Genomic DNA, 144,179 nt, shown 5'->3' on the forward strand with positions numbered 1-144,179 from the left:
TCTCTGTGCGGCAGACATAGCACGGAGACGGCGTCTGACAACGTGTCAGCATGGATGACATTCTTACAATTACCTATAGAGACCTTTCCAATGGATACTTTCTTATGTTTAGTTACACGCCCTAATTTGTGGTGTCCATCCACAGTCCTACTTATTGGTGACCTTGCAAGTCTCCCTCCAACATGAGTGTGGCGAGCCATTGTCTCATCTGATAGGTCAGCTTGCCAATTCTCCTGACGCTTTGTATGGGAGATGTTTAGGCACAGTAAAGAACTGTATAAGGAGTATTGTTGAAGCTTCAGTCTAGGGGACCCAGTGTTATTGTACCTCCCTTCTATGGGCCTCCCTCCCCTCAATTCTAGTACCTCAGATATGTTTAGTGGGAATTGTACTAGTTCTATGTTATGCTGTCCCTGAGGCATGTGTGAGCACACCCGGCACTCAGTTTGATTTAGAACCTTACCCACTAAGGAGTGATAATCCTCCAGATGATGCACGCCCATGTCCAGGGTACTGGTGGATGCACTTTTCTTCAACTAGGGAGTCACAGAACTTACAGATACAATACTCATCAGACAATAGCCCCTCACACTGTCTCCGAGTCCCCGAGCTAGCAGACCTTTTCATAACCCCTGGACTAAGCTTGATAATGGGTTGCTCGGGGTATTCTAATAACTCCATCTCATCCGTATCACTACCAAAACCTGCCTCTGTCCTCCATCCTTCTTCACAAAAATCGAGTGTCCTAGAAAAAGTAAAAACAAGGAAAATCCTGGAACAAAAGAAAAACAAAAACCGCCACTCCATCGCTGAAAGGATAGTTCTGAGGCAACGTCTCTGGTTCAGGTGTCTTGACTGCAGGCTTTAGGTTTCCCGGAACAGGTTTACGAGTGACAGATCAGTGTTGTCGGTCTCAGCTTTATCTCACACTTTCTCCAGGTTACTGACTCTCCTATAGCGGGTGGAATGGACCCCTGTCTCTCTCTGCAACCTTCAGTGATGTGGTACTGGTCAGCAGCACTTGGTACGGGCCTTCCCAACGGTCTGTTAAACAACCCGAGCGTAAGAAATTGCGGATCATAACATAGTCCTCAGGTTCAACATCATGACAGTTCGTTTCTGGCATACCAGGTGACAGCATTTTTAGTTTTTGTTGTTGCTTTAGCTGTCTGCTCATTTTTATAAGATATTGCACAGTCACTTCATTATTACACATCAAGTCGTCTTGCGGACTCACGATCAAATGAGGTTGTCGGCCGAACAGTATCTCAAAGGGGGACAGATTAAGAGGGGGTCTAGGAGTGGTTCGGATGCTATGGAGGACTAGTGGCAAAGCTTCGGGCTATGCTAACCCAGTTTCAGCCATTATCTTACCAAGATTGTTCTTAATAGTACCATTTACTCTTTCCACCTTACCACTGGCTTGTGGTCGGTAAGGGGTGTGAAGTCTGCTACTGATTCCCATGAACTTACACATGTTTTGGAAGATATCACCAGTAAAGTGGGTACCCCTATCACTTTCGATGATTCTAGGGATACCGAATCTACACACAAACTCTTGTACAATTTTCTTTGCAGTGAACACAGCAGTATTAGTGGCTGCCGGATATGCTTCTACCCAACCAGAAAACACATTAATACATACTAACACATACTTTAGATTCCTGCAAGGTGCTAATTGGAAATAGTCAATTTGTATTACCTGAAAAGGCCCATCTGTAAGAGGGATATGGGATGGCTCAGTTGGAATGGTTTTCCCAACATTTTTCTTCAAACAAGTAAGACATGACATTGCCTTCTTACCAGCCTGAGAGGAAAATCCAGGTGCACACAAGTATGCTCTCACCAGTTTGCACATACCTTCTTTACCCAGGTGAGTCAGACCATGTGCTGCTTCAGCCAGGCTTGGATAGTATGTACTGGGAGCTACAGGCTTTCCTTGTCCATCTCTCCAGAGTCCTGAGGACTCTTGATCACATCCCTTCGCCTTCCAGACCGCCTTTTCCTGCAGGGAACACAAATCTTGCATTTCAATTAATTTCTGCATGTCTAATGTCTGAAAAACCATCATAGTCTCGGTCGATACAGTCATAGGTTGCCCTGATGCCCATTTAGCAGCTTTGTCCGCCCTTTTGTTGCCCAATGACACCGGGTCTTCTTCAGAGGTATGGGCTTTACATTTTATGACAGCTACTGTCCTGGGTAACTGAATTGCTGTCAAAAGTCCTTTTATGTGTTGTGAGTGTGCCACTGGAGTGCCTGCTGCTGTCGTAAAGTTTCTAAGACGCCAAAGGGCCCTAAAATCGTGCACTAACCCGAAGGCGTACCTAGAGTCAGTATATATATTAGCTGATTTACCTTTTGCCAACTCACAAGCTCTCTTTTATGCTACTAGTTCCGCCACCTGGGCTGAGTGAGGTGGGCCAAGGGGTTCAGCTTCTACAACATCCTGATCATCTACAACAGCGTAACCAGTACATAGTTCTCCCTTCTCTGTCTGTCTATGACAACTCCCGTCTGTATAAAACGTAAAATCTACATTTTCTAAGGGGGTGTCACGTATGTCGGGCCTGGCAGTAAAGGTCTGGTTCAGGTATTCCATACAATCATGCGTATCAGTACTCTTGCCAAACTCATCACCACCCAGGGTCTCCTCACCTCCCACCCTTTGTGTCTCTTGAGACACATATGGAAGGTATGTAGCTGGATTTAAGGTGCTACATCGTTTAATGGTGATGTTTGAGGGTGCCATCAGAGCTAGTTCCCATTTTGTGAATCTAGCTGAGGAAACATGTGCTGAGTTTAACAGAGCAGATACAGCATGGGGTGTATAGACAGTTGAATCATGTCCTAATACTACGTCCTCGCTCTTACTTACCAGAAGAGCTGTTGCTGCTACACTTCTGAGACATGTTGGGAGTGATCTTGCCACAGTGTCCAATTGTGCACTGTAGTATGCTACCGGTCTGCTAGCGTCACCATGTTTCTGTGTGAGGACACCTGCTGCACAACCATCAGTTTCCGTACAGTATAGCTCAAAAGGCTTTTCATAATCAGGTATTCCCAATGCAGGGGCTCTAGTCAGACTATCTTTAAGATTAAAGAATGCTTGCTCTGACTCTTCTGTGTGTACAACACGTTCTGGTTTTGAGGAAGAGACTAGTTCCTGCAATGGTAATGCCAGATTAGAAAAACCCGGGATCCAGGATCTACAGTATCCACACATCCCCAAGAAGGTACGAATTTGCTTCTGGCTCTGTGGCAGAGTAATGTGTTGTATGGCCTCAATTCTGTCAGTCGTCAAATGTCTTAGCCCCTGGGTGAGACAATGTCCTAAGTATTTGACCTTAGTCTGACATTGCTGCAACTTGTCCTTTGCCACTTTGTGCCCTGTTTGCGAGAGATGGAGCAACAACAATTTAGTATCATGTAAACATGACACAAAAGAATCAGAGCACAGCAAAAAATCATACACATATTGAATTAGAACAGACCCATTTCTAGGCTGGAAAGTTCATAAACAGTCATGTAAGGCTTGAGAGAAAATACTGGGGCTGTCAATGAACCCCTGGGGAAGTCTGGTCCATGTATATTGCACCCTCCGGTAGGAGAATGCAAAAAGGTATTGGCAGTCAGGGTGAAGAGGGACTGAGAAGAAAGCAGAACATAGATCAATGACAGTGAAATGACTAGCAGACGGTGGAATCTGCATGAGGATGACGGCTGGATTGGGCACTACGGGGTATTGGCTCTCAACTTTATTAATTCCCCTTAAGTCCTGGACTAATCTATAGCCCCTCCCCCCACTTTTCTTCACAGGGAATATGGGACTATTTGCTGTGCTGGATATACGAATTAAAATCCCTTGTTGCAACAGCCTCTCAATAACAAGATATACCCCTAGTTCCACCTCAGGTTTTAATGGATACTGTGGGATTTTTGGGGCTATCCTACCACTTTTTAGATTTACCATCACAGGAGCTACGTTTGCCATCAATCCAGTGTCCTGTCCATCTCTGGTCCATAGTGAACCCGGTATTTCCAGCAACATCCCCTTTACTTGAAATGGACTTTGTTCTATAACAGTAGAGTGCAACATCAACCTTTGAGGGGTGTCTAAACTATCCTGTACCTCATGCACGACCTTTTCTGGTATATTTAGGAATACACCAACTGGGGTACAGTATATGACATCCCATTTTACATAACAAGTCTCTCCCTAACAAGTTAGTAGGAGCCGCTGCAGCCAAGAGAAACGAATGCTTGGTATGTAGGGGCCCGATAGTAACTTCTGTGGGTTTAGTTAAAGGATAATGTAACACTCTTCCTGTTACCCCCATAGCTGGAATAGTTTTACTGGTCACCTGTAGAATGAAAGGAGAGGTTATCACAGATCTGGCCGCCCCTGTATCTACAAGAAAAGTTTGTTTCCTACCAGCTATGTCAACTATCATTGTTGGTTCTTCTCTCAAACTCTCAGTTAACCTCACTGGCTGTAGACTACAGGTATGACCTGACCCCTAGTGCTGACTATGGCTTTCCCACGCAGCATTTGCAGCTATAACATGCGCGGACAGGTATGAGACTTCTTGTCTATGTGAATTCCTCCTTGGAGGATATCTATGTGAACCTCCATTAGGATTGTACCTTCCCTTTCTACAATCTTTCCTTATATGTCCTTCTTCTTTGCAATTATAACATCTCAACATTCTAGGTTTCCTTTCATGTGGGTTATATGCTGGTGGTTGTGTATGTATTCCCTCTAACGCTTGTATACTCACCTTCATCAACCTATCACTCTTTTCTTCCCTCTTCCTAAAAATATTCTTGTCGTGTTCCACGGCAATCTCTCTGAGAGAATCTACCGTGCTACCCCTCCAACCAGGTGTTGAGCAGGGCCGGACTGGCCATCTGGCGCTTCTGGCAAATGCCAGAAGGGCCAGTGGCTAGATGGGCCGGCCGACACTTCCCCTGGCTTTTTGATGGCCGGCTCCTCCCCAGGAACCAGCCACCTCCGTTGCGCTGGATCACTCTGCACTGTGCCCTGTAATGTGGACACAGTTTGCAGATTTCTATTTTTCTGAATGAGGGAGGGGATCGAGCGGGGGGGGGTGGTATCGGGGGATGCTGCGATTTTAGCGGGGGACGGGGGCTGGGTAGCGGGGGTTGCCACGATTTTTGCGCGGGGGCAGGGGGTGCCACGATGTTTGCAAGGGGGGAGTTGTCAGTAGTGTGAGAGAGCCAGGGTGGAATGAGTGCAGGAAGAGGACAGAGAGCCAGGGGGAAAAGGGGTTGCTGGAAGAGGGGTGACAGAGCCAGGGGGAAGAGGGGTGCAGGAAGAGGGGTGACAGAGCCAGGGGGAAAAGGGGGTTGTCACGGGCACTAGGAGTCTTTGCCCAGGATATCACCAGATGATGGACTTACCAGAGTAATATAGTTAGTAATATGGTTCTCTGGTAGCAGGGTGACAACGGAACAGGAGAAACAGAGGATGGTGAGAGAATGCTCGAGGAAAGTCTATGACTAGCAGCAACTGGTAATGAGTAGATGAATGTACACGAGGAACCAGATGGACAAGGGAACGTGAGAAAGGTCAGTGGTCTGCGTATAGCAAGTTGTACCACTGCTATAGTGAGGTGGAATGTCCAGGAGTAGCGAGGAGGTAGTGAGAGTCAGCGGTCTGCGTATAGCAAGTTGTACCGCTGTCTAGGTGAAGGAATGGAATCCAGGTGAAGGTAGGTAACAGGGAAGTCAGTGGTCTGCGCATAGCAAGTTGTACCACTGCTTATGTGAGAGGATACTTGAAACTGGTGTCACAGGGAACAGGAGTCAGTGGTCTGCGTCAGCAAGTTGTACCACTGCTATATATATGTGAGGAGGGGCACGAGGAGATGAATGTAAAGCAGAGTATACACGGGGCACACAGAACTTGATCCCACGATGATATCCACAATACAACGATAACTGACAAGCACTGCTTAAGTATACAAAGTCACAATAACTATCCAGGCAATAGGAAACAAAGTCAATGGTAACAATAGCTTCAGTGGATAGGAGGCTCCGGAGGAGAACACAACTCAGTCCAGATAGATATGCAATACACAAGCACAGTCAATGGAAAGTATGCATACCGCGGTTCAGGAGAGCAGGCTGTCAGAGAGACGTGCAGGGATACCTGAACGGCTGAAGGCCAGCAGGAGGAGAGACCACTGGAGGGTGGAAGCGGTAATCAGGTTGTTGCAGCGCACGGCAGGTAATCCAGAATGAATCAAGCAATACTCAGGAAGCAGTAGTAAGTGGAACTGGAAACATGAAGAACACAGGAGAGTTGAGGCTGTCTGGTATCCAGTAGTAGAGGTGGAGGCAGCGGAGCGCTGACACGATAAACCCAGGAGAGTTGAGACGATCAGGAACTCTGTAGTAGTAACGGAGGCAGCGGATAGGAATCAGCTGAGTGCAGGCACGATGAACACAGGAGAGTTGAAGGGAACCGGAACTCTGTAGAAGTAACGGAGGCAGCGGATAGGAATCAGCTGAGTGCAGACACGATGAACACAGGAGAGTTGAAGTGAACAGGAACTCTGTAGAAGTAACGAAGGCAGCGGATAGGAATCAGCTGAGTGCAGACACGATGAACACAGGAGAGTTGAAGTGAACAGGAATCAGCAGGAGCTGAATACACGAGGAACACAGGAACACCTTCAGAGGCTCATGGGGAATGAGACTCCAAGATCAGGCAACCAGGTAATGATCACAGGTGGTTTAAATAGGGAGGGTTGCCTGATCATCCAATCAATTAAAAGCAACAGGTACTGAAGGTTTGATAAGGGCTGCACATGCGCAGACCCTCAGGATGGCGGACGGCCACGGTTCCTGACTACACGGGAAGTGGCACTCACAGTCCGGTGAGTGACAGTGGTGCAGTAGGAGGGGTGAGAGCCAGGGGGAAGGGGGTGCAGGAAGAGGGGTGAGAGGGACAAAGGATAAGATGGTTCAGGGGCATAGCTAAAAGGAAGTGTAAAGGGAGAGACATCTTAAGAATGGGAATGTCAGGGATGCAGCCATCATAAAACACAAGTAGTAATGAAGAATGGGAATGCACAGAGGGGACAAGTGTTAAAAAAAAAATCAAAAAAAAATCAAGCCTTCATTCTCCATTCAGGTATATTTTCTATACCCCCACTTCTAAATTTCCACTTCGACCACTGCCCTCGGCCCCTGCTCCCGACTTGCTGTGTGAGCTGACAGCTGCTGATCCCTCCTCGCCCAGTAGAAGAACAGAACACAGGATGCCATAATCAGGTAAGTTCATATATTTTCTCGTGTCCAATGTGTTTTTCACCATCCTTTCTTGAACTGTGGGCACTACTGTGTATCCAATGATGTTTAAAACACTATGTATTGCTCATTATTGCGCTGTAATATTTCTTGCATATTTATCTGTACAGATTTTTAATTAAGAGGAAAAAACGCTGCTTGTCATACATTTTATCTGTGATTGTGTCAATATATCTATTTTTCTTTGCATTGTAAATGGGGTATTAAGCTGCTCCTGGGACTCACACTCTCAGTATCTGATATGCTGTACCAATTTTTATTTGTGAATGAGTTTTTGTCTGGTCACTAATATTGATTTGGGGCACTACTTTAGCATACTGTTATTTGGGGCACTACTGTATGGCATACTGTTATTTGGGGCACTACTGTATGGCATACTGTTATTTGGGGGCACTACTGTATGGCATAATGTAATTTGTAGGCACAATTGTGGCATAATATGATTTGGGGGCACTACTGTATGGTATATTATTTGGGGGCACTACTATGCCATAATATGATTTGTGGGCACTACTGCATGGCCAAATATGAATTGAGGGTAATATTATGTGGCATAATATGACCTGAGGGCACTGCGATGTGACATATTATGAGCTGGGGGCACTATGGTGTGGCATAATATGAACTTCTGCCAAAGGCAAGTCTCTCATTGTTGAATATGACGGGAGCCCAAAGAAGTTGCTGTACCGGGGCCCAAAATTTCTCTTGTCGGCCCTGCCTGTGAGTCAAGGGGGTAGACTTCTCCAGGTAAATAATCTAAATGTTTCCTATCTAATCAAACCGATGGATCACATCCAATTATCTCTCATCCACCTCCTTTACCCCCCTTAATTTATATACTGTGTTATTTAAAATGACTAGAAAAGACGCATATCCAGTTACTGTAGTAAAAAAAATATTTTTCTCTGACATTTTGCTGTAGATGGAAATACTTTTAATGCGGCCGTGTGGGTTCAAATGATCGTTCAATAGTTATGTATTTTCTGATATATTTGTTAGAGTTTTATTTCATGTGGAATGATTCATGAAAATTCTGCCATTACTATTTAATTGAGGGAAAAGGGTACCTGTTAACTATAAGTGTGTGTAAGTATTCTGTTGTTGCTATTTTGTGGGAGATTTGAAAATAGCAAAACATTGGTTTCCTACAGTGGCGCCTGTATAATTGGTGGCATTGCTGTAGTATGGGGTGACATAGTGGTGGCAATGTTGTAGTGTGTTTGGGGCTTAGTATTGCTAATAAGTAGGAGAGAGTATTGCTGTAATGTGAGGGGTGACGACGGTTGCTGTAATGTGGGGGGGGGGGTAATTCTGGTTGCTGTAATGTGGTGTGACGACGGTTGCTGTAATGTGGGAGTGATGCTGGTTGCTGTAATGTGGGTGGGTATTGATATAGTATGAGTGTATGAGTGTGTGTGGGTTTTTTTTTACTGCTGTAATTTTGGTACAAATAATGTATTGTCATGGTATTGAAGTAATATGGGTGCTAACAATGTAATGTTGAGGGTCATTAGGAGAAATAAATACCCCCCCCACACATACACTCATACTACATCATGTTGTACTGCACCAGCAACGCACACTACCCCAGCATCAGTGTGCAACAATATAGTGCATAGAGCCCACAACACGTGGGCCTGTGTGCTTTAAATGCCAGGGCTGATTTTTAGTCCCAGTCCGGCCCTGGTGTTGAGGTTTGTACTCTTGCCTTTAGGCTTTCCTTTAAACCATCCATCAGTACCGTTACAGCTACTTCCCTATGATGTGGGTTCTCCCTTATATCTGATATCCCAGTAAACTGTGTCATTGATGCAAGAGCTCTAGCAAAATAATCAGCTGCAGTTTCACTATCTTTTTGTTTTATGGTGAAAATCTTACTACAACAGGAAAATAGATCGCTAAATGTTTGACAATTTGTTCTATATTCTCTTGATTAATCTCATCTGTCAAGGTGTCGTCTTCCTCCAACGAACAATCTTTAATAAATTGTTGTATATTAGTATTGGGAGGAAGACACGCCCTCAACACTACACGCCAATCCTTATTGGTTGGTTCGTGTGCATTTCCTAAGTCTTTAACAAACTTCTGACACTTAGCCAACTCTTTTCTAGGATCTGGGAATTCAGTCATAATGGAACGTAATTCTGATCTAGTCCAAGGACAATGCATTGTAACATTTCTTAAAGGAACTACACCATCCTTATCCGCTTTCCCATTGGGAACTGATATTGTGCGGACAGGATACGTACCCACCGGTTCACTATCTTCAGGATTAACTACTTCAGTACTGTGGATATTATCTCTCCTAGTGGTCACACTACTCTCACCTATCTCAGCCATTGCCCCCTTTCCATACTTACCTGAACCTCTAGCATATTAACAGCATGGGCAATGGCTGAAATTACAGTGGGTTCATCCTCTTCTTCAGAAACACTTGCTTTAAACTGGCTTAAAACAGGATATAACTTAGCAATTTCCTTTTTTTCATTTTTAATAACGGCTGTACTTACACCTCTTGCCACATAGGGTGGCGGGGGCGCGCTTGCGCTGCGTTCGCTACTTCTGTTGTGCGAGCGCTTTTCGCCACGCCTACTTCCACTGTGCACTCGCTTTCCTGCCACGTGTTGCCTTCCATTTGCCACAATTTCAAACAATCATTATGTTGATTTCTCACTTTCGTTGACTTAATCAACCACACTTTATCTTTTACGTTATTCAGTACCTCTGTATTAAAACTCCCTATTGTTGGGAAAGGCAATCCTTGGTCATCTTGACCCACATGTCGCAATACGCAGTTGCATATGCACCATACTTCTTACACATGAGAAACTTCGCTGAACCAATTGGCCCTTCCTTAGGCAGCACATTGGCCATCTCTAGCGTCTGCTTAGCACCCATGCTGAACAATAGGGTTCCAGAAATATCACAATATCCTGCCACTACTTTCAATACTCTGCCACCCGCAATCTACCGCTAGAGATATTTTACCGGCCTGTGGACGTATTTGGTACAAGCCGCGTCCACTCGCTTCCTCTCGTCATAAACAAGGACCCCAATACAGAAATATAAATGCGGACTAAAGGGTTATCAGCTCCTCGATTACCCCTGACTCTCCAACAAAATCTGCTGAGTTTATTACAGCTGGCAGCATCCGGTAAAGTCAATTACCAGCCTTACCAACTTAATTCCTCCCCGTGCTCCCAAGTCACGAACACGGCTTTCCTTGCCGCGCGGTCCGATCCCAACGCTTAAAGATACTAGTTATCAGTAAACGATGCGATTACTCTTGGGCGCACGTCGCGAAAACTTGCTCTGTTTCCGCCACCAGTATACCTGCCTTGTATACCGTACACCAGTTGGGCACCTGCCTCGTCAGACAGCAACTGACACTCTATTTAACAATAGATCACAACCTCAGTGTATTTAAAGTCACCAAATCACACACGACATACACCTTTTCTGCGCAGAAAATCAAAGTTCCCAACAATAGTAATAATGTCCCAGAGGTTTTAACAAGTGATTATACTATGCATGTATAACAACTATCAAAACGATTGTTTAACCACGTGGCAAATCTACCGGAAGTTCGCATATGCTAGGCAGGAAGCACACATACGCTAAGCAATACAATATATTAAAACGCAATATGACAATAAAAAGAAACAGTTTTCTCTTTTGTCCCTAGATTCCAGTTAGCGCACCTTCAGATTATGCAAAACGGACATTCGGTTTCACAACACAGAGTAAAATTCAGGTTTTGAACACATTGCGTTCTTAACCGTTTATGACGCGTCTCCACCCTTTGTTGCGGAACCGAAATCCGTTGGTCTTGCGTATCGTCCGGCAACGAAACCTTCGCTGCGAGCTCCCAAATTGTTATGCACGTTCTGTCGCTATCCAATAACGATTGTCGAATCTCGATTTGTGTTTCCAACACACATATATTTATTCTCAAAAAGTAGCAGAATAATTCAAGCAAAATAATAGTAAGTATAGCCGTTACTTATCGCAAGCGCTCTGGATCCAGTGAACAGTCATTCAGTCCTGAAGTCTGTGGACAAGATGTCTGAACACTAGATGAAAAGCTCCTGCTTATATGCAAACAGAAATACAGTGAAACAATGCAGATGGTATGGTTTGCTTCTATTGGTCCAGGCTTCAGGAAGGTCCAGGGGTTTGCAGATCATAGGCTGCTTTAATCTAAGGAATCCAAAGGTGGGGGTCATCTCTCCAGGGGATGAGCGCTGTTCTTCCTGCCAAAACTCCAATTACAACCAGTCCATTCGCATTTTACAGTCAGCATCATATTAAATGTTTATTCCCTAACATCAATAACTACAGTATGCAATGTGCAATCTCTTCGCCGAATGCACCGGACAGCTGCTGATGTAAAGGGGATTAATATGATATCAGACATGACACCTTTCCTTTAACATGAACCATATGTATCAATAATATGCATATAGCTTATATTACACATAAACACTACTATATTTCGACATAAATAACTATGTGTTGCAACTACGATTAATGTGTACTATTTACAAATGTGTGTGTTGGTGCGAATGTATACAAAACTGTAAAAACTGTTATTGCCACGTGTTGCGGCTGGATACGCCCTTTCACACCGTAGCGTGCTCTACGCATAATTTCAGACAAAGACAATCAAGTTTGCTCGATATTAATTGCGATGACTTTATCCAATTAGCTGACTTCAACAATATACTGACCAAAACTTCACTGACGCCATTTTATACGAACTCAGACAATTCCATTTAAATAACAAAACAAACAAGCAGTTACACATTACAACTATTACATGCTTTTTCCTTTAAATCAAACAGCTCACAAACAGTGTAACCACAATTCCATTCAAATACACTACTTCCATAAATACACATATATATACACTTACACAAACCTTACACATTTTAACTATATACTATTAAATCCATTCAAATACTCCATTATAACATTATAGCTGCATTCAACCACATTCATTCAATCCACTCATTTTCTCAATAAATTGCCTTCCAGGCCACATCATATATACAGACCTCCATGGCATTAAGCTTGCCGTCTCCATCAGCTAAGTCCTCTCACCTTGGGAGCATTTCATATTCTAATCCTGAGCAGCTAAACAGACTTACACAAGCATAAACCTCATGTTTGTAGTGGGGGAGGAGAGTTTTGTTCAGAGACACTTTTCTGATTCAAGTATGGCAGAATTCTGTTTATATTATGTTAGAAAATGAAATTTCCTTATCAGGACTTCCTTCAAAACCAAGAAACCCAGTGTCGTGAACATAGAGAAATTACAGTTATTTATAAGGGATAAATCAAAACGGCAGTGTAAATATGTTCTATCAAATTAATCCATTGATAAGTTTAGTTAAAGTGTGAAATATGAAGAGAGTCTGATGTAAATGTATTTGATGGCTTTGCACATTCCAGTGTGAGAAGATAGGAGTGTCACCTGGGGCAGCTTCAAAGAGCTGCTGCGGTGAGATATAGCCTGGTTGTGACACCTGAATAGACGTTTAGGTACCGCTGAGCATGTGGTCTGGATGCTCTATTGCCTGATTATTAATGGCAGCCGCATCACATGACATGTGATGCGGCCGTCTGTGCGCCCCCGGACTGAAATCTGCCAGCCCGCACCTGGTCTCTAGGCTCCTGTCTCTGATATATATAGTTACTAGCCTTTCTGGATTTTGATCCCTGCCTGTCTGACCACTCTCTTCGGATTATCCCTGGTTCCTGTTTGATATCCTGGCTTTGACCCTTGGCTCCTTGACTACTCTTCTGGTTTACTCCTCTGTACCTTGTTGCTCACTCGGTTTTGACCCTGGATTGTCGACTACGATTGTTCACCAGACCTCGCTGGTAGCTACCTGGGAGGGCCGCGACCGACACGTCTCTGCGGCTAAGTCCAAAACTCCTAGCAGGGTTCCCTGGTGAAGACCTCGGGCGCGGTTAGACTCCGCGCCTCCTTGCATAGCAGCGCAGATACCAGCAGGTAAGGCTTTCCGACTACCTTGTTCGTGACAGCATACTCTGGCCATGACCTCGGACGGCCAAGGTGAACCCTCAGCTCGGGAGCTGTTGCTCCACTTGGCTCAGAAGGTCGAACAACAGGACGCCGAGCAAGCCAGGCTGCTTCAATGCATTCAGGGCATAGCCACCCGTCTGGATTCCCTTCAGGTTTCTTTATCCATTCCCCAATCCGCTGTCACCACTTCATCTGGGGCCATTCCACCTATTCCTGCCCCAGTGTCAATCGCATCCTCCTCTCTGCAGTTGCCCACGCCTGAGAAGTTCGATGGGGATCCTAAAAGAAGTCGGGGATTTCTGAATCAGTGTTCCATCCATTTTGAATGCAACTCGCAGGCTTTCTCTACTGAACGTTCCAAGGTGGCTTTCATCATATCACTCCTTTCCGGTCAAGCCCTGGCATGGGCCTCATCACTATGGGAATGAGATGACCCTCTCCTTCAGAATGTTTCCTCCTTCGTTGCAGCATTCAGGAAAATATTCGATGAGCCAGGTCGGGTTTCTTCTGCAGCCTACAGTCTCCTCTCCCTACGCCAAGGCTCTCAGACCGTTGGTCAGTATGCTGTACAATTTCGCACCTTGGCTTCTGAGCTCAAATAGAACGATTAGGCACTTGTGGTGACCTTCTGGCAGGGTCTTTCGGATCACATCAAGGATGAGTTGGTGTCCCGCGAGCTCCCAGCGGATCTTGATTCTCTCATTTCCCTATGTAATAGGGTAGACCTCCGCTTCAGGGAACATACCCTAGAAAGATCCTCTACCAGACGCTTCTCCCCTCACCTAGCCCCTCGGTTCCAGAACCCGAGCCCAGCCAATCAGGACGAGCCCATGCAAATAGGTCGCTCCCGGTTATCACCTGAAGAAAGAGAGAGAAAACTTCGACAAAATCTCTGTCTTTACTGTAGAGAGGCTGGTCACATGCTACTTTCCTGGCCTAAACGGCCGGGAAACACTCCATCCTAGTCTGTGACAGGGAGGCCGTTCTAGGAATTAGACTTTCCACTCCCTATTCCACCTCCAATCCAGACTTTCTCATGACCATCACACTGGACTCTCCTAGTGGCCCTCTCCTGACCTCAGCCTTCGTGGATACCGGCGCTGCCAGAAATTTCATCTCCCCCACCCTGGCATCACAACTCCAAACTGCTATTCGTGACTTACCTCAGCCTTTATTCCTAACTGCCATGGATGGAAACTGCGTCACTAACGGCTCCATCTTCAAGGTTACCTCCCGGTCCAGCTGACGGTAGGGGTCCTGCATTCTGAGTGGATCAAATTTTTGGTTCTACCACAATTCATAAATTCAGTCATCCTAGGTCTCCTATGGCTTAGACTACATGCGCCCCAGTTCGATTGGAGTTCAGCACAGGTCACTTCCTGGGGTCCCCAATGCCACAAGAGATGTTTATGTTTGGTTGAACCCAAGAAGTTACACCTCACCTCTACATTGTGACAGACGCACCCCTCTCACCCTGAGGTTCCAGCTCCTTACATTTCGTTTTTGGATGTGTTCTCCAAGGCTGCTTCCGAGCTCCTTCCTCCACATCGTCCGTGAGACTGCCCTATTGAATAACAACCAGGGAAGCCCATTTCTAAGGGCAGAATTTATCCTCTTTTCCTTCCCGAGGATCAAGCTATGTCCCAGTATATCACAGAGAATTTGCAACGCGGGTTCATCAGGAGATCTTCCTCTCCAGCTGCAGCAGGGTTTTTCTTTGTGAAGAAGAAAGACGGACACTTACATCCCTGTATCGATTATCGACAGCTTAATGCCATCACTATTAATAACAGATATCCACTTCCCCTCATTTCCGAACTCTTTGACCGTATTAGTGGTTCTAAGATCTTTTCTAAATTAGACTTGCGGGGTGCTTACAATTTGATCCAGATTCACAAAGGGGACAAGTGGAAGACTGCTTTTTGTATTCGAGACGGACACTATGAGTACCTCGTCATGCCCTTCGGATTGTGCAATGCCCCCGCTGTATTCCAGTCTTTTGCTAATGAGATCTTCAGGGACCTCTTCTACAACTCGGTGGTAGTCTACCTCAACGACATACTGATCTTTTCCTCCGATATCACTTCTCACCGTTCTGACGTCAGAGAGCTCCTATTCCGATTACGGCAAAACAAACTCTTCTGCAAGCTTGAAAAATGTATCTTTGAAGTTCCTCAAATACCGTTCCTGGGGTATATTGTTTCTGGTTCTGGATTAAGGATGGATCCGGAGAAGGTTTACGCAATCACCAATTGGCCTCGACCTTTGAGCCTGAAAGCTGTTCAACGCTTCGTTGGTTTCACCAACTATTATAGACAATTCATTAACCAATTCTCCACGTTGATTGCTCCCATCACAACTCTCACTCGAAGATCAGCAAATCTGAAGGTTTGGCCTTAAGAGATTATTACTGCATTTGCCTCCTTGAAAGAAGCCTTTTTGTCTGCTCCTGTCCTAACTCAACTGGATCAAAAAGATCCTTTCTTTCTAGAAGTGGACGCATCATCTGTCGGGGTAGGAGCTGTTCTCTCCCAGAGATCTCCTTCTGAGGTTTTTCGGCATTGTGGATTCTTCTCCAAGAAATTTTCCTCCTCTGAGCGCAACTATGGAATCAGTAAAAAATAATTACTTGCCATCAAGCTAGCACTAGAGGAATGGCGTCACCTTCTCGAAGGAGCAAGGCACCCGGTGATTGTCTTCACGGACCATAAGAATCTAACCTACCTCCGAGAGCAACGCTGCCTAAATCCTCGCCAGGCAAGGTGGTCCTCTTTCTTTGCCCGATTTGATTTAAAACTCACCTTTCGCTTTGGTACACAGAATTCTCGGGCAGATGCTCTTTCGTGGTCCTTCGACGAATCAGATGTGGCGCCTGTAGCCGAACCTCCTCACATTTTTTCGAACCTTCCAGCATAATCGCACTAACCAGAGCCAGAACTCCTCCAGTTGGCTGCTCCTACTTGGAACCCCACCTTCGCTTGAAAGCCCTCCGCTGGGCCCATGCTACTAAGTTTGCTGGCCACACCGGTTTTAAAAAATCTTGTTCTCTCCTTACCCAGAGCTACTGGTGGCCTACGCTCCGATCGGATCTCAAGGAGTTCATAGATTCTTGTGAGGTGTGTGCCCAAAACAAGATTCCTAGATTTCCTCCCTCCGGCTTACTCCTGCCTCTTCCCGTGCCTGAGCACCCCTGGACTAGTATTTCCATGGGCTTCATTTCTGACCTGCCGCCAAGTGAAGGTTTCAATACCATTTGGGTGATTGTCGATAGGTTTTCGAAAATGGCCCACTTTGTACCCCTTAAAGGCCTGCCTTCTGCCCCTAAACTGGCCCAAGCCTTCCGGCTCCATGGTTGTCCTCAAGAGATTATATCGGACCATGGGGTACAGTTTATATCTCGTTTCTGGAGGGTTTTCTGTAAAGACCTTGGAATCAACTTAAAGTTCTCGGGATATTACTCCCAGACCAATGGCCAGACGGAGCGTGTAAATCAGGATCTTGAGATGTTTCTCCGCTGTTTCTCCTCCGGTAATCAAGACGACTGGTACAATTTGCTCCCCTGGGCAGAGTTCACCCATAACAATCATATACACGATTCCACCGGTTCCTCTCCCTTCTTTACAGTATCTGGTGCCCACCCCATCCTTCCTGATTTTTCTCGTCCTTCTGCACCTTCTGTTCCTGCCACCCACTCTCTTGTTCGAGATTTGGCTCTCATCTGGGCATCAAGGGAAAAGTTGCTGGAAGCACCTCTTCAGTGGAGAGGGGGGGTACTGTCAGGCGCGGTCCCACACTCTTACCTGGTGCCGGGATGGACGCCTTCCCTCTAGCCGGTCGTCCCGTTGCCTACACTTCCGGGTTAGGCAACAGAGGCACTAAGTGCTGCTTCCAGTCGGCGGTCAGACCAGCTGACCGCCGACCTCCACTCCCACCAATGGTATTTTGTGCACCGCTATTTAAACTAGGTTCTGGCACCATTAGGGTGCCAGAGTATCTAGTCTCCCAGCTTGGTCTCTAGGCTCCTGTCTCTGATATATATAGTTACTAGCCTTTCTGGATTTTGACCCCTGCCTGTCTGACCACTCTCTTCGAATTATCCCTGGTTCCTGTTTGATATCCTGGCTTTGACCCTTGGCTCCCTGACTACTCTTCTGGCTTACTCCTCTGTACCTTGTTGCCCGCTCGGTTTTGACCCCGGATTGTCGACTACAATTGTTCACCAGACCTCCCTGGTAGCTACCTGGGAGGGCCGCGACCGACACGTCTCAGCGGCTAAGTCCAAAATTTCTTGCGGGGTTTCCTGGTGAAGACCTGGGGCGTGGTTAGACTCCACTCCTCCTTGCGTAGCAGCGCAGATACCAGCAGGTAAGGCTTTCCGACTACCTTGTTTGTGACACGCTCCCTTAGGCCAGTCAAGAGGCTAATATCTTAAACATTCAATTGGATCGGGTGATTATGCCCAGCAATATTGGGAATTGAAACTGGCAGATGCCGCCTCTAAGATGGAGAACTGGAAGCTGTTCTACAGAGGACAGATTGATTTGATCAAGACTTACTTGATCCAAGTTTTTCTTGTACATCAGTTACATACAGTATGTCTGTTGCCAGAATCATTAAGACTCAAGGTCAGTTCCTTGTTCTTTAAGCTGTTATGAGGGAACAAGTTGAACTTCATTAAGAGGAATGTTATATACACACCAAAGGATGAAGGTGCCTGGGAATGATAAAACCACTGCTGTTCTTTAGTACTGCCTTTTTGAAACTTCATCTTGGGAGCCTCTTTTTGAAGTCTCCCTCTTGGTGGGTAGCTGCCTTTTGAGTTTTGGTGCACCCCATTCTCAACGCATGGTTGGATGGGTATTCCCTGTAAAATGTCTTCACGTTAAGAATGAATACCTCCCGGCCTATGTGGCTCAGGGTTTGAAGGTGAAAATGAAATGGCACATTGAGGTGGGTGAGGCAAAAAATTCCACTAGGAGGGTGTTGGAGAGGAGGATATTGTGTATCGATTTGATGTAGTCGTTACTAAAGGATTGCCCAGCTGTTATGTGCTTGAAGTGTCTGTCTTTGGTGAATTCCAAGCGGATTCCTACGAAGTTTAGAGATCCTACTTGGCTTGCATTTGACGGAAGGCTCAGCGTTGAGGCGAACCTGAAGCATAGGAGTGTCGATGATCATGGTTGTCCACGTGAGGAATGTCATGGGGAGGTGGAGACAATGGACCACTTCTTGCTTCAGTGAGCCTTTAATATAAAAGTGTGAGGCGTGGCCCACACCTCCGGCCTTCCATGCCATTTGCGGCTTAATTACCCTGAGTGGGTGTATGAGGCGCTCAAAAGGTGTGGGGATTTTGATTTAAGCATTTTAGTTAGTACAGTTGTTAGACTTTAAACGTGTAATACAGTGTTTAGTGTCCATTAGGGGCAAAATCCTTCCCTGTAGTGAGGTGGTGGAGAGCATTTTGCACAAGGTTTGGGAAATAAAGAAAATGGAGAGGGGCCAGATAGATGGTGCTGGGGTAGACTCAGGCAGGGGTTAAGACCTTCCTAGTTGGCAGTTAAGGTCTGGCTGTCTCTCAGTTCTTGGCTATCTATCCTGTTCTTTCACTATTAGATTTTGTGGAAATACTTTTTTTTTATATATTAAGGTTTACATACATGTTAAGTGTGTTTTCAGTTCCTGACAGTAAAGGGCGTGTGCGTGCAGAGCCGTAACTATAAATTTTAGCTCCTGGGGCAAGAAAGAAAAAGTTACGCCCCTAGCCCTAAATTATAATGAAATCAACCTAAAATATTCCTTATCCTGTGCTCCCACGTTTGCTTTGCGCCCTGGACGGCTGCCCCTCACACAGCAATAGTTATGGCCCTGTAGAGAGTATTGTGTTAGGGGATGCCATGTTTCTTTGGTGTATATAGTTATCTTATTTGTGAAGTGATGCAGTAATTTGTGTGGAGGGATTGTAGTAGAATTGGATGTTATCATAATGTGAAGTTTTGTTCCTATTGGTTCTTTTTACCATTTGATGTTGTAGATAGTCTATTTTATTTTGGACAAAATGATATGGGATTTATTTTTTTTCAAATTTTTAATAAAAACCTCAACCATTACCAAATTAAAACTACTTATTTAAAATGTTATCTGTGCTCAGTTTGCTACCTGATTTCATGCCCTAACCCATTTTGGGTCAGGCTAAATACAATTGTAATTTATGTAAGAGACACCCTTTAGTGTTAATCTAATATAAATCAGTGATCCAACTTGATTTAATCCATTAAAAATAAAGTTTTCTGAATAAGGAGCTGGAGCATGAATAAGAAGTGAATAGGAAGCTGGTCGAATAGGAAGCTAGCTTCATCCTGCTCCAGTTGGGAGGTATATATGCAGTATACTTACACATATGGGGTTGCACTGTATACAATAATTGAAGCCAGCCCAGTCTGGGTAGGAACTCAGGAACCAAATTGTTTCTGATTGTCAGGGATAGCCCCCTTTGGCTACTCCCTGATTTAATATCTATCCTATATTCACACCGTCAAACAATATATCAACTCTATTTTGTCAGGAAACCTCTTCTGACTAACTTTACCTGTCACAAACCGCACAATTTTACTTGGAAGTGTTTACTTTATGAGGTTACACACGATTCCAGCACTCAGTCTCTTTTTTATCTATAACACAGGTTATAGACCTGCTGAAACAACCCCACACACTTCAGGTTTGCCACCACCTATTGAATAAGGGCAATAGGACCCCAATATACTGTCTCACACTGGCATACAATGAACACTCCTTCTTACCCACAGTTTAGCAAGGCACACACCAGCAATCAAAAGGTTAACACTTAACCCCTCAAGGCTCTAAGACACAAATGTAGATGCAGGCACACACTCGGCTTGGTATACAAAAGTATTCACAATTCACACCTCAGCAATGAAAGGTGTTATGTCTATATTATCGCTACCTATTCAACTTCAACATAGGTTTAGCATGGTCAAGCTATCTATCTCTTCTAGATAAGCAATGAATTTGTTTAGAAATAAGGAGATAAACTATTACATTTTTAGATTTAATATACAAAAAGTACAATGATTACAGGCTATTAAAACAACTAAGATGACATGACATACATAACAAGCAAAACAGTTTAAAATAAAGGGATTAAATTCAGAGTATAACTTACAGATATGTGGTATATTCTGTGCCAAGGGAAATTGGCTTGAAGATGGACAGCTTATCAATAATGATTGATTTCACAAAAGACTGACAATTTCTTGTAACTGGTCTCAGCTTTTTTTTTTAATAACTATTTATTTTGGAAAATAGCATTAACAAACAGACAAGAATCAGCAATTAGTACATTGCAGAAGGAAGATATTCGAATAGCAAATATAAAAAAAACCCAACAACAGATTGTCATAAAGCAAACAAGTAAGTAAACATTTGTTGTACCAATTACTCAGGATTCTACAACATTTTTTAAGGATATGAAGTGGTAAAGGGGAACACTGATCGTCACCAAAGGGAAAAGAAAAAAAAAATTAAAGTACATAAGAAAATACTACCCAAATACTCAGGAAGAAGGGACAACCTCAAAAATCAGATCACCTAAGAGTCGTTCACCATTAAGGACCACAGGAGGGTCACTTAACAGAAAGGGGCTGGTGTAGAAGTAAAGGAATTATAAGTGGAGCCAAGGAGCCAAAATCTGGTGGAATTTATCGTCCTTATCGTGTAAATGATATGTAATCTGTTCCATTTGGGCAATAAACCAAATATAGGAGCGCATGGCCACCATAGTAGGGGGCTCAGCTTGCTTCCATGATTTAGCTACTAGACATTGCGCTGCAACAAGAATATGGGAAGCTAATTTCGCAGACTGCCTATCGTTATCAATCAGGGGATAGCAAAGAAGAAAGGACCATGGGTCTTTCTGGATGGGACATGGAAGGAGGGAAGAGAGGAGGGCCCTAACTCCGTCCCAAAAGGAGGATATTTTAGGACAGATCCACCAAATATTTAAAAAGGATCCCATCTAGCCACAACCCTGCCAACATAGTGGAGAAATAGAGGGAAACATTTTAGTAATTGTGTCAGGGGTGTAGTACCACCGATAGAGTATTTTATATGCGTTCTCCTTGACCAAGGTGGAAATAGAGCTGGTGGAAACCTGTTCCCTTATGATCTCCCAATAATCCTCCACTGGGGAGGGGGTCAGATCCCTCTACCACTTCTTCTCATGTCTACCACCGGGTGGGAAAAGTACATTGAGAATTAAGCTGTAGATATAGGAAATCGTGCCTCTACGCAAAGGCGAAGAGAGACATAGGGTTTCAAAGGGGGAATCAGGAGTGGGGGGAAGGAGCACCCCCGAGGAGAGAACCCACAAAGTGGCGTAACTGAAAATACTCCTAAAATTTAGGATGGAGGTATGGATTCTTAGAATGCAGGTCATCCCAAGAGATAAAGGTACCTTGATGCAATAGATCTCCAACAAACCGAACACCCGCAGTAGACCAGACACTATGGAAGGCTGAGGAGAGCCCGGGCGGGAAGGCAGGGTTACCCCAAAGAGGCAGAACAGGAGGGGAAGAAATCGGGATATTGAGATAGGGTCAGCAGGCCTACCAGATCGCATCTGAGAATAACAAGGTGGGGCATTGACAGACAAGCGATCTAGCTTGTTTTGAGAGACCCCATATACAGGAAAGAAATGGGAATTTAAGATAGACAGATTCAATATCAACCCACAACAGTCCCGCTGGGGGGGGGGGGGCAAAGGAATCTACAATCTGACTCAAGTGAGCCGCCCAATAATACATCTTCAAATCCGAGAAACCCCTACCACCACACTTGGTGGGTCTCTTTAAAAGAGCCAGCTTGACCCTGGGAGATTGGCCGTTCCATACAAATCTAGAAAGACATTTTTGGATAGAAGAGAGTTCCGAGAGGGGGACTCTAACAGGAAGGGTCTGAAAATAATAAAGAAGCTTAGGAAGGAGGTTCATCTTGACAGAAACGATCCTTCCCAGCCACGAGATTATTAATGAGCGCCAGGAGAAGAATTCTGACTTGATTTTAGCAAAAAGGCCTGGATACTTCTCTCGGTACAGGGGGTCGTAGGAGTTGGTGATAACAATACCTAAATATCTGATTTTCTTTTTTTGCCACAGGAAGTTAAAGCGGGAGGTTAACACCAGACCCTCCCAGTTAGAGATATTAAGCAGAAAGGCTTCTGATTTAGCAATATTAATCTTATAACCAGAAAGGCGCCCATAATGGTGTAATATTTTGAAGAGACTGGGGAGCAACTTCCCCGGCTGCTGCAGAGTCAAAAGGACTTCATCCGCGAAAAGAGAAAGCTTACTCTCTAGATCCCTCGTCCGCACACCTCATGTATCAGGGCAAGCTCGGATGGAAGCAGCAAGAGGCTCTATAACGAGGGAAAAGATGAGAGGAGAGAGAAGACAGCCTTGGCGAGTACTGTTGGAGATAGTAATAAGGTCAGACGGAGAACCATTGATCATAACTCTTGAAGAGGGTCGAGAATAAAAGGTTTGACTACCAGTAAGGAGGCTACCTGAGACTCCAAACGCCGACAAGGCTCCAGACATAACGCTCCAGGAGATCCTGTCATAAGCCTTCTCGGCTTTGAGAGAGAATGATAGCTGGGGCCTTCCTGGTATTAATGATATAAATCAGGTCAATGGTTCTCCTGGTGTTATCTCTGGCCTGACGGCCCAGGATAAAGTCAACCTGGTCATAATGTACAAGGATGGGAGGAACAAATTGAATCTATTAGCCAAAATTTTAGCATACAATTTAACATCTGTATTAAGCAGGGAGATAGGGCGATAACTAGTGCAGTCGTACCCTCTTTATGAATAACAGAAATCCGAGCCTCCAAAGAGTCCCTGGACCAAGAAGCCCAAGCCAGGATTGAGTTGAAGAGAGTGTGCAAACGGGGGACCAGGAGCGCAGCAAACCTTTTATAATAGGCAGCAGTGAAGCCATCTGGCCCCGGAGCCTTACTAGATTTCTGGGACTTTATAACCTGTTCAACCTTGTCCCTAGTAATCTCGACTCCCAGGAGAGCATTAGCCTGTGGAGTTTCGGAAGTTTAGCAGAAGAAAGAATCAATCAACTGTTAGTTTTGATGGGAGACTAAAGGGTCAGAGGGTTGAGGTAGGCCATAAAGTTTAGTATAGTAGGATTGGAAGAGAGCACGTATTCGCTGAGGATCATAATGCAGAACTCCATCGCAGTACCTGATAGCCAGGAGATTCCGGGCCGCTATCTTGGCTCTAAGTTTGGTGGCTACTAGTCTATCGGTTTTGTCGCCCTTTTCATAGAAGCGCTGATAAAGCAACTTCAACTTATTAGCAACCTGGTGGAATAATAAAAGTTTTAGTTCACCCCTAACAGAAGCAATTTCTTGAAGAACCAACGGGTCAGGATTCCATTTGTGACGTTGCTCTAAGTCTCTCAACGAGTCCGTCAGTTGAATAGTTTTGGCCAGACAAAATTGTTTAATCTGAGAAGTCAGAGCAATAAGATAACCCCAAATTACAGCCTTATGAGCATCCCAAAGAGTCATAGAAGAAATATCAGGGGTATTGTTCATCACAAAACACTCAGAGAGAAGAGAATGAAGGTGAGTAAGGGTTTCTTTGTCATGCAGAAGCAATTCGTTAAGCCTCCAGGTTGCTTTAGGAGGGCGTTGGGCAAGGGAGGTAAGTACAGCCGAAACAGGGGCATGGTCCGACCAAGTAATAGGAAAAATTTGGGAAGAGCGAAGTCTAAGAGTGAGGTCATGGCTGCGGAATAAGTGTTATGGGGAGAGGAGAAAAAGGTGTAGTCCCTAGCCAAAGGGTCTAATACTCTCCACGAATCGTAGAAATTATGTGTTACGAGCTACGGCGGTGCTCAGCCGCCGCAATTCTCTCACCTGCGTCCCGGTCGTCATCACTTCCGGGTGTCATCCTGGCCGCTGCCTAGGCAACGGTCGGGATGCTGTTATAGGTAGCGCCGCGTCCCGGCATTAGATCCAGCCGGGAGCGTGCGCAATGAGGCCAGGTGTCCCGCTATTAGCAGCCCCCTGTGGCTGATTTCTATGCCCTGCTCCTATTGGCTAGCAGTTGTATAAAAGGCAGGGAGGATTGACTACCTGTGTATGACCTATTGCCTGTCCCTGGATTCTGAACCATTGCCTGTGATCCTGATCCATTGCCTTTTCCCGGATTCTGAACCGTTGCCTGTGACCCTGACTGTACTGGTGCCTAACATCTCCTCCGGTGCTCCGTCCAGTCTGCAGATCACTGGCCTGTCTCTATTCCGTGTGTTACCTTCTGTACCTGTGCGCAGCCATGTGAGTATAAACTTATACTACCTTAAGTTTAAGACCTGGGGGCATCTGAGTACCTGTGAGTATAACCAGTCTCTACGGGAAAGGCGGCTGCTAAAGGTGAAGACCTCTTCTACCAGTTCCATAAGTTTATGCGGCACTGGTTGTTGTAACATTATGAAGCTTCATAAAAGCCTCTAAAGCACCAGTATTGTGGGCATCTCTCCTCAGGAGATGGAAAGAGGTGGCTGAGGAACGATCTATAGTCAGGGCTAAGACAGCGTTGAAATCACCAGTAAATAAGTTCACCCTGGCAAACGCGCTGGTAAAGAATCCAATTTTTTTAAGAACTTATATTGACCAGTGTTGGGTGCATATAGGTTCACTAGAGTGCAGGTGACATTATTTAAGGAGCCTATGAGGATCAGGAATCTACCTTCCTTATCCTTATGACAGTCGCGAAGATCAAAAATTAGATGGCGCGCAAACAAGATTGCAACGTCTCGGTCTCAGCTTTTTAAAGACACCTTTACACAATACTCGACCTCCAGGGGGGTTGTGGTCTGTGACACTTTTTACAATCACTATTTGCATGTTGCCTGATTTACTACCCATTTCTACTATGTGACCTAATTTTTCTGTGGAGTGTCACACAGACCCAATTTTATTAATAGATCCTGTATGAATTTACCCATCTATTGATAGCAAACAGGCCTAGGTACCGTATATCAGTAAAGCTTATACTCATTTCCTCAACTTCTATGTGTGGCAGAATTCTTAATTTGACTTATGAGCTGCCCTTCATCATGCTATTGAGGAATATGTGGTTGATCAATATTTTTATTGATTTTAAGTAGCTTATTTGAAAACTGAATTATTTTTTGTCTATATAAAATATTGCCAGTCATCACATGGTCTCCTTGTGCCACACACCAAGCTGAGCAATTCCTAAAAGTCTATTCAGGTGTCAAGACTACATCCTAAGCTAGGATATAACTCAACTCATGAGGTCTTTGAAGTTGATACAGGTGAAACTGCAATCTTCTTAGACCGGGATGTGCAGAGCCACCAAATAAACACACAACAGATCCTCTGACTTCACATTTTACACAATAGATTAATTTGATATACCATATTTACACTGCTGTTATGATTAGGCCTTATTCCCCCCAGTTGTTATAGGTTAATCATGATAACTGTAACTATCATGTTTTCATAAAGTTGGGGGGCAGTGATTTCACGAGGTACCTACACAGAGCTGCCCAGCATGGAATACAGTTGACTCTTGCCCCAAAGAGGTGTTTGGCTGGGTTTGTTTAAATGAGTGAGCCCTGAGGCCAAACTATTTACATATGGAACTTGGGTGAAGAGACCCTAGTTCATCTTAACAAACGTATGAAATACGGAGATCGCCGGTGAATAGCGTCATGTCAACAGTCACATGGTTCACAACTGAATATTATTACGTTCCTATCACACTGGTTTATGTTGCGCTTTGCTCGCTCTAAATAAAGCTTTCACAGAAGGGGTGGAGCAATGACGTAGCCCTTGTCCAAGTACGTGAGGTGAATGACACGGAGCTGGGATTAGAGTAACATGGCAGCTTTGGGTGCAGCGGCTTCGCAGCTCCTGAGAATGAGATTGTTAGAAGGGGCGAGCTTGAGGGTGAGTAGCGGGTTGTATAGGAGGAGGGGGCCGGTAGGTTCTATACGCTTTGGTGGTGCTGTTGCTGCATGTGTAACTGAATTGACGGTTGGGCGGATCAGGTGAAGGTCACCTCCTCTCCTGAAGCCTCTACACCTGTACTGCGTACGCACGGCACTATCCTCTGTGAGGCTTCGGCTTTATTGGTTGGAAAAGTGATGGGGGCGTGGTCACCGGGTAACGTCGACTATTTGACCTTTTCGTGTAAAGTGAGACTGGTGTTTTGTATTGTGTAATGTCTTGTTGCATACATGGTTCTTGACTTATTTTTGTTTAATTAAGGCTCACACAGAGGCCCATTTAGCTTTGTAGGTTCCTGACATTGAATTAGAGCACACTTGCGTAAACTGTAAATTATGTTTAAAAATAACTTGTCCCCAGGAGATAGATAGATATATAATATTGGAAATTTAGAAGTGCTGGTATGGAACTTTCACTGATTTGCATGGCTGGTGTTTAGTAGTTTTGATAGTGAATTTTATTTTAGATGCATTTTAACACTATATCAAATAATATAAAATATATTAGTTGATGGAAGGCTATCCACCCTGTGTCCCCCACTTCTCCATTATATCTTCCATGTTATTATTTCTGTTTCCTTTCTCTGTTCTGATGTGCCCCTATCTTCATTGCAGGTATCCCCCTTCTCTCCATCCCTACCTGTTTTCCCCTGTTCTTCACATCCTGCTTCTCGCTTTGATCCTTTCTATCCCTGTTTGTTACTATTATTCACTCTCACTAGTGAATTCACTCATTTGCCGTCTCCATCATGCTGCTGTCCCTTCTGTTCTTTACGTGACTTTGAAAAATCACAGAATGTGCTTGCAACAGACACTATCATCTCTAGGGGTCTACATGGTTAGCCTCTAGTAAAGAAGGATGAGTAAATCTTTATAGGAACTCGAGGTACATGTGGCATATCTCTTGAGAACAGGGCTTTATATGTGCTGGAATGTTGTGGAACAATGTTATGACATATATTACCTGGAGCCCTGACTCTGACATCAGAATTATATGTAGTTTGGGTATGGAAGCATGGGGCATGGAGAGATTTTTGTGACTTGCTGCCTAATACCACTTTCATACTGCCGCCCCTGCAATATCTCGGGTTTTTGAAGCCGGGTTTTTGCAGGGTCTCTGAGCGTCCCAGCTCAGAAACACCATTCATACTGCACCTCGGACCCGGGAATTTCCCGGGTTGACCCCATTCCTACTGCACAAGTCTGTGCCCTGGCAATTTGTGGGGGTCATCACCAGAGCAGTTTTCATTGGCTAAAAAACAGTGATGTCCTTGAAAGGTGACTGGTTTGTTGACGCATAAAGATGATGCAAAAGTGGGTGGTGATTGTTTACCACATTACTTTTCATCATGGCCGACGACTCACTTTTGTGTAGCCCAGAGTTCATGTTTACTAGTATTTTTTTGCTGTTTTATGCAGCAAATGAGAGTTTGCTGCAGCTGCTGACACTGTGCACTCTTGCACAGTCCCAGTTCAGGAGGAGGAAGGCGAAGTTTATGGCACAACAGAAGAAAACTCGGTGTCTGTATATGCGCAGGAGGAGAGCGTTTCTCACGGCCAGCATCGCCTCAATTTTGAGATTCAGTGCTGCCAGTAACCGAACCATGCGTGCCAGAGAGCGTAGCCACGGAGAAGCTTTCTGGTCTACTGTGGAAGCATTTGAGGAACAGCAGTGGATGCAACACTTCAGAATGTCACGTGGGACATTTAACTATGTGCTGGACCTTATTACCCCAGCACTTTCCAGGAAGGCCACTAACTTTGGGAAAACTATTCCACCATGTAGGCGCCTTTCTATTGTGTTGTGGTGGTATGCTACCTCTGGAGAATACCGGACAATCTCCTGCTTGTTTGGAGTGGGGATATCCACGGTGTGCACTCTAGTGCATGAAGTCACCACGGCATTGCTGGAAGCCCTGTATCATCGCTTCATCTCCTTACTGCAAGGTCAGCGCCTGGATGATACAATTGTAGGATTCCTGAAGCGTGGGTTTCCACAGTGTGCTGGAGCCATAGACGGGACACACATCCCCATCATTGCCCCCACAGACAACCATGCGGATTACTACAACCGCAAAGGCTGGAATTCCATCATTCTGCAGGCTGTGGTTGACCACAACTATTGGTAAGCATTTTTTATGTTTTTTTTATGTGACTGTGCCATGTGTAATGCGTATTGTAAAACATATTTATATATGGGTTTTTTTATGTTAGTTTCACAGATGTTTTCATCGGGTGGGCTGGACGTTCCCATGACGCCAGAGTTCTAGCAAATTCGGACCTTTACCAAATTGCTGAGGAAAGACAAGATGGCTGGCTGTTCCCTAGAGAGGTAAATATCGGTGTAATGTTGTATGATGTTTTTGGAATTGAAGCTTATATACTATTGTTTGCTATCAATATTGTATGTATTTACTGCCCCTTTTTATATACAGTTGTAACACTTGCAAAATGCATTTTCACCATATAGTACCAAGTGTACTGCGTTATTTGACCAATATTTTAAACATGGTGACGTGAAACTGCATGTTTTTATTTACAGAAATCTACGTTTGTTGATGGTGTGGAGATACCGGTACACATCATTGGGGATGCTGCTTACCCTTTGAGGCGCTGGCTGATGAAGGGGTTCACTCAGCAACATCACCTGTCTCGGGAACAGATCCGGTTTACACATACCCTCAGCTCTGCTCGGATGGTGGTGGAAAATGCTTTTGGGCTCCTGAAAGGACGTTGGCGCTGTCTATTGAAGCGCATTGACACCAAGCTTGTGCCCCACGTGGTTGCTGCTTGCTGTATTTTACATAACATTTGTGAAATTCAAAAAGAGCAATTTCTACCTGAGTGGAATGTGCAGGAATCTGAAATGCCAGTGCTGTCAGTGGACTCCAGTACTTTTGAAGGAGAGCGTACCAATACCTCTGCTGAACTTATTAGGACCACCCTCACTGCCAATTTGACCTCACTTGTTTGAATGTACCACACAAATGTAAAAATAAAAAATATATGTTTATTTCACATATTGTATTTTGTTTTGTACATATTTCCTCATATGTCTCTTCACAAAAAAGTATAAAATGACACAATATAAAAGTGCTTACTTGCATGTAGAAAAAATAAAATATATACATAAGTAGTAAACCGAAGACACAAATGTGCCCAAACAGTAAGTGCAAATTTGCTTTTCACGAGATATATATATATATATATATAGCTAACGGTGTGATTCCAGATCACACGTAACATACATGATAACAATTAACAGTGAAACATTTGAGCATAAAACATGATTATTACAATTGCCTATATTGTGGCATTTCTGGTGGTGGAGTGGTTTGGAGTGGAAAACCCGGTGGGTATTCTATGTTGGGGTTACCCATAGGTTGAGCATGTTGTGTATTCTGTACCGGGTTTGGAGGGTTATTGTTGCCTAACATGGGTTGCCCCCGCTGGTACATAGGATAATGTCCGTCATAATAGTAAGGACTTGGAGGAGGTGCCTGCACCCGTGAGAGGAGTCTGTCCATGAATCCCATAATACACTCACGATTTTCGCGTAACACGCGTTCCTGCATGTTCATGATTTGCATGAGGAAAGAGTCCTGCAGTTCCCGCTCATTGTCCATGAAACGCTGCAGTTGTGTATTCTCGTGTTCCCTCATGGTGCTGTCCATCTCCCGCAGTTGATCCATCATGACAGTTGTCATTGTTTTAGTTGCTTGGTCCATTTTGTTGGGCCTTTTGCGTTTTTTAGGAACGTTGTAAACTGTACGTAGAAAAAAACACAGTAAAACATACATTAGAATATATAATGTGGCAGAACAAAAAAGCAGTGTTGTAAGCTGATATGTGCTTGAGACCTCCGCCCTCTTGCCCAGTAGTTTTGCACTGCAACATATGCGTAGAGATGTTTTAATACTTTGGAGTGTATTATATTTGTCTTTTGGGCTTTTTGTTGATATAGTTCTCTTTTTAAAGTTATGTAGAAACTGTCACGAGCCGCGGCGGTACTCACAGCCGCCGCGGCTCGCTTCCTGTAGGTCCCAACGTCCCGGCCGTCACCATGACGACCGGGACGTCATTTCCTTCCAACTCCCGACCGTTGCCAAGGCAACGGTCGGACGCTTCCTCAGCGCCGTGTCCTGGCAGCCAGGCGCGCTCTAGGGACAATCAGGCAGATTTAGCCTGTGGCTGAATTAGCAGGCATTAGCCTGCAGGTGTGGATTTCAGTGCTAAGCCCTGATTGGTCTTGCTAGGTGCTGGCAATTAGCCTACAAGTGTGGCCTTGTCTAGGGGCAGGTTCTGATTGGTTATGGGTTGTATTTAAGGCAATGAGGTCTGCTGCCTCATTGCCGGTTATAGCTTCTGTGCTCCAGTCTGCTGACCTGCTTGCTCCAGTTCCTGTTCCTGTATCTACGTTTTGACTTCCCGTGTATGACCCTTGGCTTCGTATTTGACTTCGCTTGTGTTTCCTGTGACCCTGATCCTTGGCTCGTTTACCCGTTCTGCTACTTTGCCTGTGACCTCTGACCTCAGCTTGCTCATCGTTTCTGTTACCTGCTGCCGACCTTTTGACCTCTGCGTGGACCTGACTCTTCTTGCCTGGGTTCTCCCCAGCCGGTACACACTTCACGACCCTCTGTCAGTCTGCAGCCCAGTCTGTCCCCACCATCAGGGGCTCCAGTGAACACCTGACTGGCAGAGTAGACTCCGGGTTGTGTTGTGCCGGCTGGAGGGGTTCCTAACATTATAACCGGCCCACTCCCGCAGACAAGGTTAGAATGGATACAAGTGGATCCACACCGTCTCCAGCACAAACTCTAGCAGGCCACGTTGAGTCCTTGTATCAGATGATGCAGGGATTGGCTGAGCGTATGTCTGTTCAAGAAGAAGCCACAAAAGCTTCACAACCGACTCCAGGTCCCATCTGTGAACCCAAAATGAACCAGATCGGTTCTCCGGAAATAGAACCCTGTTTCGGAACTTCAGGGAGAGCTGCAAGCTCTATTTTCGGATGAGACCTCGCTCCTCCGGTTCAGAGCAGCAAAGAGTTGGGATTATTATTTCCCTTCTACAGGGTGACCCCCAGTCCTGGGCGTTTTCTTTGCCGCAGACCAGTCCGGCCATGCAGTCCGTAGACTCCTTCTTCGAGGCACTGGGTCTACTGTATGATGACCCGGATCGAGTGGCCTCCGCGGAAGCTCATCTACGGTCCTTGAAACAAGGCCGACGGTCGGCAGAATAATACTGCGCTGAATTCCGTAGATGGTCACCTGATAGTGGATGGAACGACCCTGCCTTACGGAGTCAGTTCCGTCTCGGCCTATCTGAACAGATTAAAGATTCTTTGGTGCAATACCCGTCTCCTAGTTCTCTGGAGGATCTGATGCACCTCTCCATTAAAATTGACAGGAGATATAAGGAGCGGAAAACTGAAAAGGAAGCATCGTCACCTCCATTCGCCTTCGTTCCTGTTTCCCAGGATGGTGAGGAGCCTATGCAATTAGGAGCATATCGTCTCTCTTCGGAAGAGAGAGACAGGAGACGTTCGCAAGGTCTATGTCTATACTGTGGCATAAAAGGCCACTTCTCCCGTTCTTGCCCAAATAAGTCGGGAAAAGACCATGCCTAGGGAATGAGGGGAAAGTTCACCTAGGTCTGCAAATTATCTCCCCGAAAAATGCTGTATTAATCCCTGCACAGCTCACCTTCCGGGCTCGCTCTGTGGACCTGTTGGCCTTCATTGATAGCGGAGCTGCAGGCAACTTCCTTGATATTGGGTTTGCCCGCTCTGCCGGAATTCCGATGGTAAAACTCAACTCTGCCATTACTGTCTGTGGCTTAGACGGAGGTCCGTTGCCTGGTGGCAAGATTTCCTGGGAGACCCCGCCACTACAGTTGAAGATCGGAGCTCTCCATTCTGAGTCAATCACCTTCTTCCTGATCGATTGTTCGTCGGTTCCTATGATCTTGGGCCACCCATGGCTTTCCTGTCATAACCCTGTCATAGACTGGGTAAAAGGAGAGATTGTCAAGTGGAGTACTTATTGTACACAGTCTTGTTTGTCACTGTCTCTGCGTATGATTCAGCCTATTCCGGAGCGGCTTCCCTCACAGTATCATGAATTCTGGGACGTGTTCTCCAAGAAGGCTGCTGATACCTTACCGCCACATCGTGACTTTGACTGTGCCATTGAACTTATTCCTGGTTCCAAGTTACCTAAGGGGCGTTTGTATTCCCTTTCTGCTCCAGAAACAAAATCCATGCAGGAGTATATCGATGAAAACCTGGAGAGAGGCTTCATCAGGCCATCTAAGTCTCCCGTAGGAGCGGGATGCTTCTTTGTATCAAAAAAAGACGGAGGGTTAAGACCTTGTATTGACTACCGGGGATTGAATCATATCACAGTCAAGAACACCTATCCCCTTCCGCTCATTTCGGTTTTGTTTGATCAGCTAAGAGGGGCCACTGTCTTCACTAAAATCGACCTTCGCGGAGCATATAATCTCATCCGTATCAAAGAAGGAGATGAGTGGAAGACGGCATTCAATTCGCACTCTGGCCACTACGAGTATCTGGTCATGCCGTTTGGCCTTAGTAATGCACCTGCAGTGTTCCAGGACTTGATCAATGAAGTTCTTCGGGAATTCCTTGGTTGTTTCGTGGTCGTCTATTTAGATGATATCCTCATCTATTCCAGATCTTTGCCCGCCCATCAGACTCACGTCAAACAAGTTCTACAGAAATTACGAGAGAACCACCTGTACGCTAAGCTGGAAAAGTGTGAGTTCGAGGTACAGAGAGTATCCTTTTTAGGCTATGTAATCTCTTCTGAGGGATTCTCCATGGATCCAGCTAAGGTCCAGGCTATTCTGGATTGGGTGCAACCCAACAATCTTAAGGCGGTGCAGAGGTTCCTGGGCTTCTCCAATTATTATAGGAGATTCATTCACAACTTTGCCGACATTGTGGCTCCCATTGTCGCTCTGACCCGTAAAGGAATGGATCCAACTAATTGGTCGTCCCAAGCAGTAGCCTCATTCGAAAGCCTGAAAAAGGCCTTTGTCTCCGCTCAGGTCCTTAGACATCCGGATCCAGCTAGGACATTTATTCTTGAGGTCGACGCCTCTGACATCGGTGCCGGTGCCATCCTATCGCAGAAGGATCCTCATACTAATCGTCTGCACCCATGTGCTTATTTCTCCCGTCAGTTCTCTTCAGCGGAGGCCAACTATGATGTCGGTAATAGAGAACTATTGGCAATCAAATGGGCCTTCGAGGAGTGGCAGCATTGGTTGGAGGGTGCTTCACATCAGATCTCTGTCATTACCGATCACAAGAATTTACAATATATACAGTCAGCCAAACGTTTAAATCCCAGACAGGCCCGGTGGGCGTTATTCTTTACCCGGTTTAACTTACTGATCACCTACCGACCAGGCTCCAAAAATGTCCGGGCAGATGCCCTTTCCAGAAGTTTCTCGGCACACCACATTCCAGTCACTATCCCAGAGCCGATTATTCCCCCTTCCGTAATCCATGCCGGGTTGACCCAAGATCTGAGTATCACACTTCAGAGATTCCAGAAATTAGCCCCTGATACTACTCCGGAGCGACGTCTCTTTGTTCCAGTCCATCTAAGGAAGGCGGTTATTGCAGAGGCGCATAACAGTAGGGTTGCAGGGCATCCTGGAATTTTCAAGACGTTAGAAATCCTTTCCCGTACAGTCTGGTGGCTATCTATGTCTGCTGACGTCAGGAGTCATGTCCTCTCATGTGAGGTTTGTGCCAGAAACAAAGTTCCTAGGATCCGCCCAATAGACCAGTTAGTTCCTTTGGCACCACCTGCAAAACCATGGACCCACTTGTCCATGGACTTTATAGTGGATCTACCACCTTCTGCAGGACACAATACCATTTGGGTCGTGGTAGACCGGTTCAGTAAGATGTCCCATTTCGTTCCCTTACCCAGACTGCCTACAGCTCGGGATTTGGCCGTCTTATTCATTCAACATATTTTCCGGCTCCATGGACTCCCTACTGACATAGTTTCCGATCGGGGTTCCCAGTTCATAGCGCAATTCTGGAGATCTTTCTGTACCCTCCTCGGAATCAAGGTTAGTTTATCATCTGCATATCACCCTCAGTCCAATGGGCAGACCGAAAGAGTTAACCAGTCCTTGGAAAAATTTTTGCGATGCTACACGTCAGAGTTCCATGATAATTGGTCTTCCTTGTTACCCTGGGCAGAATTCGCCTGTAACAATTCCTGTCATTCATCTACTAAAACTTCTCCGTTTTTCTGCAATTATGGTTTTCACCCCAGATCTAACTCCCTGTATTCACTTAACCCAGTTGGTGTCCAGGAGATCCGTTCCACTGCAAGAGATCTCAGAGTTATCTGGAGGAAAGTACAGGCATCTCTGAAACAGGCTTCAGTTGTCGCAAAAATTTTTTCGGATCGCCACCGTACCATCTGCTCCTTCAAGGTGGGCCAGAGAGTGTGGCTGTCTACAAAAAACATTAAACTCAGACAGCCTTGCAAAAAGTTAGGTCCCAAGTTCATCGGCCCGTTCCTTATCATCAAGCAGGTTAATTCTGTTGCATTTAGGTTAAGAATTCCGGGCTCATTGAGAATTCCCAACACATTTCACTGTTCTCTGTTGAAGCCGGTATTATATCCTACTCAAATCCAGTCTTCAAATTTGCCTGAGAGAAAATCAGACAGATCACCAAGATACGTTGTTCAGAAGATCTTGGATTCCAAAAAAGTGCAAGGTCAGGTGCACTTCCTAGTGCAGTGGAGGAATCGTGGGTTAGAAGAACGGTCTTGGATCCCACGGAGACAACTCGATGCTCCTAAACAGTTGAAGGAGTTCTTTAAAAAATTTCCAAGGAAACCGGGATGTCGGGGTTCCTTAACCCCTCCTCAAGGGGGGGGTACTGTCACGAGCCGCGGCGGTACTCACAGCCGCCGCGGCTCGCTTCCTGTAGGTCCCAACGTCCCGGCCGTCACCATGACGACCGGGACGTCATTTCCTTCCAACTCCCGACCGTTGCCAAGGCAACGGTCTTGCCAAGGCAGCGGTCGGACGCTTCCTCAGCGCCGTGTCCTGGCAGCCAGGCGCGCATGCGCTCTAGGGACAATCAGGCAGATTTAGCCTGTGGCTGAATTAGCAGGCATTAGCCTGCAGGTGTGGATTTCAGTGCTAAGCCCTGATTGGTCTTGCTAGGTGCTGGCAATTAGCCTACAAGTGTGGCCTTGTCTAGGGGCAGGTTCTGATTGGTTATGGGTTGTATTTAAGGCAATGAGGTCTGCTGCCTCATTGCCGGTTATAGCTTCTGTGCTCCAGTCTGCTGACCTGCTTGCTCCAGTTCCTGTTCCTGTATCTACGTTTTGACTTCCCGTGTATGACCCTTGGCTTCGTATTTGACTTCGCTTGTGTTTCCTGTGACCCTGATCCTTGGCTCGTTTACCCGTTCTGCTACTTTGCCTGTGACCTCTGACCTCAGCTTGCTCATCGTTTCTGTTACCTGCTGCCGACCTTTTGACCTCTGCGTGGACCTGACTCTTCTTGCCTGGGTTCTCCCCAGCCGGTACACACTTCACGACCCTCTGTCAGTCTGCAGCCCAGTCTGTCCCCACCATCAGGGGCTCCAGTGAACACCTGACTGGCAGAGTAGACTCCGGGTTGTGTTGTTGCGGCTGGAGGGGTTCCTAACAGAAACATTAGTGTTTGGTTTGCGTTTATGTTGATATACTTCTCTTTTTTTTACAGTTATGTTCAAACATTTTTTTATTTTTTTAAAGTTATGTAGATATATTTTTTGGTATTTGGCTTGCATTTCGGTTGATACAGTTCTTTTTTTTTTTTACCAATTATGTAGATATAAATGTATGTATGTATATATATATATATATATGGTTGGTTATTATGTAAGATTATTAAAGATACTTACTGTTGGAGCGTAAACTGGGACCTGGCATAGACTTTGATACCGGCACTGGTTCTGGCTGCGTTTCTTGCGAAGTCTCTGTAACGACTTGCGCAGCAGGGAATGGCTGTGAATCGTTCAATTCCTCCCAAGACATGTTGGTGTCATCTGTTGTGGCAGAGCACTCCAGTTCTGGGGTGTCTTCAATAGAATCTTCTATTATTATAGTTGCGTTCTCGCTTGTCTGTGTGCTCTCTGGTGGTGTTGGTATAGCCGCATCCACATTGCTAGAAGATGACAGTGCAATTGGATTTGTCAGAGGAGAATGTCCAAAGACCATATTGCACTGGTCATAAAAGGGCCAGTCCATTCTTTCAGCGCCACTTTTGCGCCTGTTGTGGTCATGGACTTTAGTGTACTGCTTCTTCAGGGACTTCAATTTGTTCAGGACTTGTTGCTGTGTCCTCTTTATGCCACGTTGTGTGAGTATTTTGGCGATGTTGTAGTTCACTGTGGCATCCTTCAAAGTCCCAGTCACTTGCCTTTTAATTTCTTCCTCCCCTCTGACATTCAGCAGCTCACGCACCTCTTCCTCCATCCAGTGTGTCATAACTGCTGTAAATAAACACTGTTTTTGTAAACTATTAAAAGCAATTTTTTCAGTAAAAAAACTCTTCTGCTTCAGCTTTAGCTTGAGAACACCATCCACCATCTCTCCTAAAAAGCTTCTACAATGTTCCACGGGCTTCCAACGATGACATCATCCTCCAGAGACAGGCAGACAGCCAATCAGCATGTTTTCTGTGCAACCCGGGTTGAAAAACCCGGGTTGCACCATTCATAGTCCACGCGACCCGGGAATTACCCCTCGATAAATTCCGGGTTGAAGACCCGGGTTTTTAGACCCGGGATTTTGGACTTGTACCATTCATACTGCACCAAGACCCGGGTCGTTTGAGCTCGCCCCTGCAAAAACCCAGGATTTTGGTGCAGTATGAATGGGGTATAAAAGTGGATAGCATTTATAGCAAGGTGTTGAGAAAAGGAGGGTGGGAAATGACTAACAGGGTAGCTTGTGGATTTTGTGATTGTATCTTTGGTTTTTGTAACAGCTGTATAGTTTCTTCTATATTCCCCTTTTGCTTATGCATGATGATTAGGGATATTTATCTTTTTGGCAACTTTTAAATATTCCTAATAATTAATGGAGGTTTGGACATCCCATGTATTGACAGATGTTCAATACATGAGAATATCTTTTGTCTTTGTCTTCAATCTTCAGTAAGTTTAGACCAATGAACCAGTCTCTGTTTCTGCTTTTTTGCGTAAGCATAATACATATAGTGTAAAATGGACACAATTTTATGAAAAAAAGTTGTATGCTAATAAATATAAGTTTGGTTTAGGCTGCCTATACTAGTCATGTCGGGTATGACCTAGAACACTTGAATTTTTCAGATTATAGTTTTGTTAACAGATCTTTATTGCTTTGTATCCCCTTGTCACAGCTTTTGAAGATCTAGTAAGACTCATGCACAGTTCAAAAACTACCTATCCTACATGATAGGAAGTTCACCCACCATTCATCATTAAGCTCTCTCCTTTCAAAGATTCAAGGGCGTTTAGTTCCCTTTTACCACAGAATGCAGCACTTGTAAACTAACAGACAGGGCATGGAAGGGGAAATAAATATATAGCTGAAATAGGGAGTGTAATGTTCAAACTTGTTGGGGGTGGGTTTGCTCAACGCGTACCTGCAGCACACAACACATATTATACAGATTGTAGCTGCAGTGCCAGACACATTTACCAAACGGCGACCAACATGTACAATGCCTGACAGTTACCCAGGATTGCCTGTCTCTATAGCATAGCCGGTAGTCCGGTGTGACTGCATGATCGGAATAATCTCGTCGGGTGGGATCCCGTCTCCACTGGGTGTAAGAAGTTGCTACTAGTTCAGGCTGCAGGTCCTCATGGGACTGTAAATTGAGCAAACTGGCAATACTCTCTGGTTTCTCTGGATACTGGATTTGTTTTTAAAGCACAAAAATATATTCACAAAACTTTAAAGATCACATGTCACCTATGCATGTGTGTAAAACACATTTTGATGGCTGAAAAATTGTTGTTGAGAATTGTCAGGATGAGAGCATAAATATGATATAATTAAATAGAATATTGAATGTCAGGGCCCAAATAAAATATTGCATTGATGCCTAAATAAACCTGATTTTTATCTCAGATAAATGTTTGACCAAATGTTTTTAAAAAGGAAACAATTAGCCCAGTAGGAGGTAATTAAGTTGAGAAGACCTGCTTAATATATGCAGATCAGACATCCCTTGTTTTGATCATGTATTTCACTTTCTAATTGACTTCCTTACAAAACGTAGTGTAAACACAATGAACCACTAAATGTAAATGACAGAGCCATATGCCTAGGTGAGATTCTTGTAGGCAAATATATCATTTGAGGACTGCCTATACAGGTATATAGAAATAAGGGCCTTAAAGGAAAATGTCTTCATAGTTCATATTTTGGGAAATCTGGGTGCCATACCAAGGAGCAGGAATCACACCAGGGTTGTGAATGACATATACTGGCGGTATCCGGGAACAGCTATAATCACATATCTTTGGAAAAGGTATATCACATTGTCATAATTCCATCATGTTTGGTATTTAAATATGCAGGAGATTGACCAGTTTATTGAAGGGGGAGTTGTGTCTCTTGGATATATCTGTGAAGAATTACCCAAAGGTCAAAACTTTGGGAATATTTGTGAGAACTATAGTGACACCCAGGGGACATCCCTGCCCCCCTATTAGCATTAACACACACACCCCTGTGAAGAATGTCTTATTTCATTTTGCTTAAAAAAACCTGTGTTGGGAAGGGGCAAGTAGTCTGTTTCCTGGGGATCAATCTAATTGAAGGACTGTCAATTTTTTCTGCCTGCCCCAGGAATATAGATTATTATATGTAAGTGATGCTCTGTACTTTCATCCAATTTGTTTTTATAACTGCAATTTTTTATTTGTATGTCAAATCTTTATCTAACTTTTTTTTTTTTTATTCTCTGTAAGCATTGTACTTTTTGTATATTAAATCTAACAATTTAATAGTTCTGTTCCTATTGCGCTAAAATGAATTTATTGCCTGTTTAGAAGAGACAGATTGCTTGGCTGGATTAACTCTTTAAAAACCAGTGTGTGAAGAGTTAACTGTTTAGCAACCAGAACACAGAGTGTGCGCAATTGGGTGATTAAATCATAGGTTTGCCCTGGGCCTTATATGTAGCTGATGGCAGTTGCTGAGAGGTGTGAAGCGTGCGTCTGTGTTGGCAAGGGACCAGCAAAATCTGTAGCCTTAGAGGAAGAGGGGAGTGTGAGATTTGGGCTGGAGTCCTGTGTGTTCCCTTACAGTAAGCTTCCAAGCCACGAATGCGCAGAGGGCAGTTTGTGACAGATAAAGGAGTTCAGGAGTGGTTTCCTGGCAAAAGAGGTGATATATTGTATGACTCTGAATTTTTGATACGATATCTAATCAGGGAGTAGCTAGAGGGGCTTATCCCTGACAAGAATCTATCCCACTCTTTTTCTAGGAATAAATAACTTATCAACATGCTTCCTGACTAATATTAATGTAGCACTTTATTTTAGTGAATTAATAGACTGCATTCTCATGAATATTGGTAAGCCTGCAAAATGGCTGCCTCCACCACGTGTATTTGACAGGTGCTCTTTAGTTAAAGAACATAGTATGCACAGTTTTTCTGTCTGTATGTGGTTCAGTTGTTATCTGATCCATTTGATTGGTGCCAAGCACCAATCAAATGTCACTATCGATTTGAGTTTTATCGAGAAACCAAGAAAATTTGGAGAAAAGTGCCACCTATAATGTTCGAACTAGAAATAACAATGAAGCCTTGGGCATCAACATCTATTAAACATACACATCCATGAAAGTCAGCAAGAGTTTTTCAAAATGTTGAATGAAAAAATCGGAAAGGGTTGGGATTATTGCACAGAATCTGATGACATTAGATGGCTTTCACTATTAATTGACCAAGGACTTGTCATTTTTGGTTCAATTCTCAGTTTGCTGAACTTCTATATAAATCATGAGAAACAAGTTCAGCAGTCTTTGTTGTCTGCACCCGCCTTTTGAGTTGTCATTTTTAGTGTATTCCTTGTTTTTGCTTTCCCAAAATCTTATTATTGCATGTCTAGGACTTCAACCCTATTAATACAACACTCTAGTAGAATGTGGATTGTTAAAACCAAGGAACGATTTTGTTGCTGTAATGATTTCCGTCATGTAACTTTGTAAGATTGGATATTTCATAGGAGTCTGTTTTCAGATCCATAATTGGTAGTTTTACCCAGGGCCGCCAATTCCCAAGTCTTATATAGTACTTACCACCACCAAACAAATTCTTCTGTATCCTACTTGTTTTTCTTATTGTATACAATAGAGGAAGCTATAGTATTCACCAATTGCACCCTACACAAGCATTCAAAGACCTCAAGGTAATTGTCATATTTAGCGTCAATCTGAGTACTTTTGGTCTGAGTGAAGTAGTGATAACTAGCTGTGATGTTATTTAATACGGACTTGCTTGAAAATGGTAAAATCTTCAAGAGCACTATTTAAGAAGTAATGGAATGATTTGAATACTTTGTGCTAGCTTTTTCCATATTGACTGTGTGTGTGTAGAAGTGCCATTGAGCAAATAGGAGTGTGGACAATGTTTAAAAGGGTTTTTTTCTTGTTTTGTTTTTTTACATTCCAAAGCAGGTTGCACACAAAAAAGTGTGATTGTAAACTTAGATTTATACTTCGGCTTTATAGATTGTGTAAATGCATTCTGTATCATGCAAAGTCAGCAGATAAGCTAATTCTCTGCTTGCAGATAAACTACTCTAGTCTGTCCTCTACTTTGCAATTTTCTCTAGTTGCTAATACCCATTGTTGGTTTGTTGTACATTAATAGTAGGCCATTTGAAAATCTGTCTAAAAATGTAAATTTTTGCATGCATTCTTTCAAATCTAATACAGTATGCTTGACCACCATAACACACACTGGCACATTGTTGTAATCAGAGAATGTCTAACAATATATCCATGGTTATCAATGCCATTCATAGTTCAGTACTTAATGTGCCCGATTTGTTAAGGAAAGTAAGGCAAAAAAATAAGTAAAAACAATGCAAGGTGTCCTTTTTTTCATGTAGCACAAATACTTGATAGCTTATTTGTACAAGAGCTGAAAATGTAAAGTTCATCTAGGACATGCCCTACTCCAAATATACATCTACCATCACATTTTAAAATTACTTCTCCTTCCAATGCAACATGGTTTTGCCAAGGTGCAAAGTTACTCAATTGTATTGCTTTAGTTTTCTTAATGAATCAGGCCCAATGTGTTTAGGAGGAAATATTCCATTCTTGGTCATGACAAAAATAACACAACAATTCTTGATAAATAATTGTAATTTGTGCCACATTTCACAGTTTTGACATGGAGTGTTAAACGGAGAACTATTTTTACTTAATTTCTGCCATGTCATTTGGCAGCATATTGAGCACCAAATTAGTGCAACCCCAGAGTTGCGCTTAGTTTTTTAGATTTTTCTTAATAACAATGTGTTCTAGTGTCATAACTGTTGTACATGTTTATTCAGCATGCTGGCTTCGAATGGCCACACTATTACTTTCAGAGGATTAGCATTCACTTGATATGTTGAGAAACATGAGCCTGTGTGCGCCCTCCCAGAGATTTTGTAGAAAAATTGTCTGATGCATGCTTAAAAGAAACTTAATTTGGTTTATAAAGAAAAAAAAATAACTTTATGTGGGATTGCTTAAGGTTATGTCCCTGTTGAAGAAAAAATGCTAAAAGCCTTATTGCAGGAAATATAAGACTGGAGTTTTCATTCATTTGTTTTTTCGAAAAATGGTATGTGTGTTGGTAATAGTACATTGTATGTAGTATTTTACCATGTAGGAAATTGGATGTGTAGAAACTTCATGACTGGTACACTGTTATATTTAATGTTCTTCTGCTTCAAGGAATTTACCACAGTAGATCACTTATGTCTTTTTAATCCTTGTGCTCCGTTATTTCTAAAAATATAACCGTTCATGGTTGTGACAGGATGGACCGCCTATGCCACCTTATCTGTTGTTGCTGGGAACCATCTGGGCTTGCTTTGCCACTGTTCCCTTTCTTTATCCCAATTGTGCCCTCTAACCGCAGTAGGAGAGGCTTAAGCTGCTGCCACCACTGGACTCCTTAATGGCATCCAGAAACTCGTTCCTACTGGGTAACTGTCGCTGCTAGTGAACCCACTTGCTGGTGTACCCCTGACCTCTTTCTATAGATCAGGGTTACTGTGGATGGATCCCCTCTGGCCTATCACACTGGCCAGAGCTGCTGGGTAGCGGGCAGAGCAGAGGTACTGGAAAGCCGGGTCCAAACCGCAGAATACCTGGAAAAGGATTAGATTTGGGTCTAATTTGAAGGTCACAGGAAAAACGGCAGGGAAGAAGTTGTCAAAGCAGGATCTTGAAGCAAATGATGCTTGTTCGCTCAAGTTTCCTGATAAGGACAGTTCACACTGGTTGAAGGTACCAGTGATCAGAAAGTCAGATGGAACAATGATACATTTCAGTACAAACCGGTGCTGTTTTATACAGTTTTGGACACAGCCTAGCAGGGGGTAAGCCAGCCCCCTGAACTCTTTGCTGGCCCCAAGAAGTCTGAGTGATTTTTATTATCAGGATGCAATATACTTCCCCAAACATGGATTTAAATGCAATTTATACTTAACACACTTTACATTAATCTGCTACATCCCAGAGCCTTCTGTGTGCATTATTTGGACAAGATCTGAGATGCATGATACAAGCCACACAAACAGAGAGGCAGCGGCGCAGCCTGCTGTGTGTACAGACTGATCAAACGTGTTGGCCACTGAGATGAAAAGGTCTAATTAACATGAGGGACTTTCTTTAGATAAGTTATACAAATCCAGTCATGACATGCTGTCTCAGAAGTTACAAATCAATATCTCAGAAATGAAGGGATTTCCTATACAAAGTGCCACACGATATCTATAATATAAATGCTTAGTGGCGTGTGTTAGTCTGTCTGTCTGTGTGTGGAAAAAATAAAACCAAGCTGCAGTGCCACCTACTGGGCGGAGTTATACACTGACCTACTAAATTTTTAGGGGCATATTCAATTACGATCCCGATCCACGGGATCGCGCCGGAAACGGCCACGAATCTAATCCGCGGTACCGCATTAACAGGGCTGCGTACGAAAAGCGGCGTTAATGCGGTACCGTATTAACGGCCGTGCTGCGCATTTTCCGCGGTAACGCGTGTTACCGCGGATCGGATCGTAATTGAATATGCCCCTTAGTGTGTGTGGAAAATAAAATTAAGAAAAGGCTGAAATTTGGTATACTAAGATGTTTTTTAATTTGTGAATTTAATTTGTTAATTGTTAAAAGTGTTTATAAAGATTTAAAAAAAATATATATATATTTCTTGAAGGAGAAGTGACAGTTGGGAGTGGTTGGTGGTTGCCGGGGGTGACAGAGTGAGAGGAGTGTGATACTCAGGACCGATGAGAGAGATCCTTGTGTCTGGATAGACATCTGGATAGATGTGGTGATGAAAATGAAGGATGAGGTGATGGAGAAGAATGTTGAGGTGGTGACATTTGGACAAAACCACGTTAATAATGGGCGCTTTTGTCGGGAAGTAACGCTCTTCCCCTGAGGAGGCCTGGGCTATGGCCCAAATGCATGACAAGAACCTTTTTAACACCTTAAGTAGCTTGATTTGACTAGAATGCATGAGTATCATGCACGGGTTAACTTGTATTAAAATAAGTACATTTCCAATGCACAGTATCAAGAATCGGTACATTTGCAACAATATAAATTGGCACACTGTGCTAATAATTTAAATATATTATTACAAGAAGTTATTTATACGCGATCCAGCCACAGTGGTATTGGGAAATGATGGGTTCTGTGTTTTTTTTTTTCCTTTTCTGAAAAGGAAAGAGAAAATGAAGGGAAAATGTGTGTCCAAGTTAAAACAGAACATAAAGGTTCACATTAAAGTTCAAAATGTTTTTGTACTAGTTTGACAGGATGGACCTCCAATGCCACTTTGTCATGTTGTTGTGGAACAGCTGGGCTTGCCTTGCCACCATTCCCTTTCATTATCCTAGTTGTGCCCCTCAACGCAGTAGGAGGGGCTCTACTGCCACCACCACTAGGCTTCTTCACCGGCACCTAGAACCACCTAGATGAACTTTTGGGTAACTCGCAATGCTAGTGTATCCCCTTGCTGGGCACATTGGCTGGTACACCTGGCCTCTTCCTTCAGATCAGGGTTTCTGTGGATGGTTTCCCCTGGCCTCTCACAATGGCCAGAGCTGCAGTGTAGGGGGCAGCGCGTTGGTAATAGATGCTGAGTCCCAACCTCCGAACAGATGGATAACGGATTAGATTGGTCTAATCTGTAGGTCACAGGATTTACAGCAGGTGAGTAGGTGTCAAAGCAGGATCCTTAAGCCGTGTTGTTTATTAACTAAAGAAGTCCTTAGACATACAGTTACATGTTGGTTTGAGGTACTAGCGATCATCCAGAAGTTACAGGTGGAATAATACAATACATGGTTTAAACAGCTCTTTCTATACAGCTTTGTACACATAGCCTGGCAGAAGGTAATGTGATGCCAGGTATGAAGGGGGCTACAAGTCTGAGATATTACATCAGAAATTTAGCATCAGGATGTATTCTTCTCTAGACTTGAGATAAGGCAATTTTAAACCTTAACAAAATTTACCCCAAGCTGTGATTTCCCAAATCACTTGCTGTTTACATTGTTCATAGGTTTTCTATCTTTCTAAGGCACAGGATGAAAAAGCTACACAGAATAGAAAAGTAATGACCCCCTGTTGTGCATTCAGACTAAAAGGATATGTTGGTCAATCTGAGATGAAAAGACTTGGCATGGGATTTCCTTCCTTCAGAAGTTACAAAAACAACTTTCGGCCTTTTCCAGTTCATTGGCAATCGTATACATTTGTGCACTGCAGCATTAATTAAAATTAGTTTACACAATAAGTTATCTATAAGTGATACAGCTTTTTTCATAAAAACTTGTAGAAAGCTTTCCAATCACTGTGAGAAAGCGCACCTTGACTTTGTGCACATCAGAGATTCGAGTAGATTTTAACATAAGAAAGCTTTTACTAAACTAGTCTGTACTTGAGCAAACTTGCAAACAGGCATTTTTCAATAAGTTCTCCATTTTTTTATAAACAAGGAAGATGGAAGTATTTTATAGTCCCTTGGCTGTAGAGAAATAAGCATACTGGCTTTCATACTCTTGCATCGAGGCACCAAAACTTAGAATTTCACTGTCCTAAACAAGTTCCTTGACTAGAAGGGATGTTTATTTAGGTACTGCACAAACCTACTACAGACAACCTGTGCTTTCATAGATTATTAGCCCTACAGTTATTTCCCCTACTGTGAACTCTCCAGCTCATTGTAAGATAAAGCACCCTGAGCAGTACAGTACTAATCAATGTTAACACCATTTGCTTGCTAGTACTTCCTTTGGGTTCATCTAGTGTCCATAATCCCTTTAAATAGCAGCTGTTTTTGACACAGTTGATCACCTTTTGTTCACTGCCCTATCTTGATTTCCCCCCCCTATGTTTCAAGTCATTTTATTATAGTTGTCTTTGATAGCTGTACATAATCTGGTTTCCTGTTTTCAGCTTGGATGCTGCAGGGATATGTGCTTATTTCCCTTCTATTCCCTTCTCTTCTTTGCATATCATTCAACAGTTTTGAATTTAAATATCCTCTCTGTTAATGACATCCACACTTTAAATAACCTCCCTCCCCCACTTCTAATTAGCCAGCATTGAATGTGTTTCTGGCACTTTAAAAATACTCGTATACCGGTCGCCATTTTAAATGACGTCAAATCAGGCTGCTGTTATTACTGCTGCTCGTGATTTTATTACCACACTGCCGGGGACTTCTTTTGTCATTCTTAAGGTCAGTCAGTATTTATTGGGTGTCGGGCTAGTCAGTTTCGTCTATTTTTGTTCGTCCTACTGACTGTCTCTTTCATCAGCTCCGTAAATTCGTACCCCACCCTTCTGGAGTGTAGGTGGAAACTGGAGCGCCCGGAGAAATCCCACGCAAATAAACTCCACACAGATAAGGCCAAGAAATGTAGATGAAAGCAACCCTGGAGGAACATTGTTTAACAGGATAACACAAAACATTGAATATGCTGTCTCTCCGATGGCAAGATCTTGAGAAAGGGCTAATACTGCTGTTTAAGTATTTTGGATCAGTTATTACAGAGGGTAATATGAGAGAAGAAAAAAAGACTAGAGTAGCAGCAGGTAACAGGAGCTACCTAGCTCTGCAGAAATTATTTAACACACAGATCCTTAGTAGAAACTTAAAGCTGAATATCTGCCATGCTGCAGTGAGGCCAGTAGTGACCTATGGCTTAGAAGCCTGGACAGTAATCACCTATGATGAAGAAATCCTGAGGAGATGGTAGAGGAAGGTATTAAGGAGAACTTGTCCTATACATGAGGAAGACCTTTGGAGAATCCGAAAGAATGATGAACTGAGGGCTCTTTATAACAGCCCTCGGTTATTATTTAGTATATTTACTAAACTGCGGGTTTGAAAAGTGGAGATGTTGTCTATAGCAACCAATTAGATTCTAGCTGTCATTTCGTAGATTGCACTAAATAAATGAGAACTAAAATCTGGTTGCTATAGGCAACATCTCCACTTTTTTAAACCCACTGTTTAGTAAATATACCCCATAGTATCTGAAATAGATACAAATAGGCTCAGATTGCTAATTCATGTGATAAAGATGCAGATGAATGTGTTCAGCGGGAACCCAGGAGGACTACATCAGAGAGGCATGTCCAGGACTAAGCGGTTGGATGATGTTGAGATTTAAGGAAACTTAGGAAGATCATAGCAAGAGTATTGGGCTGGAATTGTTCAAGGTGCCAGGGCCCTTCATGTGCTGTAGAGTCAAGGAAGAGGGGGATAAGGGGGTATTGGCAAGGAAGGATCCAGGTGAATGAATTGGGTAGTAAGCTCCCAGAAGCTATGGTGGTAAGGATTATTGTATTGATGCCATGAACGTTTTTCCATTTTAGAGGTCACTTTTGATTATTGCTTGTCATATTCATTTTTTAAAAATATTTTTTTAAACCAGTCCTGGGAAACCAGTATTCGATTGCTCCCTATCTTCTTTCAGTCTACCAAAGACTTGGGGGTAGATTTATCAAACCTAATAAAGGAAGAGGTTTCTAGCTACCATTTTTCTAGTGCATTTTAGAAAATGATAGCCAGAATCTGATTGCTTTGTAATGTTGCAGGCTAAATATAGTATTAATGGCATTATAAATATAATTTAAACTACTAAGGAGAAAAAGGAACTAGGAGTCACTATTTCAAGTGACTTTAAAGGCAGGTAAGTAATAAGAAAGGCAAGGGGAGAGGAATCTGTAGCAGAAAGAAGTAATAATGCCACTGTGTAGATCATTGGTACGGCCTCCTCTAGAATGCTATGTTCAATTTTGGAGACCTTATCTCCAGAAGGAAACAAATACATTAGAAACTGTACAAAGAATGGCAACTAAAATCGTGCATGGCCTACAGCACAGAACTTACCCGGAAAGACTAAAAGATCTTAATATGTATAATTTGGAGCAGAAAAGGTAAGAAGAAGGGGCATGATAGAAACTTTCAATTATATCAAGGGTTTTAACAAGGTACAAGAGGGAAACATTCTTCAAAGGAAGAGAAATATTAGAACACGATGACTTTGATTGTAAAATGCACCTGTACCTAGGTACCCGTTGCCTTACTGTTTTTCACCTTTGTGCCTTGTAAAAATCAATAAAAAAAATTCTTTAAGTAGAGCGAAAAAAAACAACCAAAAACACGAGGACATGCAGTGAAACTGGAGGTAGTATATTCAGAGGATATTTGAGAAAAAACTACTTCACAGAAAGGATAGTTGGTAAGTGGAATAACCTCCCATCAGAGGTGGTTGAAGCTAATACAGTGGAGTAATTTAAACATGCTTGGGAGAAAAAGAAGGCTATCCTTACAAAGAATAAAGGATCAAATAGGGTTGAGGTCACCATAGGATTAAAAATTGGGCAGACCAGATGTGCCAAGCGGTTCCTATCTGCTATCAAATTCTATGTTCCTTCAAGTGATCCTTGAAGAATCTCTTCAGGGAAGCATCCCACACTCCATAGCTACACAGTTCTGCCAGTCTTTTCTTCTTCACCCTTAACTGTGTACTATATAGAACAATATATTTCCTACTCTAGCATATTATCCTTCGTCTGTGTCCCAACAAGAACCAGATGTGGAGCCAGTTCACTCACCTGATCACTTATAAGGCTGGGTACACAGTACAGAAAGCTTCATCCGGTGAGACATCTTTAATGATTTTACAAACGTTAGAAGAAAAAATGTCCCGATCAGCATACCGATTCATGTGTACAAACTGTACACGTTTTCCATGATTTACCTTCAAATCTGTGCTCTTCATCTGTCATAACCATTGGCTGAAAAGATTGTGATTCTGCACACTCCATATAGATCTATGAACACTACTGGTCGTGAGTGCATACACACTTCAGAATTGGAACGACATTGTTCCATCGTTGAAGATTTTTTTTGGTCTGATTTAAAAATCAAATCAAACGATACGACTTACTTTGGAATGATAATCGTTCAGCGTTGCAGTGTGCACACTGTGATATCAGGCCGAACGTTTGTTTATCATTTGATTGGCCTGATAATCGGCTGAAAACACTAGTATCTACCTAGCATTTTTCTATGTACAATTCTAGACTAATTTTATGTGACTAAGCCTTTGCTCAAAAAATGCAATTGTGCTTTTTAAAGTCAGGACTCTCAATCTATTTGCCTCCAGAGGTGTTCTGTAGTGTGATACTATATTGTAATCCAAGTATATATGTTTTGTGTTGCATCAATTACACTGTTTAAACAGAAGAAAAACTGTTTAAAAATATACCTCACTTCAAGGGGTTGTCTGCATTTAGCTGACTCATATTTGATATTATAATTTTGGTCAGCTCATCAAAGAAATTACTCTGCTTCTATGCAGTAAGCTGTGGGTAATGGCTGTAAAGTTACCAATACATTTGCACAAGAAAATATTCTTTGCTTCAATTGGAAACGCAAAAGGATAGGAATGTTCATTTAGTAGGTTGTCAGCCAAGATGCCTCCCTAAAACTGTATTTCTTGTGGATAACTTTAAGAGTAATTTATGTGCATGTCAGTTTTTACATATCTTTCCCAATAATTAACCCAATATTTAACACTAAACCTGTAAATAATTTTCAATTGCTGAGACTTGCTTCTACTTGTGTTTTACCTTACTTATTTAAGCAGTGAAGAGGAAACAAATTCTTGTGCTTTAATGTGTATCTGTGAAAATATTGATTTGCAAAATAGTAATGTGTTTACATGTTTGTGTTTCAGAAATGGGCTACAGCTTCCTCTGCAGTATCAAGGGCCTTCCACTTCACTGTCCGTGGAAAAAAGGATGCATCTGCTAAAGTTTCTGATTCGGTAAACTTGTCTTCCTAGAAAACTTTTCTCTTTTTTTTTTTTTTTTTCTCACAAACACATTTTTTGTTTAAAATGATATACAATTTTCCAAAGCTATAAAATGTAATATGCTACATTTAACAGCATAGTGTGTTCCACAAATCATTTTCCTTTTATTATTTTAACACTTCACCCCTCTTAAAATGTGGTCTGTTTTCATATGCAAAACCGTTTTAGAAATGGGTGTACTTTTTCATATGTGTGTGTATATATGTATATGCATGTTCTACAACGGTATGTAATTAATGATGAAACATGAAAGATGGTGGCTTGGACACCATGCTGGCTGCTTTTCACAGGAGCTCCATGCACCGAGTGTTATATCTTCCTCATTTTTGGAGATACCTGCTCCCTATTGCAATTTGCCTGCCCTTGTTCAATCGAGGAAGCTGTGGTGCCAGGGACAACGCTGGTGAGCCCGTTGAATATAACACCTTTGGGCGACGGAATCCGCGGCCTGCTTGGTTGCCCACATCTACACTGCTACAGTCTGGAGTCTAGGACCTAGCTAACCTTGAGGCAGTCATCAGTCGGTGTCTGGCCCCCCATCGCTACTGGCGGATTATGCAACACAAACCCTAGCATCTGTATTGTGGCCTTGGCAGTAGAGTCTGGAGTCTGTTGCCCGCTCCCAGACTTCACACTGTTCCAGATGTCCACTTTAGAGCCTGTCTCCATTTCTTGTGCTGCCTCCATCAATCTTGGAGCTGTTCTGGTGCTGAGGGCCTACCTCCGGTCCTGGTGCCTCATCCTCCAGTGTCTGCGGTGCCACAGACACCTCATTTCCGGCGGGCGGAGCTAAGCGCACATAGCAGCGCTGAATAGGTCCGGAACAGCGCCCACATGTGAAGAACCAAGAGGGGACGTGGCATAGCCAGAGCTCAGTGTGGAGTGAGGATCCTAAAGCTCATCAATTTGAGCTAGATTAGCTGACTGCCCAACTACTGACTCGAAGACGCACAGGCAGGACATAGTTAGTGTTGACTTACCGGGATCCCACATCACTGGAGCGTTGACTCCAGTATACAGTCCTGGCACAAAACAGTTGCGTTCACTCTGTGGAGCTGTACTATTCATTCTGTACATAGGGGCTGCTCTCAGCTCTGCACCCGTTCTTCTTGACGGCACACACTCTGCAAGTATACCCTAACAATGTACGGTGCATTAGCACTATAGTGGACACTTACTACCTAGTGGTCAACCGGTACTGGTACAACGCAGATCTCATTTCTACAACAGTCCTCACTTATTAATCTAGGAGAGAGGAAGCAGAACATATGATTCTAACTCATTGACCTGCCAGTTCTTTCCTGCACACAATCTGCTTTTGTATTAATGTTCATGAAGTATGTTTGCTTTGTAATGCTGGCTTTTCCACCCATGTTGCACTACATGTGATTATCTTCGATTCTACAGTCATTCCGTCTGAGCGAACCGAACCTTCGCTCTGTTCACCTGCTAAAGCTGAACTGTACGTAGCCATGCCTACTAAGAAGAATAAGCCTCTAACCTCTCGCTCCTACAATCCGCTTTCAACCAAAAGCTCCCTCTGAAGGAATCTTCCCCGTCCAGCATGGACCGGCCCCAACCTGCAGTGATCCCAGATGCTGTTGCCTTTTCCCCTCCTCCGCCTTTATCTGCCACAGGCCCAGAGGTTAGGCTGGATGCTCCACTCACTGCCCGTACTTTACACCAAATGTTAACTGCCCTGAGAACAGACCTGTTTAATGAACTATCAGTGGCATTGGGTGGTGTGAGAACTGATATTGCGGAGCTGGGAGAACGCACAGACCACCTTGAGTCTAAAATGGGGGAATTGGTTGCTTTGCATAATTACCTATGTACATCCCATGACCAGCTACAAAGTGAAGTATCCCTTTGGAAAGATAAGGTGGCAGACTTTGAGTACCGCTCACGCAGGTATAATATCAAAATAAGAGGCAACCCAGAATCTGTTTCGAGCTCTGACCATCAAAATTAAGTCATGTCTTTGTTTGGGAAATGACTGCATGTAGCAGAAGACAAGGACCTCCTGATTGATTGCATCTATTGATTGCCCCGCCCTCTCTGAGGTAGCCAGCCAGCCAAGGGATATTCCTTAGAGTTCACTTTTCTACCGCCAAGAAGGCTATCCTCCTGTGCTGTACGGAATGATGACAACACGGTCAAACTTGGTAATCTACAACTATTTCAGAACCTCTCCTTGAAGACCATCAAAAAAGACGCTCCTTACAACCAATCGCAACAGTTTTACGAGCCAGTGCTATCCTTTATCGTTGGGGCTTCCGGTTAAACTGTTGATTCACTGAGACGGATCCACCTGTGTCGTCATCTCATCGCAAGCGGGTTCTAAGTTATTGGAGGAATGGCAAATTTCTCCTTAATCAGGCCCAGCTCCACAGAAATCTCTGCATCGTACGGAATGGTCCCAAGTTCAGAAGGACTAGATAGTATCATTTTTTTTTTTCTTTTCTTTTCATCATGCCCTCATCTTAGACTGGGTGAGTATATTTACTCCTTTAGTGTTATGCTTATGATATTGGCCGTTTTGCCACCCTTTCATTTTTTATTTTTTTTTAAACTTTTTATTATAAACAATCTTTTTTCAAGAGAAAAGGCATTACAGAATTTCGAGAGGTTAATCAGTAATACATAACACGTGTTTACATACAACAGGACACTTAAACACTCTCATCTCTCCTACTCTGGAGATAATTGTATATTTATCTGACACAGTAATGATGTTTTAACATTTCAAAATTGTAGGGTATAGGGGGGGGGGGGGGTGGTATACAGGGACCAGAGGGAGGGATGGGCCACCCTTTCATTTTAAACATGTTCGTATAACATAACTCTCATCTGTTTACTTTTCTCACCCAGCCTCCCTTGGTTGGGGTTGCCTCTGAGCGCCAGTGTTCAGACCTCACTTTCCGATGAGGGCAGGACATATTATATTTTCCAGTTTGTTGTTTTCTGTTATGCGTAAATTTACTTTTCATCTATGTTCAGTATCTGTTAAATGTTACACTATCTAATTTTTATATTACAGTTTGACACTCTGACTATATCTATCGTGCTGCTCCTTGTCCTCAAATTAATTGCAATTTACCAATTAACGTTGGGGAGGATTTTTTTGGTTCTCCCCTCCACTTTTGACTGGGTTTTAGCATGGGCAGCTTCCAGCTTTTCCACCACCCCCACATGTTACCTACTTTGCCACTGCCTCTCCTCTGTGGCAAATACTGTAGCCTAGCAGTTCCCAAAGTGTGCTCTGTGGTACAATAATAGGGTTTTAACTTGTACATTTGGTAACAAGTATCTGATGACTGCCTTTTGGTGTGGCTCCCAGGGGTGCCACAGCGCTGTTACAGTGATGCCATAGCCAGGTGGGGAAACACCAATCCGGCGGCGCCCGGGACCCAGCATCCTTCTCCCTTCTCGCTTGTCACTAAATGTCGGGAGTGACGTCCGACATATTCAGTGAGAAGCGGCAAGAGAGGAGGATGCTGGATCCCGGGCGCCGACAGATTGGTAAGAAGACAGAAGAAATAGAATAAAGAAGGCCAAGAATGGTAAGTAAAGAAACAGAGCGGAAATGGTGATGGGAAACAGCAATGGAGGGGCAAAAGAATGTAGGAGGGGCGCAGAGTGAGGGGATGAAGGAGGGGCGCAGAGTGATGAATTTTGTATATGTTGTTTTATTTTGTTTGATCTTATTCCTCTGAATATTAGCTGTAAATTATTCTTTGACAGAAAAATAATTGAAAAAATACAAAAATATTCTTTTCCCTTGGATCTAAGTATATTATTTTTGCAAACAACTTACTAAGTATTTCTGTTCTGACCTAAATACTTATTACGTTATTTTGACCCAACTACTTGTAAAACAGGACTGCGCTGTAATTATTTTGGAGGGGTGCCTTGAAAAATTATGGAGACTCGAAGGGTGCTGCGAGCTTAAAAAGTTTGCAAACCACTGCTCTAGCCCTTCAGGTTAGTTCTGTTTTTTTTTCCCTTTTTTCCTTTTTTTTTTTTATCGCCCCACCCCCTCCCACCCTTTGCTCATGGGACGCCTTCCCTAACAGGTTACCTCCATAAAAATTTTTTCCCCTATTATATAAAACACAGAAAGAAACTAGAAGCTATACATACACTTGCTCTCCCTTCTCAGCACAATGAGATGATCACAACACCAGGTGTGTTCTTCCCCAGATGCAGGCTTGTGTACAAAAAGCAGTCCTAAAAAGGACTCATGGGTCCAAAAGGGAAAGAATTGCCAAACATAGTATAATAATTCACAAAATGAACATTCAAATATCAAGTCCACCACCACCATATAGAAGAAAGTCAGTTTTCCACCATAGATGTCAAGTGTATATGGAAGTCCAACAGTGCTCCTCTACTTCCCAAACACCCCTTAGGGTATATGCTTACTCAACACTGGAGATAATAAACTTCTCAAGATCGAAATTATCCTTTCGTTCCTATGCCCAAATCTTCACTCCATACACTTGTACATGTGGACAGAAGAAATGACGCCAAAAAAGGAAGGGACAATCTTGTGCAATAACTTTTTTTTTCTAAAATTCGGACGTCAGAAATGGTCACATTGGATTACAGATTGGATTGTGTTTCAATTCTCTCCAACACAATCCAATCTGTACCACCGCCATTATTATTTGGAATACTGGTGGATATTCTGTTTACATGCACGGCTGCATATCTTAGTGGAGCACCCCAACGGAATTAATATTTGTTGTACAGTCAAGTCCATAAATATTGGGACATATTTATAGAAACCGTTGTAATTCCTACACCGTTCACCTGATTTAGATGTAAATGCCCTCAAATTAAAGCTGAAAGTCTGCAGTTAAAGCCCATCATATTCGTTTCATTTCAAATCCATTGTGGTGGTGTATAGAGCCCAAAATATGACAATTGTGTCGATGTCCCCTATTAATTTTAAATTTGATCATACTGGAAGCCTTCATTTTAACTTTGGACCCTAAAGTAGATAAATCTCAGACCCTCAGTTCATCTAGTGCAAATGCTTTAGTCAGCCCTTCCCTTGCCTTTCGTAAGCTATTATCAGAACATGATCTCTATGATCTATGGTGGGTCAATTCTCCAGCTGCTAGGGAATACACCTGTCATTCTGCGGTCCACAATTCCTACTTAAGGATCGACCTGATTCTGACTGATAAGTGGACCTTGCAACATAAAGGCTTTGTAAAAATGTCACACATTTCACATGGTCAGACCACACATTGTTAGGTCCTGGAACATCCAACAAACTAGGATCACCACCTAGACCCTGTAGAATGCCATCCTACCTTCTCTCCTCCCTCTCAGAAGCCCTAAAGCTTTATTTACAAACGAACAGCCCAGATAATGCATCTCTGTTTACACTTTGGTGTTCCCTGAAGGCAGTAGTTGCTTTTTTGCACCACGTATGCCTCCCAATCTTTGATGCTGGCAGTTTGGCATCCATTAAGACCCTACTGAGGGATAAAGCCCCTGGCCCGGATGGATGCATAAACTCCCTTTATATCTCATTCAGAGAGACCCTGGCTCCAATTCTTACTGTCTTGTACAATAAAGTGATGAGTGGAAATAGCTTTCCAGTAAAAATGTTAGAGGGGCAGATCAGTATGATCACGAAGCCAGGTAAACATCACTCCGACTGTAAAAATTATAGACCCATTGCCTTACTCAACACAAATTAATTACCACCAGGCTGAACCCATTTCTTCCCCACTCATCCATCCGGACCAAGTGGGATTTATACCTGGTCGCCAGGCATCAGATAATACTAGGCGTATTTTAAATGTGATAGACTTAGTACAGGACTCTGCAGCAGAACTAGTCTTGTTGTCTCTAGATGCGGGAAAAACCTTTGATAGGCTTCACTGGTTATATATGAAAGAAGTCCTAGTTAAATTTGCTTCCAGGGGGATATCATTCATTCTATTTTAACTCTCTACCAAGGATCAACAGCTAGAATTTTTAGTAATGGCTTCCTTTCTCTATCCTTCTCTATCTCAAATGGTACTAGACAGGGCTGCCCTTTATACCCTCTTATGTTCGACCTGGCTATTGAACCCTTGGCCCAAACAATTAGATCAGCACCCGACTCCCCGGGGATCACTCTATACTCATCTTCTCATAAATAATTGTTTGCGGATGATGTGTTCTTGTTTGTCACCAGCCCAGGGACCTTGTTGGCGGTCCTCCAGCTTATACTAGATCGCTATAGTGGCAGCACGGTGGCTAAGTAATTAACACTTCTGCCTCGCAGTACTGGGGTCATGAGTTCAATTACCGACCATGGCCTTATCTGTGAGGAGTTTGTACGTTCTTCCCGTGTTTGCGTGGGTTTCCTCCGGGTGCTCCGGTTTACTCCCCCACTCCAAAACTTATTGGTAGGTTAATTGGCTGCTAACAAAATTGACCCTAGTCTGTGTGTCTGTCTGTATGTGTGTGTTAGGGAATTTAGAATGTAAGCCCCAATGGGGCAGGGACTGATGTGAGGGAGTTCTCTGTGCAGCGCTGTGGTATCAATGGCACTATATAAATAAATAATGATGATGATGGTGCTGCCTTATTTTAAAAACGTAATATCCCCAAATCAGAGGCTTTGCCCATTAACATTCCCATACCCACTCTTGCGCTTCTACAGCAGAAATTCCCTTTTGTGTGGGTACAAAAATCCCTGCCTTACTTGGGCATTCACATTCCTGCCACAACTGCTGATTTATTTGAATCCAATTTTACCCCACACACCTTACTGCATTGGCGAAGAGTTGGATCAATTACGAGGTCCCCTGGCTGGGTCGTATTGGTACTTTTAAAATGATGCTTCTCCCGAGACTGATGTATCTCTTTCGTACCATACCCTATATAGTTCGAAAAAATACATGGATCTATTATACAAACTAATGATAAAATATGTTTGGAAACAGAAATACCCACTTATGGCTAACCAATGTATGAGCCTCTCAAAATGTCAGGGGGGCTTAATGCTTCCCAACCTGGCCCTAACCCAGGAGGCATGTCTATTGTCACATCTCAGGCACTGGTCTCACCCCTTCAACACTAAACCATAGATGGACCTTCTCCCCGGCCTATCCCCTAGTAGACTTGTTGTGAACCCCCCAGTGGTGCTCGCCCAGTACCTACTCACCAACTCCTCTCCATCTCGGATGCTCTGCTGACTTGGGACCGTCTTACGGGTCGTCCTAAACATTTTTTATTCCCTACCCGCAATGTGTTCCTCCAAGCCCACTCTAAACTTATCCCGGACCTTAATATATTTAATTATGCTCAAATTTGTTACTTTGTGGGAGTGGCCATTTTTTCTTGACCCCAAATAACTTGCAAAGTTTTGTTTAATAAAAATTGATTTGGGGGGAGAGGGCAAAAAAACATGAAAAGATGTTTTGGATGACTGAGCAATAATATTCTAATGACAACCTTCTATCTTGCTAAAATTACTGCTACAGTGGCATATGTAACTTTTAACTTTATTTTTTTTCCATTTCCTTCTACATGCCAGATATCTACACAATATCCTGTAGTGGACCATGAGTTTGACGCAGTCGTGGTGGGCGCTGGTGGTGCAGGATTACGGGCTGCATTTGGATTGTCTGAAGCTGGCTTTAATACAGCATGTATATCAAAACTGTTTCCTACCAGATCACACACTGTTGCAGCACAGGTATTCCCTTAAAAGTACTTTATGTGGCTTTGATTTTTAGAACACATTATATATCGTTTTAGTTTTTATTCATCTTTCACAAACCACTTCTCTTGTGAATGTGTGCGGGGCTTGCTTTAAAAACAATCATAATTAAACATTGCATCCTCTACAGTGTGCTTCAGCTGTTTAAGCTCTTTCAGCTGCGTATCTCGTGTCCCATCTCCTGTACACTAATAGGTAGATCACTTTCCTTTCTTGCCCTCGCTCTTTATTGTGCAGTGAGAAATAACATACAGCAATAACTCTTCAAAGTGTGGCGTAAAACGGCCTTGACGGTGTGTAATAGGCTATACTGCTAAACAGCAATCAACCCATGTGTTCCTAGATGTATTCTCTTTATGGCTGTCTTCTGTAATGTGAATTGTTGATAAGATTTGTAGAAATAACCTTTTTCCTTTCTGATAAGTGAGGCTAACATCATGCCTCCCAACACTTTAAAAATAACATTCCGGACAAAATAGGACTGGCTCAAACTGTACCTTAATCGGCCTGACCATACAAATGGTCTCGAGGCCACACTACGTTTCTGGTAGGCAACAAAGTTTTGTGATGTACAGATCAGGCAGTCCTGCCAAAATAGGTACTAACGGGTGTAGACTCTGTATGGAAGGGACAAGTTGAGAAGTTTAGATAGTAATAACCGCAGCACAGTTTGTAGTGTTTCATGAAAAATATTCTTACAAGGAGCCCCTAAAGAAAACCAGAAAATAGAGACGTACCTGTTTAGATTTAGTTAATATGAAAATAAATTTACAGGTGCTCTAATTGCGTAAGGACTTGTATACTACATTTTAATTGCTCTTTAAGCTTAAAATGCTAGAGGTTTTAATTTAGAAAGGGTATCTTAACATCCTTTTATTTTCAAGGGTTTTCATTCCCTGAAATTTGCAGCTTTTAGTTTGGGTACATGCAAATTATTGTCCTGCTTAATATGTTCTCAAAATATCTGTCAATATTTATTCAGCCCACATACATAGTTAATTCGGTTGCTTCTTATGTAGACCAAATTGGCTGCTTCATAGATGGGGATCTTGTGTGCATAGGATGAATTTCACTTTCATGGTTCATTTCCAGCTTTATCTCGAATATTTAAGTTTCTGATTTCCTGTAATTAAGTTTTTTGTTTTTTTTTGTTTTATCATTTAATGTCTTACTAGGGAGGGATAAATGCAGCTTTGGGCAACATGGAAGATGATGACTGGAGGTGGCACTTCTATGACACTGTGAAGGGCTCTGACTGGTTGGGTGATCAAGATGCAATCCACTACATGACCGAACAAGCACCTGCTTCAGTGATCGAGGCAAGTGCAAGGATAGTACTTGTTTTTTTAGTTGATTTCTTCATGTCCATCTGACTCTGTAGTCCTTCAAGTTCTGAAGCTTCTATTTTAGCATAGAGTTGAGGACTTTAAGCTGGATGAAAGCTGGGTGTTCAGTTTTGACCACTGCAGTCAGCAGACATGAAACACTAATGTAAACTTCATTGCGCTGTTACTTGCTAACAACTACAACATTTTTATGAAATTGTTCTTCAGTGTTCTTAGATTTGTCCTTTTTTGCTATGTTGGATGCTTTATCCATAAGTTTTAACAGTGGAGCTGGGGGAAGGGGGGGAGTAGCTCCATACCTACATAAATACATGCCACAGTCAGATTGTGGTAGAAACAACTCACATCATGCACAGTTGAGTAACAAAATGTAATTCCATTAAGTTGAGCAGTGTAGATAAATTTAAGCTTATTTGAAAATTGGCATTTACACAGAATATTTATAATGTTTGCACCCGAGGAGACAAGGCTAACATATTATAGCTTACCTGTACCCAATGCATGTATGCAAACTTTTGCTGAATGTTGCCAAGAAAAGTAGGAAATTCAGTTTAGTCCATAAATAAATTTATTCAGACACCTGGAGTCCTCTTGTAGCTGCTGATATTCTCTTGCACAAAGTAATGTCCAGCGGAACAAAATGTGAATAGGTATTTTGATGCTGTAAAATGAAATTTCTTGTAGTTCACACATCAGATGCAAAGTATCCTTTTAGACCTAAATAAGTGTTTAAAGCCCCCTACACTTTTCCAATTCAAAATGCTCATACAGTATTCTCTTACAACACATTACTTTATGTAGCCAACAAAATGTACAGACTGTCATTCAAAATGGTTGGTGGTAATGAGATATTGGCTTTTTTAATGCAAATGCTCTACAAATGTCTGGTTTGGTTTTTTTTTTTTGCTTAATTGATGTCCACAGAAACATTTCCAGCAACTATATGAGAAAAAATGAAAATTCTATTTCTGTACAACTTTCTGTTGAAGGCCTGCTCTAGGTAGATTCACTGTTAGGGTTTAATTTTAGATTGTGTTCAGCACTCAGTCTGCTACTTCAATTCTCCCAAATTCTTTAATATCCATAAGTTTTAACAGTGGAGCTGGGGGAAGGAAGGGGAGGGGTTGAATATTGGCTCCATACCTACATAAATACATGCCACAGTCAGATTGTGGTAGAAACAACTCGCATCATGCACAGTTGAGTAACAAAATGTAATTTCAGTCATTGCAGTGTGCATTTCAGAGCTGGATAATTGGGATATTAACTCCTGTACCATGTCTACTGATATCTTAACCATGACTATTTTAACTGTTTGCTAGACATTGGTACATAAACTGATGTGAATGAATAAAAAACAAACTACTATCTGTGAAGCCTTGAATAATGTTATCACTATGTAATTCAAGGTTAATAATAAGGGTAAGAAGACTCTAAAATTATATTGCATACTTTGGGGTGATTGACTTCATAAACATTGTTGGTTGCAGGTTTGCCATGAATGAATTATGTAGACCGGCTTATTTTAGTAACTTGATTGGCTAAATAGTGATTACAGAGCCCCTTTCTAGTAATCTTGTCTAGAATATTATCTTCAGACTTTAGTGGCACAGAATCTCCCTCCCCATTGCTATAACATAGTGCATTATTCTGTGTCTGTACCTGGTTATTTAAGCATTGCTAGTTCTAAACTGACACAATCACAGAATCTGCAGAGGCATATAATGTATATGCTATACCTCCCATACATGAAAGCAAAAAAAATGATTTCTCTTTCATCAAGCTGGGGGACACTGCTAACCATGGGGTAGAGTAGGGTAGGGAGGAGTCTGGCACCCAAATAGTTAATCTTTTGCTCCTGACAGGCATATCCCCCTCCCACCCCTTCCCCACAGAACTCAGTTTGAAGTAGGTGCCCTTGGAGTATGGGCTGAAGTTTGAAGAGCTGCACAGTGAACTGAGTTCACTGGGTTTAGGCTTTTTTTTTTTTTTTTTTAGCTGTTGACATAGTGCACGAGTGGCTCTGTGAGACAGAGCGCACTCGTGAGCAGAGAAGGACTGTACAGCAGGGGAGCCGCGGCACCCGCTGACAGATTGGAAACAGTGAGACTTCTCGCAGACACTGCTAGCAGAGTGAGGCGCTACCACAGGCAGTAATCGCCGGTCCTCTTGCCATCCCGGGGGCCATGGAATATACCAAGTCCCCTCCTCAAGGGAAGAGGAGGGGTAACTTGAGCTAATGGTCGCGCTATTCAGTGCTTTGCAGAGGGGAACAGAGGAGCGGATAGCAGCGATTCGGCTCACAGGGAGTGTGTGGAAATTGCTGTCAGTCTGCACAGGTGAAACAGAGAGAGCCAGGGAGGGGGAAGTTAGAAAACCTCCCCCCTCCCCCGCTGAGTGAGCAGGTGGAAGATTCCTTTTGGCGCCAATTTACAAAGGAAGGAAGGACACAGCAGCCATTTGGAGGAGGCACAGCTGCTGGCAAACATCTCCCTGCTAAGTATCATTTATTTTCTCTATATTGCATGGATAGAGAAGTATAATTGTTATGGACATATATATTAAGTAGAGCCTGTATAAAACAACAAAATTTGGCTCTCCTGTGTTGATTCAGAGATGCTGTAATGTGTTAAGACATAATTAGTTAGTATTTCTGATAACTATTGAGTGTTTGTGCTTGTCTGGTTGTTTGTGACTTTGTTTTTTCTCCCAATAATGGCTGATAAAATGAAAGCAACAAGTGCCAAACATATGATCTGTTCAAAGTGTAATGTTAAATTAACCAGTGAACGTCTGGATCAGGGGCTTTGTGCTGGTTGTGCTGTGACAGCTGTAATATTGCAGCCTAAAGACAGCCCTATTCAGGGGACAGAGCCTCCAGAGTGGATGGCAACCTTTTCACAGGGGGTTAATATCCTTGTTGAACCTGTTATCTAAACCAGCAGAGATCCCAGTGGTGGCTATGAGACTTCCATCTACCTCTGAGATGCAACCCCCAGTGAAGTTAAGAGGGGAAATGAGTAGTTCATTACCTCCAAAGGTTGTACAATTTCCTTCCCCGGCACTGCAAGAGTCACCCCACAGTGGGGAGGCAGGTTGGTCGGCAGTGGCTAGAGGTCTTGACCAACTAAACCAATTGCTGGAAAATCCTAGACGTATTCGTAATTATAAAAGACATAGATCAGCTAATACGCTGTTGTCTCTGTCTGAGTCAGAGGGATCCTCGGTGGAGGAAGGTGAATTGTTGGAGGATTCTGATCTTTCATTAATAGAATCAGAAGGAAGCTCCAGGCACCAGGGTATGGACGATCTGGTAAAAGCAGTACGTCAGACCTTGGGGTTTATTGAAATAGAGGAGACGAGGTACTTGGACTGGTCTCTCTTTAAGAAGGCTTCTAAACAGGTGGTCAGGTTCTCTCCCACAGCAAAGCTGAGAGAGATTGCAGAGGCCTCTTGGAAGCATCCGGACAAGAGGTTCACTGTGCCTAGAAAATTTGGTTCATTATATCCTTTACAAGAAGAGGACATGACCAGATGGGAACAGGTGGTGAGAGTAGATGCGCCTGTGGCGAGACTGGTTCGCCAGACCACGCTACCCGTACCAGGAACGGCAGCCCTACAGGATTCGACCGATCGCAAGTTGGAAACTTTTTTGAAATCTGTCTTTACGGCTGCTGGTACAAGCTTCAGACCGGCATTATCTTCGGCCTGGGTAGCAAGGGCTATGGAAGCCTGGACTGGGCAGTTAGAGTCCGCATTACAGGATTCGGAACTGCTCCCCCTGGCCATGCACCTTAAGGAGGCGCCAGGATATATATATAAGGCGGCTCAGAATTCAGCCTCCATATCATCTTCTATTTCTGCTACAGCAGTAGCAGCGAGAAGAACATTATGATTAAGAGCCTGTGATGCGGATTTGGAGTCAAAAAGATCATTAGAATCCATTCCATATACTAGTGGGATGCTATTTGGTCCAGAGTTGGACTCCTGGATCTCACAGGCCTCGGGGGGGGGGGGGGGGGGTTAGTTATTTTAGACAGCGGTGGCACATCTTTTAGAGGCCAGACAGTCGGGTCAAGGGCTGCTGGTGGTAGGAGACAGTCGCTTAGATGAAGGTCATCCTTTTCCTCCACGGCAGCAAGGTCCTCTTCCGCCAAGCTGCCGGATAGACCGACAGCATGACTACCACCCTCCTCTGATAACGGAGGGGGGAGTGGGAGGACGGCTGCTGGGGTTTGCCCAGCAGTGGACAAAGTCCTCAGCGGACAGGTGGGTTCAGGGGATCATGAGAAGGGGTTACATGATAGAGTTGGTGGAGCCTGCTCCACACAGGTTTTTTGTAACCAGTTTACCCCGCTGTCCTCAAAAAAGACAGGCAATGCTCTCTTCTGTCGATTTTGCTTCTTTTAAAGAAGGTTATTGTACAGGTTCCGGAGTACCAAAGAAGGGAGGGGTTTTACTCCAACCTATTCTTTGTACAGAAACCGGATGGTTCATTCAGACCAGTGCTGAACCTCAAGCCGCTAAATCTGCATCTGAGAGTAGATTCTTTCAGGATGGAATCCATGACATTTTTGGGACTAATAATGGACACTGCAGACAGCAGAGTTTTTCTTCCAGAGGACAAGATAAGGTCCTTGATGAAGTGGACAGACAGGGTTCTGTCACACAGGAGGCTGTCAGTAGTCATGTGTATGAAGCTGCTAGGAAAGATGGTGGCATCTTTCGAGACGCTGCCATACAGAAGGATCCACTCCAGATGTCTTCAATGGTACAATCTGAGGAAGTGGTCGGGGTCCTTCCTCTGTTTGGATCGCCAGTGGATGAGGTTATCTTTAGAGACGAGAAAATCCCTCAGCTGGTGGTTGCTAAAGGACAACCTAATAAAGGGCAGATCTTTTGCACCGTGGGCCTGGATCTTCGTATCCACAGATGCCAGTCTGAGTGGTTGGGGGGCAGTGGTCCTTCACCTAAGGAGGCAGGGTCTGTGGTCAAGAGAGACAGTCGGTTCTTCCCATAAATGTGCTTGAACTTATGGCCATCCTGAAAGCACTGCAGAGGGCTCAGGGTGTGTTACAGGGAAGGCCGGTTCGCATCCAGTCCGACAATGCCACGGCAGTGTCATACATAAACAGACAAGGGGGCACCAGGAGTGCAAGAACAATGAGGGTCACGTTTCAGATTTTTGCCTGGGCAGAAAGAAACGTGCCCGTGCTGTCAGCGGTGTTTATCCCAGGGAAACAGAACGTACAAGCAGACGATCTAAGTCGGCACGAAATTCTACCAGGGGAGTGGGCTCTGCATCCGGAAGTATTCCAGTTGCTGGTGGACAAATGGGGACTTCCGGATCGAGACCTGATGGCGTCTAGAGTCAACAGGAAAGTCCCAGAGTTTTGCGCAAGAACAAGGGACCCACTGGCTGTGGCAGTGGACGTCCTAACAATGCCTTGGGACTTCAGGTTAGGATACCTGTTACACCCCCCTCCCCATATCAATGATTCCCAGGGTCCTCCAAAGGGTCAGGCAGGGAGATCGACCATTCATTCTGGTAGCTCCAGCCTGGCCACGAAGGGTATGGTTCCCAGAGATTCTTCTGGTAGCAGTAGGTCAAGGGGTTCGGTTGTCACTTCGAAGAGATCTGCTGACCCAGGGACCGTTCTTGCATCAGAGTCTAGACCGGCTGAATTTAATAGCATGGCTTTTGAATCCAGTCTGTGGAGAGCCAGAGGGTTCTCTGTGAGTGTAGTAGACACTCTCCTAAGAGCCAGGAAGCCAGTTTCGGCTAGGATTTATCACCGCATCTGGCATGTGTATATAATGTGGTGTAAAAAGAAATCTTACAATTCAAAATCCTTTTGTCTGGCTAGATTTCTAGCTTTTTTGCAGGGTGGCTTGGATGTGGATCTCCGGTTGGGAACCTTAAAGGTTCAGGTGTCGGCATTGTCAGTGTATTTTCACAAGACGGCTGGCGGAGATTCCGGATGTTAGAACTTTCTTGCAGGGAGTTCTTCACATCCAGCCACCCTACGTGCATCCTATGGATCCTTGGGATCTTAATTTGGTCCTGGACATGTTGCAGGAGCCTCCATTCGAACCACTTCGCTCAGCGGAATTGCGGTTCTTGACTTGGAAGGCAGTTTTACTGCTGGCTATTGCCTCAGCTAGTTGGGCCTCCGAGCTGGGGGCCTTATCTTATAAAAAACCTTATTTGGTCTTTCATGAGGATAGGGCAGTTTTAAGGACTATTCCATCCTCCCTCCCTAAGGTGGTGTCGGGTTTCCATATTAATCAGGAAATAGTAGTTTCGGTATTCAGAGAGGATCCTCAGGTTAGTGGAACCAAAGGAAGTAAATGTTTAGATGTCGTTAGGGCGTTGCAGATATATGTTAAGAGAGCTGAAAAGATACGTAAGACAGATTCTCTATTTGTGTGATTTGAATTTGCTAGGCGAGGATGGCCTGCGTCTAAGCAATCAATTGCTAGGTGGCTTACCCGAACAATTAGGGAGGCTTATGTCCGTACTAAGCGTCCTGTGCCGAAGCGTATTGTTGCCCATTCTACCCGTTCGGTTGGGGCGTCTTGGGCAGCGCAAAACGGGGCCTTAGCGGACCAGCTTTGCAGGGCAGCTACCTGGTCCTCGGTCCATACTTTCACAAAATTCTACCAATTCAATGTTTTTGCGTCTGAGGACGCCTCATTTGGCCGTACTGCTCTACGTGCGGGGCGATCAGAGCGGTCCCACCCATCAGAGGGACTGCTTTAGTAAGTCCCCATGGTTAGCAGTGTCCCCCAGATAGATGAAAGAGAAAAGAGGATTTATACTTACGATAAATCGGTTTCTCTGATTCCATCTGGGGGACACTGTGTCCCCCCCCCCCTCTTTTCTTTGTTTTGTGTGTGTTTGGTTGATTGGCCTATCTTCCTAGGGCTTTGTTAATCAAACTGAGTTCTGTGGGGAAGGGGCGGGGGGGATATGCCTGTCAGCAGCAAAAGATTAACTATTTGGGTGCCATACTCCTCCCTACTCTACCACATGGTTCGCAGTGTCCCCCAGATGGAATCAGAGAAACCGATTTATCGTAAGTATAAATCCTCTTTTCTCTGCTCACCAATAAGTTTCGGGGGGAGGGATGAAGTGGAGGAGAATGCATCATATGTACAGTGCAGTCTCCAGCATTGGGACTCCCACCATTTAACTGTGTTAAAAGGCAAACAAACACATAATGGAGTAAATTTGGGTTATTTCTCAAAATAAATCCCACTGGAGATTTAGTTATTGTTTTTTTATGTCAACTATTTATTTGACGTTGTTCACTGCATTAATAAATGTACCACTTACTTAAAAATATGCTGTTTCTATGGCACAGCTGGAAAACTATGGGATGCCATTCAGCAGGACAGAGCAAGGAAAGATATATCAGCGTGCTTTTGGAGGGCAGAGTCTGAAGTATGGTAAAGGTGGGCAGGCTCACCGTTGCTGCTGTGTGGCAGACAGGACTGGACATTCATTACTACACACTTTATATGGAAGGGTAAGAAACAAATTAAAGTATCTGGCAATATATGATTTATTTTTTTACTTAACTATATTGATTTATATTTATTAGACTAAAAAGAAATGACTATAAATGTCAATTCAGTAGTTGTTGTTGTTCTGAGAAATGGGTAGTCCAATATTTTCCATAATACAATATGCTAACACCTCAGACTAAATGTTAAATATGTGGTAAACTTAATTCTTCTTCAGCAGTAGGGGGACACAGTGTGTTATGTTTAACCTCTAGAAGGCAGGTCACCAGAGGTGGGGAAAGAAACTGTTTTATAGTATGGAACATTAAATGCCTGTTCCTCAGTTATATTTTAAGTGCCCTGCATAAGAGGTTGGCTCTAGTATAGATTTTACTTTACTTTTTTTTTTTTTTTTTATTTAAATCTGGACATTATTTGTTATGCTTTAGCTATTATCTCTTATGTATAGTATTGCAATTTCCAGCTATACTTGCAGTTTTGCTTCTTGAATGTCTTGTTTTTTGGTCAGTTAAGTATTTTGTAATATTCTCTAATTCTCCACTGTAAGAGGCTGCAGATTTTTGTGGCACGAGATTAAATAAGGGATGATGATCACTGTATTCCAGTTTGTGGGATAGCTGAACGCCTTGTTAGGCTATTAGAGATGGCAGGAGTAGTGGTTAGAATGTAGAGAGAGAACCTGCCGAAGCAAGAGTTTCTAGGAGAATTTCTCTTGGTGGGTGCAGGATTTATAGGTTCTTGCACATATGACATGGACTTGCCAGTAGCAGGAGTGCTGGGATAACTGCAGTGTTTTCAGTGCTACAGGATCCTATGCCTGCTACAGACTGTTTTCACTGCTTCCAACCTGTAGACCTAATTCAACTTGCTACAGTAATCTATACAGCGACCACTCATTGTCCAGCCTTCCTAGGGACACTGTACTACTGGCCAACATAGACTCACTCCTGCTCAATAAGGGCTCCCCTTTCTCTGTGTGTTTCTTCATTTTTTTTATTTTACATAACTCCTGCTCTCTTGTTAGCCTAGTGTCTGGCAAGTGAGGCTTATCATTTTGTAGTGGTAGCTTGGTAGTCCAGAGATTACCTTTTAATTCTGGTTCATGTATGATTTCCCAGAAATCGATGTCCCAGATAAGAGGTGCTTTAGGACCCAACACTTGGTGGTCCACAGTTATGCCTGTGCCATTTGCCAGACTACTCGAGATGCAATCAGACCCCCTATCACTCCTCCATCTCATCCGGCACCTATAGGGGCTGAAACCCTCCAGGCAATATCTGGGCCACTGTACTTTTGAGAAATGTTTTTGACAAGTTGGTGCTGGAGCAAAATGAGAATTTATGGTGTTCCAATTAATATTGCATGAATGACAAAAAGCAGTCACTTTCCTTCCAATTCAAACCAGAGAAAATAAACAGCACTAAATGTTATAATTGTAATATTTCTTAATATTATCTTAAAAGGCAGAATGTGTATATGGACTCAAAGAAGCAGTTTATTTTATGCAATGTTAATGTAAAACCATAGTAAAGCTAAGTTAATACTAATAAGAAATGCAAGCTTAAGTAGTGGCATCTCACGAGTAAGTCTTTATGAAAGTCGATAAAGGTGTGTATTATAAAGAATTACTAGAACATCAATTGTAATCTCTAGTCTAAATAATAACTCTCTTCTTTTAAGTCTGTTTAACAGAGATACTCCCTCACAATACTTAAGCTTGAGAATAAGATTAATGAAATATTTTCCAAATGACAAATCTGCTACTGTCCCTGCATCAACTTGATGATCTGGACATCATTCTTAAAATATTTCACTTATTTCTGATGCATGTGGGCCCTAATCTACTGTGTGTTTTTTGTTTTGTTTTTGTTAAATTACAGATACTGCAGTAATTCTTCTATTTATTTTATAGTCCTTGCGGTATGACACCAGCTACTTTGTAGAGTATTTTGCTTTGGATCTCTTAATGGAAAATGGAGAATGCCGTGGTGTTATTGCTTTGTGCATGGAAGATGGATCCATACACCGTTTCAAAGCCAAGAACACTGTTATAGCTACTGGGTAATATATTTTTATGCTAGTATGTTACTAGTTTTGTCACAATAATTGCATACGAATTTCAGTATTTAGCTGTATTAGAACTGTGTTTGTGAGATACATAGATATATAATGTGTACCTGATGGTGCAGAATGTTACGTTTATATGGCAAACATAAATTTGTACAACTAATCTAAAGTACTTTTATAGTGCTTATCTGATAGTATGCCTGGGGTCTTCCAACAATTCTTGGTTTGTAGTTCTCTTACAACATAGAGAAAGATAGCCACATAGTGTAGTAGTTTAAAAACATTTATGAATGTAAAGATCAGTTAAACGTATATAAAATAAACAGGCTTAGACATTCATGGAGTGTTGTTTCCTGCCTTCCTACCTTCTGGTAATCCAAATCTCCTGGGGAAGTCGAGATTCTTCTCAAACAGCATAATGTGCCATAAAAAGTCCCAGACTATACACTGATCAGCCACAACATTAAAACCATCTACCTAGTACTGTGTATGTCCCCCCCGTGCCTCCAAAATAGCTGACTTGCCGAAACAGCGACTTCACAAGACCTCTGAAGGTGTTGTGTGGTTCCTCGCACCAAGATGCTGGCAGCAGATCCTTTAAGTCCTGTAGCTTGCAAAATGGGTTCTCCATGGCTCTGACTTGTTTCTCCAGCACATCTCAGAGATGCTCAATCTGATTAAGATTTGGGGAATTTGGAGGCCAAGTCAACATCTTGAACTCTGTCATGTTCCTCAAACCATTCCTGAACGATTTTTGCAGTGTGACAATGGCCTCTTTCAGCAGGATAATGCGCCCTGCCATCAGGGAATACAGTTTCCATGAAGGGGTTTACTTGGTCTGCAACAATGTTTAGGTAGGTGGTATCTGTCAAAGTAACATCCACATGAATGCTAGGACCCAAGGTTTCCAGGCAGAGCATTGCCCAGAGCATCACACTGCCTTCGCTGGCTTTCCTTCTTCCCATAGTACATCCTGGTGCATCTTTTCCCTAGGTAAATGACGCACACACACCCGGCTGCACACATTATGCGTTTGAAAAAAAACAACAAAAAACAACAAAAAAAAACAAACGTGCGTCATCAGACCAGACCACCTTGTTCTATTGCTTCATGGTCCCATTCTGGCGATCACATGTCCATTGTAGGCACTTTTGGCAGTGAACAGGGGTCAGCGGGCATTGAACAAGGAGCTCCTTGCATTCCTAGTAATCAAGGATGCTAACCTGCACGTCCCCATATGGGAGGAATACAAGTGTATCTTTGGCTTTGTGGTCTGAGAGGATCATTATTCGTTCCGGGCTGTACACCTTGGTCTTGTTTTCACAAAAATTATGTCAGTGATGGTGGGCATACTGCGCTTTAGGGGAACCACTATCGTGCCTTATTTGAAGGACCTACTGTTGAAGGTGCTGTCCGCATGTGTCCTCTTCCAGCACATTCAACTGACTATTCATTTTCTGTAATCTCCCAACTGGGTTCTCAATCTATTCAAGTCGTCCTTGATTCCAGCCCAACAGAAGCAGTTCCTGGACTTGAACTTGGACACAGTGTGCAAAATGGTGTTCCTTCCGGAGGACAGGGTTCGTTTGCTACTGCGAAAAACCAAGTCCCTTCTGGTCAGGCGGGATGTATCGCTTCTCCACTGCATGAAACTGATTGGAACTATGGTGTCTGTGTTCGAGTCTATGCCCTTGACCCAGATTCATTCCCAACTGCTCCAGAGAGAGCTTCTCCAGAAATGGTTCAAACCCCCCCCCACCCTTCATCTGGACAGTCAGATCATTTTGCTGTCCGCATTGACACATCCTTCCCTCATGTGGTGGTTATTCAGAGCAAATCCGGTAATGGGTCTGTACTTCAACTCCTGGGAATGGACCCTGGCTACCACAGACATTGGTCTGTGCGGTTTGTAGGCAGTCCTAGGTTTTCTCCGGTTCCAGGGCCTTTGACGGACAAGGACGACTCCTGTGGAAACCAATGTTTTGCAACTTGGGAGATGTGCAAGGTGCTCGTTCAGGGTGAATGGGTTCTGGCCGAAAGACCCCTGAAGGTCCAGAAGGACAACACAACCACAATGGTATACCTGAACCATTAAGGGAAAAGCACAGTGCCATGCGCGATGCGAGAGATGGCGCAGATCATGGTTCTGGTGGACATTATGTTTCGGTGGTATCGGCCATCTTTATCCCGGAGGTGGAAAACTGGGAGGCTGACTAGCTCAGCCAAAACAGGATCCACTTGGAGAAATGTTCCCTTCACGCAGAGGGTTTTGTGCTTCTAGTTCATCATTTTGGTCAGCTGGATATTGAGCTCTTGCCGTCCTGTATGAGCTTCAAGGTAACTCTTTTTTCTGCACGAAATCCAGGGATCCGGCGGCGAGGTACACTGATGACATGACATCTCCTGTGAAGATTTCGTCTGGTATGCCTGTTTTTCCTCTATTTCCCATGCTCCCGCGGGTGCGTAAGAAACTCGGGAGAATGGGTTGCTGCCATTCTGGTGGCTCCAGATTGGCCGTGCAGAATGTGGTTGTGACAGGATGGACTGCCTATGCCACCCTGTCTGTTGCTGGGAACCAGCTGGGCTTGCTTTGCCAACTTTCCCTTTCTTTATCCCAATTGCGCCCTCGCCGTAGTAGGAGGGGCTTACAATGCTACCACCACTGGACTCCTTCTCGGCATCCAGAACTGCGTTCCTTCTGCTTCACTGTCGCTGCCTATGTACCCTCTTGCTGGTGTACCTTGGCTGGTACCACTGACCTCTTCCTATAGTTCAGGGTTGCTCTGGATGGATACCCCCCTGGCCCGAGCTGCTGGATAGCGGGCAGAGCGGTGGTACTGGAACGCTGGGTCCAAACCATGCCTCTGGTGGCATAGGCGGTCCATCCTGTCACACGAAGGTTACTGTTTTCGCACTTCACAACTTAGTATATCCTGCTTGCCATCTTTCCTAGTTTTGCCAATGGCCTCCACCTCTTCTCTCTGAAACTGCACGTTTTGGCGCTCTCCATCTTCTTTCAGTGCAAGTTGACTGTTAATGAAGGATGTCCAGACTTTTGTACAAGGGGTACTGCATATACTGCCCCCCTTTGTACACCTGGTAGAACCCTGGGATCTCAATTTAGTGCTGAGGACTCTTGCTAAAGAACCCTTTCGAGCCTTTGGATTATGTTGTTCTCGGTTACGTTAATTAAAAGGTGGTATTTTTATCGAATTTCCTCTGCTAGTCTGGTGTCAGAGTTGGGGGTGCGGTGCTGTAAACCCACCACCCTACAGTCTGATGGGTACCTTGTCCTCCTTCATGATAACAAGAATACATTCCTCCAGAGCTACTTTGGCGAAGGAGACAACCTTTAGCACACTATTATACAAGTCAACATAAGGCATAATAACTTTGTTAAATGTCTTGTAGTAAATGGCTGTGAAATCGTCAGGGCCTGGCGCCCTGTTCGCTTTCATGTTTTTAATAATACCTGAGATTTCTTGAATCGTGAAATCTGCCCCTAATTGGTTTAGAGCAGTTTGGTAGGCGACAATCGGAGGAAGCGCTTAGAGCCCTCTGCCGAAGGGTCATCCAGTTGTGAGATATTGTAAAGTTTACTGTAATAGCTCCTAAATTATTCTGTTATCTGATTTGGGTCTTGTGTTAGACCATCTGAGTGACATTTGATACGGAGTACATTACTTTGGGAGAGTTTAGATCGTAGCCGGGATGCAAACAGCCTGTTCGCCTTGTCGCCCTTCTGATAAAGACTTTGGTTTAGGCATTTAAGGGAATCTTCTGCTCTAGCGAAAAGCAAAATGTTTAACTTCCCAATCGCTGTCCTAATAATAGTTTTTTTTCTAGCATATGCTAATCCGTCTGCCATGGATTACAGCTTTCTGGGCATCCCACAGGAGCGCAGGGGAAATAGTAGTTTGTCTTGTAGTAGTGGTGGATTTCTGTGTCTATCTGGGATTTAGGCCTCTAGTATTTTATGAATAACCATGGTAGTTTTTAAATAAGATGGTAAGCTCTTCACATATTTATTGAAGAATATTTGCGCAGATGCATGAGAGGGTTAATGAATAAAGGTTAACTGGCTACTATTGGCCTCCCTGGTGGTTTGTCAATGAATTTTATGTATTTTCAGTAGATTGTTAAAAATAGGCACAATAGGGTGATGATGATGATGTATATTGGTACTCCAGTTTGTGTGTTGTTCAGATCACCAAAATGAGGGGAGAAATGTGCCAACGATGGCATGATTGACGGCAGATGGGATGTTTTGAGTATCTGAAACTACTGATTTCCTGGGATTTTCACGCACAACCGTCTCTGAATGTGTTTTGTTTTGCAAACCATTCTCTGTAAACCCTAGTGTTCAGCAATTCTGTAGGTGAAAACTCCTTGCGTAATGAGAGATGTCAGAGGAGAATCGCCAGACTGGTTCAAGCTGACAGGAAGGCAACAGGAATTCCAATAACCATGTATTACAGTGGTGTGCAGAAGACCATCTCTGAACGCATAGCATGTTGAAATGTGAAGTGAATGGGCCTAACTGGGTTCCTCTCCTCTCTGTTAAGCATAGGAAACAGACTACAGTGAGCACTGGTTCTCCAAAACTGGAAGTTGAAGCTTTGGGAAAACTTCATCTAATTTCAGTTGCAACATGCAGATGGTAGGGTTAGAATTTGGTGTAAACATGAATCTGTGGCTTCATCCTGCCTTGTATACATACACAGGAGCTTCCTTAAGATACTCCTTGATACACTGAACATCAAGGAGTATGTTGGTATCTTAAGGAAGCGCCGGTGTATGTATACATTTTTGTTTTTTCGTTTGGAATTTAGAGTGGTAGTGGCATCTCTCATATATACTTGGCTGCATCCTTAGTGAAGCGCCAGAGATATTTCAGTTGTCTGTTTATTGCCTTGTGTTAACTGTATAAAATGTTTGTATTTTTAACCTCACACTGGATAATGGCTGTATGTGTAGAGCATTAATTTTACATTTCGGAGATGCAGGGTGTTATATTGCGGAGCGGTTTTTTAAAAGTTGACCACTCCTTTTAAAACCATAAAGATCTGTAACCATTTGTTTCTTGAAGACTCAAAATTGTGCAAACTCCTGTTCTTTCAAATCTTCAAGTAATAAACTGTCATGAATCTTTGTATATTTCCTTTATCGGCCAAGCCCTCCTTCTGTACTTGTCAGCTAATAATAGATTGCTTTGAAGCCTGTTTAATTTCCATGCATTCATGCTGCAGTGAAATAGCAAGTACTAGAGTCCACATAAAGCAGTTTTATAGCTCTGTGGAATACTACGGAGAGTTCTAGACCAATTTTTAAATCTCAAGTTCTATTAGCCACAGGACAAACCTGGGTCCCTACTTCAGGTAACAGGGTTTCCATATTTGCAATATGGGGAGAGGGGCACAAGTTACCTATATTGCGGAATGTTTGTCCATAAGTTGACAATACTAAGTAATGAAGGTTAAAATAAAGACTTTAGAAGTGTTGGGTTTTGTTTTTTTTGTTTAAAACGTGTCTCTAACCTTCTTTATTCTTTCTCCCAGGGGATATGGCCGTACATATTTTAGCTGCACTTCGGCGCACACATGCACTGGTGATGGTAATGCCATGGTGACAAGAGCTGGGCTTCCTTGCCAAGATTTAGAGTTTGTACAGTTTCACCCAACAGGTACAATCTATTTTTTTTATTATTCTCTTGAACATGAAGTTTGACTAACTGGTTTATTATTGTAGATTTGTAAGGCGCCACAGTACTCCGCAGCGAAGTACAGCAGGATAAACAGTACATATATAAAACGGGGACATACAAGGTAGACAGAATAAATGCAGACATGAAAACAAAAGGTATGAAGGACCCTGCAAGTTAGAGAGCTTACATTCTAAATGGTAGAGGGCACAGCTGAAACGAGGAGCAAATGTGCCTGAGACTGGATATTGGGATAGTTGTGAGGGTGCATTAGTGTGAATAGTGTTATCGAGGATTTGGTCGCCTCTAAAAAAGAGATTGGTTTTCAAAGAGCATCTAAAGATTTGAAGACTGTGAGAAAGTTTGATTGAGCGTGGTAGGGAATCCCATATGTGGGAAGCAGCACGGGAGAAGTCTTGAAGGCGGTATTGAGAGGTGGTTACCAGAGACGAGACGAAGCACAGGTCAGTGGTAGATCTCAGACGGCGGGAGGGAGAGTTTTATTTATGAGATTTGAGATGTATGCAGGAGTAGTGTTGTTGAGGGCTTTGTAGGTAAGGGCGAGTCATTTTGATTCTGGAGGACACAGAACCAGTGTAGAGATTTGCAGAAGTGATGCAGCAGATGTGGAGCGGTGGGAGAGGAAGATCAGTCTTGCAGCAGCATTTAGGATGTATTGAAGTGTGGATATATGGGTGTCAGGAATGCCAGATAGAAGGAGGTTGCAATAGTCAAGATGAGAGATAAGAGAATGGATAAGAGTTTTGATAGCATTTTGAATACGAAAAGGGCGTATTCTGGCAATGTTTTTAAGGTGGAGTCGACAGAACTAGGAGAGAGTCTGGATGTGAGGAATAAAGCAGAGAGCGGAGTCAAGTGTGACACCAAGGCAGCGGGCTTGGGAGACTGAGAAAATTTTGGTGTTGACAGTGAGGGAGATTTGAGGGCAGATAATAAGCTCTTTTTGGACACGTTGATCTTTAGGTAGCGTTGGGACATCCATGTGGAGATTGCAGGAAAACATTTTGTTACACGAGATAGTACAGAAGGAGGTCAGGGGAAGAGAGAGAGAGATTTAGGTGTCATCAGTGTAGTGGTGGTATTGGACGGTGAATGAGCAAATTAGTGCCCCAAGAGAAGAGGTGTACAATGAAAAAATAAAGTGCCAGAGCCTTGTGGATAGTGGGATTGGAGGGGAGGATGGTGCCAGAGGTAGAAACACTAAAGGAGCAGTTCGATAGGTAGGAAGTGAACCAGGAAAGAACTGTGTCACGAAGGCCAATGGAGTGAAGGGTGTGTAGGAGATTCCTTTTGGGAGACACTGCTACCATAGGGTATAGAGGCTGGTTCAGAAGCTGGGCATTTAAATCTGCTTTGACGCTGACCATGTTTTCTTCTGCCCTTCATTAAGGATCAGAAGTTTCTGTCCTCCGCAAAGACCTATCCAGGTTTTCAATGCTCTGACCACGTCTAGAAATTGAAGAGACTCCCTTCCCATTTTATCCTAGGAAGGGAATATCAGTGTGTCACGAGCCGCGGCGGTACTCACAGCCGCCGCGGCTCGCTTCCTGCCTGCCCCTGCGTCCCGGCCGTCACCATGACGACCGGGACGTCACTTCCCCTTCCTACCCGGCCGTCGCCAAGGCAACGGCCGGACGCCTCTGTCACATAGCGCTGCGTCCCGGCGCTGTTGGAAGCCGGGCACATGCGCAAAAGATGACACAGCCTGTGGGCTAATTAAAGGGGACTAGTTACAGGCATTAGCCTGCATCTGTGTGCACCTATCAGGGACTAGCCCTGATTGGTCTGGTGCTATGTTTCTCATTAGTCTGCAGGGGTGCATGTAAGTTTTGATTGGGCCAACTGTGTATTTAAGGCAATGAGGTCTGCTGCCTCATTGCCGGTTATAGCTTCTGTGCTCCAGTCTGCTGACCTGCTTGTTCCTGTTCTAGTCTTCTGAGACCGATACTGATTTCCCGTGTATGACCCTTGGCTTTGAATTGGACTTCCCTTGTGTTTCCTGTGACCCTGATCTCTGGCCTGTTTACCGTTTCTGCTATCCGCCTGTGACCCCTGACCTCAGCTTGTTTACTGATACTGTTGTCTGCTGCCGGCCTTTGACCTCTGCGTGGACCTCACTCCGCTTGCCTGGGTTCTCCCCAGCCGGTACACACTTCACGACCCTCTGTCAGTCTGCGGCCCAGTCTGTCCCCATTATCAGGGGCTCCAGTGAACACCTGACTGGCAGAGTAGATTCCGGGTTGTGTTGTGCCGGTTGGAGGGGTTCCTAACACAGTGTCCTGGTTCAGGTGGAACTTTGACACCACTTTGGGCTGGAAAGATGGTCATCATGGAATAAAAGAAAAAGTGATCTGCTGGATAAAGTACTCCATTCAGAAACTCTCCTTGCCAAGGTTAGCCAGGAGAAATGCTGCTTTCATGTAAATAATTTGAGCAGTTAGTCTTTCAACTCCCACTGTTTGAATTCCAGCAAAGCTGAGTGGGCCAAATCAAGATCCCAAGGTGCATTTGATGGAACATAAGGTAGCTGAACATGGAGGACACTTTGTAAGAAAATCTGGAATAAGGGTTAATTTCTTCTTAAATAGACTGACCGGGCCAAGATTTGTATCTGAAGAGCTTTGAGTCTCAAGCCACTGTCGAGACTGTCCTGTAAGAAAGAGAAGACTCTCCAATTTAATAGTAGAATTATTTAACTCCTTTCCATACCAGGATAAGACTCTTAGCTTGAAGGATCATGGCTTCAACAGCCACACAGTTAAAGCCAGCTGAGGTAAGTTTTGGTGCAGAAATGGGCCCGGACTTTGTAGATTGGCGCATAAAGGAAGTCTCCTTATTGGCCTTGCCGCCATCTTTACAATGCAGGCATACAATGAATTTTAGGCTAATTCGTAGTTAACAGGTTTACAGGACTCCTTTATCTGGCCTTTTTTAGTACCTGGGTAAACATAACGATCTGTGGAAACAGGCATATAAAGTGATAATTCCACAGATCCCTAGTTCTTGAGAAATCCAAATCACTCTTGTGGTTTAGACAAGTGGCCGTCATATCATCCTCCATTGACCCCCTCTCTTCCATGATCCGACGAAAGGCCTCTGAGTGGAGAAGCATTCCACATGATGAATGGCATGATTGCTCAGGAGGCACGCTTCCCAGGTTACCACCACTGGGATGGATACTTCTGATATTGCCGGTTCATACCCTAATTGCTTACGAATTCTTTGAGAGATTTTATTGCTCAGTTGTATATGTATGTTTTATAGGGTATATGACCATTTAAGTACTGTCTAAATGAAATCAATATTTTAACATTTGTATTTTTTGCAGCTTCTGTTTCTGCCTTCTATATTTCAATAATTTATAGACTTATTAGAGCGCTGTTTGATTTAGTGTGTGTATGGTGGCTCCCCCTCATGATTTATGTATGCCACAACCATGGCATTGTCGGTCTGATTTGAACTCGTGCTGCTCTGTCTATTAGGATTGCCTGTATCTTGATTGGAGGATTTTCTACCACTCGTGAGTTTTGTTTCATGAGAAAGCAAAGATTCCCATTAGTGTGCTCTAAGACACTGCAGTCATAGGTGCTGTGTCCCTGTTGGCTGGCGTCTATAGTCCTTTTGGTCCAGTCCCAGATGCTGAAGGGACAGCCCTTGAGATTGTCCACCATCAGCCGTCACAGAATAGACTGCTTTGTTAGAGATGACCACTTGTTGAACTGAGAGACTAATCATAGATTGGAAATGGACCATTTGGTTGGGTTTCGTTTTGAGAAGTGGAATTGTGCAACTGCATCACTTCGAAAGTGGACATAATTTTCCCCAACAGCTTCATGCATAGTAGAATAGATATCTGAATGCGGGTTGCGCTCAATAGCTTTTGGATCATAAGGATCTTTTCCTCCGACCAGAAGACTCTCTGGTGTTGAAGAGGCGACCCAAAAATATTTATGCCTTCGGATGGGACCAAATTTTTTATAATTTTTGATCCACCCATGTGCCTCCAGTCTGGGCTGTTACCCGTAGGTGAGTGTAAAGAAGGGATAAAGAGCCTCTTTTAAAAAGAAGCAATCTATATAGGGAATCTGTGGCTAGATCACTTATAAATAATTTAAATATATTATTACAATAAGTTATTAGCACAGTGGGCCAATTTATATAGTTGCAAATGTACTAATTCTTGATTCTGTGGAAATGTACTTATTTTATTATATTGCGTGGCACTTTGTATAGGCAATGTCTTAATTTCTGAGAAATTAATTTGTAACTTCTGAGACAGCATGTTATGATTTGGATTTGTATAATTATTCTAAAGAAAGTTCCTCGTGTTAATTATACCTTTTCATCTCGGTGGCCAACACGTTTGTTTCGCCTGCATGCACAGCAGGGGGGGGCTGCTGCCTCTGTCTGTGTGGCTTGTAACATGCAACTCAGATCCTGTCCAAATAATGCACACAGAAGGCTCTGGGATGTAGCAGATTAATGTAAAGTGTGTTAAGTATAAATTGCATTTAAATCCATGTTTGGGGAAGCATATTGCATCCTGATACTAAAAATAACTGGGACTTCTTGGGGCCAGAAAAGCGTTCAGGGGGCTGGCTTACCCCCTGCTAGGCTGTGTCCAAAACTGTATAAAATAGCACTGATTTGTACTGAAATGTATCATTATTGTTCCATCTGACTTTCTGAACACAGGTTCCTTCAACCAGTGTAGGTTTAGAAAAGGTGGCAACTGATCATCCACCCTTCATGGCAATTCCCATCTTTGGTAAGCAAACTGGAATCTGTGCGGAGTCTGAAATTTTGTCTCGTTTTGCCAAGGCCTCACTTGGAAGTTTTGTCCACTTATTCAAAAAGAGAAATACTTTGTTTCCCTCTTTTCTTAAGTGAATGCTTGACACTGTCTGATCCATGTCTAGCATGTTAAGGACCTACTACACAGCAAGAACAAAGTCCTTGACTCCTTCCTAAATCCTGCTGGGTCTTAGAAACCGGAATCCCACATTAGCTCGCTCACCTCCTGTGAGGGACCATCAGATTCAGATAGGACTGAATCTGGACTGGCGTTTTCACTGTCTCAGGGTCAAAGAGGATTCCAACAATCTCACTATTGAGGAAGAAACACGCACTAGCCCTTGTACAGACTTCTTCCAGCTCCTAGCCCAAAGTGGTTCCACCTCCGGACCTATTGCAGGCTTGGATGTGTCCTTGAAGGACCCTCCTGAGGAAGTGACTGTGCCCCATATAAGCTAACGGAGAGAATAGAGGATGAGTTTTTGCTTGCCTCCTTGGGACATGCTGCAAGTAGAGTTGGCTCTGTAATGGACTGAGCCAGCAACTCTGTCTCTGCTGACACCATTTTAACTGCATTCCCCCCACCAGACATGCACGGACCATGGTCCGCCACCTCACAAGCTGCGCATTGGGCTTCTTGTTCTTGACGTCCGATTGCCAGACTAGCACTCTCCTTCTCAGACTTCAACTCTGTCGTGAGTCTACAATCTTACATGAAGAGCATGTGAAGCAGAAAAATTTATATAACAATATTATGTTATACAGTATACTGAAGATATCACTATCAGGACACAAGCACAGAAATAGGATACATTTTGGAGCCAGTTCAGAAGTAGCACACTGTCCATAGGACAGGTTGCCAAAACTGCCACCCTGTCCTTGGTGAATTCTCAAATAAAAAGATAGTCCTCACTATCTGGCCTGCCTCTGACTCAGCTGCCCTTCTTTCCTTCAGGGAGAGGAGAAACGCCAGGTACATGTCTTTGGACCGTCATATTGAAAACTGCGCTCACCAATGACAATGGAGGAGAAAAAGGGAAAGATAACAATCCGAATGCAGCGCCAGCTGACTGAGTACGCATCACTCCCACATGGGAGTACAGTTAATGCTGCTGTAGCATTGAAAAGCTTGTAAATGAAAATAAAACTAATATAATTTATTTTTACCTATTGTTTTAATGTGGCTGCCATAGGCAGCCCTGTGCAGAAGCACTTGCCTCCTAGGGCACTTGGTTTAAACTGAAGCTTCATTGTTGAGGTGTTCTAGCAGGGAAGAGCTTCTGAAACTATGCAGTTTGAGCTCAAAGTGCTCTACTGGATCAGCCTCTGGTACCCCATGGTAGCAGTGTGCCCCTAATATAGTGCAGACAAAATATACTATTCATTTTATTACATATTTCAGTGAAATGTCTACAAATTTAATCTGTTCCAAAGGTTATGGGTGTGGATAATGGATAAAATCAGGACTTTTAGTACTATATGAAAACAAAGACACATAGTTTAAAAGATAAAGCCATGACATATGTAATGGTATATGTAACCTGTATATAGCTAGTTTGGAAAAATAAAAAATAAAAATTCCCCTGAAGCCCCCCCAATATGTGCCAGAGAAATTCTTGCTCCTTTTTCCAATTCTCCTTGCACAGCTGCTGAGAGAATTGACTGAGAAAAGCTGGTTTACCAATATCTTTGTGGCTTTGCTACTGAGGTGAAAGTAATTATTGCATTGTTATTGCAGGTATTTATGGAGCTGGTTGCCTAATTACTGAAGGTTGCCGTGGTGAGGGAGGCATTCTCATCAATAGCGAAGGTGAAAGGTTTATGGAAAGATATGCCCCTGTAGCGAAGGATCTTGCTTCTCGTGATGTCGTATCCCGTTCTATGACAATTGAGCTTCGTGAAGGAAGGTTTGTGCTTGAGGAAACAGATGTTGCATTGAGACTTGTGTCCTCTTCTAAACTGTCTTTATGAACTAATGGAACATGCCTGTGGTTTATAGCTAACCTCGTTTGGCTGCTGAAACCTTATATTTTAAATAAAAATGGGTTTGATGTGTATGTATGGGTATACCGCTCATTGGCCACTTTATTAGGTATAGTTGCTCATTAAGGCAAATATCGTATCAGCCAATCATGTGGCAGCACCTCCATGCCTAAAAGCATACAAACATGGTCAATAGGTTCAGTTGATCAGACCAAGCATCAAAATGGGGAAGAAATGTGTTATAAGTGACAACAATAAAATGATTATTGATGCCAGATGGGGTGGTTTGAATATCTCAAACTGCTGATCTCCTGGCCTTTTCACGCACAACAGTCTCTAGAGTTTACAGAAAATGGTGCGCAAAACAAGCCATGCAGTGTGCAGCAGTTCTGTGGATGAAAACTCCTTGTTAATGAGAGGTCAGAGATTTAAGTGGACAGGATGGTGACAGTAACTCAAATAACCATGTGTTCCGACACAGGGGCGGATCTAGAAAACTGTTGTACCCGTGGCGATTTAGGTCCCGCCCCCTTTCTAACATCTTAGGCTGCCGACTGTTAAACACAATCAGAGCAGCCAGGCAGCGCACTGTCCCTGCCTGTCACGGCTGGACGGACCTGCACATACTGTGCAGCCGTCGGCAGCAAGTGTCTGTTAGGGGGGGGGGGGCGATTGCCCCGATCGCCCCCCACTTGGATCCGCCACTGTTCCGACATTGGCATGCACAAGTGCATCTTTGAATGTACATCAAACCTTGAAGTAGAAGACCACACAGATTTCTACTCCTGTCGGCTAAAAACCAAGATAAAACTAAACTAAAAAACTAAAGGGAACACAGGCTCACTAAAACTGGACAGTTGAAGATTGGAAAAACATCACCTGGTCTGACGTATCTCGATTTCTGCAACATGAATCCATGGATTAATTCTGCTTTGTGTCAACTGTGCAGCTGGTGACAGTGTAATGCTGTGGGAAATGTTTTCTTGGCGCATTATGGCCCCTTAAAATAATTGAGCATCTTTTGAATGCCACAGTCTACCACAGAGTTGTTGCTGACCATGTGCATCCCTTTATGACTACAGTCTATCTATCTATCTATCTATCTATCTTGTACTTCAAGGAGCAAAAAGCATCTGTCATATCAAGCTGGTTCCATGAACATGACAATGAGTTCAGTGTACTCCAATGGCCTCCAGAATCCAGTAGAGCACCTGTGCTGGAACTGGAGATTTGCACCATGAATATGTCGCCACAAATCTGCAGCAACTACGTGATGCTATCATGTCAACATGGATCAGAATGTCTAGGGAATATTTCCAGCACCTGGTTGAATTAATGCCACAAACTTTGTGCTATTCTGGAGGCAAAGTGGGATTCTACCCAATATTAGAAATGTGTACTGAATGAAGTGGCCACTGAGTGCATCTGTATGTCTGCTTGTTGCTTATTGACAAACTCTTTAGTTTTGTTCTGTGGTATTATTTCCTCTTTAAATGCTTGTTTAGAAGTATACATCAATTTATATTACAAACAAGGGTACAGATTAGTAAGTCTAAAATTAAGAAATAAACTAATTCAGTCAGATAAAGCCTCACAAAATATATTAGTATATGCAACAAATATAGAAATGCTACGGAGAACCAATTTTTCCATATTTTCACAAGCATTTGTCTTTTGTTTTTTAAAGAGGCTGCGGACCAGACAAAGATCATGTCTATCTACAGCTTCACCACCTTCCACCTCAGCAGTTGGCTTCCCGTCTTCCAGGCATCTCAGAAACGGCTATGGTATTTGCTGGAGTTGATGTCACAAAGGAGCCCATCCCAGTTTTACCCACAGTCCATTATAACATGGGTGGAATCCCAACTAACTTTAAAGGACAGGTACAGTTACTATCATGAGTCAATTATAACAGTCATACTGCGCACACATCTCATGTTCGAATAGGTAAGGCAACTTATTTACCTCCTTTTTGTTTTTTCCTTGTGTATTATAAGTCTGGGGAAATCTGAAGCAGGGTGTAGGTACTGCCTGCAGGAAGTTGGACAGAACTTGCATTAAACTATGGCATACAGAGGAGCAGTACATTTTTTTATATATTTTTTAAATAAAGGTATCCAGTGGTTCCTTTTTCGCAATTAGTACTCTTCTTCCAGATTTTAGGACAATACTGCTGGTTTGCTTGGTCTCAGACAGTCTCCTAGTCAACTGGCTCCATTCTGCACTGAATGTGTATTACCCTCACTTCAACTGTCCTTTTATCACTGTGTTGCTTTTTGCTGAACTAGGTGTACTTTCTTATGCAGATGTACTTGCTCAGGAGTCTTCATTTCCTGAGTAAGCTTTTCTACTTTTACTTTCCTCAAGAGCTGAGGCCTCTGTGCGTGTCTGGGCCCCAAGACCCAGTTTCCAGTTTGAAGCTAGATGGTTTTCTCATCCACCTTGTCCTCTGCTCTCAAGTTGAGGTACACAGCATTTTTCGGTTTGAGGTCTGCTTTTGCGAAATTGTACTCCATTTGAAGGTACCTGTAATAGGATCCTGTGATCCGCTATAATAATGATACAATGCCTTTTGATCTTATTAATAACCATTAATTATTGTGATATAATGCAATTTGCTTCTTTTTCGCTATTTTAGTCACGTCGAATAATACGCACCCGTGACTTCTCAGATGTACTTTAGAGGCATTATTTCACTCAACCTTTTGAGCTTTCGCCTACTACCATGCCAACCATAAACAAGGTATCCCAGTTGTTATGCTTGCGCATCCCAACTCGAAATCCGTAGGAGCGACTTACGTGATTCCTGTGTTACGTGATTTACTAGGCAAAGCTTGACTAGTAAAAGCTATTCGTTCACAGCTCCGCTCACCTAAATATTTTCTCTGGCAGTTTGTTTAGATAGCCTCCGAAACAAAGATTAGGAATAAATTGGTCCAGAGTCCTTACTATTTTCTGAATGCCGCATATATTTATTCGCACAAGGCACTGATATTGCTGTCTCAATAATGAATACGCTAACAGCCACATACGGACCCTATTAACCCCAGTGACGCTTATAAGGGGTCACTCTTTGCACAGGCTGGTGCGGTCCTTCCTTTCCCCCTGTGAAAATATCTATATCTCTATCTATATATGTATATCTCTATCTCTATATCTCTCTATCTTGTCAAATAGCCCACCATTATGTATTTATCGCTAAATAAATACCAATCTATCATTTACCTCACTATACTGCATTATCTATATAAACTTTCATTCATCCTATTCATTCCAGTTATCTAATCATACAAAGCAGGCATAAGGATACAAGTCTTTTACTTTACAAAGATAAACATGCATACATACAATATGATAATACATTATAGATTAAACAGACAATGCTAAAACTTCAGAAGTAAGTATATAATATCCTATTTTGGTGTGTGTGTATATATATGTGTATATATATATGTGTGTGTATGTATGTATGTGTATATATATATATATGTATATATATATATATGTGTATATATATATGTGTATATATATATATATATATATATATATATATGTGTATATATATATATATATATATATATATATATATATATATATATATATATATATATATATATATTTTACTAGTGTATATGCTGTAAGACAGAAATGTATAGGAGTGAGTGAGTGTATGGTCAGTATTGCTCTTTCGTGTTCTATGTGTATAGATGTAACAAGACAGAGAGAGAATGGGCCTGAGTCATTAAGAATATGAAGGCAAAAAAAGGAGTAAATGTTCTCCAGGACAAACCATGTTACAATACAAGGGGTGCAAATTAGTTTATTATTTTGCACATAAGTTAAATACTGACTGTTTTTTTTCATGTAGAACATAAATACTTGATAGTTTTATTTTTACACTGAAATTAAAAGTTGATCTAGGACATGCCCTACTCCAATTACAAACCTGACCCCACATTTTATATTTAACTCCCCCCTCCAATGCAACATGGTTTTGCCCAGATGCAAAGTTACTCCTTTTTTTATGCCTTGCTCTGCTTAATGACTCGGCCCAATGTGTTTTAAGAATGCATGTGTGTATGCCATGTGGTTTTGAAAGATGGGGGATGGGATTATAAATTGCAGGGAGAATACATATAAGGTGAATAAACAGATAGATGTTTAAGTGGTAGATACAGAAAGATTAAATGAAAGAGAGAAAGATATAAGAAGATAAAAGTTAGACAAATAATGTATAGCTTACCGTGGAGTGGTTATGTCCTCTGGGCTACAGGTATAAGAGAAGTCCCCAGCTTCCAAGTGTGTATGTGGTGTGATCAAAAGAGGCCTATTACAGACTGAGTTGAAGCTTATAAACCTTTACCCATAATGCATTGCTTTAGGTGTGAGTGGTTGACCTCTGCCACACCCACGCAACTGGACACAGTCTGCAATGATGACTCATTGCTCTGTGTTTCTTAGTAAGCACATGTCTTTTCTTTATTTGAACCAAACTTACTGTGGAGTCACATATGAGAGACAATTTCTTTGTCTGGAATGCTCTGGCTTTCAGCCAGTTCATATCTTAATCTGCGCATATGTTCGGCGCACGTAAACAGCAGTGTAATGCTAACGGCTATTATGCGTGGCTAAAGCTCCGCCCACGGCGACTGCGTCATCAATGGCAATATAGGAGCACCTTCACAGTACCACAACGAAACATAACTGGCTTAAAAATGTGAAATGCTTAGAATTGTTTAAAAGAAAATATGAACATCTTTACACTTATGCCATACGCCTCAACATTTTTAAAATGTCTCTGTTGCAATGGCAGTGTGTGCGGAGGTGTGCTTATTCTACATATGGGGTTTTGGCACCTACGGCGTGGGCTATGCCCCTCCTCTGTAACACACTTGACGTCCCTCACCTCTATTGCTTTTCTTATTTGTTCCCTTACTTCTGAAGGTAACACTCTTTCCTTCATCCTCAACAGAGATAATATTATCACCTTCCTCATCTGTTGGTCACACATTCCCGTGCACATTACTTTCCTGTGGCCCCAGGTACACTCATTCGGACTCTTTCTCTCTGAAGTAGTACAGTGACAGTCTGATGGCTAATCAGAGTGCAGCTCATTCTGATTTGCTGTCAGACTGACTTCACTTATGAATAGCCACTACTATTACTATTATGGGAATTTTCTTGCATCCTATGGGGAACACTGGAGTCACAGTGGGGTATAGATGTGGTGTGAGGAACTCTGACACTTAAAATAAAACTCCTCCCCCCCAATCAAAACCGAGGACTTTAGCCACTTGAGGTATAAAGTGCCTGCAGAAGCTGGCTTTTTTTTTTTTTCTTCCTTTTTTTCTAGGGCTGATTAGCAGGCCCCACTTCTAAGCATTTATTTAATAAGACTGTAAGATTTGTACCTGTTGCATTGGACTTTCCCTGAAGGCATAGCAGCAGTTTCATACAGAAGTGGGCTGACAGCACATTTCCAACTTTGCAGAACCTCTGCAGGCAGTAACCCCAGGACCTGGCACCACCAACGGTGGACAACAAGACAAACTCTTGCAGCAGTGGATTGCCAGATTGTCCCTGGAGGTACCTTCTCTGTTAAAGCACCCCCTGACAGAGAGTCTCCATTCTATAATCTATTCAGAGAGTGAGGTACTACCACCCCGAGATCTAAAATTCCGACACAAGTATGCTGTACCATTTAACTGTTTATTGGCAGTTGTCAGGATGGTAAAACAGTTCCAACGCTGGTTCGGCAATAATATTAGAAACAGTACACAAAAATCCCCACCACCTACATCTGGCTAGACATTACATCCCTGTCTGCAAGCCGGCCACTTACTAGCATCTGTGGTCCCAGCCACACATATAGACAGTGCCCTCCATCCCAGCACTACAACAAATCACAGCAAAGCAAACTGATTACACCCATGTGGAACACCTGTGTGTGTGCGCGCACGCTAAAGGCAGAACCTAGGGAAAACTTAACCCTGTCTGCAGCCTGCTACTGCAGACTAACTGTGTTCCTAAACATACTCCAATGGCATCCGTTTGGAGATATAATCTCCTGCTGAAATCTGGTGCTTGGAGTATTTGTGCCGAACCCGAAGATCCCGCCAGGCTGCTTCCGACCAGACCAGCTTGTCTGGACAAGCCTTTTTTAGGAGCTCTGTAAGTGGAGCAGCCCTAGTGGCAAAATTGACCATAAACCGGCGATAGTAGCCCACTAGGCCCAAAAAAGGTTATCAGCTGGATCTTCTGCACAGGCTTGGGCCAATCTGACGGCCTTTACTTTATCCACTTGGGGTTTGACCTGACCCTGTCCCACAACATACCCCATGTATTTGACCTTGTGCATAGCCAATGCACATTTTTCTGGGTTGGCGATTAAACCCGCCTCCCTAAGCGAGGATAATACTGCCTCCACTTTGGGTAGATGTGTCTCCCACTCCTGTGAGTGGATGACTATATCATCTAGGTATGCAGCTGCATACTCCTGGTGTGGTTTTAGGAGACAATTCATGGCTCTTTGGAAGGTGGCGGGAGCCCCATGTAGCCCGAAAGGCAGAACCTTATACTGGAACAACCCATCTGTTGTTGAAAAGGCTGTCTTAGCCTTTGCAGATGGTGTTAGGGGAATTTGCCAGTAGCCTTTGGTTAGATCTAATGTCGTGAGGTACCGACTATTGGCTAAGGTTTCCACTAATTCATCAATGCGAGACATCTGATATGTGTCAAAATGGCAGACTTCGTTTAACTTCCTAAAGTCGTTGCAAAAGCGAATACTCCCGTTTGGCTTGGCCACTAACACAATGGGGCTATTCCAGTTGCTCTTGCATTCCTCAATGATATTAAGGTCCAACATTTTTCTGATCTCCTGTTTCACAGCTACACGTCTAGCTTCAGGAGTGCGGTATGGTCTTACTCTCAGCACCAGGTGTAACGGTCATGGTCTATGACCGTGGTACGTCCTGGCACCTCAGAAAACACGTCAAGGTTCCTCTGAACCATTTTCTCAGTCTCATCTCCGCCCTGGGGACAGATCGTCCCTCATGGGAACTTTGTTTTCCTGTACAACTGGGTTTATTATGTTTTCTCCAGCCTTCCTGCCTGACTTTATAATTGACAGGCCCCACGGCCTCAATCACCTCATATGGCCCCTGCCAATGGGTGAAGAGCTTACTCTCTTGTGTAGGTAAAAAGACCAGAACTTTATCACCTGGTTGGAAAGCCCTAACAGCTGACTTATCGTAGTTTCTTTTTTGTCTCGCCTGTGCCTCATGCATATGTTGCACCAAAGAGGTGATCTTCCCCAACCTGTCATACAACTGGGACACAAACTGGATCACATTGGGTTCTTTTGGACTCTGTTGCTCCCAGCTCTCCTTGAGGACATCCAAAATGCCCCTTGGCTGCCTGCCATACAACAATTCGAACGGGCTGAACCCGGCAGATTCTTGAGGTACCTCCCTCACTGCGAACATTAAATGGGGTAATGGCACATCCCAGTCCCGTTTTTCCTGCGCCACTGCCTTCCTCACTATATGTTTGGGTGTTAAATCTTTCTACTAACCCGTCAGTCTGCGGGTGTATTAAAGTAATTCTATCGGTTTCAAATAAGCATTGCCCAAGCGATTGTGTTGTATTTCCAACGCACAAAGTAACTTATTTTAGCAGAAGCAATAATTTAATAATTCAATACATGATTACAATACGGTACAGCCAATACCAAAAAGAGATAAAAACATACCGCGCTCGCTGTGCTCCCACTGGTACCAGTGGACAGTATTTTGCTCCAGAATACTGTGGTCAGAGAATGGCTGAAGACAGTGGGAGCACAGCTATATTATATACACTCAGTGTTAGAGACAACAATGCAGATGACGTGCTTGCTTCTATTGGTCCAGGTATCAGGAAGGTCCAGAGTGCTGCAGGTCATAGGCCAGTTTAAACCAAAATATCCAAAGGTGGGGGTCATCTCTCCTGGGTTTGTGCTCTGACTTTTCCCGCCAAGGCTCTAGTTTCAACTAGTCTATTAGCATTTTATAGTCAGCATTACGTAAGTATTTATTCCCTAAGATCACTAACTAGAGTATGCAATGTGCGATCTTTACGGCGAAAGAACCGGACAACTGCTGATGAATAGGGGATTAAAATGATATCGGACATGACGCATTTCCTATAACCTGAACCATAAATAACACTAAAGTGTACATATAATCATAATATATAAACTAATAACAAACTAAATAATATCTGTTCATAAATCACTGTGGATTGGAATCAATATGAATTATATAAATAACTAAATGTTGTAATGCGAGTGCGTGCGTATTTTACTGTGCGATCGCAGTATGCCACGTTTAGCAATAACACAATAAAACAATATTAACCAATATGCTTTCGTTCATCCTATTATATGACTTCGACAGTTCCACCCTTTGATAGTATAATAAACTATCACTTTAAAGATTTTATATGTAGGGTCTCGGTACCACGTTTTATTGCTATATAATGCAAGTCCCCCTTGGTGAATGACCACGCTGTCTGTAGATCTAAACAAGTTATCATAAGAGAGAGTCTTAATCCTCAAAACGATTTCTTCTTTTACTATAGACCGTATACTTCTGGAGCTTGGAGAAAACCTTTTGTATGCCCTTCAAGGGTGCAACAAAACATGTAATATATTATTTGGAAGGGTACAGAGTAAAATAGAACATGCATCAGTTATACAGAATACTCTACTACAGTTCTTCAAATTTAACAGGTTCATCCGTCCAACGCATGTCTGTAAGCTCAGAATACATTTACACACGTTATGTTCATCAATGGCATCATCCTATGTCTATCAATAATGTCATATACAATCTCCTTCAGCTTGCGTTAATATACACACTTCTAATAATGTCATCAGTCCTTTTTATCAACACTTGTGGGCGGGCTATTGTCTGTTCGTTCTTCCCAGTCTCCCAATACTCAGGTTTCTTTGTACGTGAAACAGTGATCGGCTTGCCAAATGTTGGGAGACTCCAGACTAAGGGACCTAGGTGTCGTACTTTTCCCCTAGTGACCTCCCACCCATAATTCGGGTACCTCAGGAATATTTAGTGGAAACAGAACTAGTCCTACTCGATATAACCACTGAGGGACGTGAGAGCACACCCAGCACTTTGTTTGGTCTACAACCTTACCCACCCAAGAATGATAATCATTCTCAAGGATGCCTGCTCAAATCCGAATATTACTGGACTGGCATCGCTGGATGTACCTCTCTTCAACTATGGGGTCGACGTACTTACGGACGAAATGTTACTCGGACAATAGCCCCTCGCACTTTCTCCAAGCTTTCCAAATTTTCCTTTACACCTGAATTGAATAGACTAATTGGCTGGACCAATTCTGCTACTAACGTCTCCTTCTTCCCCAATTCCTCAATATCATTACCTGAACCAGCCTCTGTCACCTGTCCACAATTAAAAGAATTGACCGTCCTGAAAAGAGAATGTGATGAGAGAAACACAGAACAGGGAAACTACAACTTCATGCTGGACAACTGTCTTAGCCTTTGGCTCAGGTGCTACTAACTGCATTCGAGGCCTCCCAGAACAGATTCATGAGTGCACTTGGACCCTTCTCTTAGTGTTGGCCCCTCTGCAGTGGGTGAAATGGGCACCAGTGTGTCTTTGCTACCCTTGAAGTCGTGATGCTGGTAGCCTACACCTAGGTACCTGTCTGTCAAATAACCTGAGCCTAGGAAATTAGTGTTCCACAACTTACTCTCCCGGTCCAACATCCTGACAGTTAGTGTAACTTTTTAGGAAACAGTGTTTTGAACGTTCTCGGTTGCTGTCTCACTGTTTACCTTCCCTCTCAAGGTCTAAACTAGTCTCTCAGTTACAAACTCATCCCAAGAGGGGTCAAGAACATTTCAAAAGTCGACCGGTTAGGAGGCAGCCCAGGAGTGATCTTGATCGTGGGGAGTACTAGTGGCCAAAGCTATCAGCCCTTTCAATCAAGTTTCAACCCTCATTCTATTCAATTCGTTCTAACTAGTACCGTTACTTTATGTTCACACTGGTTTGTGGCTAATCAAAAGTATGTAATTTGTTACCACTACTCATACATTATACATTTATTATCAATAACACGAATACCCCTATCACCTATTATAACTCTAGGGCTATCACATTGAATAGCAAAAGCTTTGAGTATGACACAGTAATACATTATTAGACACATTTCAATAAACCTTTACCCAGATATATTTCATCGGTACACCAGTGTATACTTGAGAATCTTGCAAGGTGGTAATTGGATGACGTGGATTTGTTTCACCTGGAGAAATTCTTCAGGTAACCCAAATCTTCATATATTAACTAGTGTGTGTGTGTATGTGTGCATGTGCGTGTGTGTGTTCACATTTTAAAACAATACAATGAAAAACAAAACCTAAATCTGTCAGCTGTCACATAAAACCCTGCTGTCTATTTGACCGTTATGTTCGCCCTGGTGTGAGAGCCATGTATAGTCGTGTGTGTAAGTGTGGACTTTACTAGCAGCTACTTTAGTTGGTAACCGTGTCACTGTAGAAAGTCCTCTATGTAGTGTCCTACTCATGTGCTGGTATTGCTATAAAGGATTTTTCAGTCAACTCAACGTCGCCCCCTAGACTAGAAAAATGCTGAAGATCAATGTATATTAATCGATTTTCCCTCTGCCAACCCCACATTCAGCTACTTAACTAAGTGAGAAGGGCAAAGGGGTCTATTTCTATAACACTTTCTTCAAATATAACAGTATCCAGTACATGTCTGTCTAACAGTGAAAAAATATAAAACACGAAAATTCCACGTTTTCTAGGGTTTCACATTATATCGTATCTTGTGGCAAAAATCTTACTCCATTGTTCTACACAGAGATGCATATCTGTATGCCTAACCTCTTTCTATCTCTCCACCCTTTGTGCATAAATATAAAGGCACACTTTGTACAGGAGGCAAAAAGCAGATATGCAATCTAAAAAAAAACATGAATCATATTTCCACAACAAAAAACTTTCTGCTTAAAATTAGCAGCTTCTATACATATAAATCCAACCCCCTAACTGTTTCTGTGACTTATGTCAATCTAGTGTGTGTATCCCTGAGTCCGTCTTACGTCAAAAATGTCTTCGCCCCATTACTGAGACCATGTCTACGTCTTGTTGTATTTCTATACAAGAGAAGAGAGAGAGATACTAGTATAGATGTAAAGAATGAGAAAATAGGAGAGCAAACGAATAATAAGAATACAAAGATTTGAATACAAGGGTTTGAAAACAAACAGACATGCAGAAAAGGAGATTTTACAGCAAACACGACAGCTGGATTGGACACGATGGGGAAAAATGGCTGTATTCATTCAACAAACCCCTTTAGCTATTTGCTACCCTATGACCCCTCCCCATACTTGACTAGAGGGTCTTACATCAACCGTGCAATCAAGTGTGGTCCGTCATTTGTTCATTAAGAACTCTGTATCACCATAACGACATACCTTTGCAACGGACTTCCTGACTTATAATCGAGAAATGAAAGATTAACTCTTAGTGACTCATACTTATCTGAAATAAATAAAACAATATTTTGGAGCAAAGTATGTACATACTTCATTTTTGGATAATGATTCATGATAATTTGTTTTGGCTGAGAGTCACTGCAGCCTAAAACAAAGTGTTCCAATGATCCATTGTTAAGTAATCTTCCAAGAGTAATTTTTCTATTTCTCTATCCCACCCCCTTAAGCACTAAGTCTATATTCCTTATTCTGTGAGAAGAAAAAAAACAAGATAGTTATCTAATAACAGCAAACGAAACAAACCTTTTCATTCTTTACCATCGGCCAGCGATCGGGAAAGCAAACATGTGACAACATAAAACAAGCAAGCAAAATCAACAAAGTATTACCTTTTAAATCAGTTTCTTTCTACACCTGCACATTAATACTTACCATTGATTATTATTTGCCTTGCCTGGTCCTAATTTCCTAGCTTTTGCTCTAAGATTTTCTTTGCAATCTTTCCTCAAATGTCCCTTCTTAAGGCAGTTAAAACACTTCAAAGATTTCTGTTTCTTTCGTCCCTTATAGAGATTTTTATAATTCTGGGGTTGTGAATGTAATCTTTCGAAAGCCTGGATACTCACCATCATTAGCCTATTACTCTGCGCTATTTCCTTTTTACATATATTTTTATCATGTTCTACAGCATGCTCTCTAATTTCATTTACCGTGAGACCTCTGCAATTAGGAAAAGAGGTTTGTATCCAGGTCCTTAGATCCTCCCGGAGACCGTCCATTAGTACTGCAACAGCTACCTCCCTATGATGTGGATTTTCCCTTATATCTGGTATCCCTCTGTACTTAATCATTGCCGCTAGAGCCCTAGAAAAATAGTCAGTTGTAATCTCACTACCTTTTTGTTTGATAGTGAAAAATTTTCCCCATTCCACTGTCACTGGAAAATATATGGCCAACTGTGTGATTATATGTCCAATATTGTCCTGATTGTCATCCTCGGTTAAGGATTTATCCTTCTCCAACCTACAATCCTTAATGAACTTTTGTATATCGGTATCGAGAGAAAGATAAGCTCTAAACACCACTCGCCAATCTTTATTAGTAGGCTCATGTGCATTACCTAAATGTCTAATACATTTCTGACACTTGGCAAAATCTTTTCTAGGATCAGGGAAATCAGACATAATTGTAAACAGTTCCGTCCTATTCCATGGAAAATGCATTGCTACATGTTTTATGGGAACTACACCATCTCTGTCCGCCTTCCCATTGGAAACTACTGTTATGCGGACAGGATGCAGACTTACCAAGTCGCTACATTCTGTACTAGTTGCTGGAATTGCTGTTGCAGTATAATGAATGTCCCCCTTTCTATTAATTTCTATATTATTCTCCCTGATTTCAGCCGCTGCCCCTGCCGGTGGAACCGTTCCCTTTCCTTGTCCGTGTACTGCTTATTGTATGTTACTGGCATGGGCAATGGCTGAAATGACTGTGGGTACATCTTCTTCTTCTAAAACAATACTTAAGACATCATACAACTTACTCATTACATTTTTAACATTTTTGGTATTGGCTGTACCTACCACCCCAACCGCATTTGACGGCGAGGGCGCGCATGCGCTCAGTTCTCCATGCTTTGCAACGCTCACTTCCGTTGTGCGCGCGGTTTGCGCCATGCCTTTTCTTTAACATTATTCATTACCTCTGAATTAAAACTACCTATGTTTGGGAAAGGTTTCACACACCCCCGGGTCATCTTGACCCATTTGTCGCAGTATGCCGTTGCATATGCACCGTATTTATTATACATAACATACTTTGCCGAACCAACCGGCCATTCATTAGGCAGCACACAACTGGCCATGACTTCTTGGCCCTGGACGATTTCAACAGGTACGTCCCCTTATGCTTTTTCTAGTTTGAGTACTTTACTTTACCACTGTTAGCAACCGATATCAATCAAGAATATCAGTGGTTGCAGCGTATTTCCTCCCACATCTGCCAAATCACAATCACGACTGCACAAAATCAACCATGCGGTCCGATCGCACCGCTTACAGATACTATCAGTAAAATTTGCGATTACTATTGCGAATGCTGCGAAAACCTGTTTTTTTTCGCTTCGAGTATACCTGCCATGTATATGTATGTGTAGCATGGCATACTGAGTGCAATAACACAATAAAACAATACTAACCAATATACTTGCGTTCATCCAATTATACGACTTCGACAGGTGATATACTGATGTGTGTAACGTTTCTACTCTTAACAACTGGCATAGCTCTTTCATTAGATGGGACATAAAGGGAGTACCCTGATCAGTCAAGATTTCTTTGGGGATACCCAACCTGGTACAGTACAGAAGGAGTTATTTTGCTATTGTACTGGACTTTATATTGCGCAAAGATATAGCCTCTGGATAGCTGGTGGCATAGTCCACTATGACCAATACGTACTGATGGCCAAGGGCCAACTTCTCTAATGGACCTACCAAATCCATACCAATATGCTCAAACGGGGTCAGCACCACAGGGATGGGAACTAGCGGGGCCCAATAGTCTGGCTTCGGACAGGTTCTCTGACATACTGGACACGTCCGGCAAAACCTTTTTATTGCCTCGTACACTCCTGGCCAATAGAAGCTGAGCAATATCCGCTCCCTTGTTTTATCTTCCCCCAAGTGCCTCCCACACAGTAGTGTATGTGCAGCTTTGAGAACAAGTGATGTATGGATTTGCTGCACTAACAATTGCTCTACAGTTCTGCCCTGTACATTAGCAACTCTATACAACAGATCATTCTTTACTATATAATAGGCAATACCTTCTGCGGGCTTGTTAGCCTTCTCTACCCCATTAATCTCAACCACATTCTTATAGACATAGACATTCTTATAGACATTAGCTAAGGCAACATCTCCAAGTTGGTCTCAGTCAAAGTCTCTTAGTGGAAACAAGTTAGACAATCCTGCTCAGTCTGAGTCCTCATTGGGAGGCGTAGCCCCTTCACCCGAGGTCTCGCCAACGAACAATGCCAGGGTCCGGTTCTGCGTTGGCACTTGTGCAGCTCTCCTTTGTCTATGCTTCCACCTCTTAGGAGGTGTATTTTCCTTAATCGTTCACTTTCCATTTTCTGTTCCCTCAAGCTCCTTCATCAAGGCTGTAATTTCGGTGGGTGCTTCAGTTGTCTACTTGTCCGACTGGATTCGCTCCTGGAGAATCTGCTTGAACAGCGGAAAGTCTCTGCCTTGGATTAAAGGGTATGGCAATTTTGGGGCAACGGTACCACTGTCACTGTCTGTCCATTCACAGTAACAGGCAAGAGCGTCCTGTCCTATTCCTTGGCAGTCCCATGAACACAGAGTACCTTCGCTTTGGGCAGATTGTGTCGGTTTCCAGCTCCATATTACCAGAGAAACTAAGGACAGTTCACTACCCAAATCTACCAGAGCCAGCACCAGATGTTGATTCACAAACACTCACGAGGAACAAGCAGGACTTTGCGGTAACCGGACTCATGGTGCAGCAGCTCGGATAGGTTGGTTGTGTGTGTGTGTGTGCGCGCTAGTGAACAATCCATAGGCTCTGCTAACGTTGGGCACCGAGCCCTCAATTGTCCAGGCTCTTTGCACTCAGACTGGACTTAGTGCAGGTTTGGTTGCCTTTTTTTAAAGCAACCTCTCCTCACCAATATCCCCTCCACTGTTCCACATGTCAGTTTTTGACTGAGGCACAAACTTTGGTGCGGGCAACAGCGGTTTGGGCATATGCTGTAAGGCACTGTATCTCTCCAATACAGCAGCCAATTCTTCATACGTCTGGGATCCGCCTGCTGTGGCCACCTTTGGAGCCCTCCGTCCATACCCCGGATACAATGGTCAATGGCCAGAATTTCAATTCTGCCCGCAGTGTTCTTTTCTGGCTGTAACCACTTCTTTAGTGTTCTACCAAGTTCAGCAAGCTGAGCTCGAACCGGTAAATCTTTGGAGAGCCTCCAGTCATGATATCGTTGGTCCTCCCCTGCTCTGGTGTCTCCAACACTCGCTAAGATGGCGGTGTTAGATATGCCTCCACGTCGTCATCAGAAGTTCATTTCTGTAGCGTGGCGGTAGCTGGAGCCTCTCTATCCCGTCTCTCCTGAGCGATCTCCACACGGAGAAGTCAGGTATTTTCCTCCTGCACTGCTGCCACATTCACTAGGGTTCTTAAAATGTCTTCCATTCCCACAGGAGTTTGTGCTGGGAAATGAAACCTAGCTTCTTTCAGCATTCAGGTAAACAACAAAACTTTCTGGACCACACCCAATTCACAACTGAGTGACCCACAAGGTGTGGTACTACAATTACCAGAAAAATTAAAACCCACTTTTTTCATCTGACATGTGCTTTAAACCTTAACTGGTAAATAGCAAACAAACCAGAAGAATTTTTTTTTTTGGACCACACCCAACTCACAGTTTGAACCTTTAAAAAGTGTGGCACTACAATGACCAGCAGTGTTTCTTCTGCTTCCTTTTACAACCAAACCATTGCTAATCAGTTCCCAGTACAAAGGTTTGTCTCTTCACAGCAACACATTTGAAACAAAGCATTACAACAGTTTGGTGTATTATAGTGGTTTTTAACAGACTCCACTCGACACACTTGAGTCTGGAGGCTGGGAAGACGGCTGTGTTTTAGCTGTCCTATAGATCCCACTCCTGACACCACTTGTGAGAAAGTACAGCATACACAGGAATCCGACACAGGTATGCAGAACCATTTAACTGTTTGTTGGCAGTTGTCAGGATGGTAACAGTTCCAACGCTGGTTCAGCAATAATATCAGAAACGGTACACAAAAATCCCCGCCACCTACACATCTGGCGAGACATTACGTCCCTGTCTGCAATCCGGCCACTTGCTGGCATCGGTGGTCCCACCCACACATACAGACAGTGCCTTGATCCTCCACCCCAGCACTACAACAAATCACAGCAAAGCAAACCGATTACACCCATGTGGAACACGTGTGTGTGTGCGCTAAAAGAGGAACCTAGGGAAAACTTAACCCTGTCTGCAGCCTGCTGCTGCAGACTGACTGTGTTCCTACCTGTTCCCTTATAGGGGAACTGGCAAATATCCCTGTACTGTGCAAAAGTTTTGGGCAGGTGTGGAAAAAATGCTGCAAATTAAGAATGCGTTCAAAAATAAAAGTGTTAATAGTTTGCATTTTGTTAATTGATAAAAATGATCAGAAGGGAAATCTAAGTTAAATCAATATTTGGTGTGACCACCCTTTGCCTTCAAAACAGCATCAATTCTTCTACGTACACTTGCACACAGTTCTTGAAGGAACTCAGCGGGGAGGTTGTTCCAAAGCTCTTGGAGAGCTAACCACAGATCTTCTGTGGATGTAGGCTTTGTCAAATCCTTCTGTCTCTTCATGTAAGCCCAGACAGACTCTATGTTGAGATCAGGGCTCTGGGGGGGAACCTATATCATCACTTCCAGGACTCCTTGTTTACTCATTTTACAATGAAGATCGTTTTTAATGACGGTGGCTACATATTTAGTGAGAGTTTTTTTATTTATTTTATATACTTTGCGTAAAATGACAATTATGGGAAACAATATTGTTCTCCATATTTGGGAATTGTTCCTAAGGTCTTCTGCTAGTAAATGTTGTAGCATTTTATTGTTGTTTTTCCCCCTCATACTTTCTGCTTAGATAGTTTACTGGCTATGGCCTCCAAGAAACAGTATAAACCTGTTTTCTTCAAAACTGTATAGAGGTTTTTTTTTTCATCCTCCTAAAGAAAACAAAATTCTACTGTGCGCTGATTTTGAATCCTTTTTTTTTTTTTCAGGCTATTGTCCATGTAAATGGTGAAGACAAAGTGGTACCTGGGCTGTATGCTTGTGGTGAGGCTGCATCAGCCTCTGTGCATGGTGCTAACCGGCTTGGTGCAAACTCTCTCCTAGATTTGGTTGTGTTTGGTCGTGCATGTGCTCTTAGCATAGCAGAGTCCTGCAAACCAGGTAAGTGTGAGTCCTTAGTGTTTGTTTATCTGAGTAATCCCAATAATAAAGTTCATTAACAAAAGGTAACTCCTAAACCGGTAAAACAAAGTATTTTTACAGTGCACCCATGAACCCACTTTGTTTGACAATTGGCAAATTTACAGGCACAAATGCCAAATCTTTTAAAGTACATGGTTTAAAGAAACCGTTGTCTTTAGACTTTCCCAATGAAAAGAAATGTTAAGTCGTCTTTCAGAAAAAGAACCTCTAAATATCTGTAGGTATTTTTTACCTCTAACACTTTACATAGTAACACTCATTACTAACTACATTTATTTGCAAAATGTGCTCTAAGCCATAGTAACAAATAGGACACTTGGTTGCTATGGCCCATTGCACCATTAATGCTGTCTTATTTTGGGTAGAAACTGAAATCAGGACACTAAGGCTCATTAACTTAGGTTTAATTTTAAGAGTAGCAGGTGTGAAAATGCTATAGAAACAGCATTTAAAAAAGGTTGCTTAAATACAAATGAGACTAAGGAAAGACTTGCAATATCTAATCTTTCCTTCTACGAGTAAAGATGGTCTTTGTATCTATTTAGTTAGATTCATTTAGTAATGAGTTCAAATAAATGTTCTATATTCTTATTTAAACAATTTGAAGTGCTTAAAGATATTCGCCAGATTCATTAAACATTATTTCTGAAGAATGCTTTGGAGGTAGGTTTTGGTGGGGGTGGGGGTGGGGGGGACGACACATGACAATAGCTTAAAGTTACAAGATCTTATTTGAAAGGGTTTAAACTGGTTGATTTATAGGAGAAAAATAATTTGAGAGAAAAGTGTAGGTTTCCAGCGAAAAGTGCAACCACAATACCTTTTGTAGTTCACTCAAAATGTAATAAAAATTCTGTTATGGTTTCTCTTTAGCCACGCGTTCTAGTGTGGAGATTCTAGTATCCTTGGTGATGTGAGGTAACCCAATTGAGAACAATTGGTCTGGAAGGCAGGCTTTTTGCATTCTCTGCCGAACATGCAACCTTTTGGATGAATTTTTTATTTTTTTTGTCACTTGGTTCCATTTACATTTCTTTACATTACATTTCTTACTTTGGCATGAAAGCACTTTACTACAGTGTACGCCATGGCAATGGTTTACATGTGGGAGTTCTTTCTCACATTGTGACCCATTTTAATGGAGTGCATAACAATCAGGGCAAAATGTGCCCACTCATAATCTTCAGTAGTTTGTTTACATAAATTGTTTTGAGTGGTTGTCAGTTGCCACTGCAGAATGTGGCACATATACATTGATGCTATTTTTCTGTTATCAGTAGGTTTGGATCTTGATTTTCTGTCTTCATTGAACAAAATGTATGAAACATTAAACTTTTATCTCTAAAATCTAATTTTTGAACTTTCTGAACAAAAGTAAACAAACTAGAATAGCTACTATGTAACTTGGTTTATATGCAAGCAGTGACCATCCAGTTCACCTGATCAAAGGTATAATTTTGGGCAGTATCTTCAAGTTTTGTTGAACTTGCTCTACTAGTGAATCCGTTGTCACTGAGTCCAAATTAATTACAAATTTCTCTAAGGAAATTTCAAGCAGAAACATCTGAATGCAGCATATGTGAAGACTAAGAGTTGTAGGGTTGGGTACTAAATTACAGCTCAGTAAAACCAGACACTACTTAGCATGACTGCAGGATCCCGAACCATAGATGGCTCACACGCTGACATTCATGGCTGTTGTAAAAGTGAAGTGCAATCATTTCAACGTTTGAACATGCTGCCTCCCTGGAAGACATCTGTTTCCACGACGACAGTGTCATTACGGCTGTTAAAGGAGCGATGCAATGTACATTAGTTAAAAGCATTGTACAGCACACGAGTGTGTGTGTGTAAAATATATATATATATATATATATATATATATATATATATATATATATATGTATATATGTATGTATATATATGTATGTATATGTATGTATATATATGTATATATATGTATATATATATATGTGTATATATATATGTATATATATGTGTGTGTGTATAAAGGGGATCAATATGATATCAGACATGACACATTTCCTTTAACCTGAACCATATGTATCACTAATATGCATATAACTTATAATATTACATATAAACACTACTATATTTGGACATAAATAACTGTGTTGCGACTGCGATTAATGTGTACCATTTACAAATGTGTGTGTTTTGTGCGAAAGTGTAAAAACTGTTATTGCCACGTGTTGCGGCTGGATACGCCCTTCCACGCCGTATATATGTGTTGTTATGCACGTTTTGTCTCTATCCAATAACGATTGTCGAATCTCGATTTGTGTTTCCAACGCACAAATATTTATTCTCAAAAAGTAGCCGAATAATTCAAGCGAAATAATAGTAAGTACAGCCGTTACTTATCGCAGGCGCTCTGGATCCAACGAACAGTCATTCAGTCCTGAAGTCTGTGGACAAGATGTCTGATCACTGGATGAAAAGCCCCTGCTTATATGCAAACAGAAATACAGTGAAACAATGCAGATGGTATGGCTTGCTTCTATTGGTCCAGGCTTCAGGAAGGTCCAGGGGGTTGCAGATCATAGGCTGGTTCAATCTAAGGAATCCAAAGTACAATATCTACTAATTTCTTTTAAAGCTATAACATAATGATTACTTATATGGATATATCATTTTTATTTTGCAAACTCTCACAATACCATATTTATAGTTAACTAGCAGAATACCCGGCGTTGCCCGGGATTTAAAGACTTTTAAGACACAACTGTGTTACAAAGTGTTTCTCTGAGTTTGAAGAGACCAGTTACTGGATGAAGCGGCATTAAACCATTCCCAATATTTAAGAAATGATCAGCAAACTGATCGTCCATTGTGTTGCCATGCAGAGAAACTCTCATATTTGTGGTTAGTCGCAAAGTGCGAACATGCCTGCAAAGATGTGATGATTTAAGGCATGCATTAATTTCATCCGCCATTGTTCCTTTTGGAATGACCGGCAATGTTTGTCGAAAATCTCCAGCCAATACAACAGTGACTCCACCCATTAGTAAATCATTGGCTCTTAAAAATTGAAGTGTTTGATTGAGGGCCTGTAAAGCATTTTTGTGTGACATGGTGCATTTATCCCATACAATGACCTGACATTGCTGCAGAATCTGAGTTTTTTCTGTTCGTTTAGTGATATTGCAGACGGGAGTTTCACTTCGGGCCAGATTAAGCGGTAACTTGAAAGCTGAATGTGCTGTTCTTCCACCAGGGAGCAAAGTTGCAGCAATTCCAGAAGAGGCCACAGCAATAGCTATCTTGGAATGTACTCGAATTTTAGCAAGTAACAACTTGATGAGAAACGTCTTACCTGTTCCTCCGGGTGCATCCAGAAAAAATATATTTCCCCTTTTTTTTGGAACTTCTTCCAAGACATTGTTCCAGACATTCCAGAGTTATGGTCGTTTTCGATGATTTTTAGGTGTTACCCCCCTCGCCACCCCCACCCTTAGGAGTGCTAGGGGTGTCTTGCCCCCACAATATTTGTTGTCAGACTGTAAGTCATATGTGTACCAGGTTTGGTGTAAATTGTTCCAGACATTCCAGAGTTGTGGTCGTTTTCGATGATTTTTAGGTGTTTCGCCACCCCCACCCCGTAATGCATTTCAATTTTTTTAGTTGCCTCCGTCATGTGTTAATACACTCGTATGCAAAATTTCATGATCTTCGCTTGAAAAATGTGGATTTGTATAGAAAGACGGACAGAAGGACAATTTTTCTCTTTTATATATTAGATAGTATACCAAAATACATTTAACATGCTACTAATGTATTGCAAGGAATAACACTTTTCCTGCTGTACAAGTTAACTTGAAGTTCCTTAATCTGATGAAATATCTCTGTGTAAAACCTGAGTCGTGCTTATATATTGGCATAACACACTAAGTGAATAACCGGTATTCTGTTTCATCTACAATTAAAATCCTTTTTAACGTACACAGCTATACAAAAGATACATCTTCAACTTTAGTTTTAACCTGTTACTCAAATTACTTTGTCAAAATCAGCCTCGTGTCATGGCACAAAAATGTCCTTAAATATTGGATATCATGGTGGCTGACATGATGAGAAATAGAAAATAAATACTGTGGCTTAAAAAAATAAAAAAAGGATATTGTTACATTGCTTCTGCTAAACAGCCATAGAAAAATTTTGACTTTCATATTTTCTAGGGGACTCATTACCTTCAATTAAAACAAATGCTGGAGAGGAATCTGTTGCAAATCTAGACAAGTTGCGGTTTGCCAATGGATACACAAGAACATCAGAGCTGAGAATCAACATGCAGAAGGTAAGACCTAAACATTCTTATCCATCACCCCAGTAAACATGAGTAATAGTTAGAAATTAATAGTTGTGAGACACATTTATATCATATGCTTGTCTGTTTTTTTGTTTTGTTTTTTTTAAGAATGTATTTCTGTAAATAAGTCAGTGTAGTTGTATTATTTATTTATTTTTTTAAATTCCTCATGCTCCCATTTCTGTCATCAGTGTTCTCCACAGCACCTATTTCCTGGCGCTCCACCTGGCTGTTTTTACTTGTCACCTGGTTCTTAGAGCCCTACTATGCTCCTCCTCCTGGGAGCCATCTTCAATTTTAGTAAAGTGCATTTGAGAGTAATACATGTTATGTTAGGGCTCTGTGCCCTGGTTTTTTAAATTTTACTGTTTTATAATTTTTACTGTTAATTTTTTTTTTTTTTTTGTTATAGTTATTAACATTGCTTAGGGATGCCTCCCAAGAAGTGCCTGCGGACTTTTCTCACTTCTGTCACCACTACAACCCTCTCCCTTCTCCTCATACTTGAAAGATACCCCTGACAGCCACAGCACTGAATGGAGAGGAGCGTGGGCAGGTCGCAAATGTGCCTCCCCCCCTTTACCACTGAGTGGTTCTGCAGTGCAGAGTACAGCTCAGCCGGTGACAGCAGCCTCAGCAGTTCTCCACTATAGAGAGTACAGCTCTGGCTAACAGTGCAACAGAGCGGTCTGAGCTTACCAACATCTCCCTAGCAATGAGCTATTTCTTCTTATGAAGACTGTGCTCGACAGCAGGGAATACCGCGCGTCAGGTCTCTGAGGAGAGAACGTCGGTGGTGGTCATTGCTTTGACTGGGGGCATTGCAGAAGTGAGGATAGAAAAACTAAGTTTTTAATTTGAAGGCTCTGGCACATTTAGCAGACTTTCCCTCTCGATGCGGCCATTTTTCCTTCCAGCAGAGGTGACAGACTATACTGCTGCAGCTCTGCACTAAATCTATTCCCTCTCACACTCGTACAGCAGCATGTAAGGCTGCTACAGAGAGCAAACGCAGGTCTCCATGAGGGAGAGAAGACTGTCAGTATCTATAAGGTAACAACGTGGACTACAGCAACAGGGCTATAGCAGGTAAGTATAGACACTAGATACTAGCGTAGGGCCATGGTCTGTTTCTGCTTGATGGTTCTCTTCAGCAGAGACTGTCCTTTTCTGAATCACATAGCTGTAGATAGTTTTCTGCTGGGTCCTCCTCACTGGTGCCATTATTTTTATTGTTGTCTAGGTTAGCTACTACATATATACATTTATATATTGTAGTTCTATTTATTTTGGTGTCTGTTGGGGGGGGTGTATTTCTGTTATACAGTATTGGCTAAACACTCATGTGTATAGTGTTTTGACCTCTGGCTCATTTACAACCTTATTATATTAATATATTGTTACTACTGTAGGGGAGGTCTCATAATTTTATTTTTTTTTGTATTTGTAATTTGCTGTACTATGGCTGTATATATGGGACTTCCAAGACTGAAGAGTCTGGAAAGTCTGTACAACACTATACTTGTGCCACATGTAATGCAAAATTATCTTGTGGCCTCTCATCTGGTACCAACATGAGTATAAGATCCTCTTATTGCACTAGTTACCTTTTTTTGCATCAACATACTATTATCTCAAGCAATAAAATAAAGTACAGTAGCACCAGAAACATAATTATGCCATTTATGTTTATTCACAACCTTCTTCTCTGGCTTTAGACTATGCAGAGTCATGCTGCTGTTTTCAGAACAGGATCTGTACTGAAGGAGGGGTGTGAAAAATTGAGTGCAATCAACTCTGCCATGGATGATATCAAAACATTTGACAGAGGTAGTGTGTTTGTGTAGGATTTGCTCTTAACCTTTTTCTGCGTCAGTTGAAGCCTTCTCTGAAAACCCATCTCTTCAGACAAGCTTATAATACTATTCCTCTGCCACCCTCTTAAACTCTCTAGGTTACCCTATTATCACCCTCTACAGAGCTAACACAAGACAGCAACCCCCTGACCTATATAGTTGTGTGACTGAGCATACAGCCCATTAAATACTTTGTAACCATTGCATTCTAGCTGTACAAATATACAATATAATGTAGCACTTACCTTTGTGTATCAAACCATTGTCCCATAGATGGTAAGCTTGCGAGCAGGGCCCTCTAACCTCTCTGTCTGTATTACCCAATATTGATTTATTACTGTTTGTTCCCAATTGTAAGGCGCTACGGACTCTCCTGGCGCTATGTAAAAAATGAGGATGATTAGATCTTTTCCTGGAAGCTTATGTTTTTTTTTGCATATGCTATTTGGAGGAAGAACTTCCATGTGGAGGCTTGATTTCTACATAATTCACAGAGCAGAAGTGCACACAGTACAGTAGTATGGAGTAGAATATTGTTTACAACTTGGAGGCTTGATTGTGGCATTCTGTATCCCAACAACTGGTTCATCTGGAAGTCCCCTGTCCAAGCTCCTGTCAATTCTATTCACTGGGCCATGTTATATCTGGGACCCATATTGCTATACCACTGCCTGAAGCATTGCTAGATACTGGTGTGTGTGTGTGTATGTGTATGGTGACAAATGAGAACAACTCTTCAATATTAAGTTGATTTAGACTTGCATAAAAGGTGCATATTGGACAATAGAGAATTAAGCACTTTGCAAAGAATAAAGTTGATAAAATGTAGTGATGTTAAGTGTTTGTTAATTTTTCAGGAATTGTTTGGAACTCTGATCTGGTGGAAACACTTGAATTACAAAACCTAATGCTATGTGCTCTCCAGACTATTAATTCAGCTGAGGCTCGTAAAGAAAGTCGAGGTGCCCATGCTCGGGAAGACTATAAGGTAAGAATATAATAAATGCAAAGATTTAGAACCATGTTATGATCATTGGGCAAATTTCTTAAAAAGTTGTCAATCAAGCAAGTAATAAATATGATTGTGTAAACTTTTCCTGATACTGTTTTTTTAAAAATGGTAATATTTTAAATTTCTTTTTTTTTTATTTATTTATTTTTCTTTTTATATCCTGTGTATTTGTGTTTATAACCATCTTGCTATAACTTCAACATAAATCACGCCTGCATCCAAGTATCTGAATGGTATATGTTACACACCACAGACATTAATGACCAAAAAATGTAGTTCATTGATAGCATCTATGATGCACAACTTGTACATATTTAGTTAAATCACACTCTCAAAAGGGATATTACCTAGGTCTCAATCATATGTTTTGGGAAATACTTATTTCATGATATTAGAAGATATAATAGATACTATTATTTAATCTGTTGTACCTTCCCTAAATATGGTATGTTCATTATACCATATGAGAGATAGTAATGAATTTACAGCAGTTTAAAAATAAAAATGATAAAATGCTTACATATTGCCAATAGTATATGTACCATAACATTTTTCTAACTTAATGTTTTAGCACTGAACCATTTTAGATTTTATTGAAAAATATAAAGTCCTATTTCTGATCTGGAACAGTTTCAGCTAACTGTGACTATCCAGCTGTTGTGAAGCTGCAGGATCCAACCTACCCTAAAGTTTTGGCTGGCAGAGCGTGATGGGGCTTCTTGTAGTTACACAGCTGGAGAGCTACATGCTGCCTAGGTCTGCTCTAAATAATTACGCAACATATCCTTTATAGCAGAGGTCCATAAATTGTGGGTCAGGAACCCAAGTGGAATACCACAATCTGTTTTGGTCCCTGATTATAAGATATGTAATATATTCTGTTGGAAGCTGCCTCTTCTGGTCTCTCAGAAAAATTCCACATTAACACTTGTTTAGAGAGCATTTTTTACCAACTTTACCACTTTGATTGATGACTGTTTTCCTCTTGCTTCAAATTCATTTTTTTTGTCATCCATGCTTTATGCTTTTATGGTCTCTGATTTTCTCCTTCAACCTGTCACTGCTCCTCCTGTTTACACATCAACGTATTGTATATTTTCTCATTTAAAGCATAATCAATACATAAATTGTTAATTTAATACCCTGACATCTAAATTATTTTCTTTTAATCCTAGTAGAGCAGAGAGGATGTGGCTAGTGTACCATCCTAGTTAGCAAATTAAATGCATTCTAAAAACACGCCTGATGTCTGTCTAGGGTGTTCCAATAAGCATAATATTAGAGTTGTCTGGGGAATGTCCACACCCGTTCTGCATATAGCCAACCCAGCCAATATATAGAATCTCTGTACCTTAGGGTGTGGCTAGAACAGTTGCCAAAAACACCCGTCTTCATCCACACATTTCAGACAATCCGAATGGTTTCTAATTCCCATTTTGTATAGCCTATGGGGTGTAAAGTATACACTGTGGAGAATGTGTAGATGAATTTGTGGGAATCTAGCACATGAAGTGGTGTTTCTGGTGGTCCCCAACATATTATCAGGCGCTGGTGGACCTGCTGCCCGGGGTCTGGCACACTTCTTTATCGTATTCACGGCGCAGCTGGGTCTCCTCCCTGGCAGCAACAATTTCCTGACGCCACCCCAGTCTTTTTATAGATGTGGAGGCCAAAGTGGTCTTATCCCACCCATGTTTTGGTATGTTTCTCATTTTCATAGAACGCTTGGGAAGTTATCCAAAGACAAAGGGAAGAATTGCATTATATACTGCCTGGGGGTGTTTTTCATTTCATATCTTACCTAAACTCTATTGTGATGGAGTATTTCCATGAAGGAATTAACGGTAACTATGTTTCGCTATTTGGCGTTCAGGTTAACTTTATTGTTTAAGGTCTACCAGTCTTTTAAAGACTGAATGAAAAAAAACACCTAAAAGTCCTGTATTTTGTAGGCAAATGTAATTTTAAATTTGTGCTAAAAAAAGGATTTGGCTTTGTTTAGGTTAGAATTGATGAATATGATTATTCTAAACCTCTGCAAGGACAACAGAAGAAACCTGTTGAAGAACATTGGCGGAAACACACATTGTCATTTGTTGATCAGAAGGGCAAGGTAAAACCACATTATAAAATGACTATTGAAGAGCGGGAAAGCTGGCAAATTCATATGTCCATTTTTATTCAAGTCACAGTAGAGAAAAATAATTCATATATATATTTCTTCCTGAAACTATTTTAGTAGTGTATTTAGATGAAAATCAGATTTAGCAATTTAGCACAGTTTGAAAACTTATATGGAGAAAATGCAACCGGAATATTTTCATTGATGCTAGAAACTGCTACGTATAATGTACAATTAATCATATTTACAACTTTAACATTAGTACCTGTTATGCATTCTCATTTTAGGTTACTTTGGAATACAGACCAGTCATTGACAAAACTCTGGATGAAGAAGACTGCCTAACCGTCCCTCCCGCAATCCGTTCCTATTAATTGTTCCTCAGTCATTCAGCATTTATGAGCTTGGACTTGTATAATAGCAGTGTTTCCTGGTGGTACAATTGCACTTTATTCTGCTGCTTAGCAATCTGCATTTTCATTCATATTAATGCAATGTAAACCATCTGTTGCCATTAAAATTCCTTTTTATTTCTGAAATTATCTTTTGTTTATTTGTAAATTATCTCACAGCTCCACAGAGATGGGCAGTCTGCATAACATCTGTTACAAATCATACAGAATAAAAGTACTTATGAGGTTGATGAAGGAAGTGCAGATGTGGGAAAATGGGTAGAGGGGTCCTGCTCCTAAGAGTATACAGCCAAGAGTGATAGAACTGAGACAACAGGAGCTAATGGGACTCAGAGTGTGGAGATTGGAACTGTAGCTGGTTGTACACTTGGAGGAATGTCAGGTGAGGTTAGGATAGGCCATAGTGAAGTTGTGTGTTTTGAGAAAGTGCTTGAAAAACTGACGTTTTTGGAGAGACTGGTCTGGCGGTGTTACATAAATGGGGAGTAGCACGAGAAGTCTTGAAGGTGGAAGTGATAGGTGTGGCTGTCAGGAGGCATGGTGCAGGTCAGAAGCGGATCGAATAGGGTAACGGGGCATCTTGTGCAGTGGTCAATGCAGAAAATAATGTTCTTATTTCTTACTCTGTGTGCTGTTCAATGTATAAATGTTCATATTTGATCACAGAGGAGATGCAAATTGATTTGACGCATTTGTAAAATGCAAGAGGTAGGTTTTGGTATCGTACCTTTGTTTTCCTCTTTCATACTGACTATGGAAGTTGTTTATTATTTTGGAAGTCTGATTTAAAAAAATAAATAAAAAATAATTATATATATATATATATAAAAATAAATAAAAAATAATTATATATATATATATATATATATATATATATATATATATATATATATATATATATATATTTACATTTACACAAGTTAACCGGTGCATGATACTCATGCATTCTAGTCAAATCAAGCTACTTAAGGTCTTCAAAAGGTCCTTGTCCTGCATTTGGGCCTAGCCCAGGCCTCCTCAAGGGAAGAGCGTTACTTCCCGACGCAAGCGCCCTTTTTAATGTGTGTTCATGAGGTAAAATTACCTCACGAAAATGAGTTTGACCCCTCAACTCGTAAATTTAGCATTTACTACCCCTCCCACGGGGGGAAGGGGGAATGATGGAAGTTAACTGACTTCACTATTCTAATTTTTTTGTCAAATAATGTCAGTATACCAAATTTCAGTTCAATTGGATGAGTCCTTTCTGAGAAAATAGTTTTTTACACACACACATACACACACACTAACACACGCCGCTAGGCTTTTACTTTTATATATTAGATAATGCTAAGGATTTAGTAGGTCAGTGTATAACTCCGCCCAGCAGGTGGCGCTGCAGCTTGTTGGTTTTTTTTCCGCACACAGACTAACACACGCCGCTAGGCTAATATATATATATATATATATATATATATATATATATATATATATATATATATAATTATTTTATTTTTTTTATTTATTAATTTCTTTTCAACTGATGACATAGGTGTTATCACTTGTCATTACCAAGCTGCACTCAAGTCATTGCAGGAATAATGCAAAAAATCCATTTCAGCATTTAATTATATGTTTGCTTCTGTATTGTTTAGCTACAGGATGACCTCTTGTCAGGAGGGTACATACTCAATACTCTGCATTTTATAATATGGGGCTTACATCATTTTTACTGCCTCTAATCTAAAAGTACTATTGGTAGGACCAGACTGCTCAGATTATAAACATTTATGAATAGATGGGTGGGGTGCTGGGCCAAAAGAATGTAGTCACAAGTACAAAATTCCAAGTGAGGGTGGTCTGCACACCCTTTTTTCCAAATATATTAAAAGGTGCTGTGACAAAGTACAATACACACTGCATAGAGTGTGCACCTGCATATTTGATTGAGTATATATTTATCATAATTAACCTTTTATTTTGCTTTCCTACCATTTGGGAGACATTGGGGTATAGTAGGTGGGACTAGGAGTCTAGGCACTTAACAAACTTGTTTGTTCTCCACACTCCTCCCCTACTATGCCCCTCTTCTCCAGCTCAGATCTTGTTGTTTTTTTTTCTAAAAAATATTAAAAAAATCAAGCGCTCCTTAGTGTCTAAAAAAAAAAAAAAAAAAAACTCAATGGGGAGAGGATTGAAGAAATGCTGCCACTGGAGAGGTGGAAAGGTCCTGACACTTCCCTATAAATAAGGACAATTGATAGTAATAAGGGATGGGCGCAAAACAAGGGGGAACGGGAACTGAACACAAAAGGGGAGGGGGGGGAATATAATCGTGATGAATGTATATGTACAATTTCAATAGGCTATCAATAGAGATTTTCCGTACTGATCCAACATATAAATGTAATGACGTCACGGGACTCCCTTGGCCGCCCCACAACATTGTGGCAAACCTATTGAGCGTCTAACACGCTAAAGCAATCTGTGGATCGGTTCCTACTAAGAAAGGAGGTTTAAAGATACCTTTTGAGAAATTTGGTATTCACTTAAAATATGAGTGTTTTTAAATGTTATTTATGAATAAATTTGACATAGTGCAGTAAGTTTATCAGCCGTCCTTTTCTCTCTTCCCCTCCCCTTGTGTTTTTTTCCCAGTTCCTACCACAATGGGAATTGAGGGAAAAAGAGACATATAAGATTTATTTCTATTGAGGAAATGTAAGGTTGGCTGATTCTTTATGGACCTAATGTTGGACTTTTTAAACGGGTAGAATTTAGACTGTGAGCCCCAATGGGGCAGGGACTGATGTGAGTGAGTTCTCTGTACAGCGCTGCGGAATTAGTGGCGCTATATAAATAAATGGTAGTAATAATAATAATAATAATCCACTCGGCCAGAAAACCTGCCAATTTTCCAACAGGAGATTTCCTGATGCGCTCAGGTGGGTTAGCTGAGAGGCATAATAACACTGCTTGAAGTTAGGAAGTGTGAGTCCCTCAGCAGCCTTGGATCTAGAGTTTGGAAATTTTATTTCTTGCCCTCTTGCTCTTTCCCTAGAACAGAGAGGAAACACACCTATGAATGCCCTAAAAAAGACAACTCTGGATATAAACGGGCTTGCTGAATTAGGCTGAAAAGCCATTTTAATTAAATTTAATCTTCCAGTTATGGTATGGGGAAGTTTTTTTGTCTTTGTTTTTTTTTTCTTTTTCAGACGTGTGTCTTAACTTTAAGGTAATCTAGCACCTAGATCTATATTAAGAGCAATGTTATCTAAACTATTGATTGTTATCCAGATACCAACATACTTAAACCTTGTTATCCATTGCAGGGAAGGCTGAAAGGCTTCTACATCAGGTATTGCTCGACAATGCAGGAATATGCTTGATTTGGATCAGTTGATCCTAAGACTTGAATACCAGCCAAAATCAATCATAACATTGAGGAGACTGACAAGTGAACACTTTTTGTATCAGCCAAGAGCATATCATCAGGATAGAGAGCAATTTTTATCTTTGATTTCACCTGTGTATATAAACCCTGAATATCAGGATATGCTCTAATAAAATAAGGCAACAGTTTACTGTCCAATGTGAATAGCACAGGTGAGAGATCAGTCCTGGAACGCGTCCCTCTCCAGGACAAACGGTGCTGTAACATGTCAGTTGACTGAAACCCTGGTCGCTGGGGCAGAATATAGTAACCTGACCCAATTAATAAAACGAAGGCCTATGCTAAAGCACCTCATATCCTCCCAGGAAAATTTCCACTTAACATCAAAGGCCATGGTAGCATACAGGGGCACCATAATTGACTCCTCATTGATGGGGTGCGATATTTGCAGATGTTTGAATAATCTTCTAAGATTGAAAGTCGTTACCCAGGCAGGAGACCCGTCTGGTGTGGTCGGAAAATCTGAGCAATAACCTTGTTAAGTCTAATGGCAAAGCTCGTCCAGTTCCTTGATGTCCATGGCCAAAATAAATCTAAGGCTTTCGAGATAATAATAAATGCTTCCAGCATTGACAAGGGTAGTGACCCAGCAAACAGTAATGTAAAATTATCCAACCATTTTGGAAAGGATTGTCTAAACTTTTTGTAAACTTCCAAAGAAATACAGTCCACACCTGGGGCCATTATGTAATCGCCAGGTTGAACTTCATGAGATATGGGAGTGTCGGGAAACTCCACAGAGCTCAGATGCAAGCTAGGCAGGTCAATCATGTCTAAATAATCAGACAAATGTGAGTCCTGATAAATTTACGTTTTGTATAGATTTTTTTTAATATAGAATTCGATAAAACGGGCGATACCATCACTTGTGTAATGTTTTAACATTATCATCCAGGGTGACTTGAATAGTCTGGTTGGACAATTGCACTTTAGATAGACTTTCCATATAATTGCCCATAATATCAGAGTGAGTATATTGAATATGCCCAATGAAGAGCATTCTGCATCTGGCCTTGTCAAAGAGATGATCAGACTAATCTCTGACTGTAGCCAGCTAATCCTGTATTTCTCAGAATGGGACATTAAATAAGTTCCCTCCATTTCACATACCACTAAGATTTGCCTTCCTAGCGTTATTCCCAAAGTAGACGTCCCAAATGTTGGCTTTCTGCAATCAACAAGGGTAATCAGAATTGATGCCTTTAATATATTATCATTTATGTATAAACAATCTCTAATACATTTTACTAATAAATAAATGTGGATTGGAATCTTAACAAATGTGTTATTTAGGAGTGTAAATGTGTGTGTTATTAATCCGTGCGATTGCATCATAACATGTGGTGTATTAATCGCAATTGCACGGTAAAACAATATTAGTTTATTTGGTTTACTTCATCCAATTATTTGACTTTCACAGACCACCCTTTGAGAGTATACCTAACACTCTCACCCTAAAATTTTATTGGAGGATCTCAGTAATGCATATCCCCCTTAGAATGACCACACTGTCTGTGGATTTCAGTCAGGTTACCATAAAAGAGAGTCACAATCCTAATCATTTTCTTTTTCTATGGAAGATATATCTTTGGAGCTCGGAGTTAACCTTTTGTATGCCCTTCGCCCACATATGTAATACATTATCTGGAATGATACAAGGTACAATAAAATATGTAACAACAATATAGAATATTCTACTAAAGTTCTTCATGTCTAGCCTGTCCATCTGGCCGAAGCATATCTTGTAGCTTATATGACATTTAAATAATACCTTTTTACCAATAACATCATCCTATGTCAGTTAAAATAATATCATTTTTGATCTCCTTCAACTTTTGTAGTTAAATATACACTAATAATACCAACAGGTTTTTCATCAACACTTGCAGGGTGGGCTATTGTCTGTTAATTTTGCCTAGTCTCCCAATACTCAAGTTTCTTTGTACATGAAATGGTGATGAGCATGCTGAATACTGGGAGACTTCAAACTAAGAGACCTAGCTGTATTACCTATTCCCTACTGGCCTCCCACCCCATATTTCGGGTACCTCAGAAATATTTAGTGGAAAGAGAACTAGTCCTACTTAATATAATCTCTGAGGCACATGAGAGCACACCCAGCACTCAGTTTGATCTAAAACCTTACTCACCCAAGAATGATAATCCTTCTCATGGATGCCCGCTCGAGTCCGAATTATTTCTGGACTGGCATCGCTGGATGCACCTCTCTTCAACTATGGGGGTCAAAGAACTTACAGACACAATACTCCTCAGACAATAGCCTCTTGCACTGTCTCCGTGCTCCAAGGTTAGCAGATTTTTTCTTTTACCCCTGAACTGAATAGCGTAATTGGCTGGACCAATTATGCTAACAACTTCTTGTTCTTCCCCACCTCCTCAATATCACTACCTGAACCAGCCTCTGTCACCTGTTCACTTTTCAAAGAATTTACTATCCTGAAAAGAGAATGAGATGAGAGAAACACTGCACAGGGAAAAAACAGGAAAACTGCTGCTTCATGTTGGATAACAGTCTTTGTAAAGTCCTTGGCTTAGGTGTTGTTAACTGCGAACTTGGGTCTCCCGGCACAGATTCACGAGTGTCATTCTCGGCTGTAATTTGAACCTTCTCCGGGTGTTGACTCCCCTGCAGTGGGTGGAATGGGTCCAAGTGTCTCTGCTACTCCCAGGGATGTGATGTTGGTCATCAACACTTGGTACCTGTCTGTCAAACAACTTGAGTAGGAACTTACAGTCCATAACATACTCTCCCAGTCCAACATCATAACAGTTGATGTAACATAGCCAGAAATAGTGTTTCGAACGTCTTTTGCTGCTGTCTCACTGTTTGCTTTTCCTTACAAGATCTTGAACAGTCTCTCCATTATAATCTCAGATTTTCAACAGTCTCTCTATTATGAACTCATCTCGGGGAAAGTCAAAAGTATTTTTTCAAAGGGTGACAGGTTAAGAGGCGGCTTAGGAGTGATTCTGATAGTGAGGAGGACTAGTGGCCAAAGCTATCGGTCACTCCAATCTAGTTTCAACCATCACTCTATTCAATTCGTTCTAGATAGTACCGTTTATCAGCCACAAACCAGATAGAGTAAAGAGTATGTGATTTACTATCACTGCCCATACGTTGTACTCATTATCTAAAAGCTATTACCAATAAAATGAATAACCCTATCACTTACTATATAACTTTAGGGATACCACATCTACTAACACCCTGAGAATGACACTGCAATATTAGAAAACATTTGAATAAAACTTTACCCAGATATATATTTCATCAGTACACCAGTATATACTTGAGAATCCTGCAAGGTGGGAAAGGGATGAAGTTGATTTGGAGAAAGTCCATCTGTAGGAGCGGTATTGTCTTCCTGACATACCTTCTTTACCCAGTTGAGTCAGACCATGTGCAACCTGAGTTAGGCCTGAAAGATACACTCTGGGCGCAACAAACCTACTTAGTCCATCTCTCCAAAGTCCAGAGGACTCCGGACCACATCACTTCACTAGAGTTAAAAATGAAACTTGATTGCCTGACTGCATTACAGGAGAAGTTGCAGAAAGCTGACTCTTCAAGTGACAAAGAAGAATTGTCTGTGCAACTACCAGCAAATCTGCCTGCTGATGCCTGTATGGACACTGCAACAGATCCCCTATATGACTGCATTCGGGCCTTGGAAAATGACCAGCTGATGAAGGAGCCGCGGGAGTCTGTTAATAAGGCATGGGGAAAGTACGGGTTCGGCGGCAGGTGATGCTGTCGGACCGGCGCCCTCTTCCCCAGCCTCAGCTCTTAATATTTTGGGGCATCCGGACTGCGGCACCCTGATGGGAGGGGTCATGGCTCAAGCGGATGGGGCAATGCCGAGTAATAATCCAGCAGTAGTGGACACTGTAGGAGGTCAGAGTACTCTGGTATTTTGTAATAATTCAGTGGACCCTGAAGTTGCGAGCGGTTGCCATGCAACCACTTCTGATATTAGAGAAACCGTACTTCCTGTTGCTAGGGACAATAGTTTGTGTGATCCTTTACAGAAACGTCTGGTGAGCATGGAAAAGTTAAATTGTTGAATAGGGATACTTTGTCTCCTGTCCAAATGCAAATTGTGGAATCTATTTATGGTCCGCTTGCTGTTACTGAGGGTTCTAGGGCAGCGCTGGTTGTCATGGAGACAGTGGTTAAAAATAATCCTGGTATATTAACCCCAGTAGTTGCGAGTGTGGGAGGAAAGCAGGGAATGAACAAAACTACTTCTAGTGTGCCCAAAATGAATGTGCAAGATATAGGTATGTCCCCTGCAACACTGGGATCTGGGGATGTGCCAGCGGCAATTATAGTCCCAGTGCCTGGTACGGCATCATATACTGATGGAGTGGCTATCCAGTCTGTTTCATCTACTGCGTCAGGGGTAGAAAAGGGAACGTCAGCAGACACTGATAAAACACCTGGTGTCATATCATATGCTGGTGTAGTGTCTGGTCAGTCTGTGTCATCTGCTGCATTAGGGGTAATAGAGGGGGCATCATTAGCCTCAGGCCAAACATTAGGCAGGACATCATACGCTGGCATATTAGCTGGTCAGTCTAGGAGTAGTACGGATCCCGTCCGGCAGGATTCTCGTGTTGGACAGCCTGTTAAAAGGCGTAATGTAGTGCAATTAAAATTTATTAAAAACCTAGTAGGCCAGAATTTTTGAGTGCATTATTTTCAGCTTTTGGTTTCTCTGCTCCAGAACTCTTTGCCTGTATTCATCCCACGGGGTCTCCTGACTTTGACGTCAGTTTCATGACTTACCTTGGCCTCCAGGCCTTTTGGTCCAGATGGTCAACCCTAAAGGACAAGTCACCGTTGGTGAATTTCAGGACACATGCCATCACAAGGCATGAGAGGGTTAAACTTACAGTTTTGGTACGTAATGAGTCCCTGCCAGCAGCTGACTTAACTTTTTGGCTAAAAAGGTATGTGGACCTTATAACTCCTTTGGTGAAAGTTCCAGACCCGAGCCAGCATTTTTGGGGTGGAGGATGGTCTACCACAGTTAGGCTTATATGCACGGAGGCTGGCCCTGTCCATGTCCAGGTATTCTATCCTGGCCAGCTGAGGATGTGCCACCGCTGTGGTGACTTCCGCCTGTCAGAATCACTAGATGGAATTGATGATACCTGCCAGCAGTTGGCGCTACTGAGTACTGAGGCGCGGAGACTAACACGCCACTGGTTTTTACCAGGAACCCCCGCAAGGAGGTATGGACTTCGCTGCAAGGGACGTGCAGGTCACGGCCCTCAGTATCAGTCAGCTGGCGGGCAGCACGGTGGCTCAGTGGTTAGCACTTCTGCCTAACAGCACTGGGGTCATGAGATCAATTCCCGACCATGGCCTTATCTGTGTGGAGTTTGTATTTTCTCCCCGTGTTTGCGTGGGTATCCTCCGGGTACTCCGGTTTCCTCCCACACTACAAAAACATAGTAGTATGTTAATTGGCTGCTAACAAAATTGACCCTAGTCTGTGTATCTGTCTGTGTGTATGTTAGGGAATTTAGACTGTAAGCTCCAATGGGGCAGGGACTGATGTGAGTGAGTTCTCTGTACAGCGCTGCGGAATTAGTGCCGCTATATATAAATAGATGATGATAATGATGATGAGGTAACAATTGAGGCAGCGGTGACAGCCTACAAGGATGCAGGATGGAAGAGTAGTCAGCAAGCCGGGTCAAAACCAGAGGAACAGATAAAGCCAAATCAGAAGCAGGAGAATGGTCAGGAAGCCGGGTCAATACCAAGTATCACTCTAAGCCAGAATCAGGAACCAAAGGAGAAGTCAGGAACAAGCCGGGGTCAGAATCCAAATAACAGCAACACAGGAACAAACGCTGGAGCAAGGCTGAAGACCAAATACTCTGGCACTAGACATGTGTCAGAGGCTGCTTTATATACCCTAAGGTGCCTCCTGATTGGGTTAGGGAGATTTTGGCAGTAAGACATGCTGGCTGCAGACAGGTGAGCAGAGATAGCGTCCCACTGATAGGCAACAGGACGTGGTTGCTGAGAAGGTGCAGGCGTCCGTCTCCTGCACAAAGTGTCAGTGCGGAGATGGCGCCTGTCACCGCCACCTCAGCATGAACTGTCCAGTGACTAAGTGTGGGCATTGTGGAAGCCTGGGGCATGAGACGAGGCAATGTAAAATCATCAGATGTAATCTCTGTGGTGTAATAGGGCACCCCTTTAGACGTTGTCCCCAGGCTTTCCACAATGAGGGTGAAATTCCGGAAAGTGAACTGACTCGGGTTGCAGAATTAGTAGAGTCAGAGTCAAATCTTTTATTGTTCAACTGGCACCTGATTCTGCTCCGATGAAACCTGTTCCTGCACCGAGAAGGGTACGGTCTGTGAGCCTGTGGTGGAGAAAGCAGTAGAGGAGCCATTTATAGTCCCAAAGAAGACAGGTAAGAAAGGGGGTGGAGGGAGCTTAGAAAAAGGGGAATTGATTGTGGAAAATAAATTCCTTGTTCTTTCAAGCGACGAGGAAGCAGAAGGGGATGTGGTGAGGCAGGTGGATGGGAGTTTGGTACTTAGACCTAAGGTAATGAGAAGGAAAAGCAAGCTCAAGTTGACAATCCAATGTGAACCAAGTATATACAAAAAAACAAAGGACAAAAGTAAAAATAAAAAAGTGGATTCTCTGGTGGGTAAAGATTTCTTGAAGCCAATTGCAAGTTTTAAGGTTAATCCACTGTGGAAATGTGGAAGAGTTAGCTCCTCAGTCTTCTACCCCCCTGCCCCCTTTTCAGGTATTTCCTTCTTCTTTGGTAGCCCCAGTTACTACCTCTCCCCCTGAGAAGATTGAATTCCCGGCCCTAACTCCTTCCCCGTTAGCCAACCCCCTTTCTGTCCCTGTAGATCCAGGTCCTTCGGATCCTTTAGTCCCTATTCCCTTAGGTAATTTCTTCCGTGACCTGGTAGCTAGAAACAACTTGCTAAGAGAAAATACCTATTCAGCATTGAGAAGGAAACTGGGATTCCTGTTCTCTGTACAGGGAGATGGTGGGGAAATCTCCAGAGTGAAGACTCAGATGAGAGAGGTGCAATATGACCGGTTTGCTTCCTTGGTTCTGGAGAGGGATTACGGGAAGTACCACTCGCCCGACCCTTACCTTAACTGCAGGAAATCGGTAGATATGAAAGAGGTGAGAGGCCTGTATGATGCAGAGGATGTTCTCAGGGGGGGTAAGGAGGGCATCCTTGGTGTTGTGCAGTCTTTCTACTCTGATCTCTTGTCTGAGAAATCACTAGACAGAGAGAAGATGGACCATTTCCTAAGGGAGATACCTGGTCTTGAGGATCTCAGCAGTTCGCTTGAGTCTTTGGGCAGCGAGATAACGGTGGATGAAGTCAGAATGGCCATAGATGAGTTGTCTAAAAAGAAATCTCCAGGCCCGAATGGCTTAACCTCCGAATTCTTTAAGACTTTTGTGGACATTCTGGCTCCACGCCTCATGGAGGTTTTTAATGAGAGCCTGGAGAGAGGCTTATTGCCTTCCTCTATGAGGGTTTCTGCACTTATTTTGCTGTCCAAAGGGAAGGATCAGTCGTGCATTGAGAACTGGTGCCCCATAGCCCTTCTCAATACCGACATTAAGATTTCGGCAAAGGTACTTTTTAATAGACTGATGCAGATCTCCCCGGTCGAATGCTTTCCCCTTCCCAGCATTGCAATGTGATAGGCCAAAGTACCTTCAGTGCTGTCCTGGGGGTCCTGGAGGCTATTGAGCGGTGTTGGGCTGAGAAGTGGGGAAAGTATCTTTTAGCTTTGGATCAGTCGAAGGCCTTTGACAGGGTGGATCACGAGTACTTGTGGACTCTACTTCTGAGGTATGGTCTTCCAGTGCGGGTGGTGAATTGGCTTCGTACTATTTACAAACAGGCCGAGAGCTTCCCCCTTGTGAATGGTTGGGTAGGTCCATACTTTGTAGTCAACTCTGGAGTAAGGCAGGTTTGCCCCCTGAGCCCCCTCTTGTATGTGTTTGCAATAGATCCTTTCATTCGAAGGATTGAAGGCAGCTTGATAGGGGGGTGCTGACAATGTCACTGTCATCTTGTTGAGTCCTGCAGAAAAAATAGAGGTAGCAACTCTGGTCTGCAGGTACTCCGAGGCCAGTGGCTCAAATGTAAACCAGGAAAAGAGTGAAGTATTCTGGATGGGGGAGTTAGGTGGTCAGTTCGACCTTCCGGACAGCCTTCCCCGGGCCAATAGTAAGATCAAAATTTTAGGAATTCAATTCGGACCAAGTGATTATGTCAAACAAAACTGAGAGATTAAACTGGAGGAAGCTTCTCAGAAAATGGAGAGCTAGAGGAGGTGGAAACTTTCTCTTAGGGAAAGAGTAGACCTTGTGAAGACCTACCTGATCCCGGAGTTTCTGTGCATTAGCTATGTGTGCCTTTTGCCACAGTCTTTATGGTCTAGGGTTTATGCAGTTTTCTTCCTTTTACTTTGGGGGAATAGGCTGAACCTGATCAAGCGAACTGTGACCTACAGATCGAGGAGGAATGGTGGCCTGGGTATGGTTAACCCAGTGCTATTCTTTCTAACAACTCTTTTAAAGTTGCACCTCAGTAGTTTTTTTTCTTGAGACTCCTCAATGGGAAAGTGGCTTTAAGGTCTGGGTGCCTCCCTTCCTTAATGTTTGGATGGAAGGTGGCAGGGTGAGGACCTTCCGGGTCCGTCATGGGTATCTCCCGACCTATGCACCACTGGGATTGAAAGTGACAAGGTGTTGGGGCCTGGAGGCAGGGAAAGTTAGGAACTTCTCTAGAAGGGAGTTAGAGAGGAGAGTCCTACACTCTCACTTCTGGGCTCAGCTGTCACTGAGAGACTGCCCAGGTGATGTATGCTCAGAGGGTCTTTCCCTGGTTAATTCTGGGAGAGTAACTCTGAAGTTTTGGGACATTGCCTGGCTCTCTTTCCATTGGAGAATCTATGTGAGAGGGAATCTGAAGTATAGAAGTGCTGATGATCGTGGTTGCCCACGGGAGAAATGTCACGGGAAGGAGGAGACCATGGACCACTTCTTGCTTGAGTGCCCCTTTAACATAGAAATTTACAGAGAGAGTTTACAGAGAGTTTCCAGCTCTTTGGGCATCCCTTGCCTTTCGGGGCTCTGGTACCCTGAATGGGTCTATGGTGCATTCAAGGATAGGTGGCGGGTTTATGATTTTGGCACCCTTTTTTAGTTAGTTTAGTTACTAGATACTTCACTTGGAACGCTAGGTGTTAGGTTTCCATCAGACAAAAGGTCCTTCCCTGTGAAGTAGTGGTGGGTGACATTCTCCACAAGGTGTGGAAATTAAGGGATATGGAAAAGCGCCGGATGACCAATGCAAACTGGATCAGTCTCTGGCGGGGTCTGAGGCCTCTGTAGGGGGCCCAAAGTCCGGTATGTCTTACCATCTGTGGCTGCCTATCTTTTCACCTCCCTTAGATTTTGAGTGTATAATTACCAGTATATATGGCTACATACATCTAAATGTTCAGTTTATTTCCTCCTTGCTTAAGAATATTTTGATGGTTTGTTGTGATTTTTGGTGGTTGGGGGTGGTTTGAAGTGTTTCTTGGGGGTGGTTTTTGATGTGACTTTAAATAATGTATTATATTTGTTTTGTTTTCGTTTATTTGGTGTGGGCACCCTTCTCTTTTTATGTTGTGCTTTTATCATGTTATTTATTATGGACTAATGCTGGACTTTACAGGACATTTCCCATAATATATATGTTCTTTTAATTTTGGTTGCCACATTGTGTGTTAGTTGGTTATGTTAGGTTGCAAGCTTTAAATAAACAATATTTCCAGCCATTGCATAGTCCGTGGGCGTCCTCTGTTGTATTGGCTCCCAAGATGGAGAAGACAACACGGTTTTGCATAGACTAGCGCTGGTTGAACGAGGTGACCGTATTCGATGCCTATTCCCTGCCCCAAATTGACGCTCTGTTAGACGAGTTAGCTGGAGCAATGTATATTTCCACCTTTGACTTGAGCAAGGGGTATTGGCATATAACGCTGACCCCCGAGGCTCAGGAACGGTCGGCATTCATCACCCCATTTGGCCTGTTAAGTCCATGCCATTTGGGATGAAGAATGCGTCAGCCACCTTCCAGCGTGTGGTTGATTACCTGCTGGAAGGGTGTAACAGCTTTGCTCAAGCGTACTTGGATGACATTGCCATTTTCAGTAATTCCTGGGAGGACCATCTGAAACATGTAGGGCAAAAGTGTTGGAGAAAATTCAGTGGGCAGGTCTGACTATCAGACCAGACAAGTGTCAAATGTTGATGGCAGAGGTGCAGTACCTGGATCATCGTGTGGGGGGAGGTAGGGTTAAGCCAGAACCAGCTATGGTAGAGGCAATCCGAGACTGGCCCCGGCCGACAAACCCAAAGACAAGTACTGACCTTCTTAGGGACCTCAAGGTACTACAGACGTTTCGTCTCAGACTTTAGTAATGTAGCGAAGCCCCTGACAGATCTCACTAAGAAATTCACCAAAGTAGTTGACTAGACACCCAGTTGTAAGCTGGCATTTCAATCGATAAAGGAAGCCCTGGTTCGTGCTCCAGTACTGTTGGTGCCCATTTATGACGAGGACTTTATTGTGCAAACTGACGCGTCACAGAATGGACTGGGAGCAGTACTCAGCCAGGTGGGGTCAGATGGGCAGGAGCACCCTGTGCCTATTTGAGCAGAAAACTGCTAAATCAGGAGGTGGGATATGTGACAATTGAGATGTAATGTTTGGCCATTGTTTGAGAAGTGAAGAAACTTCAACCTTATTTGTATGGACGACATTTTACTGTGTTGACTGATCATAATCCTTTAAAGTGGCTACAACACACCACAGACAAAAATGTCCGTTTGTTGTGCTGGAGCCTTGCCCTTCTAATTTATGACTTTCACATAATTCACAAACAAGAAAATGCTCACAGAAATGCGGATAGACTGTCTCGTCAGGAAAAGCCGGATCCCCGGGTCACTCGCGTTAACCCTAAGAACTGCGGGACCAGGAGCCAAATCGTTGTGACATGGCACGCTGGTTGCCTGCATGGACAAGGGGGGGAGGAGTGTGACTGGATCACTTTTATAAATAACTTAAGGTATAAATTTATTCAAAGGAAATAGCGCAGGGCGCTTATTTATATAGTTGCAAATGCACTTATTTTTGATATTATGGGTATGTTGGTAAAAGAGAAATCTTTGTTTCTGAGACCAGGGAAGAAACTCGTTTGTTTTAAGCTTGCTAGAGGAAATGCATTATTTCTGAAGTATATACCTGATACAATAAGCCTTTGTTTAGGAAGTATTTTGTGTATCTTGGTGTAAGGAAATGCCTTGTTTGAGGTTTTGCACCTTTTCTTGGGGAATTCTTTTTTTGGAGGAAATGTGTATTCTGCAACTGTTGAAAGAAAGCTTACAATAATATGAAGACCTACAGGCGCTTATAAATATTCTTTCTAAATAAATAATAAAGATAATACTTAAATTTGGTGATGACCACCCTCCGATTCTTATTTCTCACAAGTATTCATGTGATCATGGAACAGAGAAAAAAAGGACAATATAGTGTAATACAGTCCAATTAATATATATAACACAAAATAAAAAATAAATAAATAGTTCAATAGACACAGAAGATCTTCTCTTATATGTAGACACCCCCTATGGTGGGGTACTCACAAGAGTCAGATGAAATATGGGCTCATCAAAAGATAACTTGTCTTTTCTTTTCATATAGTCTCCATCCATGGGATATTTCCATTGACACGAATTTTAGATGTTTCACCAGCATAAAAAAGGAAATAGAATATCTCTAGTGTGATATTGCTTGGATAAAAATTTATTCATATAATCACAGAGATATATAGTATAAAAACAAGAAGAAAAAATACGATACTGCATTTATTATGAGATACAACAGTCAATATAAAAGGCATAGAAAAATTAGTTCGGAAACATTGGTATATACTACGAAAAGACGAGATTCTGAATGAATTGCTTCCTGAACAGCCGTCTTTTATATACAGAAGAGCCCCCAATATCAAAGACAAATTAGTAAGGGGCACCTGTGGAAGCACTAAGCCTAGTGGTAGAATTGTCAGCAAAGGTTTCCATAGATGTGGAATGTGTCAAGGCTGTAGGGTAATAACGTCTAAGATTAGCAAATTTGAGAAATTTGTTGTAAATGAAAAAGAATATTCTATTAATTATTTTCTCACCTGCAACTCTAGAAATGTAGTATATATTTTGGGGTGCAAATGTGGTCTCATATATGTAGGTAGAACATCAAGACCCCTAAAAACTCGCATAAGTGAACATGTGAGAAACATTAAAAAAGGTGTAATTACACATTCTGTTTCCCAACATTTTAAAAACAAACACAATTGCTCACCTTCTGAACTGACTTTTTTTATGCCCATTGACTCCATACAGAGTAATTGGAAAATCAGAAACATAGACAATTTATTAGCAAGAACAGAAATGTCTTGGATTTATAAACTTGATAGTCTAATCCCTAAAGGGTTAAACAGGGACTTTGAGTTAAAGTGTTTTCTGACTTGAACTATTATTCATCTGAGATGTCTCAATGTTACTTGATACTGTCAAGTCATTTTCTGTGCTTCTGATTATGTGTATTTTTTTTGTTTGTTTCCATGGCAACCTATGTAAACAATACATCTTTGAAAGACCCTGCATTATACTACAAAACCGGAAGTGACGGCAGCATCCTAAACAATAAGAAAGGATCTCAATATTGTTATATATGTCACTTCATTGATGTTTGTAAAATGTTATATAATATGTCATTATGTCTGTATTATGCTTGAGCGATGGGGGCCCATTTGATATATATGTAACTGGAATCCTGTATGATATTGACAAATCGAAAAAAGGGAAAGTGATGTCACATGATTGATATTTATTTCTGTGAGTTATGTGTATACTTACCCCTGTATATATCACTGTGGTTGAGTAATACTAAGCAGGAATCATAGAATAGTGTTTTACATGGAAATATATATATGTCACGAAACCGGAAGTCCCCATAACCGGAAGTGATGTAGCGCTATTTTCAATATCCTGCCCAAGCACATTTTCGTTTTACTCTCATATGTGGTTGGTATTTGTATGCATCTCTCACTTAGAATATCTAATTGCAAGGATTTTCTGTGTACCATATTTGTATTTTTTAGAATATCGCTAAACCGGATATGATGCCACTATGTCCAAAAACCGGAAGTGACATAGCGCTGTTATAGTTAGAAAAGTTTTGTTTTTTTTTGTTTTTTTTCTTTTCTTGTCTTAATGAAAGGGAAAGTGAGAATAATTATATTCATTTATTGCTTTTATGTGATATTAGTAACTGGATTTGGAATTGCTGATATATGGAAATTATGATGTTTCACCAAACTAATTGAAAGAATGCCCTTATTGAAGGGTTTGAATATAAATAGCCTATAGGAAAGATCAGTAAACTATGCACCTTGAAAAAGACCAGTTCAGGTCGAAACATGTTGGAGCTTGTTTATTGCTGATTTTAATATCTCTTACACTGAATGGATGTTTGTTTTGGTGTACTTTGCATGAGAACCAGTTTGGAAACTTTGTGGAACCTTTACCAACTGCCTGAATATTTCATCTATCTGGTATGAGTAGATATACTTTGTTTTTATACTATATATCTCTGTGATTATATGAATACATTTTTATCCAAGCAATATCACACTAGAGATATTTTATTTCCTTTTTTATGCTGGTGAAACATCTAAAATTCGTGTCAATGGAAATATACCATGGATGGAGACTATATGAAAAGAAAAGACAAGTTATCTTTTGATGAGCCCATATTTCATCTGACTCTTGTGAGTACCCCACCATAGGGGGTGTCTACATATAAGAGAAGATCTTCTGTGTCTATTGAACTATTTATTTATTTTTTATTTTGTATTTATTATTTTTTGTTATATATATTAATTGGACTGTATTACACTATATTGTCCTTTTTTTTCACTGTTCCATGATCACATGAATACTTGTGAGAAAGAATCGGAGGGTGGTCATCACCAAATTTAAGTATTATCTTTATTATTTATTTAGAAAGAATATTTATAAGCGCCTGTAGGTCTTCATATTATTGTAATTTGTCTATGAATTGTTGGGAAGTTGTGTATATTCCCTTTGAATTCCAGCGGGTGGCTGTTAAAAGTGAAGCGCTATTTGGATTTCACATTCCGTTTTTACATTGTACTATGTTGGAAGAAAGCACCCATGCTAATCTCATGTTAATTAGACCTTTTGATGTGAGTGTCCAATAGCCCTTAAGGGAAAGGAATGGGTAATTAGACTTGCTGTCAGATGTCCACTGTGTCCAAAGTAAAGCTGGGTACACACTGCAGTTTTTTCAGTCAATTATCGGGCCCATCACCCGATAAACGACTGCTCGGCCAGATATTGCATTAGTGTGTATAGTTACATGATGAACGACAATCGTACCAAAGTACTGATTGTTATTTCATTTGGTTGGTCGTACTGTTCAATAATTTTGTTACGATACTGCACACTGCACAGTGACACCCCTGTGTTACCTGGAGGAATCAGTGACCGTTACCCCCGCTCCAGTTACCAGGCTGCATGCTGTGAATTATATAGTTTATTGATATGCTAAGTAGTACAGTGCTAACAAGTGGTTTGGGAAGCTAGTGTTTTCTGACACTAGAGTATATGAAATGACACAGACAGATCTCCAGTAACGCAGTAACATTAGAATGACAATAATTTGCAAAGTATTAATACAAAAGGTTATAGGACACTGTTTCTGTGTCTTCTGCTGATTTATTCCTCTGCACATGGTTTGGCACAACAATACAGTAAATTTTGGGTCTGTATCAGTTCGTAAAGATTATTTCATTCATGCATCTGTCACCTGTCCTCGTTCCTGTATAATGCTTTCGCGGAAGAGGATGAGTATCTTGCCACAACAGAGACTGTCATCAGCATGGGACTAGAATGTGCACTTTTACACTTTTTCTTCACTTTTTCCCATTTTGACAGCAGAGATTGCGGTCTTAGGTATGCCGGACAAGGTTTAGGAGATGCCTCTGCAAGTGCTGTAAGAAATTCTTCCTCTATGCCAACTGCTGAAGGGGGTTAAAAAGTAAACTCAAAGTAATGAAATATTGACAGCTGTATAGTGCAGATTATTCCTGTTAACCCATTGTGACAGCTGCCCGACTGAGCATCAAGACAAGAAGTTTTTTCGGGGGTGTGTTATAGGTGTGTTATAATATACACACACACACATATATATATATATATATATATATATATATATATATATATATATATATATATATATGTGGACATAATCAAGCCTCACCTGAGGGTTTTACAAAGCTGTAAGGAGGCACATTACTTTTATGAATAGCAGAAATAGTGCCACTTTCAACTATAACCCTAAGTTTCATCAGCATTCAAACATTAAGATTTATTTCACTTTTGAAATATAAAGGGCTAAAAGACCGAGGGGCCTCTTCTATATACCAATGGTTTTTGTCATTTATGGCAAGGCAAAATTTATTGCACCATGCACCGTAGCTGTAAACGGGACATTAAAACATAGACACACTTGCTCCTTACGGCATATTGCAATGACAGCACATGAAAGGAGAGAGTCAGGCAGCGTAGGAGGGCAAGGGAGGCAGAAATTCACTTCTATGCATTATTGCAAAATAAACGCAACATTTTTGTTACTTCAGGAAAGGAAATATCATTGTAGCAAAATGCGATTTACAATGTGGCAGGTTGAATACACTTACAATAAGACAAAACAATCTGAAACAATAGCAGAACAATACTATAATATGCTGTTAAATACTTCAGTGATAGAAATAGTTTGGTCCAAGCAATCCAGTGTTACTACACACTGATAATTGTGACTTAATGCAACTCTGGGAAAATAATTTTAGAAATGTGGAGTTCAAATAAAGGTAAAGCTGGGTCTCGGCCTCAGCTCCCTGCAGTTTACTAGATCCCTTGTAAAGCTTACAATCTTATTGCGATAAAAAACCCACTGCTGCTGCATTTGATGCCGAGGATGTGTTTAGCTGGACACTATGGAGAGAAACTTTGCTGCTACTTTTCAGCTGATAGTTAATGACAAATGAATAGCACAGATCTGGAGGTAATCCCCTCCCCTTAGATTGTACGCTCCTCTGAGCAGGGCCATCTCTCCTCCTGTTTCCACCACTTCTAACTCTGCTCTCCAGCTACTTAGCCCTCCTCCTGAAAGGTCCTCCACCCCACGTCCACTTTCGCTCCCTCCTCCCCCCTGGGGGTCTCCCTGTCTTCCGCGCCCCCCTTCTTGGGCCCCGTCGTTTTCGGATCCTCCCTCCCCTTTCCCCGCCCTCTCTAGCTGTGCATTGAGCGTACTGAGTTGCTGTGTTTACTGTACTGTGCTGTCTCCCATTGTATTGTGATTTTGTTTGTCTCTGTACGGCGCTGCGGATGCCTTGTAGCGCCTTATAAATAAATATTAATAATAATAATAATAATCGAGTGTAGTGTGTACGCATGAATCGCCATGCTGATCGGGACTTTTTTTTTTTTTGTCGTTCTCTAAATTGGTAAAATATCGTATCATTAGAATTTTGTAGTAGTGTGTACCTAGCCTAAGAAATCACAGCAAGGTTGTAGGATATCACAGAGAAGCGTAAATATTGTTAGCTTTGCATTGCATGTAAATCCATGTTTGGGTAAACAAATTTCATCTTGATTCTAAAAGTAGCCTGTGAGGCTGTGTCTAAAACTGTACAAAAAGAGAGCCCTTGTACACTGAAATGTATCATTCTAATGTTCCATCTGACCACCTGACCACTGATGCTTTTAATCAGTGGAACTGTCCTTGTCAGGACACTTGAGCGAAATAACATCACATAGGACTGTGTCAAAGTCCCTGTATTGAAGGAGCTTTGCATATAAAGCTGACAGGATGTGGACCAGGCTGAGGAGGCAAATGGTAAGCCCTCTCAACAGCAAAATGTGGAATGAAAGCATCTCTGCCAGACATTTAGCAGAGCCAAGTTTCCAGGAGAATCTCCAGCCTGGTACCTTCTGCCCTCTCTGGTTGACCAACAAAGCACAGGTTATTTATTCTTCGTGTTCCTCCAGGTCAGACAATTTTTGTTACATAAATGTCCCCTTTCAGGGCTGTAATGTCATCTCACATGGAAATTCTGTGCTCCACTTCTCCAACCCCTTCTCTCGTTTTCAGGAGGTCCTGCAGGATTAGGGAGAGGTCAACCTGCACCTCTCCAATTCTGCTGGTGACTTACTTTTCAGAATCGATGATTGTCTGGAGAACCTGCTGTAAAAAAAGGAGTGTCTTCTTGAGCCTGGTTATCTGAGTCAGCTGAAGATAAAGGATATCATGAATGATCAGAGGCTTCAGTAGCTGTGTTGACAGATATACGTGCATACCTTTCCGGTTTAGAAACCTGACTTGTTTTTCCCATTGTAACAATTTATGCATTGTGCAGGAGAGTGGGGCTAAGCCCAGCTGACAAGTTTCAGGCTCCATTTAGTAAAGAGGATGTTTGTACACCGCACCAAGCTGAAACCCCTAATATATAAATTGTGGTAATATACTGAAAGATAAGTAGGGGAGGTGCATCTCTACTAGAGTACTGACTGGTTAAAGATGAGAAGGAAAGAGAAATAGTATAAAAGGGCACTCTTTTATACAAATATGAGCAACATATAAAGTAAGTAGACTGATAAAATATGATCTTTATTGAAAATCTGTTTAAAAACAAAGCAAAATATTAAAATGTGTAATTGATGTAGAAAAACCTGATGATTCAACTATTAAAAGGTAGAACACTACCAAGCTGACCCGTTGTTCCTAATATGGATCTAATAAATCCACACAGATAATTAACATAGAATATATGCTCAGAATTGTCTGATAACAATATCAGAAAGCCTGTATTAATACCCATAAGAGTACTATTATATGGGAGAACAGAAAAGGATCCACATGCTACGTAATCCACCTATAGAGAGTAATCTGGGCAGTATTGGTATAACAGCTTATATATTGTTACATATAAGGCGATTAGATAGCCTGATTCTAATAGAATGCTGTCATGCTACCAAGTATATTAATGCCGTAGAAAACGCTAATAAAATGTGGTAGTAGGCAGGTACTGATAAAACGCTATCCTATTGAGCAGCATTAGTGGTATAACTATTAATGATTCCCTGTATCACACAAAATAAAAAAAGTGGCAGTAGGATGGCTTATTACCAATGGGATACTATCTCAACAGCCGGTGGTTGTATAGATGCCCCCACTAATAAAAATGCTGCCTATCTCTAAATATACTATTTATACATATGTATATGTATATGTATTACCTTCCACTTTGCTGCTGTTTCATCAAGTGTTTGTAATCTGCACTTTACCTCAAAGTTACCTAACTAGATTATAATTTTGTGGGAATTGGGGTTGATTCGAGTTCACTGATGAACTGTTTTTTGCTGGGAATTACAATGGCTCTTTTTAGTGCATTGTCTGGCACCCTGGATTGGTGTGTGTCTGATAAAACCACGCATCCCGGGGGGGAGGGGGGTCAGCGCTCTTTGCCATGTATTAGCTGTAGAATTACCTCTCTTATCCAAGAAACAGGTGGAGCGATCAAATGAATGATAACTGGTTTAATGATCCAAGGATAATTCCATCTTGCCCCACTTTTCTTTTCTGCCACTGCTGTGTGCCAATGTGTCCTAGATGTGGTAGGAACTGCCATGTGTTTGAGTCATTGCTCTGTTGCTTAGCATCCTGCCAGATCGCTGCAGTATTTGTAGAAAAGTGTATGAAAATAATATTGTTACCTGTGAGGTGGTCAAAATTGCCTGCAAATGACTTGAACTTAGTGTTATTGAGGTTAATCATAATGTAGGATCAAAAAACGAGCAATATTATGTGATTTTAGCATATTTTAGCAATTTTTGAAAAAAAATACAGATCCAAAACCAAAACCAAAATCAAAACACACTAGGGTGGTTTTGCCAAAACCAAAACCAAAACACGTAGCTAATCCAGATCCAAAACCAAAACCAAAACCACTTTACGGGGGTAGTGAGCATCTCTATTTAATAGGTGAGTTTAAACTGAATTTTGGCGGTTCCCTGAGGCAAGGCATGTACACAGCTGTTGGAGTAACTTTCTCTCACTACACAGACTTCAAGATTAATGAGCTGTTCCAGGATTCAGTGTGCATGCATATGTATCAGTTGCACTTTGCTATATTTGCTATTAAATCTCTTTGTGTGTTGGAACCACATTGATCGCATCGGACAATCTTTATTGGTGACGATAGTTACGGACATTACATTTTGCACTTCCACTATGTAGCAACACAATAAATAAATATTTTGGCATAAATAATCTGCTTTACTCAGACCACAACCAATAAGAAAGTGTTCCAAAGAGAATTTATTTCTTATCCTCTCTAGACTTATATAGATTATAAGCTTAGATTTAATACTGATATCTATAATATTCTATTGTGCTTTACCCTAGTTTTCGTGGTAATTATCCGCTAATAAAGTCATTTAGCATCTAGTCATGTAACATTTCCTTCCACTTGCAGGGGTTTTATTCCAGGGTGCTCTATTATCACACCCTATTTTTGACCTGATTTACTTTTATTACTCGCTCGAGTGACCGCGATTCGTTCACTATAATGAAAGTGGGGGTGATGGACAAATTTCTAGACAAGCCTTCTGCGTACAAAGCTCAGTCCAATCAACTGCATCAAAGATAGGCAGATCAAAACAAAACACTAACAAACCTACGCCTTCATCAGAGTCATCTTCAGAAACGGATCATCGCCTGCAGTACAAGTAGAGCACATTGCCATTGCGGCCCCAAATTCGATTGCTGATATGGCCAATGCAATTTCAAAACTAATCATGCCTCAGATAGACAAAAAAATCGAGGCCCTCCAGACAACTATTGAAGCAGTCATAGCTAGGTAACACACTTCCAAAATTTTAAGCATGGAACAACAGAGAAACGGCACAGAAGTCCACTCACTCCAAGCAACAAAATACTTCCAAGCCAGGTCAATCCAATCTATGTCTGCAAAAAATGGACGACCAGCAAAATAGGAACAGGAGAAACAATTTAAGGGTCATGGGGAAATTGGAGTTTGTCAAAGGTCCACAGTTGTCAGAATATATAACAACATATTATAAAATACACCAATACCATAACAAAGGCCTTGGGCCTCCATTCAGCCCCAGACCCCCAGCAAATAGTGTCGTCACATATACTGGGCCAAGAGAGACAAGGAGAAGCAAGCCAACACCACCTGGTTATTTCCAGATTCTTAGATGATAGAGAAAAGGAAAAGATGCTAGGTAACTACAGGAGATCTCTACTTTTTGCTGTCGAAGACAGGAGGGTCTTGCTTTCTCTGCATTTGTGGCCCAGATAAGGAAGGAAGGAGTTCTCCACATTATGCTGCATCCTGGTAGAGTGCAACCAGAGATTTGCTCTGTTGTATCCTGTGAAGTTGCAAGTGCAGGAGAATAGTCACTCTCTTTTTTATAGATCCTGATAGGGCCCATGCACAATTCCTAAACACCCGCCCCCGATCACTCACCTAACCTTCCTAATGATCCCTAATCAAATTATATCTTACCACAAATCTTGTCAATTCCGTGTGAGTGGAGTGCTTTCATGCTCACAAACTAAGAATGTCCCCTCCAATTGCACAATCTGCAAATAGCAACTTACAAATTCTCTTTGATATGGATATATTTGTTGTCTTTGTTGTTTCTGTATTTATGTTGAGAACCACTTAGTGTATGGTAGCACAATACATGTTTTTTTGGTTGGAAAAATTAAAATGTGTTCAACTCTGAAGCATTGCATTTTATAGTGAGTTTGTTATTGATTACATTACAATTTTCTAGTTTATCAGCATCCTTATCCTGTATACAGAACCATGCCAGAGATGGCCGCACTGGGGTCCCCCTCTATGCTGACTCCTCTGGTAGCTGGTACGAAGGGTTCTCACACTTTCAGCTTCTTATTTTCCATAATGACAGGCTGTCTGAAGGGGTAGAATGAGTTCAACCTCGTGGGGCAGCACAATGGCTTAGTGACAAGCCCTTCAGCTTCACAGCACTGGGGTCATGAGTTTGATTCCCAGGCCATGGCCTTATCTGTGTGGAGTTTGTATGTTCTCCCTGTGTTTGCGTGGGTTTCCTCCGGGTGCTCCGGTTAACTCCCACATTCCAAAAACATAGTAGTAGGTTAATTGGCTGCTATAAAAATTGACCCTAGTCTCTCTCTCTGTCTGTTTGTGTGTGTGTGTATGTTAGGGAATTTAGACTGTACGCTCCAATGGGGCATGGACTGATGTGAGTGAGATCTCTGTACAGCGCTGCGGAATTAGTAGGGCTATTTAAATAGCTGATGACGATGATGATGTTATATACATTACAACAAATCTGTGTGCCAAAACCTATCCTTCAAAATCACATCTTGGAACATTGTGGGCTGAATACCCCAATTAAACCAAAAAAGAGTTACAGGAGACCCTCTAGAGCAGGGGTAGGCAACCTGCGGCTCTCCAGGTGTTGTGAAACTACAAGTCCCAGCATGCTTTGCCAGTAGATAACCAGCAGATAGGTGGCAAGGCATGCTGGGATTTGTAGTTTCACAACACCTGGAGAGCCACAGGTTGCCTACCCCTGCTCTAGAGGGTCGAGGATGACTCTGGCTTAGGAGCTAACTGGATAGGGGGGTGCATTTCAACCTCTCACTAAACAAAATCAAGGGGGGTGACAATCCTCCTGGATAGCAATTTCCAATATACCTTACTGGACATACTCCTAGACTGTAGTGGACGCTTCATCCTTCTGGATATTAATGTACAAAATTCCAGATTCACCTAACAATGCCCTTTCAGATTTTTTCAAGATATTTTTCAACTCCTTGCCCAAAGGGATACCCTGGGATTGATTAAGGGGGGGGCGACCTTAACATGGTTGACGACCCACTTATCGAAAAAAAGCTGCTCCTGTCCCACAACCACACTCCCCTCAGTGGAAACATATGGATGGGTTAAAATCCTTACACCAACTCACTGATCCCTGTCTTTTCAATTCATTTGACAGGTCATATACTCATCTCTGCGCAGTCCACAGATCACTATCCAGGATTGACTATATTCTAGTGGCAGATACCCTCGTGTCATGCATGTAGAATGCGAAACATACTAATCTCAGACCACGCTCTGATACATATAACTATATACCACTCATCCCCATCCTCCTTCACACACCTTTGGCATTCCACTTCATATCTTTTCTCCTCTGAGGAGTTTTGTGCATTCCTTAGTGAGAGTTTGATGAACTATCTTGACAATAATATAGATCATTGGAAAAATCATGTCTTGGGGAACAAGCACCATTCCCATGGCTGCCAGGGAATGCTGGCACTTGGGGAACAACAAGTGTCAGCATGCCCTGGCACTCTGGGCCCAGTGGGACCTGTAATGCACCAGGTAAAAATGTAAATAAATGTAAAAATAACTTTATTTGAAATAAATAATAAAAACCCTGTAGTATTCACCAACATCCAGGTTCTTCATCTGTAATCCATGCTTGTCCATAAAATAATATAACATTATATCCTGGGATCTTGCAGCTCGAACCCTAAAAAAAAGCACCTTATCCATAAAATAAAATTATATTCTGGGATCTTGCAACTTGAACCCTAAAAAAAAGCACCTTATACATAAAATAAAATGATATCTTAGGATCTTACAGCTTGAACCCTAAGAAAAGAAAAACATCATGGCCATAAATTAAAACTGTACTACCTGTCGACAGTCATAATGTCTCGATTTTGGTGTCAACAGTCTGATTATCAATAGATTCACTGTCGACAAATCATATCCAACCCTCTAAAAGCCCTGTGAATCTAGCCGATACCTATTATATCTATCCCCTCAGTCAGAAGTTCATTTTCTCCCCTTTACACCAGAATGGGCCATCCTGGGAATAATCCTACAAGGTCAGAAAATATAAAGGGATGGAAAAAGACTTATTGTAGCAATAATAGTAGCCAAGAAAACTATTTTGCAGATGTGGTTCCAGCCGGGAATTTCTTCATTTAAATTATTTAAGGAAAAGTTGTTTTACGTATTTAAAATGGATTGGCTGGAGATAACATTGGCAAAAGAAACCGGAGTTAAAAAGTTTTATGAAATATGGGAGAACTACATATGAACACTACATAGAGGCATAACATCCCAAATATACAGGTGTTTCTCTTCCACATCCTGATCTGAATTGAGAATTATAGACAAAGAGCCTCCTATTTTCATAAAATGGAGGAGGGGGGGGGGGGGGGGGGGAAATCAACCTGACAGTCCCATCCCACAGTAACACCTAAGTGTTCTTGCAATTATAGGAACTGTTCATATCTTAACTTTAGAATTCAAATGTGACTTAAACTTGTGTTCTTTATTAGTTCTCAGACATTAAATGTATAGAGTGCTAGTTTGCTAATGTTTCACTTAGTTACAACAATTGCATATACTTTAGTCTCATATATTATCCTAAATGCATGCAGTGATTTGCTCTGTTTTGAAGTTAATTATGAAAAATAAAAATCTGTTTGGCAGTTGATCAAGGTGCCATTTGAACAATCCTGCGCTGTGATTTTTGTCAAGTTCTCTCTTTCCAGGGAGTTGTGCTACAGTGCCATGGGCCTTAAACTTCCTAATAACATTACATACAACGGAAACGGGAACATCAAGGTGGAGATTGATCTGTAGCCTTTAGATCCATGCTTGGCTACAATCTTCCCTCTAACCTCCTTGGATAATTCTCAGGCTTTTTTCTTTTCTCCATGCTCATTGCAGTATACACAGTGACACAAAACAGGAGAATGAGTCTCTCTCTATTCAAACTCATTCAATGGGGGCATATTCAATTAGCTTTTGGATTCGCGGTAACGCGCCGGAACAGCCGCGAAACGTAATACACGGTACCGCAATAACGTGGATTTTCGTTCGCAGCCCATAGGGTTGCGAACGAAAATCCGCGTTAATGCGGTACCGTAATACCCGCAAGAACGCGCACTTTTCGCGGCAACGCGCGTTACCGTGAATCCAAAAGCTAATTGAATATGCCCCAATGAGTGATTTTTACAGACCTGCTATTCACCACAGGTGAGATCAGTTAGAATCAAGAATAAAGAATCACCTGCTTGAAATCACATTATTTCTAAATACTGATAAAAGGGGGCCAACCTTTTATCTGGCCCATTTAAGGATTTCTTTGTAGATTAAGCTACAACTAGTTTGGTAGCTCTGGGTAACAGACATTGTTGTGCAGTCATAGGCTCGTCTGGCCTGAACGACCATTTCAAAGTCCTTTTGCGTTACCCTTTTTGCCATGATTCAAATACCATCATCATCACCATTTATTTATATAGCGCCACCAATTCTGCAGCGCTGTACAGAGAATAAATATAGCAGCTTGACCAAATTACAGGCACTTCAGTGGCAATGTCACAAGAGGAATATTGTTTAGTGCTTCAAATTGATGATTGGAGTTGTAATTTACTAACACAATCATTGCATTCATCCCATCAGAACTGTATTTTGAAAAGATACAAAACCAGAAAACTGTTGCTGAAATTCATAGAAGTTTCTTCAAAAGGTATTTCTAGTGTCATGGTAATAAAACAAAAACATTGACACAATTCTGGGGCAAATAATAGTTTTATTCAAGATAATTTTTGAAGATGAAACAACCTTTTAATTATTGTCAACAGATGATACTTTGGAAGAGTGTGCAGCTACATGTCAATCTGAAGGAAGAAGTGGAACAGGTGCTACAGGGAAGCAAGAAAGTTCCATCAGGGCCTCATGACATTTTTTGGGCATCACCCTAATCCAGATCTGATAATGCTTTTAGAGAAGATATAAATGGTTAACCCAAGAGAGTATAACATGGTTATACCTTTAGGGGGGTATTCAATTGTTCGTCCGGACCTCCGGAAAACTCGCGCTCTAAAACTATTACTGTTAATACGGTAATTACTCGCTGAATTTCAGGGAGCTGCGAGCTGAAATTCAGCGAGTAAATTACCGTATGAACGGTTTTTAAGCGCAATTTTACCGTATTAACGGTAATAGTTTTAGAGTGCGAGTTTTTCGTCCGTCAAGCCGAACAATTGAATACCCCCCTTAGTGTTTTATCCAAATATTACAATATTGTATCAATTTTTCCCCATACAATACAATATTGCAAATTATTTGAGACTGAAACTTGAGTACATTACTGTTAAATAAGAATCTACTTGTTAGGCTGACGGTCTGCTAACGAACTTACAGAACTAGTTGACGGAGGTCTTCACCTATAGCAGCCGCCTTTCCCATAGAGCTTTATGTGCTCACAGGTATTCGGATGACCCCAGGACTTAATTCCAGATGTAGCGTAAGTTTGTTATGCAGAACCGAAGTGGCAGGCCAGGCGGCTGAGTAGATGGTAGCGGATGGTCAGAGGTAAGACGAGGTCAGGGGTCACAAGCAAGGTAGAATGGTCAGATAACATGCCAAAGGTCAGTGTTTAGGATTTGCTTTGTTTCCTATTGACAGCAATAAATACCATATATTTACTGTTTATATATTAGGAGAAATTCCATTTCATGTTCCTTAATGCACTTCAAGTATTGTAATACAGTTTACAATCTCGTCTCTATAATTAATTACAAAGTTACAGTATTGAAGTGAATGATTTAGTGACCAGATACATAAAAATGCAAAAACTAGTGTACTGAAATGATTATGAAACTTAAATTGCAATACAGCACAAGTCCACAGAAGACATTGGGATGAAATGTAGGTGATGATACATAAAATTGCATTCCCATTTCTAATCATAATTGTCAACTGTACAAATGCTAAATTAACAAAAATTATATCTATCTATCTATCTATATATATATCTATATATATATATATATATATATATATATATATATATAAAAACACACACACACTGGAATTTTGAAGGTTGTGAGTGCCCTCTTTTTGTCACAGCATCCCTCCGATCCATCCATAGGTGTTTTTAATCAGAGCATAGTCTTTTAGTCTGGTTCCTGCCAATATTACTTGTAGTTTAGAGGCACTAAGTGAGGCAAGTGCAATATTACAAAATTATAATTTGTTAGTGTAGGTATCCATCTGAATGGAGTCACATTGACGTGGTAGATGAGCATCCATAATAGTTTGATCAATGTGTGTACCAAGAACCTCATGTTTATTCTATAAGTTGCTATATATATATATATATATATATATATATATATATATATATATTAACTCTTATAAAATACATCTAATACAGCAAACTGTTTATCCCAGCCACTGCACAATATTCCTGAGGAAAGGTGTGGTAAATAATTGGTCAAATGATTTAAGCCTAAATAATGAAGCATTATCTTTTAGTGTCAACTGAGCAAGTCTTTCCAGGTTGATATCAGAGCCAATAGCAATTGCACTTGTAACAATGCTATTAGCGCGAAGTGAACTTAGGGCTTGGGCAAAATTCTTGTTGCTGTTCATGCCATCAGTTATGAAAACAAAAGACACTTCTGCATTACTTCTTGCACCCTTACGTGTACCAGATTGACTTTTAACAATGTTTTTAATTGCATAAAGAATGGCTGTGCCAATATGGGATGATGAATCATAGTATACAGTTTTTAAAGGCAATGTCTGAATACTAGTTAGGTTATAAGTGAAATCCAGAAGCACATTTTGCTCATGTTCATCTCCGTATTGGACTGCTGCGATTCTGGCCCCTTGTACGTCCTCTTCATTTGCAGCAAGTAACAGTTCCTCTGCTATGTGATTTATAAATCTCAGTACTTGCACAAAATTCTCTTTACCCGTTCTCTCTGAACCATCCACAAAGAAGACAATGTCCACAGGTCGACCTACTAATGCTCCAAGTGTCATTGCTGTAATACATAAAACACAATAACATTATGACAGGTATTTTAAGTAGATATGGTCACTGACCCCCGTGTTTGGTTTTGTATTCGGTTTTGGATCTGGATTACCGTCGTGTTTTGGTTTTGGTTTTGCAAAACCGCCATTGTGTGTTTTGCTTTTGGTTTTGGTTTTGTTTTGCTATTTTGTTGGAAAATCAATGTTTTTGGGCCTAAAATAACCCAATTTAGTGCTCCAACTGTTTCATAGATAAGTAATCTAATTGTAGAGGTAATAAATCTTCCAAAAAACAGTTTAATTCCTGGTAGGTAGGTCTTCATTTATTCTACACACAAAAAAGATTGTCTTCCTCTCCATCTTTGCATATTGGCAATGCAGCCATCGTCTTTGGATGTATATTACACCCTACACTTATAGTTAAATATGTAAAGAAATGGAAAAAGGCAGTTTGCTTTCTGTCTCTATAGGCCGCCCTCCACTTGTTGAAAAAAACAATGGATGGTGAAGGCCTTCCTTGTGGAAGATGTAGTTCATTTTTATAAACATCATTTTCTCCACATTTTTGGGAAGTAACCTTCTACGGCGATCACTGACTAAGTTCCTTGCTGTGCTGAACACTAGTTCAGAGTACACACTGGAGGGTGGGCAGCTTAAGTATTGCAAAGCAAGTTTGTACATGGGTTTCCAAATGGCCTGCTTTTCTTCCCAGTAAGGAAAGGGACTGTCTGACATTTCCATATCAACTACCTCTTGAAAGTAATCCTCCACCATCCTTTGCATGTTTATACTCGTATTGGATGGAGTTATGGGCAAAGTGACACACTTTTTTCAAAAAATCCTTCAAACTGGCCCAGATGTTAAATTGTTCTGGTCTGCCCCCTGTGTCTTCCCTGCTTCTTTTTGGGAAATTTATTTTTTTACGAGCAGCAGCAGCTTGAGAAAGTGAAGGAGGACACGTCATCAAGCCAAGGCCCAGTTCAGCGGCCAACTTGCTGAGCAATAGCTCCTTGCAAAAGTTCACATCTCGCTCATTTACAAGTAAAGACTCAATGTAGGTCTTAAACCTTGGATCAAGCACAGTGGCCAAAACGTACTGATCCGAGTTCAAGATCTTAATACCTCGAGGATCATTGTGAAGCGAATGAAGTACTTTATCGACAAGGCCAACATACTTTGCTGAATTGCTTGCTTTCAGCTCCTCCATTTTCTCAAGCTGCTTTTCCAATAGTCTAATTAAAGGAATGACTTGGCTCAAACTAGCAGAGTCTGCACTCACCTCACACGTCACAACTTCAAATGGTTTCAGCACCTTGCACAGCACTGAAAGGATTCCCCACTGTGCAAGAGTGAAATACATCCTCCCTCCTTTCCCAATGTCATGGCTTGTGCAATATGCTTGGATGGCTTTGCGCTGTTTCTCCATCCTCTGAAGCATGTACAGGGTGGAATTCCACCTAGTTACCACCTCTTGCTTAAGTTGGTGGCAGGGCAAGTTAAACTGCTCTTGGAGCTGCTGTAATCTCCTACATGCTGTGGCTGAATGCCTGAAATGGCCTGAAATTTTATGGGCCACGGAAAGCATCTCCTGCACCTCACGGTTATTTCGTAGAAAGCTCTGCACCACCAAGTTGATGGTGTGAGCAAAAGAGGAAATGTGTTGAAAATCACCCAGCTGTAATGCTCGCACAATATTGTTGGCGTTATCAGAAATGACATACCCTGGGGAGAGACCAAGTGGTATAAGCCATGTATCAATCACATCTCTCAGATTGCGTAACAAATTGTCAGCTGTATGCCTGTTAGTGAAGCCGATGATACAAAGAGTGGCCTGTTTGTGACAAATGTTACGTAGTGGTGTACATGCTGCTGCTGTTCCTGCTGGTGAAGGTGAATGACCAACCCAGTTGGCTGTTACAGTCATATAGTCTTTGGTTTGCCCACTGCCAGTTGTCCACATATCTGTGGTTAAGTGGACAGTGGGCAGAATGTCATTTTTCAGCGCAATCTCTACATTTTTACACACTTTTTGGTATAGTTGTGGAATTGCTTTACGGGAGAAATGGTGTTGCGATGGAATTCTGTAACGCGGACACAAAACCTCAATTAACTGTGAAAAACCAGCTGCGTTTATTGTGGAGATTGGACCCAGATCTAACACTAACATTGCAGCCATGGCGTCTGTGATTTGCTTGGCGACTGGGTGACTGCTGTCATATTTGCTTCCCCTCGCAAATGATTGTTTCACAGTTAATTGCTGAAATGTAGGACTGCTCATTTTCTTGACCTGCCACTGGGCTGACGATTCACCCCCAGTAGCAGCAACAGCAGCAGCAGCAGTGGGACTAACGCTTTCTTCAGAGGAATCAATAATAGTGCAGGAGTCATCTAACCTTATACTCGGCTAACTCCGAGCACTACTGAGGATATTGATGAGGATGGTGTGGTGGGTGTATTTTGTAGCCGTCGGGATGTCGGTGAACGGAGGGTCTTAGCTGATGATGGAGTGCTTGTAATTATTTTTGAAGAACTTTCAGCGTTTCCCAACACTTTGCCATGAACTCTCGTTAAATGGCGTAACATAGACGAGGTTCCAAGTTGGTTAAGGTCCCTCCCTCGACTGACTGTGGCTTCACATACACTACAAATGGTTATACAATTGTTGTCTGGATTTGGGTAGAAATAATTCCACACATAAGTGAATTTATTTGTTTTATGCCCAGGCATGACAATGGCCTTTTTCTTGTCACGTACCCGAACTGCTGCCACTGGTGCAGTACTTACACTAACAACCTCATCCTCATCAACATCCTCATTAGCGCCCTCGTCGCCTACACAAATCTCCCCCTCATCCTCTTCTAATTCCAAAATGGCATCCTCAATTTGTGTATCGCCGGCTACACTCGGGCTATTAAGGCACACATCAGCAGAATGCTCACGATTGGACATCCCACTGTTGGATGGACTCTCCACAGGGATTGGTGTCATTTCTGAATCAGAACAAACATTATCCTCTAATGCCTTACTGTTATCTTGCAGCTCGGTAACTTTTTGGGATCTGCCACTAATAGCCAAAGGTGAAGGCCTCATTCTCTCTTTGCCACTGCGTGTGTAGAATGGCATGTTGTTTTTTATCGGCACTTAACTTTTGCTCAGTAACACTTATTTTTCGCTTCAACACAGTAAAAAAAAAATTTGTTTTGGTTTTTTGGACTGATTTTGAAACACTGTGTAGTTTGACATCGCCTTGCCCAGATGACGTACTGGGAACACTAACATCAGGACTGGTGACAGAACCTGGTTGCTCATTCTGATCATATGTGGAATGCTTTGAATCCATTCTGAGCCCAAAGCACTGTGGAGTGCTAAAAATTATTTGGTAGATACTGCTGACAGATAGTAATTTTGACAGCCAGAAATATTTATGCACAATTATGGGGGACACCCCAAAAGCACTGTGGAGTGCTATAAATTATTTGGTAAGATACTGCTGACAGATAGTAATTTTGACAGCCAGAAATATTTATGCACAATTATGGGGGACACCCCAAAAGCACTGTGGAGTGCTATAAATTATTTGGTAAGATACTGCTGACAGATAGTAATTTTGACAGCCAGAAATATTTATGCACAATTATGGGGGACACCCCAAAAGCACTGGGGAGTGCTAAAAATTATTTGGTAGATACTGCTGACAGATAGTAATTTTGACAGCCAGAAATATTTATGCACAATTATGGGGGACACCCCAAAAACACTGGGGAGTGCTAAAAATTATTTGGCAGATGACAAAAAAACAAAAATCCTCTATCCTCCTCTCTTCTCTAGCGATTTTTGGTAGCTCAATTGGAATAAGAATATTGTATTCTCTGTCCCTGCTCTAATCAGCCTGTGACTACACCCTGCTCTCTCCCTCTGTCAAATGGCGATGGATTGCCGTGGAGGCGTGTATTTATAATCTTCAAGTATCGCGAGAACCGAGCCCCGAAATCCGATGACGTCATGATGACGTTCGGCCTCGATTTGGATTTCGAGCGGACGGGAGAGCTCGGTACTCGGATACCCAAAGTTCGGGTGGGTTCGGTTCTTGAGGAACGGGACCCGCCCATCTCTAATTTTAAGGCACTTGCTAAGAAAGCTATACAACTACTTATATCAATGTTTGTGTTACCTACTCCACATTTGGTTTTATGGGCAGTACCTGATTCCAGGTACTATTATATACTATTTGCTTGTTGTGCCTTAATCCAAGATTACTACAACAGTTTAAAACAAACATCAGGGGCCTGAGTCATTAAGGAACGTATCTTTTTTTTGTGCGTATCGTACGCAATTCCCATCTGCGCATGCCCAGAACAAGGACACTTAGCCGTCACTGAAAGCAAGTCTGCTGCGTATTGCAACACAAATCACAGTTACGACAGCCTACGATTTTGTGACGTGAATGGGGCGGGGAAGGGGGCATGTGCCCATACTCGATGCACAATGTGGGCATGCCAAACTCAAGCAAATGCAGCCACGTCGGAATGAAGCTCTGCATGTGTGAAAGTTTCTTGTTTTTGTGCCATATCTCTTGCACCAGCTAAGGAACGAGTCTAAGTCCTGAGTCAGTACTGTATGCATGCTATAATGTGTCTGCAATCAGGAGCAAATGTAAAAATGTATTTTATGTACAGTAGACATTAAGGACAGCCTAACCCTAATGTTTTTCAACGGCAAAAAAATACATTTTTTTTATATATATAATATATATTTTATTGACAGGTAACATTAATTGTTTGTTTTTTTTTCTGTGCGTTCTTTTTAAGATTTCATGTTCCACATACGTATTGTACGCATCCTGCAGTGTCTGGTCTAGTACAGCAGAGTGAACCTACACCCATAGTCAGCACTTGTTGATTCCGGGAGTATGCAGAGCCGATTTACGTGTCGTTGAGAACAACTGCACGATGCGCT

General features: G+C 42.2%; 1 protein-coding gene across 1 annotated transcript; it reads left to right on the forward strand.

Moving 5' to 3' along the window:
* Window positions 1–26,245: 26,245 nt before the first annotated feature.
* Window positions 26,246–108,807, forward strand: SDHA (succinate dehydrogenase complex flavoprotein subunit A). Its single transcript, XM_075212745.1, has 15 exons — window positions 26,246–26,396; window positions 50,015–50,104; window positions 57,699–57,860; window positions 59,060–59,203; window positions 66,598–66,762; window positions 68,673–68,821; window positions 74,386–74,510; window positions 81,082–81,250; window positions 83,014–83,209; window positions 98,735–98,906; window positions 103,148–103,266; window positions 104,997–105,108; window positions 105,992–106,122; window positions 108,149–108,259; window positions 108,556–108,807. The coding sequence occupies exons 1-15, from the start codon at window positions 26,328–26,330 to the stop codon at window positions 108,640–108,642; spliced, it is 2,001 nt and encodes a 666-aa protein (XP_075068846.1). The 5' UTR covers window positions 26,246–26,327; the 3' UTR covers window positions 108,643–108,807.
* The last annotated feature ends 35,372 nt before the right edge of the window (window positions 108,808–144,179 follow it).

The sequence above is a fragment of the Mixophyes fleayi genome, chromosome 5, assembly GCF_038048845.1.
Source record: "Mixophyes fleayi isolate aMixFle1 chromosome 5, aMixFle1.hap1, whole genome shotgun sequence".
NCBI classification, from domain to species: Eukaryota; Metazoa; Chordata; class Amphibia; order Anura; family Limnodynastidae; genus Mixophyes; species Mixophyes fleayi.

What these genes read in the sequence shown, in the direction of transcription:
- SDHA (XM_075212745.1), top strand. Translation starts at nt 26,328, where the DNA reads ATGGCAGCTTTGGGTGCAGCGGCTTCGCAGCTCCTGAGAATGAGATTG. An exon ending in AGCAGAGTCCTGCAAACCAG is followed by an intron (nt 98,907 to 103,147) that starts GTAAGTGTGAGT and finishes CATATTTTCTAG; the next exon opens with GGGACTCATTACCTTCAATT. An exon ending in TGAGAATCAACATGCAGAAG is followed by an intron (nt 103,267 to 104,996) that starts GTAAGACCTAAA and finishes CTCTGGCTTTAG; the next exon opens with ACTATGCAGAGTCATGCTGC.